General features: G+C 66.3%; 10 protein-coding genes and 1 long non-coding RNA gene across 16 annotated transcripts in view; 4 read left to right on the top strand and 7 right to left on the bottom strand.

Moving 5' to 3' along the window:
- The first annotated feature begins 1,634 nt into the window (after window positions 1–1,634).
- MEPCE (methylphosphate capping enzyme) lies at window positions 1,635–12,747 on the top strand. The gene is made up of 4 exons (XM_030546946.1): window positions 1,635–3,350; window positions 10,424–10,642; window positions 10,732–10,858; window positions 12,193–12,747. Exons 1-4 carry the CDS (start codon window positions 1,881–1,883, stop codon window positions 12,243–12,245), a joined length of 1,869 nt encoding a protein of 622 aa, XP_030402806.1. The 5' UTR covers window positions 1,635–1,880; the 3' UTR covers window positions 12,246–12,747.
- On the bottom strand, window positions 11,315–14,087 carry LOC115643131 (protein diaphanous-like). The gene is made up of 3 exons (XM_030546949.1): window positions 13,491–14,087; window positions 13,297–13,389; window positions 11,315–12,942 (listed from the first exon to the last, which is right to left on the bottom strand). Exons 1-3 carry the CDS (start codon window positions 13,620–13,622, stop codon window positions 12,736–12,738), a joined length of 432 nt encoding a protein of 143 aa, XP_030402809.1. The 5' UTR covers window positions 13,623–14,087; the 3' UTR covers window positions 11,315–12,735.
- Window positions 14,088–14,253: 166 nt separating this feature from the next.
- On the bottom strand, window positions 14,254–19,201 carry PPP1R35 (protein phosphatase 1 regulatory subunit 35). Its single transcript, XM_030546943.1, has 5 exons — window positions 19,185–19,201; window positions 17,744–18,068; window positions 16,487–16,763; window positions 15,190–15,320; window positions 14,254–14,550 (listed from the first exon to the last, which is right to left on the bottom strand). The coding sequence occupies exons 1-5, from the start codon at window positions 19,199–19,201 to the stop codon at window positions 14,377–14,379; spliced, it is 924 nt and encodes a 307-aa protein (XP_030402803.1). The 3' UTR covers window positions 14,254–14,376.
- Window positions 19,202–20,618: 1,417 nt separating this feature from the next.
- LOC115643130 lies at window positions 20,619–23,005 on the bottom strand. The gene is made up of 2 exons (XM_030546948.1): window positions 22,426–23,005; window positions 20,619–21,076 (listed from the first exon to the last, which is right to left on the bottom strand). The coding sequence occupies exons 1-2, from the start codon at window positions 22,638–22,640 to the stop codon at window positions 20,683–20,685; spliced, it is 609 nt and encodes a 202-aa protein (XP_030402808.1). The 5' UTR covers window positions 22,641–23,005; the 3' UTR covers window positions 20,619–20,682.
- Window positions 23,006–23,167: 162 nt separating this feature from the next.
- TSC22D4 (TSC22 domain family member 4) lies at window positions 23,168–29,012 on the bottom strand. The gene is made up of 4 exons (XM_030546947.1): window positions 28,050–29,012; window positions 27,546–27,700; window positions 24,295–24,346; window positions 23,168–23,520 (listed from the first exon to the last, which is right to left on the bottom strand). The coding sequence occupies exons 1-4, from the start codon at window positions 28,593–28,595 to the stop codon at window positions 23,350–23,352; spliced, it is 924 nt and encodes a 307-aa protein (XP_030402807.1). The 5' UTR covers window positions 28,596–29,012; the 3' UTR covers window positions 23,168–23,349.
- An 8,137-nt stretch (window positions 29,013–37,149) lies between these two features.
- Window positions 37,150–53,699, top strand: NYAP1 (neuronal tyrosine phosphorylated phosphoinositide-3-kinase adaptor 1). Of its 4 annotated transcripts, none has more exons than XM_030547041.1 (7): window positions 37,150–37,217; window positions 46,369–46,601; window positions 47,763–48,052; window positions 48,670–49,848; window positions 50,295–50,501; window positions 50,774–50,883; window positions 52,771–53,699. In XM_030547041.1, the coding sequence occupies exons 2-7, from the start codon at window positions 46,420–46,422 to the stop codon at window positions 52,975–52,977; spliced, it is 2,175 nt and encodes a 724-aa protein (XP_030402901.1). In that variant the 5' UTR covers window positions 37,150–37,217; window positions 46,369–46,419; the 3' UTR covers window positions 52,978–53,699. The 4 variants fall into 4 exon arrangements, with proteins under 4 accessions (XP_030402901.1, XP_030402898.1, XP_030402900.1 ...); XM_030547038.1 differs by having other exon boundaries at window positions 52,732–53,699; XM_030547040.1 differs by having other exon boundaries at window positions 37,202–37,217; window positions 46,372–46,601; window positions 52,732–53,699.
- Window positions 53,700–54,737: 1,038 nt separating this feature from the next.
- Window positions 54,738–62,552, bottom strand: LOC115643189. Its single transcript, XR_003998295.1, has 4 exons — window positions 62,395–62,552; window positions 57,178–57,358; window positions 56,496–56,531; window positions 54,738–54,985 (listed from the first exon to the last, which is right to left on the bottom strand). It is a non-coding gene; the product is annotated as an uncharacterized LOC115643189 (long non-coding RNA).
- Window positions 62,553–63,685: 1,133 nt separating this feature from the next.
- On the top strand, window positions 63,686–73,278 carry AGFG2 (ArfGAP with FG repeats 2). 2 transcript variants are annotated; one of them, XM_030547006.1, is made up of 12 exons: window positions 63,686–63,898; window positions 65,613–65,706; window positions 67,035–67,150; window positions 67,595–67,724; window positions 68,002–68,146; window positions 69,645–69,758; window positions 70,473–70,505; window positions 71,003–71,087; window positions 71,312–71,376; window positions 71,470–71,553; window positions 72,540–72,610; window positions 73,071–73,278. In XM_030547006.1, the coding sequence occupies exons 1-12, from the start codon at window positions 63,705–63,707 to the stop codon at window positions 73,128–73,130; spliced, it is 1,191 nt and encodes a 396-aa protein (XP_030402866.1). In that variant the 5' UTR covers window positions 63,686–63,704; the 3' UTR covers window positions 73,131–73,278. The 2 variants fall into 2 exon arrangements, with proteins under 2 accessions (XP_030402866.1, XP_030402865.1); XM_030547005.1 differs by having other exon boundaries at window positions 71,000–71,087.
- Window positions 73,279–74,852: 1,574 nt separating this feature from the next.
- LOC115643179 (rhomboid-related protein 4-like) lies at window positions 74,853–80,007 on the bottom strand. 2 transcript variants are annotated; one of them, XM_030547026.1, is made up of 4 exons: window positions 79,855–80,007; window positions 78,625–78,757; window positions 77,987–78,154; window positions 74,853–77,024 (listed from the first exon to the last, which is right to left on the bottom strand). In XM_030547026.1, the coding sequence occupies exons 1-3, from the start codon at window positions 79,955–79,957 to the stop codon at window positions 78,058–78,060; spliced, it is 333 nt and encodes a 110-aa protein (XP_030402886.1). In that variant the 5' UTR covers window positions 79,958–80,007; the 3' UTR covers window positions 74,853–77,024; window positions 77,987–78,057. The 2 variants fall into 2 exon arrangements, with proteins under 2 accessions (XP_030402886.1, XP_030402887.1); XM_030547027.1 differs by having other exon boundaries at window positions 77,987–78,151.
- Window positions 80,008–85,205: 5,198 nt separating this feature from the next.
- Window positions 85,206–94,127, top strand: LOC115643163 (insulin receptor substrate 1-like). The gene is made up of 3 exons (XM_030546999.1): window positions 85,206–85,578; window positions 87,712–88,929; window positions 91,824–94,127. The coding sequence occupies exons 1-3, from the start codon at window positions 85,227–85,229 to the stop codon at window positions 91,829–91,831; spliced, it is 1,578 nt and encodes a 525-aa protein (XP_030402859.1). The 5' UTR covers window positions 85,206–85,226; the 3' UTR covers window positions 91,832–94,127.
- A 3,475-nt stretch (window positions 94,128–97,602) lies between these two features.
- Window positions 97,603–116,040, bottom strand: part of LRCH4 (leucine rich repeats and calponin homology domain containing 4) — a 21,809-nt gene continuing 3,371 nt past the window's right edge. The window contains exons 4-19 of the mRNA XM_030546942.1: window positions 115,224–115,329; window positions 114,763–114,899; window positions 114,387–114,505; window positions 113,475–113,571; window positions 109,811–109,898; window positions 109,464–109,564; window positions 108,526–108,593; window positions 105,542–105,667; window positions 105,387–105,446; window positions 104,973–105,021; window positions 104,804–104,867; window positions 103,558–103,671; window positions 103,274–103,377; window positions 101,690–101,827; window positions 100,855–100,932; window positions 97,603–98,442 (exon numbers count right to left, since the gene is read on the bottom strand). Coding sequence (XP_030402802.1) covers window positions 98,305–98,442; window positions 100,855–100,932; window positions 101,690–101,827; window positions 103,274–103,377; window positions 103,558–103,671; window positions 104,804–104,867; window positions 104,973–105,021; window positions 105,387–105,446; window positions 105,542–105,667; window positions 108,526–108,593; window positions 109,464–109,564; window positions 109,811–109,898; window positions 113,475–113,571; window positions 114,387–114,505; window positions 114,763–114,899; window positions 115,224–115,329 — 1,587 coding nt within the window. The 3' untranslated portion in view covers window positions 97,603–98,304. The remainder of the gene's footprint in view (window positions 98,443–100,854; window positions 100,933–101,689; window positions 101,828–103,273; window positions 103,378–103,557; window positions 103,672–104,803; window positions 104,868–104,972; window positions 105,022–105,386; window positions 105,447–105,541; window positions 105,668–108,525; window positions 108,594–109,463; window positions 109,565–109,810; window positions 109,899–113,474; window positions 113,572–114,386; window positions 114,506–114,762; window positions 114,900–115,223; window positions 115,330–116,040) is intronic.

Raw genomic sequence — 116,040 nt, 5'->3', positions numbered from 1 at the left:
CCTCTTGCCTGTCTTACCTTTTTAGACTGTAAAACCTTTGGGACAGGGGATGACTCTCACTATGTGCATCCTGGACCGGTTAGTCGCAGACCGGGCAGGTGTAAGCAGACAGACCCCTTGTCCGCTATTAAGCTGGACAGTGCTGCTTTTCTAGGGTTTGTTCCCTATCCAGTATTAAGACAAAACCGTATCTGTTTTTCTCTGCTATTGGATGGAGGCGGTGCCGGTTTTTAAGAGGCCCTGCCCCAAGTGGCATGATCTTCCATTGAACATGCATCTGAGGTCATGCGGGCGGGAGCAGGGTCACGCCAGCTGGGGCAAGCGGGACCGTGATGGGCGAGTGGCCACCATAGGCAAGTGCCTCCAATAACGTGTGCCTCCAGCCGGCCCCGCTTCACTAGGGTGCGAGAGGTTAGCGGACCCGCTCCTGAGGTCAGAGGTGAGAGGTCAAACGGGTCAGGAATCGCCCGTCCCGCCCTGGGCCGGAGGTGGAAGGTCATGAATGGGGAGAGGTGGCTGTCAGGGAAATTACAAAGGTCAGAGGTCAGAGGCCGGAGGGGGAGCAGGGGTCAAAGGTCAGGCTCCTTCACTGGGTGTGAAAAGCCAGCTGACCTCCTGGGGTGAAAGAGCAGGGGTCAGAGGTCGTAGTTCACACCACAAAGGCAGGGCAGGTGACCCCCACCTTCCGAGGGGTCAGAGGTCAGCATTCTCTAATCCGGGTGAAAGGTCAGGGGGAGAGGGAGCTACTCTCCTGTCCACTCCTGGGGGAGGCCAGGTGGTGCCCCCACCTCCTCTTTCCCACCCCTACAAAGGGGGGAGGGGGAGCATATATTTACAGCCTAGCAAGGAAATTCGTTTGCGCAGGCGCAGAGTCCGCCACGGCGTGGGGGGAACTACAACTCCCAGCATGCCGTGCGCCTCCCGCGCACGTGACCGTTGTCCACTGCCTCCGGGCGGGGGCTTTAGATTTGAGGTGAAAAACAACGAACAGGCTCTGAATTCACCGTCCGCACGGGGCGCGGCGTGGGGTTTAACCCCCCCCCACGAGCGCGCCGGGCTGGATGGACCCAGACCCCCGCCCCTCCCCCTCTCCAGGCGGCGGAGTGAGCTGGGCGGGGAGGTGTCCACGTCAGTGCCTGAACCGGCGTCGGGTTTTAAATCCCTTTCCACACACCACCCATGAGGCGCCGGTTTTTTAACCCGGTTCCTGCCCCCGAAGCCCGGCTGGACACAGTTTAATAGGGTGTGTGTGGGGGAATCCCCTAACAGGCACTTTGTGCGGACAGCCCCCAGCTCGGAGGACCCCACCGCACGGCCCATGGGAGCAAGGCCGGATAAGAGTCGAGAGCTCCGATTGGCTCGCCTAGCCTTCGTTGTGCTCCCTGATTGGCTCCGGCCGCGGCGGCGGGGCGGGAGGAAGGGAGCCGGGGGCGGCGCTTATAACGCGCAGGGGCAACGTTAGCGGAGGGGGCGTCCGTCGAGCGGATTGGCCGCCATTCCACGTGGGAAGGGACAACACGGCGCCCTGATTGGCTCGAGGCCGCGGGAGGGGGCGTGGCTCCCGGCGTGCCCGCCCACCGAGTATATCTACGGCGGGCGGGGGGGCCGCCTTGCCATCGCGTCTGAGCTGGGAGACGCGAGCCGCGGCTGTCTCTTCGTGGGCCTCGCGCGGGCGGCGGGGCCGCGCATGCGCCACCCAGAGGCGTGGGCGGAGCGCATGCGCGTTGGGGTCCCCGGAGGGGCGAAGGCCGCGGAGGAAGGATACGGCGGCTGCGCCGCGGGCGGGCGGCGCATGCGCAGGCGGAGCCCGTGAGGGGCGGGTGCGGCGGTTGAGCGAGTTAGCGGCCGCGGGTGGCGGGGGGAGGCGGCCGCCCGCCCCCATGCAGGAGATGATCGAGATGGCGGCGGAGAAGGAGACGTTCCTGGTCCCGGCCCCGCCGCCGCCCCTCAAGCCCCCGCCCGCGGCGGGGGGAGGGGGCGGCCCCCTGGTGCAGCTGCACCAGGAGGCCGCCTCGGCGGAGCTGCACGAGGAGGCCGCCCCGGCCAATCAGCGCCGCGAAGGGGGCGGGGCAGGCGGCCGGCGCGGAGGCGGCCCCCTGGTGCAGCTGCACGAGGAGGCCGCCCCGCTGGGGCAGCGCCGCGGCGGGGGCGGCCCCAAGGAGGACGACGGCGGGGGCGAGCTGCAGCGGCCTCGCAACGGCTTCCAGCCCCAGCGGCCGGCCGGGGGCAAGCGGCGCAACAGCTGCACCGTGGGCGCCAAGCACCCGGCCTCCAAGCGCCGGCGCCGGGTCAACTCCGAGTGCGACCCGGTGCTGCCCTCCCAGTTCCTGCTGGGGGGCAACATCTTCGACCCGCTCAACCTGAACAGCCTGCTGGACGAGGAGGTGAACCAGGCCCTCAACGCCTCGACCCCCAAGTCCTCGCCGCTGCCGGCCAAGGGCCGCGACCCGGTGGAGATCCTCATCCCCAAGGACATCACGGACCCGCTCAGCCTCAACGCCCAGGACGGCGACGCCGCCGCCCTGGTGCTGGCCTCGCCCTTCAAGGCGGGCCGCAAGCGCCACCGGCACCGGGGCCAGCCGCGGGGCGGCGGGGGCGGGGACTGCAAGCCGGCCGCCTGCCCCACCCCGCAGCCCTACGAACTCAACACCGCCATCAACTGCAGGGACGAGGTGGTCTCCCCGCTGCTCCCCCTGGCCGCCGAGGGGGCCGGCTGCCTCACCCCCTCTTGCGCCGCCTTCTCCGGCGGCCGCCACCACCACCGCAAGAGGCGCCGGACTAGCAGCAAATCGGAGGCGGCCGGGGGGCCCAAGCTGCCGCCGCCTCCCCCCACCCCGGGCGGGGGCCAGCCGGGCAAGAGCAGCCCGGAAAAGGGCAAAGGGGCCGGGCGGCACCAACAGGCGCCCACGGCCAAGCGGAGGCGTCAACAGAGGAAGTTCCAGTACGGCAACTACTGCAAATACTACGGCTACCGGAACCCCAACTGCGAGGACGCCCGGCTGCGGGTCATGAAGCCCGAGTGGTTCCAGGGCAAAGAGGTGCTGGACCTGGGCTGCAACGTGGGGCACCTCACCCTGAGCGTGGCCAAGAAGTGGAAACCCGCCCGGGTGGTGGGGCTGGACATCGACGGGGCCCTGATCCACTCGGCCCGCCAGAACATCCGCCACTACCTCTCCGAGGAGATCCAGCAGCGGCAGGACGACGACGACGAGGAGGGAGCCGGCCCCAAGAGGCGGAGGGGCTGCTTCCCCGCCTCGCTGGCGGCCAGCAGGGGGCCCATCGCTGCCCCCCGGGTGCCCCAGCACGGGACTGGGGCCGCCGACTTCCCCGACAACGTGATCTTTGTCCGGGTAAGAGGCTTAGGACGTGGCCGGGGAGGGCCCCACCTTTTGGGGGCACTGCTGCTGTGGGGAGCAGCCGCCCACCCAGCTGCACTTGGGGAGGTCACCCAACAGCCTGGTGGCCTGAGACACGCCCCCTAAAATCTGGGGGGAGGGGCTGGTGCATGGGATCGGTGGGGCTCCTCCTACCAAACAAGGGCGGTAAATACGGGCTGGTAGGATCACACAGGCCTTGCCTGGGGGGCCGTGTTAGGGTGAGGGGGGTGGGTGGAATAGCTTCTCGGGCTGCTAACAGGGTCTGATTCGGGGTGGGGGGACGATTACTGGGGGGCTGGGTGCATGTGGGGGCCAGGCTTCCCCTGCGCTCGAGACCAATGCAACTGACAAGCCGAAGGGACCAGTTAAATAGCTCAGGGAGGCGTCCCTGAAGGTCTCCTGGCCTGCTTCAGCAGAGCCCCTTGGGCAAGGGGCAGCCGGGCTGTCCGTCCGTCCTCTCAGTCCGAATTCCCCAGAGCACAGAACTGTGTGTGTGGCGGGGGGGGGTGCCTATGACCTTGGCCAGTCTGGGTCACCCCTGCCTCGGTTTACCTGGAATGGGCTGGCACCCACTTAGCTCCGGGAGGCTTGTGCTCTTGAGCTCAGCTGACGAACCCTGCAGTCACGTGTGAACCCAGCTCTTGACCGGGGCGGGTTGGGGGAAGGGGGGCAGATCCATTAATCGGGGAAGTGCTGCCCTGTGCCCGCAGCCGGTAGGTTAACCGCCGGGCTGGCCGGCTCCGAAAGGCTGAGGAGAGATGCCCGCAGACATGGCCTTATCTTAGGCCCTTTCCCTCCGGAGATCTGGCCAGGAGGGTAGCTGGGTTGGGTGTCAAAAGGCTGTTCACCCCGAGCTTCAGTTTTCACCTCTGTCCTCGTTCCCTTGAGGCTTAGAAATCGAAGTCCACGAGGCGGTTAAGGACGGTGGCCTATGCCAGGAGCAGCACGGCCTCACGTTGGGATTGGAACAGGAAGGCTGCGTCCCAGGTTCCTCATGATTAGTTTTAGACAAGGACGAGGCATGTGGCCGAACCGGTCAGTTTCCAGGGGTTGTGTTTCTGGCTTCTATCAGGTCCCTATTCTCTGCTCTCCTCCTGACCCCGTGCCTCAGTTTCCCCACTGCCGAACCTTGCGTGAGGCTCACTGAAGCACCTGAGGACTGGAATTCCCCTAAGGATCCTTGCCAAGCCTCCGCCTATGTGCTTTGAGATCTGCCGCCGAATGGGCGGAGAACTAGACGCATCGGGGTGGAAATGGATTCTTTCGGCAGGGCCAGGATCCTTGGCTGGAGAAAGCCAGCGGCCGGTATGCAGAGAAATGTGTCCCGGGCCGCGTAACAGCCACAAAGCTGCGATCGCCGAGATCTAGCCTGCGGCGGACTGGAAAAGCGGGCGGGAAGCAGGTTCTCATAATCTATACGCAGGCATGTATAGATGGTCCTGTCCCTGTCAGTGCCGATCTCACCCACACTCTAGGGCCTGTCACGTGGCGAGCCTGCCCCGTCCCCAGCGGAGCTGCCTGGGAAAGCCCAAAGCGGGGATGCCTCCCCCGTAGAACAGGGGTGTAAATACACCCAGCAGCTCTGCCAGGCAACCTCCAGCCGGCACTGGGGGCTGAGGGACGCTTGGCGTATCTCGGGCGCTGAGGACGTTTCCTCGGAAGGCAGGTGCATTGGCTAGCGGCTGGGGGGCTGGGGGCAGCACTCTTGGGTTCTCTTCCTGGCCCTGTTGGCGGGTTTGGTGCCTGGCGGGAAAGTGAGTAGAAACCATCGCTCCCCCTGAGCCTCCTGTCTGTCGGCCTGTCGCTCGCAAATCAGCCAGAGCTGGGCATCCGTTCCGACGCAGGCCTGGCGGGGGACTACGAGTCCCAGCAGGCCGTGCGGGCAGCAGGGCATGCTGGGACCACTAGGGCCCCCCCACCCAGAAGGCTTGCGGTAAAGATGCCTGACCCCTTGCAGTGCCTGAGATTCAGGCAGGGAGCTTGTGGGTGGGTGAGTTTCTGTGCAGCGTCTTGGTGCGGTTATCCAGACTCTGACTCTGACTGACAGCAGCTGGAGGTGTACGGGATAGACATCTTTAGGGGTTGATGTGTGGAACCCCCGACTGAGATCAGGGCCTCCCAGACCCCACCCCGATCCCAGACCATGATCAGGGACCCCCGTTTGTGCCACTGGATCTCCCTCCCTCACCCAGCCCCACCACCAGACGGCGTCTGTCCTGAGGAGCCTCCAATCTAAATCCCCACAGGATGGGAGGTGAAACTGAGGCACGGTGCGGAAGTGACTGGGGTCACCCAGTAGATCCTTGGCTAACGCAGCCAAGTGTCTGGAGGGAGAAATGGGTCACAGACTGAACTCCGAGAGGGGGAGGGAGATTCGCCCAGACGCCCCCAGCATGGAGGGTGGTATTATTTACACCCCCATGGGCTGATAACGTGGCGGGAGGCGCTGTGTGGCGGGAGCCAGGAAAGTTGGAAGCCAGGTGGATATAAGTTGCTGCTTTTTAAAAATTTTAATTGCTCAAATGTGACTTTTTTAAAAGAAACCTGCGGGAAAGGGCGGCTGACCTGCGCAGGGCTGAATGGCTCTTCACGCGGCTGCAATCGGCAGGAATCCCTGTGAAAACCGGGGGGGTTCGAGGGGGTGTTTTGCTGGGAAGCGTGAACCGGGGGGGATGGCTAACTTTGGGGGCCAGGCTGTGCCTGGGACCTCTGTCTAGGCTGAAAGTGTCCCGGGACCTCAGGAGGTATCTAGTCCAACCCCCTGCTCAAAGCAGGACCAACCCCAACTCAATCATCCCAGCCAGGGCTTTGTCAAGCCTGACCTTAAAAACTTCTAAGGGTGGAAATTCTGGCCAGTAGGGTGGGGTTTGGGACTCGGACGCCTGGGTTCCTTCCCAGATTCTGACCCTGCTGTTTGAGCAAGATGTCTCCCTGCCTCAGTTTCCCCTCCTATTCTTTGGATCGGAAGGTTTTGTGGGGAGGGTGTGTCTGAGTTGGGCATGATGGGGAGGGGGTGGTCCTGATCTTCACTTTTACGGGGACAGAGGGGGCCCATTGAGCTCTGGGGGCTGTGTGGTGTTGGGGGAATTCTGGATCGCTGAATGTTGTGGGCACTGGAGCAGTGGCAGGAGGCGTCTGGGAGGCTGCAGAGGGCCCTGATCCTCCTGGGTTCTCTCCCCGGCTCTGGGAGGGGACTGGGGGCTGGTGGTTAGAGCAGGAGGGGCTGGGAGCCAGGACTCCTGGGTTCTCTCCCCAGCTCTGGGAGGGGAGTGGGGGCTGGTGGGTCAGAGCAGGGGGGCTGGGAGCCAGGACTCCTGGGTTCTCTCCCTGACTCTGGGAGGGAGTGGGGGCTGGTGGGTTAGAGCAGTGGGGGCTGGGAGCCAGGACTCCTGGGTTCTCTCCCCGGCTCTGGGAGGGGAGTGGGGGCTGGTGGGTTAGAGCAGGGGGGCTGGGAGCCAGGACTCCGGGGTTCTCTCCCTGACTCTGGGAGGGAGTGGGGGCTGGTGGGTTAGAGCAGTGGGGGCTGGGAGCCAGGACTCCTGGGTTCTCTCCCTGACTCTGGGAGGGAGTGGGGGCTGGTGGGTTAGAGCAGTGGGGGCTAGGAGCCAGGACTCCTGGGTTCTCTCCCCGGCTCTGGGAGGGGAGTGGGGGCTGGTGGGTTAGAGCAGGGGGGCTGGGAGCCAGGACTCCGGGGTTCTCTCCCTGGCTCTGGGAGGGGAGTGGGGGCTGATGGGTTAGAGCAGGGGGGGCTGGGAGCCCGGACTCCTGGGTTCTCTCCCCGGCTCTGGGAGGGGAGTGGGGGCTCGTGGGTTAGAGCAGGGGGGCTGGGAGCCCGGACTCCTGGGTTCTCTCCCCAGCTCTGGGAGGGGAGTGGGGGCTGGTGGGTTAGAGCAGGGGGGCTGGGAGCCAGGACTCCTGGGTTCTCTCCCTGGCTCTGGGAGGGGAGTGGGGGCTGGTGGGTCAGAGCAGGGGGGCTGGGAGCCAGGACTCCTGGGTTCTCTCCCCGGCTCTGGGAGGGGAGTGGGGGCTGGTAGGTCAGAGCAGGGGGGGCTGGGAGCCAGGACTCCTGGGTTCTCTCCCCAGCTCTGGGAGGGGAGTGGGGGCTGGAGGGTCAGAGCAGGGGGGCCTGGGAGCCAGGACTCCTGGGTTCTCTCCCCAGCTCTGGGAGGGCAGTGGGGGCTGGTGGGTCAGAGCAGGGGGGGCTGGGAGCCAGGACTCCTGGGTTCTCTCCCTGGCTCTGGGAGGGGAGTGGGGGCTGGTGGGTTAGAGCAGTGGGGGCTAGGAGCCAGGACTCCTGGGTTCTCTCCCTGGCTCTGGGAGGGGAGTGGGGGCTGGTGGGTTAGAGCAGGGGGGGCTGGGAGCCCGGACTCCTGGGTTCTCTCCCCGGCTCTGGGAGGGGAGTGGGGGCTGGTGGGTTAGAGCAGGGGGGCTGGGAGCCCGGACTCCTGGGTTCTCTCCCCGGCTCTGGGAGGGGAGTGGGGGCTGGTGGGTCAGAGCAGGGGGGCTGGGAGCCAGGACTCCTGGGTTCTCTCCCTGGCTCTGGGAGGGGAGTGGGGGCTGGTGGGTCAGAGCAGGGGGGGCTGGGAGCCAGGACTCCTGGGTTCTCTCCCTGGCTCTGGAAGGGGAGTGGGGGCTGGTGGGTCAGAGCAGGGGGGCTGGGAGCCAGGACTCCTGGGTTCTCTCCCCGGCTCTGGGAGGGGAGCGGGGGCTGGTGGGTCAGAGCAGGGGGGGCTGGGAGCCAGGACTCCTGGGTTCTCTCCCCGGCTCTGGGAGGGGAGTGGGGGCTGGTGGGTCAGAGCAGGGGGGGCTGGGAGCCAGGACTCCTGGGTTCTCTCCCCGTCTCTGGGAGAGGAGTGGGGCTGGTGGGTCAGAGCAGGGGGGGCTGGGAGCCAGGACTCCTTGGTTCTCTCCCCGGCTCTGGGAGGGGAGCGGGGGCTGGGAGCCAGGACTCCTGGGTTCTCTCCCCAGCTCTGGGAGGGGAGTGGGGGCTGGAGGGTCAGAGCAGTGGGGCTGGGAGCCAGGACTCCTGGGTTCTCTCCCCGGCTCTGGGAGGGGAGTGGGGGCTGGAGGGTCAGAGCAGTGGGGCTGGGAGCCAGGACTCCTGGGTTCTCTCCCCGGCTCTGGGAGGGGAGTGGGGGCTGGGGGGTTAGAGCAGGTCGGGCTGGGAGCCAGGACTCCTGGGTTCTCCCGGCTCCGGGAAGCGGGGCTGGGAGCCAGGACTCCTGGGTTCTCTCCCCGGCTCTGGGAGGGGAGTGGGGGCTGGTAGTCAGAGCAGGGGGGGCTGGGAGCCAGGACTCCAGGGTTCTCTCCCCGGCTCTAGGAGGGAGTGGGGCCGGTGGGTCAGAGCAGGGGGGCTGGGATCCAGGACTCCTGGGTTCTCTCCCCAGCTCTGGGAGGGGAGTGGGGGCTGGGGGGGTCAGAGCAGGGGGGCTGGGAGCCAGGACTCCTGGGTTCTCTCCCCAGCTCTGGGAGGGCAGTGGGGGCTGGTGGGTCAGAGCAGGGGGGGCTGGGAGCCAGGACTCCTGGGTTCTCTCCCCGGCTCTGGGAGGGGAGTGGGGGGCTGGTGGGTCAGAGCAGGGGGGCTGGGAGCCCGGACTCCTGGGTTCTCTCCCCGGCTCTGGGAGGGGAGTGGGGGCTGGTGGGTCAGAGCAGGGGGGCTGGGAGCCAGGACTCCTGGGTTCTCTCCCCGGCTCTGGGAGGGGAGTGGGGGCTGGTGGGTCAGAGCAGGGGGGGCTGGGAGCCAGGACTCCTGGGTTCTCTCCCTGGCTCTGGGAGGGGAGTGGGGGCTGGTGGGTCAGAGCAGGGGGGGCTGGGAGCCAGGACTCCTGGGTTCTCTCCCCGGCTCTGGGAGGGGAGTGGGGGCTGGTGGGTCAGAGCAGGGGGGGCTGGGAGCCAGGACTCCTGGGTTCTCTCCCGGCTCTGGGAGGGGAGTGGGGGCTGGTGGGTCAGAGCAGGGGGGCTGGGAGCCAGGACTCCTGGGTTCTCTCCCGGCTCTGGGAGGGGAGTGGGGGCTGGTGGGTTCAGAGCAGGGGGGGCTGGGAGCCAGGACTCCTGGGTTCTCTCCCCGGCTCTGGGAGGGGAGTGGGGGCTGGTGGGTTAGAGCAGGGGGGGCTGGGAGCCAGGACTCCTGGGTTCTCTCCCCGGCTCTGGGAGGGGAGTGGGGGCTGGTGGGTCAGAGCAGGGGGGCTGGGAGCCAGGACTCCTGGGTTCTCTCCCGGCTCTGGGAGGGGAGTGGGGGCTGGTGGGTGGGAGCAGGGGGGCTGGGAGCCAGGACTCCTGGGTTCTCTCCCCGGCTCTGGGAGGGGAGTGGGGGCTGGTGGGTTAGAGCAGGGGGGGCTGGGAGCCAGGACTCCTGGGTTCTCTCCCGGCTCTGGGGGGGAGTGGGGGCTGGTGGTTAGAGCAGGGGGGGCTGGGAGCCAGGACTCCTGGGTTCTCTCCCGGCTCTGGGAGGGGAGTGGGGGCTGGTGGGTCAGAGCAGGGGGGGCTGGGAGCCAGGACTCCTGGGTTCTCTCCCCGGCTCTGGGAGGGAGTGGGGGCTGGTGGTTCAGAGCAGGGGGGCTGGGAGCCAGGACTCCTGGGTTCTCTCCCGGCTCTGGGAGGGGAGTGGGGGCTGGTGGGTTAGAGCAGGGGGGGCTGGGAGCCAGGACTCCTGGGTTCTCTCCCCGGCTCTGGGAGGGAGTGGGGGCTGGTGGTGTAGAGCAGGGGGGGCTGGGAGCCAGGACTCCTGGGTTCTCTCCCCGGCTCTGGGAGGGGAGTGGGGGGTGGTGGGTCAGAGCAGGGGGGGCTGGGAGCCAGGACTCCTGGGTTCTCTCCCCGGCTCTGGGAGGGGAGCGGGGGCTGGGAGCCAGAACTCCTGGGTTCTCTCCCTGGTGCCGGGAGGGGAGTGGGGGCTGGTGGGTCAGAGCAGGGGGGGCTGGGAGCCAGGACTCCTGGGTTCTCTCCGCGGCTCTGGGAGGGGAGAGGGGCTGGGAGCCCGGATTCTCCAGCGTGTGCTGGGCCGGCCGGCTCCCCGGCCCCCCCCACCCCTCACTGTCCTGTGCCCGCAGGGGAACTACGTGCTGGAGCGGGACGAGCTGCTGGAGACGCAGGGCGCCGAGTACGACGTGGTGCTGTGCCTCAGCCTCACCAAGTGGGTGCACCTCAACTGGGGGGACGACGGGCTGAAGCGGCTCTTCAAGCGCATCTTCCGCCACCTGCGGCCCGGCGGCCTCCTGCTGCTGGAGCCCCAGCCCTGGTCCTCCTACGGCAAGCGCAAGAACCTGACGGTGAGCGCCGGGCGGGCGGGGGGCGCCCCTGCTGGCAGGAGCTGGGATTGCAGCTGCCTCCCTGCCTGACACCTGTCTTCCCTCCCCAGGAAACCATCTACAGAAACTACTACCGCATCCAGCTGAAACCGGAGCAGTTCCCCTCCTACCTGACCTCCCCGGAGGTGGGCTTCTCCAGCTGCGAGCTGGTGGCTCGGCCCTACAACAGCTCCAGAGGTGAGGGGGGGCCAGCTGCGTGGCGGGGCCGATAACTCATCCGCCGTCGGCCGGGCCGGCCTGCTGGCGAGCTGCTGCCATGCTGAACGAGCCGATGGCGGATGACTGCCAGCAGAACTGAGTGGGAAACAGAATTTCCGACTTATGGGGAAACTCCACAAAATTTGGTTTTGTCCAAAATTGCCGCCAAAATGTCAAATCTCTAAAGGAGAAAATTCCATAAGACCTGGGGAAACATTGCGTGTTTTGTGTTATCAAAGCTACACTAGTCAGCGTGTGCAGTGGTTTAGTTCTGATAACACAAGAAGGAACGTTGAATATTTAGATCAGGCTTGGCAGAACTGGACTTCAGCGGGTAGCGAGGTTTCTTTGTAAGCATTCTTTTCGGTTTTCATCTCTTTTTACACGGTCACGGTTGCGTGCAGTTTTGGGAGAAGGATTTAATGACAGTAGATGTTGATTCCAAAAGTTAAAGATTTATAAACAGTTGAAACACAACTGGTCAACGCCCTGTGTCAAAATATCCAATGTCAGCATCCTTAAATCCACTCTGCGTTTTGCATGCATTGGCTACTGCATTCGTAATGAGGCTAATTGCAAAGTCACCGGATTTTTTTTTTACGCCCACTGCACTCTCCGGCAGGATTTTCCTTCCTTTGCTCAGCCGTAAACGTCAGTGAGCCGTGGAAATAGTTTTTGGTTGGTTTGTGCAGATGGGAAAAGAGATTCGCTGACCAATCTAATGTCAGGCCTAATAACCATACAGCACCTTATCTATTTGTATTATTACAAGGACGTTTGATATTTATCAGACCCGCCATAAAAGGCAAAACCAAAATGCTTCATTGGAGTTCAGCTAGTTTGCAAATGTTCCCGTCAAATTCTGCCCGAATCGACGCTTCTCCTTGAAACGTTTGGCTTGTGCCGAGGCAGCCTCTCATCGTGCTGTTAACCTGCGGAACCCCTTGCTAGGGGATGTTACGAAGGCCAAAGGTAGAATGTGGGTCAAAAAAGAATTCGCTGAGTTCATGCCAGACGGGGGTGGCTATTAGCCAGGACAGTCAGGGATGCAGCCCCATGCACCGGGGGTCCCTAAACCTCTGCGTGCCAGCAGCTGACACAGACCATCCTAACGAGTCTCTGGTAACGAGTGGGGCTCATAGTGGAGATGCAGACCAATTCCCCAGGTCCTCTGGGGGCGGGGAGGCAGAGCTGGAGGGCTGTGGGGGTGTTGCTCACAGTCACAATCAGCAGCTCCCTGGCAATGTAACGAGTCTAGCTGATCTGGGGGGGGGGAGCACCTGTACTAACCCGCTGCCCCCGTCCTCCCGCAGGCTTCCAGCGCCCCATTTATCTCCTTCACAAAGGCCACCCCGCCGCCCACTGAGGGAGAAGCGGCCGACGCTCGGGCCCGGAGACGCCCCGGTTTTTTGGCTGCGTTGGAGGACAGCTGGGCTGAGCCTGTCGGACTGGCAGCCGGGCCCCGCGAGCGGCAGCTCCCCAGGCGCCAGCGGGCGCACGGCCCGGCCTGCCGAATCCGCCACGTGAGAGGGGCTGCCCTCTGCTGGACACTACTTAGCGCTGCAGCCTGGAGGAGACCCGCAGGGCGCTGTGCTGAACACTCAGCGCCCCCCCCCCCCCCCCGTTGGACCGTGTACAGCTCATCTCTCTGCAGCAGGGAGGGGCCCTTTGCATCTATTGTTAGAGGGGGAGACCAAGCAGGGCAGCCGCTGCCTCAGTTTCCCCTCTGCTGTAAAGTGGGGGGGCAGTTGGATCCCTGGGCTGGTTCCCCTCTGGAGCTGGGGGGGGCACGCCCCCCACGTGTGACGTGGAGTTTTATCTTTACAGATGTTGATTCTATTATATATAAATAAACGCTACGGATTATTGCCCAGCCTGGCGCCTGGGGGGGCGAGCAGGAACCAGCGGGAGGCGGGGCCAGACCGGGCAGCGTTTATTGCTGGGGGGGGCGGCGGTGGCTCCGGTCTCCCTCCAGTGGTGGGCCGCGGCCGTGGGGGGGAAGCCGGGGGGGTGCCCGGGGGGGTGCACACAGCAGCCAGCTGGGCCTGGAAGCGCTGCCACACCTGGGGGGAGAGAAGAGCAGGTGAGGGGGGGGGGCATATGGACCAGAGTGTGGGGGGGGGGTGGGCTGAGAAAGGGGGGCAGGTGGACCAGACCATTAGAACAGGGGAGGGGGAGCACGCAGGTCAGACCATTAGGACCAAACTGGGCGGGGGAAGTGGTCTGAGAACGAGGTGAGGCGGGGGGGGCAGGTGGGCCAGACCATTAGGCTGGAGGGAGAGAGAGCGGCTAGTGGGCCAGACCACTAGCACGGGGGGGCACGAGCCAGACCATTAGGACGGGCAGAGAGCAGGCACACGGGCCATACCATTACGACGGGGGGCATGCAGGACAGACCATTGGGGCGGGGGTGTTACCTGAGCGAGCGCCTCGGGCTGCCCCGCCCGCCGCGCCCAGGCGCTCAGGTTCCGGTCCAGCTGCCCCATCAGCCCGGCCGCCTCCTGCAGCTCCTGGGGGGAGCGGGAGGGATGAGAACCGGAGCCAGGCCCCGCGGAGCCTCCCGCTCCTCCTTCCCGCCCCCCCCGCCAAGCCCCATGGTCCGGCCCGTTACCTGGGTGATGGTTTCCAGGTAACTCAGCTTCGCCCGTTCGAATTCCGCCGCCGAGAGCCGCAGCCCGCTCGCGCCCGCCATCCCTGACCGCGGGGCACGACGGGAAAAGGACTGGCCGCCGCTCGGCCTCATGGGAAATGGAGTCCGGCCGCGCAAGGGCAGCTGGGACACGTAGGCGCCTTTCCCAGCAGCACGTGCAGGGCCTGCTGCCTGCTTCAGAGCGCCCAGGAATTATGGGATGTCTCCCCCCAGCCCCTAGGAATGCTGGGAAACGATCCCCCCACCCCCATCAGTGGCAGGGGGCCACAGACCACGTGGGGGAGGGTCCCCCAATCTTCAGGCACCAGAGCTGAGTCCAGAGGGGGTTTATTGGGGGGCAGGTACAAAGGGTGAGAACCACACGGGGTGTGGGGGGGGGAAGCCCCGCACAGAACCAGTCTCTGGGGCGGGGGGGGGGGCAGTTACAAAGGGTGAGAACCACACGGGGTGTGGGGGGGGGAAGCCCCGCACAGAACCAGTCTCTGAGGCGGGGGGGGGCAGGTACAAAGGGTGAGAACCACACGGGGTGTGGGGGGGGGAAGCCCCGCACAGAACCAGTCTCTGGGGCGGGGGGGGGGGCAGTTACAAAGGGTGAGAACCACACGGGGTGTGGGGGGGGGAAGCCCCGCACAGAACCAGTCTCTGAGGCGGGGGGGGGGCAGGTACAAAGGGTGAGAACCACACGGGGTGAGTGGGGGGGGGGAAGCCCCGCACAGATCCAGTCTCTGGGGGGGGCGGGGGGGCAGGTACAAAGGATGAGAACCACACGGGGTGATTTGGGGGGGGGGGAAGCCCCGCACAGAACCAGTCTCGGGGGGGGGGCAGCGGCCGCCACGTCCCAGCCCCACTAGGCCTCCCACTGCTGGAGCTTGCGGAACATGAGGAAGGCGGAGGCCGGGGGTCGGACGTGGGGCTGGAGCCGCAGGGGGGGCAGCCCCTCCACGCCCAAGTACGGGGTCTCCGCGAACAGCTCCCGGGGCTCGTAGAACATCAGCAGCTCCGGGCCTTCGGGGGCAGGCTCCTGGGAAGCGGGGGAGACACCCCACTGGTGAGAACTAGAGCTGCCCTGAGCCCCCCACCTGCCAGTCCCCGCCCTGGGGCCGGGTGGGAGCCGGCGCCCCCTAGAGGGGACAGGCCCCTGCCCCATTCCCTGCCCCCCTGAGCCAGCCAGTCCCTGCCCTGGGGCCGGGGGGGAGCCAGCGCCCCCCAAAGGAGACAGGCCCCTGCCCCATTCCCTGCCCCCCTGAGCCAGCCAGTCCCTGCCCTCGGGCTGGGTGAGAGCCAGCGGCCCCTAGAGGGGACAGGCTCCTGCCCCATTCCCTGCCCCCCTGAGCCAGCCAGTCCCTGCCCTGGGGCCGGGTGGGAGCCGGCGCCCCCCAGAGGGGACAGGCCCCTGCCCCATTCCCTGCCCCCTGAGCCAGCCAGTCCCTGCCCTGGGGCCGGGTGGGAGCCGGCGCCCCCCAGAGGGGACAGGCCCCTGCCCCATTCCCTGCCCCCGAGCCAGCCAGTCCCTGCCCTGGGGCTGGAGGGGAGCCAGCGCCCCCCAAAGGGGACAGGCCCCTGCCCCATTCCCTGCCCCCGAGCCAGCCAGTCCCTGCCCTGGGGCTGGAGGGGAGCCAGCGCCCCCCAAAGGGGACAGGCCCCACTGAGGGTCACTCACCCTCCGGGGTTCAGGCTGGGATCGGACGAGTGACAGTTTCTCCTGCAGGGCGCAGCTCAGCACCTCCTCTGCAGGCACCTGCAGGCTCACAAGCCCCTGGTACAGCTGCTGCTCCCGGGGGATGTTCATACCTGGACGAGCAGAGAGAGGCTGGGAGTGAGGGGCATCAGCAGAGCGGGGGGAGGGCAGGGGCTGCGGGTCGGGAGTGAGGGGCACTGGCAGGGCTGGGGGGGCAGGGCTGGGCTGGCAGAGGCTGCGGGTCGGGAGTGAGGGGCACTGGCAGGGCTGGGGGGGCGGGGCTGGGCTGGCAGGGGCTGCGGGTCGGGAGTGAGGGGCACTGGCAGGGCTGGGCTAGCAGGGGCTGCGGGTCGGGAGCGAGGGGCACCGGCAGGGCTGGGTGGGGGGCAGGGGCTGCGGGTCAGGAGTGAGGGGCACTGGCAGAGCTGGGGAGGGCAGAGCTGGGGAGGGCAGGGGCTGCGGTTCGGGAGTGAGGGGCACCGGCAGAGCTGGGGGGGGCAGGGGCTGCGGGTCGGGAGTGAGGGGCACCGGCAGAGCTGGGGGGGGCAGGGGCTGCGGGTCGGGAGTGAGGGGCACCGGCAGAGCGGGGGGGGCAGGGGCTGCGGGTCGGGAGTGAGGGGCACCGGCAGAGCTGGGGGGGGCAGGGGCTGCGGGTCGGGAGTGAGGGGCACCGGCAGAGCTGGGGGGGGCAGGGGCTGCGGGTCGGGAGTGAGGGGCACCGGCAGAGCTGGGGAGGGCAGGGGCTGCGGGTCGGGAGTGAGGGGCACCGGCAGAGCAGGGGGGGCAGGGGCTGTGGGTAGGGAGTGAGGGGCACCGGCAGAGCTGGGGAGGGCAGGGGCTGCGGGTCGGGAGTGAGGGGCACCGGCAGAGCTGGGGGGGGCAGGGGCTGCAGGTCGGGAGTGAGGGGCACCGGCAGAGCTGGGGGGGGCAGGGGCTGCGGGTTGGGAGTGAGGGGCACCGGCAGGGCTGGGGGGGCAGGGGCTGCAGGTCGGGAGTGAGGGGCACCGACAGAGCTGGGGGGGCAGGGGCTGAGGGTCGGGAGTGAGGGGCACCGGCAGAGCTGGGGGGGGGCAGGGGCTGTGGGTAGGTAGTGAGAGGCACCGGCAGAGCTGGGGGGGGGCAGGGGCTGCGGGTCGGGAGTGAGGGGCACCGGCAGAGCTGGGCTGGCAGGGGCTGCAGGTCGGGAGTGAGGGGCACCGGCAGAGCTGGGGAGGGCAGGGGCTGCGGGTCGGGAGTGAGGGGCACCGGCAGAGCTGGGGGGGGTCGCCCCACCTCTCACCTGCGGCCGCCTTGCCCTCCACGCTGCAGCGGGTGAGGAAGGACGTGGCCAGCAGCTCCTGGGCGGCCCGGTGGGCGTCGAAGCCCTGGTGGGCGGCTGCCCGAACCTCCTCGCCCAGGGCCAGGCTGGTGTGCAGCCCGGGGGCGGCCAGGTCCCCCGCAGCCCCCCCGAATCCCATCATCGCCTCCGCCACGCCGGGGTCAGGGGGGCTGCGGGGGGCTGGGGGCTCTGGGCTGGGGGGGGCGTCGTCCGGGGCATTGCCCAGCAGAAAACGGACCTGGGGGAGAGCAGGGGTTAGCCGGGGGGGGCGGTGCTGTCCCAGAATCCCCCGGGGCACAGACCGCGGACACAAACCCCCTCCCCCATCAGCCCCCGGGGCAAACAGCCCCCCCACCCTTCACCCCGCTCCCACGAGCCCCTGGGGCACAGAGCCCCCCCCCCCGCTCCCATGAACCCCCGGGGCACAGAGCCCCCTCCCCCCGCTCCCATGAGCCCCCGGGGCACAGAGCCCCCCCTCCCCCATGAGCCCCCAGGGCACAGAGCCCCCCCCGCCCCTCCCCCCGCTCCCATGAGCCCCCATGGCACAGAGCCCCCCTCCCCCCGCTCCCATGAGCCCCCGGGGCACAGAGCCCCCTCCCCCCGCTCCCATGAGCCCCCGGGGCACACAGACCCCCCCCGGCCCCTCCCCCCGCTCCCATGAGCCCCCAGGGCACAGCGCCCCCCCCCGCTCCCATGAGCCCCCGGGGCACAGACCCTCCTCCCCTCCCCCCGCTCCCATGAGCCCCCGGGTCACAGAGCCCCCCCCTCCCCCCGCTCCCATGAGCCCCCAGGGCAAAACCCCCCCCGCCCCTCCCCCCGCTCCCATGAGCCCCCATGGCACAGAGCCCCCCTCCCCCCGCTCCCATGAGCCCCCGGGGCACACAGACCCCCCCCGGCCCCTCCCCCCGCTCCCATGAGCCCCCGGGGCACACAGACCCCCCCGGCCCCTCCCCCCGCTCCCATGAGCCCCCAGGGCACAGCGCCCCCCCCGCTCCCATGAGCCCCCGGGGCACAGACCCTCCTCCCCTCCCCCCGCTCCCATGAGCCCCCGGGGCACAGAGACCCCCCCTCCCCCCACTCCCATGAGCCCCCGGGGCACAGAGCCCCCCCTCCCCCCACTCCCATGAGCCCCCAGGGCACAGAGCCCCCCCGCCCCCATGGCACAGAGCCCCCCTCCCCCCGCTCCCATGAGCCCCCGGGCACAGCGCCCCCCCCCACCTGGCGGCTCCCCGCGCGCGCCCCCGCCGCGCGCCGCCGCCGCAGGATCCCGCCCCCGGCGCGCGCGGGGCTGAGCGACAGGTCCAGGGCGGGCAGCGCGCGGGGGGGCGGGGCCCCGGGCCGGAGCGGGGCGGGGGGGGGCCCGGCCGCGGGGGCCGCGTCATCGCCGGGGGCCGCCAGCCTGGCCCGGCCCCGCAACGGCTCCCGCGCGCGGCCGCCCGACGGTTGCGGCAGCTGCCCGGGGTGGGGGGCGGGACTGCGGCTCGGCCCCTCCCCCCTCCGGCCGGCCTCGTTCTCGCTCCAAGATGGCGGCGGCCAGCGGTCTCTTGAGGACAAGATGGCGGCGCCCGTGGCGGGGGGGCGCGTCCACCAGCAGCAGCCTCGTTCTCACCCCAGCTTGGCGGCCGCTGTGATTGGGCCGTATCGGGCTGCGAGCTCGAGCTCCGCCCCTCCCCGGGGGCGGGGGCAGAAACCAGCCCCTGTTCCAGCGCCCCCCTCCCCCCCGAGCCGGGGAGAGAACCCAGGAGTCCTGGCTCCCAGCCCCCCCTGCTCTGACCCACCAGCCCCCACTCCCCTCCCAGAGCCGGGGAGAACCCAGGAGTCCTGGCTCCCAGCCCCCCTGCTCTGACCACCAGCCCCCACTCCCCTCCCAGAGCCGGGGAGAGAACCCAGGAGTCCTGGCTCCCAGCCCCCCCTGCTCTGACCCACCAGCCCCCACTCCCCTCCCAGAGCCGGGGAGAGAACCCAGGAGTCCTGGCTCCCAGCCCCCCCCGCTCTAACCCACCAGCCCCCACTCCCCTCCCAGAGCTGGGGAGAGAACCCAGGAGTCCTGGCTCCCAGCCCCCCCTGTTCTAACCACCAACCCCCACTCCCCTCCCAGAGCCGGGGAGAGAACCCAGGAGTCCTGGCTCCCAGCCCCCCCTGCTCTGACCCACCAGCCCCCACTCGCCTCCCAGAGCCAGGGAGAGAACCCAGGAGTCCTGGCTCCCAGCCCCCCTGCTCTGACCCACCAGCCCCCACTGCCCTCCCAGAGCTGGGGAGAGAACCCAGGAGTCCTGGCCCCCAGCCCCCCTACTCTAACCCACCAGCCCCCACTCCCCCCCCAGAGCCGGGGAGAGAACCCAGGAGTCCTGGCTCCCAGCCCACTCTGCCCAGTTCCCTCCCCACAGTGCATTGTAGTAGATGTGGTTCCCTCGCCTCGCCCTGCACAGCATTATGGGGAATGTAGTTTTTGCCTTTCCCTCCCCATTGGGCATTGTGGGAGATGTAGTTCCCTGGTCCCGTCCCCGCGAGGCGTTGTGAGATGTAGTTCCCTCGCCCCGTCCCTGCAGGGCCTTGTGGGAGATGTAGTTCCCTCGCCCCCTCCCTGCAGGGTGTTGTGGGAGATGTAGTTCCCTCGCCCCCTCCCTGCAGGGCCTTGTGGGAGATGTAGTTCCCTCACCCCTCCCGCTGGGGCATTATGGGAGCTGTAAAGTATCAGAGGGTAGCCGTGTTAGTCTGGATCTGTAAAAGCAGCAAAGAATCCTGTGGCACCTTATAGACTAACAGACGTTTGGGAGCATGAGCTTTCGTGGGTGAATACCCACTTCCTCAGATGCATGACTGTTGCATGTAGTTCCTTCCTCCCCCTCCCCACAGGGCATTGTGGGAGATGTAGTTCTCTCGTTCCCGCCTTCCCTCAGAAATCCCATTACCTCTGACCTCCCTGGCATACCCTCTCCTCATCCTGACCTGTGACCTCTGACCTAAGCCAGGGAAGATGGTCATTTGGGGGGGACTCTGGGTGGCAGGGGAGTGCTGGGGCGCTGGGTGGGGGAGGGGAATCAGAAGGGCTGGGTTGCTGGGGGGCCAGGGAGGGGAGCACTGGGGGGCTGGCAGCGGGAGAGAAATCAGGAGGGCTGGGGAGGGGAATCGGGAGGGCTGGGTTGCTGGGGGGCCAGGGATGGGAGCGCTGGGGGGTTGGCTGGGGGAGGGGAATCAGGAGGGCTGAGTTGCTGGGGGGCCAGGGAGGAGAGCGCTGGGGGCCTGGCTCGGAGAGGGGAATCGGGAAGCCTGGGTTGCTGGGGGGTGGCTGGGAGAGGGGAATCAGGAGGGCTGGGTTGCAGGGGGGCCAGGGACGGGAGCGCTGGGGGGCTGGCTGGGGAGGAGAATCGGGAGGGCTGGGTTGCAGGGGGGCCAGGGAGGGGAGCGCTGGGGGCCTGGCTCGGAGAGGGGAATCAGGAGGGCTGGGTTGCAGGGGGGCCAGGGACGGGAGCGCTGGGGGGTGGCTGGGAGAGGGGAATCAGGAGGGCTGGGTTGCTGGGGGGCCAGGGACGGGAGCGCTGGGGGGCTGGCTGGGGAGGAGAATCGGGAGGGCTGGGTTGCTGGGGGGCCAGGGACGGGAGCGCTGGGGGGCTGGCTCGGAGAGGGGAATCGGGAAGCCTGGGTTGCTGGGGGGTGGCTGGGAGAGGGGAATCAGGAGGGGTGGGTTGCAGGGGGGCTGGGGAGGGGAGTGCTGGGGGAGGGCAATGGGGAGGGCTGGGTTGCTGGGGGGCCAGGGAGCAGAGCGCTGGGGGGCTGGCTGGAAGAGGGGAATTGAGAAGGCTGGGGAGCTGGGGGGCCGGCTGGAGGAGGGGAATCAGGAGGGCTGGGTTGCAGGGGGGCTGGGGAAGGGAGCGCTGGGGGGCTGGCTGGGGGAGGGGAATCGAGGGCTGGGTTGCAGTGGGGCTGGGGAGGGGAGTGCTGGGGGGCCGGCTGGAGGAGAGAAATCAGGAGGGCTGGGTTGCTGTGGGGCCAGGGAGCAGAGCGCTGGGGGGCTGGCTGGGAGAGGGGAATTGAGAAGGCTGGGTTGCGGGGGAGCTGGGGGGCGGAATCGAGAGCTGCATTGCAGGGGAGCTGGGGGGCTGGGGAGGGGAATTGGGAGGGCTGCATTGCAGGGGGGCCGGGGAGGGGAGTCCCCCCTACACCAAGGCAAGTGATGCCCCCTGCAGAGGTTCCCAGCTGTGTTTATTCCCACGCCCCATGGGGCCGGACAGACAGAGGTGCCATAGTACGGGGGGAGGTAACCCCCTGAATCCCCCCAATGACGCCACGGGCTGAGGGTCCCGGGGGGCGCGTGCGGAGACCGATCTCCAGGCCAGGAGGCTGCTCCTGCCCCCCCCCCGCCCCCTAGCAGCCGGGACGGGGCAGGGGGGCCCCTGGGGCGCAGGGGGGCAGCAGGAGGGCGTCTCCCCTCGCCGTCCTCGCGAGCTGCCGCAGCTGGGCGCAGATGAAGCGTAAGAGGACGGACACGTCGCGCAGCAGGACGGCCTCGGGGGGTCCCGGGTCCTGGGGGGCGACGGCCGGGACGGGGGCCTGGGCGGAGAGAGAGAGACGGGGTGAGGTCGGGCTGGCGCGGGACTCGGCCCTTGCCGCCCCAGGGGATTCTGGGACGGATCCCCGGCGGGGGCAGGGACTCACCCTCCAGCACCGGACCCAGAGCAGGCCCAGAGCCAGGCCGGCCCCCAGCGCGGCCAGACGCACCCAGCGCAGCGGGACGCAGGGACAACGGCTCCGGGGGGGCTGGGACAGGGCCCCCCTCGGGCTGGGCACCGGCAGCCGCTCCCCGACCCGGCACCGTGGGGGCTGGACCTGGCCCGGCGCCGACAGCCCCGAGAGCAGGACCACCAGCACCCCCTGCACCCACATGGCAGCCAGGCTCCGCGGCCCCAAGCCCAGGGGTTCTAGGGTCTCCAGCCCCATTGTGAGGCGGGAGAGGAATCCAGCGATCCAAGGGGCTGCGGGTCGGGAGTGAGGGGCACCGGCAGGGTCAGGAGTGAGAGGCACCGGCAGAGACGGTGCTGGGAGGGCAATGGGGCTGGTGGGTTGGAGCAGGGGGGCTGGGAGCCAGGACTCCTGGGTTCTCTCCCCAGCCTGGGGAGGCAGCAGGGGGCTGGTGGGTCAGAGCAGGAATAGAAAGGGGGTCACCCTTTTTCTGTCACATTCTCCAAATCTCTTAGGGCCCCTCCCTCCCCACAGCCCCCCACGCCGGAAAGGCAATGTGAGGTTGGCATTTCCATGTGCAGGGAGGAGGACTCAGGGCCTGGGCTGAGCCTCCTCCACCCCCCTGCTACCTGTTACCCCAAAGATGCTTAATGACGGGGGGGGTCCAGTCCCTGCCTACCCCCACGTGGGCGCCCAGCCGACATCCTGGCCGGTCCCCAGCCCAGGAACAAGACGCTCTTTATCCGCTGCCTCCCCCACCCCGGGGCAGCTGATGGTCAGTCCCCATTGTCCTGCCTCAGCTGGAACAGGGTGTCCGTGGGGGAGGGGGAGGAAGGGGGGGCCAGGAATAGAACAAACGTCTTTGTTCCCCTGGCTTCAAACGGCAACACCAAGTGTCCCGCTGCAGCTGGTTACCCAGGGACCCCTCGCCCGGCGCCGAGATGCGCCCAGCTCTGGGGCGGGGCGGCTGGTTACCCAGGGACTCCTCGCCCAGCACCGAGATGCGCCCACCTCTGGGGCGGGGTGGCCGATTACCCAGGGACCCCTCGCCCAGCGCCGAGATGCGCCCACCACTGGGGCGGGGTGGCCAGTTACCCAGGGACCCCTCGCCCGGTGCGGAGATGCGCCCACCTCTGGGGCGGGGCGGGGCAGCCAATTACCCAGGGACCCCTCGCCCGGCGCAGAGATGCGCCCAGCTCTGGGGCAGGGCGGCCGGTTACCTGCACAGCAGTTTAGGACAGGAAGTGGAGTGGAGCCGTGAACCACGGGCTCTGCTGGATTCTCCCTCTGTCCAGCTGACGTGGTCGGGGCGCAGCGGGCAGGATGGGGCCCCCTGGCTGGGATTTCGGGGCCTTACGCCCTGCAGGCTGGGCCAGGGCATTTCCCCAGCGAAAGGGATCAGGGCTGGAAGATCAGACGGCACCAGAGCCCCCATGCTCGGCCCCCGCCCGGCGCCCCCGGCCCCCACACACAGACGCAGGCTCCGCTGCTCCTGCTATTTTAATCACCTGAAATACTAGAAAAGTTTCTTTATTACAAATTATTACTATTGCCACCACCGTCCCGTGCCCCCCCGCGCCTCGGAGGCTCCATCCACCCCATGGCCCCGGCCCCTTTGCCAACCTGGCCAACAGCCCCCCCAGCTAGTCCTGGGGTCCACCCTGCCCTGGCCACTCCAGTCCCTCTGCTTTGGGCAGAGCCACTCCCACTCCACGGAATTAAAGTCCCCACCCAGAGCCAGGAGTCCTGGTGCCCACAGCCCTCACTCGCTTCCCAGAGCTGGGGACAGAACCCAGGAGTCCGGGCTCCGAACCCCCCTGCTCTGACCTACCAGCCCCCACTCCCCTCCCAGAGCCAGGGAGAGAACCCAGGAGTCCTGGCTCCCAGCCCCCCCTGCTCTGACCCACCAGCCCCCACTCTGCTCCCAGAGCCGGGGAGAGAACCCAGGAGTCCTGGCTCCCAGCCCCACTGCTCTGACCCACCAGCCCCCACTCCCCTCCCAGAGCCGGGGAGAGAACCCAGGAGTCCTGGCTCCATCCCATCCCCCAAGGCACATGCTGTTAGTAGCCACCTCCCATCCAGCCAGGCCCCTGCAGCTCCCTTCACATGTGCGGGATCGTAGCATGTGGTTGCCCCGGTGTGGGTCAGGCCGTGGGGCGGCGGAGCTGGGCCAGCTGCTCGGGGCTGGCCAGGGAGCGCAGGAGCCCGTTCTCCCACTCCAGGGCCGCGTTGCGCTCGGCCAGCTCCCTGATCTGCTCCCGCAGCACCTCCACCTCCTCCCGTACCGCGAACATCAGGTGGCTCTTCACCAGGTCCTGGGGGGCAGGGATGGGGGTCAGCGCCTGGAGCCACTCCCCTCCCAGAGCCAGGGGGAACCCAGGTGTCTGGGCTCCCAGCCCCCCTGCTCTGACCCCCCAGTCCCCACTCCCCTCCCAGAGCCGGGGAGAGAACCCAGGAGTCCTGGCTCCCAGCCCCCCTGCTCTGACCCCCCAGCCCCCACTCCCCTCCCAGAGCCAGGGAGAGAACCCAGGAGTCCTGGCTCCCAGCCCCTCTGCTCTGACCCACCAGCCCCCACTCCCCTCCCAGAGCCGGGGAGAGAACCCAGGAGTCCTGGCTCACAGCCCCCCATGCTCTAACCCACCAGCCCCCACTCCCCTCCCAGAGCCGGGGAGAAAACCCAGGAGTCCTGGCTCCCAGCCCCCCTGCTCTGACCAACCAGCCCCCACTCCCCTCCCAGAGCCGGGGAGAGAACCCAGGAGTCCTGGCTCCCAACCCCCCCTGCTCTGACCCACCAGCCCCCACTCCCCTCCCAGAGCCGGGGAGAGAACCCAGGAGTCCTGGCTCCCAGCCCCCCTGCTCTGACCAACCAGCCCCCACTCCCCTCCCAGAGCCGGGGAGAGAACCCAGGAGTCCTGGCTCCCAGCCCCCCCTGCTCTAACCCACCAGCCCCCACTCCCCTCCCAGAGCCGGGGAGAGAACCCAGGAGTCCTGGCTCCCAGCCCCCCCTGCTCTAACCCACCAGCCCCCACTCCCCTCCCAGAGCCGGGGAGAGAACCCAGGAGTCCTGGCTCCCAGCCCCCATCACTCACCATGGCCTGTTCGATCTTGTTGTCAATGGCGATCATGCTGCTGCCTGAGCCGCTGCAGGGCAGAGAGACAGAATTATATGGCCTGGTGCCCCTAACGCCCGACCCACAGCCCCCAGCCCCGCCGGTGCCCCTCACTCCCGACCCGCAGCCCCCAGCCCCGCTGTGCCCCTAACGCCCGACCCACAGCCCCCAGCCCCGCCTGTGCCCCTCACTCCCGACCCGCAGCACCCGACCCAGCCAGTGCCCCTCACGCCCGACCCACAGCCCCCGACCCAGCCAGTGCCCCTCACTCCCGACCCACAGCCCCCAGCCCCGCCTGTGCCCCTCACTCCCGACCCGCAGCCCCCAGCCCCGCCAGTGCCCCTCACGCCCGACCCACAGCCCCCAGCCCCGCCAGTGCCCCTCACGCCCGACCCGCAGCCCCCAGCCCTGCCAGTGCCCCTCACTCCCGACCCGCAGCCCCGCCTGTGCCCCTCAATCCCGACCCGCAGCCCCCAGCCCCGCCTGTGCCCCTCAATCCCGACCCGCAGCCCCCAGCCCCGCCAGTGCCCCTCACTCCCGACCCGCAGCCCCCAGCCCCGCCTGTGCCCCTCACTCCCGACCCGCAGCCCCCAGCCCCGCCAGTGCCCCTCACTCCCGACCTGCAGCCCCCAGCCCCGCCAGTGCCCCTCACTCCTGACCCGCAGCACCAGACATGGCCGTGACATCCTGGAACTTTACACCACAGGAAACCAGCTCCCCAAATTGGGCTTTTTGCCTCCAGTGGTGCCTCTGCCCCCCAGAACTCCGCAAAATCTGCCCTAAAGGACCCCAAAGTCACTCCAACACCTGGGCTGGGACGTCCCGACACTGCGCCCCTAAACCTCACACCAAAGTTGTACTGAGCCCCCCCAAAGTCCCCCTGAGCCCCGAACCTTGTCCAACTCAACCCCCCAAATGCAGCCTGACCCCACTGCCCGGACCCCGCACTCACCAACCCCTGAGATGCTGCCCCCCCCCAACAAGGCGCAGCCTGGCCAGGACCCTGCCCCCCAGGGGTGCACCCCCGAGCCCCTCCCCTCCTGCCCCCCGGTACCTGTGGAAGATGAGCAGCAGGGAGAGCAGGGTTTTGTCAATGTCTCGGCGCCCGCCACCTGGCCGCCCCCGGCTCTGGGGCCCCTGGGTCCCCAGCTTGGCCCGGGCAGGGGACGTGCCCCGGGAGGGGGCAGGGGAGGCACAGCCCCGGCGCCGGGAGCGGGCAGGGTCCCCGGTGTCTGGGAGGGCGCAGCACCCACAGCCGCGGGGCTCCCGCTGTGCCTCGAAGGAGCTCACCCGGGACTTGACCGAGATGCCCGGCAGCTCCAGCGCCATGGGACCCTCTGGAGCCCGATTCCCTGAGCCACCGGGATCCCAGCCGGGGGGGTTGGGGCAAAGGGACCCCGGCTTGCAAGGGAGGCAGACGCCGAGGTGCCCGGCTCCGCTGTGGCACCACCACCCGGCTGCTCTGCCAGCCAGCGCTGCCCAGCCCACGGTCATTCACTCCCATTGGCCAGGCACCCCCCCCAAGCGCCCCCCTTCCCTGGAGGTGGGGGGACTGCCCACATGGGGCGCATGGCACCAGGCCCAGTTGTCTGTTGTGAACGCCTCCCGTGCTCTTCCCACCAGCCCCCATTCCCCTCCCAGAGCCGGGGAGAGAACCCAGGAGTCCTGGCTCCCAGCCCCCCTGCTCTAACCCACCAGCCCCCACTCCCCTCCCAGAGCTGGGGAGAGAACCCAGGAGTCCTGGCTCCCAGCTCCCCCTGCTCCAACCCACCAGCCCCCACTCCCCTCCCAGAGCCGGGGAGAGAACCCAGGAGTCCTGGCTCACAGCCCCCCCTGCTCCAACCCACCAGCCCCCACTCCCCTCCCAGAGCTGGGGAGAGAAACCAGGAGTCCTGGCTCCCAGCCCCCCTGCTCTAACCACCAGCCCCCATTCCCCTCCCAGAGCCGGGGAGAGAACCCAGGAGTCCTGGCTCCCAGCCCCCCTGCTCTGACCCACCAGCCCCACTCCCCTCCCAGAGCCAGGGAGAGAACCCAGGAGTCCTGGCTCCCAGCCCCCCTGCTCTGACCCACCAGCCCCCACTCCCCTCCCAGCGCCAGGGAGAGAACCCAGGAGTCCTGGCTCCCAGCCCCCCTGCTCTAACCACCGGCCCCCATTCCCCTCCCAGAGCCGGGGAGAGAACCCAGGAGTCCTGGCTCCCAGCCCCCCTGCTCTAACCACCGGCCCCCATTCCCCTCCCAGAGCCGCGGAGAGAACCCAGGAGTCCTGGCTCCCAGCCCCCCTGCTCTAACCACCGGCCCCCACTGCCCTCCCAGAGGCGCGGAGAGAATCCAGGAGTCCTGGCTCCCAACCCCCCCCCCCGCTCTGACCCACCAGCCCCCACTCCCCTCCCAGCGCCAGGGAGAGAACCCAGGAGTCCTGGCTCCCAGCCCCCCTGCTCTAACCACCGGCCCCCATTCCCCTCCCAGAGCTGGGGAGAGAACCCAGGCATCCTGCCTGCCCCGCCTCCCTTTAATTCCCACCAGCTAGCTAGTTTAAGGATTTGTTGCCACCTAGTGGTGAGTGGTGACATAGCGCCCCCCCAGACCTGCCGGTGCCCCTCACTCCCGACCCGCAGCCCCCTGCCAGCCCAGCCCTGCCGGTGCCCCCCACTCCCGACCCGCAGCCCCTGCTAGCCCAGCCCTGCCCCCCCTGCTCTGCCGGTGCCCCCCACTCCCGACCCGCAGCCCCTGCCAGCCCAGCCCTGCCGGTGCCCCCCACTCCCGACCCGCAGCCCCTGCCAGCCCAGCCCCGCCCCCCCCAGCTCTGCCGGTGCCCCTCACTCGTGGGCTCTGCTGGGAGCACTGGGGGCAGTTTGTTATTGTAGGGTCTCTCAGTGGCAGCAGGACTGTACAGGCCACCTTGGGCCTGTTGGGGGGCTCTGGGAGCACTCGCTCGTTATTGTAGGGTCTACCAAAAGGAAGGTGTAACCCGTGCAGAGGTTTGTTGTTGTAGGGTCTCCCCAATGTGCTTCCCTGCCCCCCACTCTGCACCCCCCTTCCCTGCTGCCGGGATCCCTCCCCCCCGTATCCATGAGGCGCTACGGAGTCACATCCGCTGCCAGCCCTTCCAATGCAACTTCCCCCTCAGCTTCCTTCCTCTTCCACTGAGCACGTCCGCCCCCCAGGCCTGCCCCCTCCCCAAACCCACTCCTCGGCAAACCAGGCGCAGCGGACAGGAACTCCTGCCTCACCTTTCATCGTCGCTGTCCTGGTGGCCCCCCATAGCGAACATGGAGCGGGCCAGGCTGAGGTGGCCTCCAAAGGGGTCTGACCCCCTCCGGACGGGGCTCCCTTCCCGGAAGAACGGGGGGGCCGGGGATGAGGGGCGGGAGCCTCGGGGTGCCACCTGGGGAGGAGAGCCAGATTTAGAGATGGGGCCTGTCCCCTCTGGGATGTGGCACTGGCTGGCTAAGGGGTGAGATGGGGACACGGAGGGGAAGAGTTAGCAGCTGCAGGGGGGCCAGGGCTCAGAAATCCCCACAATGCAGCTCAGCACATTATAGCACAGGAGAGGGTGGTCCTCACCCCCAATAATCCTCAGCCCTGCCGGCGTCCAGTGGCAGGGAGTTCCGCAAGTCAACGCTACCCCAAGCAGGTCTTTGGAAGGGGGGGGTGACATGGCACCCAAGAGGCTGCCCCACCACAGGCCCTCCCCAGCCACTCACCCCCAACCAAGTCCCCGAAGGAACCCTTACCTTGTGCCTTTCCTCCACCTCCCTCCGGATGCGCTGGGCGAGGCTGTGAGGCAGCAGCAGCTCCTCGACCCCTAGGCTCGGCTCCGCAGTGGCCCCATGGCTGTGAGCTCTGCCCCCGGCTGTCCTCTCCTCGCTCCCCAGCGAGTGGGGCAGATGCTCGCTGGGATGGGCCATGCCCTGGGAGTGGCCGAGCCCAGGCGGCGGCAGGAGGCTGGAGTAGCCGTGGGGCTTGGGCAGCAGCCCAGCCAGCTCCAGGCGCGAGTCGAGGGACTGTGGGTGCCGGGGGGCGCCCAGGAGCCGCCCCACGGCCTGGAGCTCAGGGTCATGGTCGTAGAACTCCAGGCAGGTCCAGCGGCCCCGTTTGAAGGGCTCGCCCGGGCCCTGGCCCAGCTTCACCAGGCGGAAGCGGGAGGCGGCGCCGGGCGGCCCGTTGCGCGGCGCGGCCACGTCTTCCGGAGGCTCCACGGCAGGCGGTGCCACCGGCGGCTCGAACTCGCTGGTGATGCTGGTGATCTGGAAGCTGCTTTTCTTCCGGGCACCGCTCATGGTCCCCGCGCCGGCTCACCGGGGCTGAGGCTGTGCCGGGCCTGTGCCGGGGTCTCCGGCCAGACACAGAGCCGGGGGCGGCGACATCCCCGCAGGAGGCACAGCAAATGGGGGGCTATGGTGCCCCCCGATTGTAGCTCACCTGCAGGTCAAAGGTCACAGGGCAGTATTGGGGGGCTCCAGGCACCCCAGCCCCCACCGCAAAGAGGGGGAGGGGCAGGGCTGGAAAGTTCCCTGAAGTTGGAGGCAGGGTGGGGGGGTGCCCCAAGGGGCAGGATCCGGGGGAAAAGGGGGGCACGTCTGGGGGGGGGGGCTGGGTTCTCTCTTCTCTGCCCTGGGGCCGCCCCCAACCCACCTCCCGCCCCGACTCGGGCTAGACCCGCCGCCTGTTGACAAGTCCCCGCTCCAGGAAGTCCAACCCCCGCCCTGACCAGCTGACAGGTCCCCCAAGCCCCACCCCCACCCCTCCCGGCCCGCTGACAGCTCTCCTCAAACCCCGCCCCCTCGCGGAAAGCTCCCCCAAGCCCCGCCCACACCCCTCCCGGCCAGCTGACAGCTCTCCTCAAACCCCGCCCCCTCCCGGAAAGCTCCCCAAGCCCCGCCCACACCCCTCCCGGCCAGCTGACAGCTCTCCTCAAACCCCGCCCCCTCGCGGAAAGCTCCCCAAGCCCCGCCCACACCCCTCCCGGCCAGCTGACAGCTCTCCTCAAACCCCGCCCCCTCGCGGAAAGCTCCCCCAAGCCCCACCCCCACCCCTCCCGGCCCGCTGACAGCTCTCCTCAAACCCCGCCCCCTCGCGGAAAGCTCCCCCAAGCCCCGCCCACACCCCTCCCGGCGAGCTGACAGCTCTCCTCAAACCCCGCCCCCTCGCGGAAACCTCCCCAAGCCCCGCCCACACCCCTCCCGGCCAGCTGACAGCTCTCCTCAAACCCCGCCCCCTCGCGGAAAGCTCCCCCAAGCCCCACCCCCACCCCTCCCGGCCCGCTGACAGCTCTCCTCAAACCCCGCCCCCTCGCGGAAAGCTCCCCAAGCCCCGCCCACACCCCTCCCGGCCAGCTGACAGCTCTCCTCAAACCCCGCCCCCTCGCGGAAAGTTCCCCAAACCCCGCCCCTACCCCTCCCGGCCCGCTGACCGCTCTCCTCAAACCCCGCCCCCTCGACGCAAGACCCCTCAACCCCCGGCCCCGCCCCCACCGCCGCCACGCCCCCTGGCGGCCAGGGGAAAGCTCCTCCCCCGGCCCGGCCCGAATGCTCGCTACACCCCGCCCCATTAACCCCTTCCCCGCCGCAGCGCCCCCGTTCACCCCGTTACCCCCCTTCCCCACCGCCCCGCCCCATTAACCCCTTCCCCACCGCAGCGCCCCCGTCCACACCCCGTTACCCCTTCCCCACCCCCCGCCCCATTAACCCCTTCCCCACCGCAGCGCCCCCGTCCACACCCCGTTACCCCTTCCCCACCCCCCGCCCCATTAACCCCTTCCCCGCCGCAGCTCCCCCGTCCACACCCCGTTACCCCTTCCCCACCCCCCGCCCCATTAACCCCTTCCCCGCCGCAGCTCCCCCGTTCACACCCCGTTACCCCTTCCCCACCCCCCGCCCCATTAACCCCTTCCCCGCCGCAGCTCCCCCGTTCACACCCCGTTACCCCCCTTCGCCACCCCCCGCCCCATTAACCCCTTCCCCGCCGCAGCTCCCCCGTTCACACCCCGTTACCCCTTCCCCACCCCCCCGCCCCATTAACCCCTTCCCCGCCGCAGCTCCCCCGTTCACACCCCGTTACCCCCTTCGCCACCACCCCGCCCCATTAACCCCTTCCCCGCCGCAGCTCCCCCGTTCACACCCCGTTACCCCCTTCCCCACCGCCCCGCCCCATTAACCCCTTCCCCACCGCAGCTCCCCCGTTCACACCGTTACCCCTTCCCCACCCCCCGCCCCATTAACCCCTTCCCCGCCGCAGCTCCCCCGTCCACACCCCGTTACCCCCTTCCCCACCGCCCCGCCCCATTAACCCCTTCCCCGCCGCAGCGCCCCCGTTCACACCCCGTTACCCCCTTCGCCACCACCCCGCCCCATTAACCCCTTCCCCGCCGCAGCTCCCCCGTTCACACCGTTACCCCCTTCCCCACCGCCCCACCCCATTAACCCCTTCCCCACCGCAGCGCCCCGGTTCACACCCCGTTACCCCCTTCCCCACCGCCCCGCCCCATTAACCCCTTCCCCACCGCAGCTCCCCCGTTCACACCCCGCCCCCCTTCCCCACCCCCCGCCCCATTAACCCCTTCCCCGCCGCAGCTCCCCCGTTCACACCCCGTTACCCCCTTCCCCACCACCCCGCCACATTAACCCCTTCCCCTCCGCAGCTCCCCCGTTCACACCGTTACCCCCTTCCCCACCCCCCGCCCCATTAACCCCTTCCCCGCCGCAGCTCCCCCGTTCACACCCCGTTACCCCCTTCCCCACCCCCGCCCCATTAACCCCTACCCCACCGCAGCTCCCCCGTTCACTCCCCGTTACCCCCTTCCCCACCCCCGCCCCATTAACCCCTTCCCCGCCGCAGCTCCCCCGTTCACACCCCGTTACCCCCTTCCCCACCCCCGCCCCATTAACCCCTACCCCACCGCAGCTCCCCCGTTCACTCCCCGTTACCCCCTTCCCCACCCCCGCCCCATTAACCCCTTCCCTGCCGCAGCTCCCCCGTTCACACCGTTACCCCCTTCGCCACCCCCCGCCCCATTAACCCCTTCCCCACCGCAGCGCCCCCGTTCACACCCCGTTACCCCCTTCCCCACCGCCCCGCCCCATTAACCCCTTCCCCACCGCAGCTCCCCCGTTCACACCCCGTTACCCCCTTCCCCACCGCCCCGCCCCATTAACCCCTTCCCCACCGCAGCTCCCCCGTTCACACCGTTACCCCCTTCCCCACCCCCCGCCCCATTAACCCCTTCCCCGCCGCAGCTCCCCCGTTCACACCCCGTTACCCCTTCCCCACCCCCCGCCCCATTAACCCCTTCCCCGCCGCAGCTCCCCCGTTCACACCCCGTTACCCCCTTCCCCACCGCCCCGCCCCATTAACCCCTTCCCCTCCGCAGCTCCCCCGTTCACACCCCGTTACCCCCTTCCCCACCGCCCCGCCCCATTAACCCCTTCCCCGCCGCAGCTCCCCCGTTCACACCCCGTTACCCCCTTCCCCACCACCCCGCCCCATTAACCCCTTCCCCTCCGCAGCTCCCCCGTTCACACCCCGTTACCCCCTTCCCCACCCCCCGCCCCATTAACCCCTTCCCCACCGCAGCTCCCCCGTTCACACCCCGTTACCCCTTTCCCCACCGCCCCGCCCCATTAACCCCTTCCCCACCGCAGCTCCCCCGTTCACACCCCGTTACCCCCTTCCCCACCCTCCGCCCCATTAACCCCTTCCCCGCCGCAGCTCCCCCCGTTCACACCCCGTTACCCCCCTTCCCCACCGCCCCGCCCCAATAACCCCTTCCCCTCCGCAGCGCCCCCGTTCACACCCCGTTACCCCCTTCCCCACCGCCCCGCCCCGTTAACCCCTTCCCCTCCGCAGCTCCCCCGTTCACACCCCGTTACCCCCTTCCCCACCCCCCGCCCCATTAACCCCTTCCCCGCCGCAGCTCCCCTGTTCACACCCCGTTACCCCCTTCCCCGCCGCAGCGCCCCCGTTCACACCGTTACCCCCTTCCCCACCCCCGCCCCATTAACCCCTTCCCCGCCGCAGCTCCCCCGTTCACACCCCGTTACCCCCTTCCCCACCCCCGCCCCATTAACCCCTTCCCCGCCGCAGCTCCCCCGTTCACACCCCATTAACCCCTTCCCCACCGCCCCGCCCCATTAACCCCTTCCCCGCCGCAGCTCCCCCGTTCACACCCCGTTACCCCCTTCCCCACCGCACCGCCCCATTAACCCCTTCCCCGCCGCAGCTCCCCCGTTCACACCGTTACCCCCTGCCCCACCGCCCCGCCCCATTAACCCCTTCCCCACCGCAGCACCCCCGTTCACACCCCGTTACCCCCTTCCCCACCGCCCTGCCCCATTAACCCCTTCCCCGCCGCAGCTCCCCCGTTCACACCCCGTTACCCCCTTCCCCACCGCCCGCCCCATTAACCCCTTCCCCTCCGCAGCTCCCCCATTCACACCCCGCCCCCCCTTCGCCACCACCCGCCCCATTAACCCCTTCCCCTCCGCAGCTCCCCCGTCCACACCCCATTACCCCCTTCGCCACCACCCCGCCCCATTAACCCCTTCCCCGCCGCAGCTCCCCCGTTCACACCCCGTTACCCCCTTCCCCACCGCCCGCCCCATTAACCCCTTCCCCGCCGCAGCTCCCCCGTCCACACCCCGTTACCCCCCTTCCCCACCCCCCGCCCCATTACCCCCTTCCCCGCCGCAGCTCCCCCGTCCACACCCCGTTACCCCTTCCCCACCCCCCGCCTCATTACCCCCTTCCCCGCCGCAGCTCCCCCGTTCACACCCCGTTACCCCTTCCCCACCCCCCGCCCCATTAGCCCCTTCCCCTCCGCAGCTCCCCCGTTCACACCATTACCCCCTTCGCCACCACCCCACCCCATTAACCCCTTCCCCGCCGCAGCTCCCCCGTCCACACCCCGTTACCCCCTTCGCCACCCCCCGCCCCATTAGCCCCTTCCCCTCCGCAGCTCCCCCGTTCACACCGTTACCCCCTTCGCCACCACCCCACCCCATTAACCCCTTCCCCTCCGCAGCTCCCCTGTCCACACCCCGTTACCCCCTTCCCCACCACCCCGCCCCGTTAACCCCTTCCCCTCCGCAGCTCCCCCATCGATACCCTGTTACCCCTTTGCCACAGACCCGCCCCATTAACCCCTTCTCCTCCACAGTTCCCCCGTCCATACTCTGTAACCCCCTTCCCCACTGCCCCGCCCCATTAACCCCTTCTCCTCCGCAGCTCCCCCATCCATACCCGTAACCCCCTTCCCCGCCGCCACGCCCCGTTAACCCCTTCCCCTCCGCAGCTCCCCCTTCCATACCCCGTTACCCCCTTCCCCGCCTCCCCGCCCCATTAACCCCTTCCCTTCCATAGCTCCCCCGTCCATACTCCGTTACCCTCTTCCCCTCTGCAGCTCCCCCATCCACACCGTTACCCCCTTCCCCACCATCCCGCCCCATTAACCCCTTCCCCACCACCCGGCCCCGTTAACCCCTTCCCCGCTGCAGCTCCCTCGTTCATACCCCGTTATCCCCTTCCCCACCGCCCCGCCCCATTAACTCCTTCCCTACCGCTCCACCCCATTAACCCCTTCCCCTCCGCAGCTCCCCCGTCCATACCCCATTAACCCCTTCCCCACCGCCCCGCCCCATTAACCCCTTCCCTTCCATAGCTCCCCCGTCCATACTCCGTTACCCTCTTCCCCTCTGCAGCTCCGCCGTCCACACCCCGTTACCCCCTTCCCCACCGCCCTGCCCCATTAACCCCTTCCCCTCCGCAGCTCCCCCATCCACACCCCGTTACCCCCTTCCCCACCGCCCCACCCCATTAACCCCTTCCCCACCGCAGCTCCCCCGTCCACACCCCGTTACCCCCTTCTCCGCAGCTCCCCCGTCCACACCCCGTTACCCCCTTCTCCTCCGCAGCTCCCCTGTCCACACCCCGTTACCCCCTTCCCCACCACCCTGCCCTGTTAACCCCTTCCCCACCGCCCCGTTAACTCCTTCCCCACCGCAGCTCCCCCGTCCACACCCCGTTACCCCCTTCCCCACCGCCCCACCCCATTAACCCCTTCTCCTCCGCAGCTCCCCCGTCCATACCCTGTTACCCCCTTCCCTTCCCTGCCCTCCCAGCCCCACCCTGTTAACCCCTTCCCCGCCATCCCATCCCTGCCCCGTTAATGCCTTCCCTGCCACCCCACCCCTGCCCCATTAACCCTTTCCCTGCCACCCCGCTCCTGCCCCATTAACCCCATGGGGAGGCACAGACTAGAGGACTCCATCCTGCACTCCATGGGGTGCATAGATCGGAGGGACCCATCGTGTACTTCAATGGGGGGGGGCACAGACCAGAAGCACCTCCTCACCATGCCTCTGGTCGCCAGCCCCGAGAAGGGAGGAACTTATGAACAGCTTGCTCCCCACTCTTCAGAAATTCCCTCCTGGGGATATAAGCTGTGCGGCCCCATGGCTGACACTCAAGGCAGACCAGGCCCCAGCAGAGGTAAGGGTATCTGGGGATGGGGAGGGAGATTGGCATGGGTTGCTCAGGCATTGAGCTATATAACAAGCCACCCCACCCCAGAGGTGGCTGCATCTCAGCACCAGGCGAGGAGTCCCCAGGTAACCGGTCGCCCCGCCTCAGAAGTGGCCACATCTCAGCGCCGGGCAAGGGGTCCCTGGGTAACTGGCAGCACCGCTCCAGAAGTGGGCGCATCTCCACGCCAGGCGAGGGGTCCCCGGGTAACCAGCTGCCCCACCCCAGAGGTGGCTGCATCTCAGCGCCGGGCGAGGGGTCCCTGGGTAACCGGCTGCCCCGCCCCAGAGGTGGCTGCATCTCAGCGCTGGGCGAGGGGTCCCTGGGTAACTGGCTGCCCCACCCCAGAGGTGGCTGCATCTCAGCGCCGGGTGAGGGGTCCCTCGGTAACCGGCCGCCCCACCCCAGAGGTGGGCGCATTTCAGCACCGGGCGAGGGGTCCCTGGGTAACTGGCTGCCCCGCCCCAGAAGTGGCCGCATCTGCGCCTGGTGCTGGGTGATGTATGAGCTCTGACAGTGGCCTCAGCTGCTGGCTCCAACCCTGCTCAGTCCATGAGTCGGGAAATGCACTTTCCATGTTCCAGGCATTAAGGACACATGGTTCCCCCCCCCCCCCACCCCAGGCACTTTACAGGCTCAGGAGATCTCTGGGCGGGGGTCGAATACAGATCAGCCAGCAGCCCATGGTGGGCGGGGGGGGGGAGATTGAGGGGCACCAGCAGAGCTGGGGGGAAGCCCAGGACTCGGCTAGCAGGCCTGTGGGTCGGGAGTGAGGGGCACCGGCAGGGCTGGGGGCTGCAGGTTGGGAGTGAGGAGCACCGGCAGGGCAAGGGGGGCTGCAGGGTGGGGGGGCTGCAGGTCGAGGGTGAGGGGCACTGGCAGGGCAGGGGGGCTGCAGGTCGGGCGTGAGGGGCACCGGCAGGGCGGGGATGAGGGGCACTTGCAGGGCGGGGGGGGCTGCAGGGCGGGGGTGAGGGGCACCGGCAGGGCAGGGGGGCTGCAAGTGCGGGGCTGAGGGGTCCGGCGGGGGGGGCTGTAGGGGGGGCTGAGGGGCTCTGGAAGGGCGGGGGGGTCTGTATGGGGGGGCTGAGGGTCCAGCGGGGGGGGCTGTATGGGGAGGCTGAGGGCTCCGGCAGGGCGGGAGGGGGCTGTATGGGGAGGCTGAGGGGCTCCGGCAGGGCGGGGGGGCTGCATGGGGAGGCTGAGGGATCTGGCGGGGGGGCTGTAGGGGGGGGCTGAGGGCTCCGGCAGGGCGGGGGGGTCTGTATGGGGGGGCTGAGGGTCCGGCGGGGGGGGCTGTATGGGGAGGCTGAGGGCTCCGGCAGGGCAGGGGGGCTGTATGGGGGGGCTGAGGGTCCGGCGGGAGGGTCTGTATGGGGGGGCTGAGGGGCTCCGGCAGGGCGGGGGGGCTGCATGGGGAGGCTGAGGGATCCGGCGGGGGGGCTGCATGGGGGGGCTGAGGGGCTCCGGCAGGGCGGGGGGTCTGTATGGGGGGGCTGAGGGTCCGGCAGGAGGGTCTGTATGGGGGGGCTGAGGGTCCGGCGGGGGGGGCTGTATGGGGAGGCTGAGGGCTCCGGCAGGGCGGGGGGGCTGCATGGGGGGGCTGAGGGCTCCGGCAGGGCGGGAGGGTCTGTATGGGGGGGGCTGAGGGCTCCGGCAGGGCGGGGGGGGCTGCATGGGGGGGCTGAGGGGCTCCGGCAGGGCGGGGGGGGCTGTATGGGGAGGCTGAGGGTCCGGCGGGAGGGTCTGTATGGGGGGGCTGAGGGCTCCGGCAGGGCGGGGGGGGCTGTATGGGGGGGCTGAGGGATCCGGCGGGGGGGCTGTATGGGGGGGCTGAGGGGCTCCGGCAGGGCGGGGGGGCTGTATGGGGGGGCTGAGGGCTCCGGCAGGAGGGTCTGTATGGGGGGGCTGAGGGCTCCGGCAGGGCGGGGGGGGCTGTATGGGGGGGCTGAGGGATCCGGCAGGGCGGGGGGGTGTAGGGGGGGCTGAGGGGCTCCGGCAGGGCGGGGGGGCTGCATGGGGGGGGCTGAGGGGCTCCGGCAGGGCGGGGGGGTCTGTATGGGGGGGCTGAGGGCTCCGGCAGGAGGGTCTGTATGGGGGGGCTGAGGGCTCCGGCAGGGCGGGAGGGTCTGTATGGGGGGGGCTGAGGGCTCCGGCAGGGCGGGGGGGGGGCTGTATGGGGAGGCTGAGGGCTCCGGCAGGGCGGGGGGGCTGAGGTCTCCGGCAGGGCGGGGGGGCTGCATGGGGGGGCTGGGGGGCGCCGCTGTCTCTCCATCCCCGGCTGCTCGGCTGGGCTCGGCTCGGGGGAGGCGCCGCGTGTCTTGGACGCTGCGTCAGCGGCAGCGGGATGGGGCGAGCGGAGCCGGGGGAGCCGGGCCGGGCAGGTACCGGGGGGCGGGCGGGGCCGGGGGGAACCTGCGGCGGGGGTGAGGCGGGAGCGATTGGAAGGGGGGTCGGGGGCCTGGATGTGGGGTCCTGGGAGGGGAGGGTGGATGTGGGGGGTTGGGATGGATGGACGTGGGGGTCTGGGAGGGGAGGGGAGGGGAGGGACGGATGTGGGGGTCTGGGACGGGAGGGATGGATGGGGGGGTTGGGATGGATGGATGTGGGGTCCTGGGAGGGGAGGGGAGAGGAGAGTGGATGTGGGAGCTAGGAGGGGAAGGGAGGATGGATGTGGGGGGTTGGGATGGATGGATGTGGGGGGCTGGGAGGGGAGGGGAGGGGAGGGACGGATGTGGGGGTCTGGGACGGGAGGGATGGATGGGGGGGTTGGGATGGATGGATGTGGGGTCCTGGGAGGGGAGGGTGGATGTGGGGGGTTGGGATGGATGGATGTGGGGGGCTGGGAGGGGAGGGGAGGGTGGATGTGGGGGGTTGGGATGGATGGATGTGGGGTCTGGGAGGGGAGGGGAGGGGAGGGACGGATGTGGGGGTCTGGGACGGGAGGGATGGATGGGGGGGTTGGGATGGATGGATGTGGGGGGCTGGGAGGGGAGGGGAGGGTGGATGTGGGGGGTTGGGATGGATGGATGTGGGGTCTGGGAGGGGAGGGGAGGGGAGGGACGGATGTGGGGGTCTGGGAGGGGAGGGATGGATGGATGTGGGAGCTGGGAGGGGAGGGGAGGGTGGATGTGGGGGGTTGGGATGGATGGATGTGGGGTATGGGAGGGAAAGGGAGGGATGGATGTGGGGAGCTGGGAGGGGAGGGAAGGGTGAATGTGGGGGCTGGGAGGAATGGATGTGGGGGGTTGGGATGGATGGACGTGGGGGGCTGTGAGGGGAAGGATGGGTGCATGTTGGGAGGGCTGGGCTGGATGTGGAGGGATGGGAGGGGAGGGATGGGTGGATGTGGGGAGCTGGGAGGGGAAGGATGGATGTGGGGGGTTGAGAGGGCTGGGCTGGGAAGGGCGGTCTGGGGGGCTGGATGTGGGGGGTGGGGAAGGGGAGGGATGGGAGGAGAGGGATGGGTGGATGTGGGGAGCTGGGAGGAGAGGGATGGGTGGATATGGGGAGCTGGGAGGGGAAGGATGGATGTGGGGGTTTGAGAGGGCTGGGCTGGGAAGGGCGGTCTGTGGGGTTGGATGTGGGGGGCTGGGAAGGGGAGGGATGGAGGAATGTGGGGGGTTGGGAGGGCTGGGCTGGATGTGGAGGTATGGGAGGGGAGGGATGGGTGGATGTGGGGAGTTGGGAGGGGAAGGATGGATGTGGGGGTTTGAGAGGGCTGGGCTGGGAAGGGCGGTCTGTGGGGTTGGATGTGGGGGGCTGGGAAGGGGAGGGATGGAGGGATGTGGGGGGTTGGGAGGGCTGGGCTGGGAAGGGCGGTCTGGGGGGCTGGATGTGGGGGGTGGGAAGGGGAGGGCTGGGCTGGATGTGGGGGGCGGGGAAGGGGAGGGATGGGAGGGGAGGGATGGGTGGATGTGGGGAGCTGGGAGGGGAAGGATGGATGTGGGGGGTTGAGAGGGATGGGCTGGGAAGGGCGGTCTGGGGGGCTGGATGTGGGGGTCTGGGAAGGAGAGGGATGGAGGGATGCAGGGAGGGGTTCAGAGGGGAGGGGAGGGGAATGTTTGGGATGGATGCAGCCTGGGAGGGGTGGGGTGGTGGACGTGGGGGCTTGCAAAGGGGTAGATTGGAAGGGAGGGGAAGCTGGGGGGCTGGGGTTGCGCATTGGGCTCCAGCAAGGGGCTCCAGCCATGATCATGGGGATGGGGGCAGGGCTGTGGGGCACATGCTGGGGTAACTGAGGGACACGGGGTGATAGTTGGGGGCTGTGGGGCAGGTGATGGGGCACTGGGGCTCACTGAGGGACATGGGGTGATTGGGGGCACTGTGGGGCAGGTGATGGGGCACTGGGGGTCACTGAGGAACAGCGGTGATTGAGGGGGCTGTGGGGCAGTTGCTGGGGTGCTGGGGGTCACTGAGGGACACGGGATATTCGGGGGATTGTGGGGCAGGTGATGGGGCACTGGGGGCCACTGAGAAACAGGGGTGATTGGGGGATTGTGGGGCAGGTGATGGGGCACTGGGGGTCACTGAGGGACGTGGGGTGATTGGGGGGCTGTGGGGCAGTTGCTGGGGGTCACTGAGGGACATAGGGTGATTGGGGGCTGTGGGGCAGGTGCTGGGGCACTGGGGGTCACTGAGGGACACGGGGTGATTGTTGGGAGTTGTGGGGCAAGTGATGGGGCACTGGAGGGTCACTGAGGGACTTGGGGGGATTGTGGGGCACGTGATGGGGCACTGGGGGTTACTGAGGGACACGGGGTGATTGGGGGGTTGTGGGGCAGGTGATGGGGCACTGGGGGGTCACTGAGAGACTTGGGTGGATTGTGGGGCAGGTGATGGGGCACTGGGGGTTACTGAGGGACACGGGGTGATTGGGGGGCTGTGGGGCAGGTGATGGGGCACTGGGGGTCACTGAGGGACACGGGGTGATTGGGGGGTTGTGGGGCAGGTGATGGGGCACCAGGGGTCACTGAGGAACAGGGGTGATTGGGGGGGTTGTGCGGCAGGTGCTAGGGCACTGGGGGTCACTGAGGGACGTGTGGTGATTTGGGCGGTTGTGGGACAGGTGATGGGGCACTGGGGGGTCACTGAGGAACAGGGGTGATTGGGGCGGTTGTGGGGCAGGAGATGGGGCACTGGGGATAACTGAGGGACATGGGGTGATTGGGGGGATTGTGAGGCAGGTGATGGGGCACTGGGGGTCACTGAGAGACACAGGGTGATTGAGGGGTTGTGGGGCAGGTGATGAGGCACCATGGGTCACTGAGGAACAGGGGTAATTGGGGGTTTGTGGGGCAGGGGATGGGGCACTGGGGGTCTCTGAGGGACACGGGGTGATTGGTGGGTTGTGGGGCAGGTGATGGGGCACCGGGCGTCACTGAGGAACGGGGTGATTGGGGGGGCTATGGGGCAGGTGCTGGGGTACTGGGGGTCACTGAGGGATACGGGGTGATTGGGGGGTTTGTGGGGCAGGTGATGGGGCACTGGGGGTCACTGAAGGATACGGGGTGATTGGGGGGTTGTGGGGCAGGTGATGGGGCACCGGGGGTCATTGAGGAACAGGGGTGATTGAGGGGGTTGTGGGGCAGGTGCTGGGGCACTGGGGGTCAGTGAGGGACATGGGGTGATTGGAGGGTTGTGGGGCAGATGATGGGGCACCGGGCGTCACTGAGGAACGGGGTGATTGGGGGGGCTGTGGGGCAGGTGATGGGGCACTGGGGGTCACTGAGGGATACGGGATGATTGGAGGGTTGTGGGGCAGGTGATGGGGCACCGGGGGTCACTGAGGAACAGGGGTGATTGAGGGGGTTATGGGGCAGGTGCTGCGGCACTAGGGGTCACTGAGGGACACGGGGTGATTGGGGGTCTGTGGGGCAGGTGATGGGGCACCGGGCGTCACTGAGGAATGGGGTGATTGGGGGGGCTGTGGGGCAGGTGATGGGGCACTGGGGGTCACTGAGGGATACGGGGTGATTGGAGGGTTGTGGGGCAGGTGATGGGGCACTGGGGGTCACTGAGGAACAGGGGTGATTGGGGGGGCTGTGGGGCAGGTGATGGGGCACTGAGGGTCACTGAGGGATATGGGGTGATTGGAGGGTTTTGGGGCAGGTGATGGGGCACCGGTGGTCACTGAGGAACAGGGGTGATTGGGAGGGCTATGGGGCAGGTGATGGGGCACTGGGGATCACTGAGGGATATGGGGTGATTGGGGGGTTGTGGGGCAGGTGCTGGGGCACTGGGGGTCACTGAGGAACAGGGGTGATTGGGGGGGCTGTGGGGCACGTGCTGGGGCACTGGGGGTCACTGAGGGACATGGGGTGATGGGGGGTTGTGGGGCAGGTGATGGGGCACCAGGGGTCACTGAGGAACAGGGGTGATTGGGGTGGCTGTGGGGCAGGTGATGGGGCACTGGGGGTGACTGAGGAATAGGGGTGATTGGGGGGGCTGTGGGGCACGTGCTGGGGCACTGTGGGTCACTGAGGGACACGGGGTGATTGGGGGGTTGTGGGGCAGGTGATGGGGCACCGGGTGTCACTGAGGAACAGGGGTGATTGGGGTGGCTGTGGGGCAGGTGATGGGGTACTGGGGGTCACTGAGGAATAGGGGTGATTGGGGGGGTTGTGGGGCACGTGCTGGGGCACTGGGGGTCACTGAGGGACACGGGGTGATTGGGGGGGCTGTGGGGCACGTGCTGGGGCACTGGGGGTCACTGAGGAACAGGGGTGGTTGGGAGGGCTATGGGGCAGGTGATGGGGCACTGGAGATCACTGAGGGATATGGGGTGATTGGGGGGTTGTGGGGCAGGTGCTGGGGCACTGGGGGTCACTGAGGAACAGGGGTGATTGGGGGGGCTGTGGGGCACGTGCTGGGGCACTGGGGGTCACTGAGGGACATGGGGTGATGGGGGGTTGTGGGGCAGGTGATGGGGCACCAGGGGTCACTGAGGAACAGGGGTGATTGGGGTGGCTGTGGGGCAGGTGATGGGGCACTGGGGGTGACTGAGGAATAGGGGTGATTGGGGGGGCTGTGGGGCACGTGCTGGGGCACTGTGGGTCACTGAGGGACACGGGGTGATTTGGGGGTTGTGGGGCAGGTGATGGGGCACCGGGTGTCACTGAGGAACAGGGGTGATTGGGGTGGCTGTGGGGCAGGTGATGGGGCACTGGGGGTCACTGAGGAATAGGGGTGATTGGGGGGGTTGTGGGGCACGTGCTGGGGCACTGGGGGTCACTGAGGGACACGGGGTGATTGGGGGGGCTGTGGGGCACGTGCTGGGGCACTGGGGGTCACTGAGGAACAGGGGTGATTGGGGGGGCTGTGGGGCAGGTGCTGGGGCACTGGGGGTCACTGAGGAATAGGGGTGATTGGAGGGGTTGTGGGGCACGTGCTGGGGCACTGGGGGTCACTGAGGAACAGGGGTGATTGGGGGGGTTGTGGGGCACGTGCTGGGACACTGGGGGTCACTGAGGGACACAGGGTGATTGGGGGGGCTGTGGGGCAGGTGCTGGGCCCCCAGGCCCCTATGATCCCCCATCTCTCCGCCAGGCCCATAGAGGACCCCTGGATGTCCCGGGGCAGCGCCCGGCGCCGAGCATGGACCGGAGACCCCCCTGAGCTCAGCCCGGAGCAGCGCTGGGGGACCCCCATCGGCACTGGCCAGACATGCCCCCCGCCCCACACTCCTTTCCCCCCGGATAACTTGCCCCTGGGCCGTGCAGGAGCCACGCCCACCCCAGGTGCCATGGGGGGCAACTGTGGGTCTCCCCCCTCCACTCCCTGTCATGTTCTGCCAACCCCCCCAACCCCTCCGCCCTCCACATCACCCCAAATCCACCCCACCTGCCAAGGGGCCTCAGGAGTCCTGACGGGTCAGATGGGGGTTCTGGCCTGCGGGTGTAGGGGAGGGTAGAACCCAGGAGTCCGGGGGGTTCTGCCCTGCGGGATATGGGGGGGGGGATAGAACCCAGGAGAACGGGGGGTTCTGGCCTGCGGGTGTAGGGGGAAGATAGAACCCAGGAGTCCGGGGGGTTCTGGCCTGCAGGTGTAGGGGGAAGATGAAACCCAGGAGTCCGGGGGGTTCTGGCCTGCGGGTATAGGGGGAAGATAGAACCCAGGAGTCCGGGGGGTTCTGGCCTGCGGGTATAGGAGGAAGATAGAACCCAGGAGTCCGGAGGGTTCTGGCCTGCGGGGTATAGGGGGAAGATAGAACCCAGGAGTCCGGAGGGTTCTGGCCTGCAGGTGTAGGGGGAAGATAGAACCCAGGTGTCCGGGGGGTTCTGGCCTGTGGGTATAGGGGGGGGATAGAACCCAGGAGTCCGGAGGGTTCTGGCCTGCGGGTGTAGGGGGAAGATAGAACCCAGGAGTCCGGGGGGTTCTGGCCTGCGGGTGTAGGGGGAAGATAGAACCCAGGATTCCAGGAGGTTCTGGCCTGTGGGAGGGGGGCAGAACCCAGGGGTCCGAGGGGTTCTGGCCTGCAGGTGTAGGGGGAAGATAGAACCCAGGTGTCCGGGGGGTTCTGGCCTGTGGGTATAGGGGGGGGATAGAACCCAGGAGTCCGGAGGGTTCTGGCCTGCGGGGTATAGGGGGAAGATAGAACCCAGGAGTCCAGGGCGTTCTGGCCTGCGGGGTATAGGGAGGGGATAGAACCCAGGAGTCCGGGGCGTTCTGGCCTGCGGGTATAGGGGGAAGATAGAACCCAGGAGTCCAGGGGGTTCTGGCCTGCGGGTATAGGGGGAAGATAGAACCCAGGAGTCCAGGGCGTTCTGGCCTGCGGGGTATAGGGGGGGGGGATAGAACCCAGGAGTCCAGGGCGTTCTGGCCTGCGGGGTATAGGGGGAAGATAGAACCCAGGAGTCCAGGGCGTTCTGGCCTGCGGGGTATAGGGGGAAGATAGAACCCAGGAGTCCAGGGGGTTCTGGCCTGCGGGTATAGGGGGAAGATAGAACCCAGGAGTCCAGGGCGTTCTGGCCTGCGGGGTATAGGGGGGGGGGATAGAACCCAGGAGTCCAGGGCGTTCTGGCCTGCGGGGTATAGGGGGAAGATAGAACCCAGGAGTCCGGAGGGTTCTGGCCTGCGGGTGTAGGGGGAAGATAGAACCCAGGAGTCCGGGGCGTTCTGGCCTGCGGGTATAGGGGGAAGATAGAACCCAGGAGTCCGGAGGGTTCTGGCCTGCGGGGTATACGGGGAAGATAGAACCCAGGAGTCCGGAGGGTTCTGGCCTGCGGGGTATAGGGGGAAGATAGAACCCAGGAGTCCAGGGCGTTCTGGCCTGCGGGTTTGGGTTGGGATAGAACCCAGGAGTCCGGGGGGTTCTGGCCTGCGGGTATAGGAGGAAGATAGAACCCAGGAGTCCGGGGGGTTCTGGCCTGCGGGTATAGGAGGAAGATAGAACCCAGGAGTCCGGGGGGTTCTGGCCTGCGGGTTTGGGTTGGGATAGAACCCAGGAGTCCGGGGGGTTCTGGCCTGCGGGTATGGGGGAAGATAGAACCCAGGAGTCCAGGGGGTTCTGGCCTGTGGGTATAGGGGGAAGATAGAACCCAGGAGTCCAGGGGGTTCTGGCCTGCGGGGTATAGGGGGAAGATAGAACCCAGGAGTCCAGGGCGTTCTGGCCTGCGGGGTATAGGGGGAAGATAGAACCCAGGAGTCCGGGGGGTTCTGGCCTGCGGGGTATAGGGGGAAGATAGAACCCAGGAGTCCAGGGGGTTCTGGCCTGTGGGTATAGGGGGAAGATAGAACCCAGGAGTCCGGGGGGTTCTGGCCTGCGGGTGTAGGGGGAAGATAGAACCCAGGAGTCCGGGGGGTTCTGGCCTGCGGGTTTGGGCTGGGATAGAACCCAGGAGTCCAGGGGGTTCTGGCCTGTGGGTATAGGGGGAAGATAGAACCCAGGAGTCTGGGGGGTTCTGGCCTGCGGGGTATAGCGGGGGGATAGAACCCAGGAGTCCAGGGGGTTCTGGCCTGCGGGTGTAGGGGGAAGATAGAACCCAGGATTCCAGGAGGTTCTGGCCTGCGGGTGGGGGGGGGGGGGCAGAACCCAGGAGTCCGGGGTGTTCTGCCCTGCGGGGTATAGGGAGGGGATAGAACCCAGGTGTCCGGGGGGTTCTGGCCTGCGGGTATAGGGGGAAGATAGAACCCAGAAGTCCAGGGGGTTCAGGCCTGTGGTTGTAGGGGGAAGATAGAACCCAGGAGTCTGGGGGGTTCAGGCCTGTGGGTGTAGGGGGAAGATAGAACCCAGGAGTCCAGGGGGTTCTGGCCTGCGGGGTATAGGGGGAAGATAGAACCCAGGAGTCCAGGGGGTTCTGGCCTGTGGGTATAGGGGGAAGATAGAACCCAGGAGTCCGGGGGGTTCTGGCCTGCGGGGTATAGGGGGAAGATAGAACCCAGGAGTCCAGGGGGTTCTGGCCTGCGGGGTATAGGGGGAAGATAGAACCCAGGAGTCCAGGGGGTTCTGGCCTGTGGGTATAGGGGGAAGATAGAACCCAGGAGTCCGGGGGGTTCTGGCCTGCGGGGTATAGGGGGAAGATAGAACCCAGGAGTCCAGGGGGTTCTGGCTTGTGGGTGTAGGGGGAAGATAGAACCCAGGAGTCCGGGGGGTTCTGGCCTGCGGGTATAGGGGGAAGATAGAACCCAGGAGTCCGGGGGGTTCTGGCCTGCGGGTTTGGGTTGGGATAGAACCCAGGAGTCCGAGGGGTTCTGGCCTGTGGGTGTAGGGGGAAGATAGAACCCAGGAGTCCGGGGGGTTCTGGCCTGCGGGTTTGGGGTGGGATAGAACCCAGGAGTGCGGGGGGTTGCAGCCTGTGGGTTTGGGGTGGGATAGAACCCAGGAGTCCGGGGGGTTCTGGACTGCGGGTATAGGGGGAAGATAGAACCCAGGAGTCCGGGGGGTTCTGGCCTGTGGGTTTGGGGTGGGATAGAACCCAGGAGTCCGGGGGGTTCTGGACTGCGGGTTTGGGCTGGGATAGAACCCAGGAGTCCGGGGTGTTCTGGTCTGCGGGTTTGGGGTGGGATAGAACCCAGGAGTCCGGGGGGTTCTGGCCTGCGGGTGTAGGGGGAAGATAGAACCCAGGAGTCCGGGGGGTTCTGGCCTGCGGGTTTGGGCTGGGATAGAACCCAGGAGTCCGGGGGGTTCTGGCCTGCGGGTATAGGGGGAAGATAGAACCCAGGAGTCCGGGGGGTTCTGGCCTGCGGGGTATAGGGGGGGATAGAACCCAGGAGTCCGGGGGGTTCTGGCCTGCGGGTATAGGGGGAAGATAGAACCCAGGAGTCCGGGGGGTTCTGGCCTGCGCATTTGGGGTGGGATAGAACCCAGGAGTGCGGGGGGTTGCAGCCTGTGGGTTTGGGGTGGGATAGAACCCAGGAGTCCGGGGGGTTCTGACCTGCGGGTTTGGGCTGGGATAGAACCCAGGAGTCCCCGGGGATCAGAGGGGTGGGTCTGGCTTTTCTGTGTTTGGGTGGGGAGAGAACCCAGGCATCCTGCCCCCCTCCCACCTCCCATCCCCTTTCCTGCCCCTCTAACACTCTGTCTCTGCCCCCCAGCAGCGCCCCTGGTGGGCTCCCCCGTGCCCGCTGGCCCTGGGCCCTGGGAAGATGAGCACTAGCCCCCAGGAGGCCCTGATCTCGGCCTTCCTGCAGTTCATCGAGGAGCGGGGCAGCCGGGCCTACGGGGCGCTGAGCCAGACCCGCCAGCCGCTGCGCCGCGAGATGAACCTGCTCTACCGCAGGAGCAAGCTGGAGAGCCAGCAGCACAGGGACGAGGAGCCCAAAAAGGGGTACGCGGGGCTCAGGACTCCTGGGTTCTCTGGGCGAGGGGAGTGGGGGCTGGGAGCCAGGACTCCTGGGTTCCCTCCCCGGCTCTGGGAGGGGAGTGGGGCTGGTTATCCAAGGACCCCTCACCAGATGCTGTGTTGCAGCCACCGCTGGGGCTGGGCGGCCAGTTACCAGGGACCCCTCACCCGGCGCTGAGATGCACCCACCTCTGGGGTGGGGCGGCCGGTTACCCAGGGACCCCTCGCCTGGTGCCGAGATGGGCCCACCTCTGGGGCGGGGCGGCCGGTTACCCAGGGACCCTTCGCCCGGTGCTGAGATGCAGCCACCGCTGGGCGGGGCGGCTGGTTACCAGGGACCCCTCGCCCGGCGCTGAGATGCGCCCACCTCTGGGGCAGGGCGGCCGGTTACCCAGGGACCCCTCGTCCGGCGCTGAGATGCGCCCACCTCTGGGGCGGGGCGGCCGGTTACCCAGGGACCCCTCGCCCGGCGCTGAGATGCAGCCACCGCTTGGCGGGGCGGCTGGTTACCAGGGACCCCTCGCCCGAGGCGCTGGGGTCGGATGGAGACCGCTCGCTGTCACAATGAGGTTCCAGTGCGCGGCAGAACACGGCCCGCAGCGGCTTAATGTCCTGCAGTAACGTGGCCCAGATTCAGCCGCAGCAGCGAGGCCTTTCGGATACAGGGCAGAACAGCCATTGCAACAGCGCCGGACAGATGCAATGCATGCTGGGAGTTGCCCAAGAACACAGCGCGGGTGCAGCACCAGAGTCCATAGACACTGAGGTGGATTCGCCACGGGGCCCATGCCCGGGGCCCCCGGAACGACGGGGGTTCCCTTGCCGACAAGCCCCCGTGCCCCATCCCCAGCCGCAGGGCAAACCCCTGCACCCCGACCCCATTTCCCCGGCAGGAGTGCTGGGGGGGCAGGCGGCGGGATTGCTGGTGGAAGGGGTAGGGAGGCCCCCCCCAAAACTGTCATCTGCCTCTGCACAGATACCCATAGTTGCAATGGCTGTTTACTGCCCGGCCGTACCACACCGTTGTAACTACTGGTATAGATGGCACCTGCCCTGCTCTACCCGCCTTGCTGTGACTCCTAGCAGCCCCGGCGAGAACCCAGGCGTCCTGCGCCCCCTCACCTCCTGCTCTTTGTCCCCCCACAGCTCCGCCAAGGACCCAGGAGCGGGGAAGATCCGGGACGTGGCCTCCTTCCGCCGCCACTTCCGGATGGGCTTCATGACCATGCCGGCCTGGCAGGAACACGCGCCCCACCCCTGCGCCAGCGGCATGGCGCCCCGCTCCCTCTCCTGCCACTCGGTGGGCAGCGTGGAGAACGGCGAGGGGGCCGCCGGCGCCAGGAAGCCCCCGGCCAAGCCCAAGCGCCACCCCAGCACCAAGCTCAGCATGGCAGGCGAGGGGCAGGCAGCAGAGCCGGCAGGCAGCAGGAGAACCGGTGAGGCCTTTGGACTGGTGCAGCTGTGGGGGGGAATGTGGCATTCTCCTGTGTGCCATTAGGGGGCACTGTGCTGCAGGGAGCGGGGCGAGGGGCTCAGTACAGGGCCGCCCTCCCCTGCCAGGGCAGAGCCAGCCCCAATGCCCTGGGGTCTGGGCCGAACCTCAGCTCCAGCGATTGGCCACCTTCCTTCAACCCGATCCCGCCCCGCCGCCTCGGTCAAACCCGGCATTCCTTTCCAGTCCTAAACAGGGGAGCCGCTGTGCCTCTCCCCAGAGCTGGGCGCATCTCACTGAGGGCAAGGGGGGGTCTCTGGGTAACCAGCAGCCCCGCCCCAGAGGTGGGCGCATCTCAGCACTAGGTGAGGGGTCCCTGTGTAACCAACCACCCCGCCCCAGAGGTGGGCGCATCTCAGCACTAGGTGAGGGGTCCCTGCGTAACCAACCACCCCACCCCAGAAGTGGCCGCATCTCAGCGCCAGGAGAGGGGTCTCTGGGTGACCAGCCGCCCCGCCCCAGAGGTGGGCACATCTCAGCGCCGGGCGAGGGGTCTCTGGGTAACCAGCCACCCCACCCCAGAGGTGGCTGCATCTGAGCGCTAGTTTCTCCCTCTCCCAGGCCCCCAGAAGTCATGCTCTGAGAGCCGGGAGCTGGGGCGCAAGGTGCCCCCCCAGAAGCCTAAGCGGAGCCCCAACACCCAGCTGTCTGTTTCCTTCGACGAGACCTACTCCAGTCGCCCCCTGGTGACCCCCACGGGCGGGGGGGCGCCACCGCAGTTTGGCCGGGCCTTCTCCCACGGTCATGCCAAGGGCTCGGACCCCGAGGATGAGGAGCCTGTCTATATTGAGATGGTGGGGGACGTTTTCCAGGGCGCTGGGGGCCCCCAGCCACCCCCGGCGGGGGAGGAGGACTCTGACGAGAGTGAGGCGATCTACGAGGAGATGAAATACCCACTGCCCGAGGAGGCCAATGGCGTGCCCGCCTCCCTCCGCCCGCGCCAGGCGAAGGCGGACAAGGGCAAGACCTCCCCCTGCGACATCCCCCCGCCTTTCCCCAATCTGCTCCAGCACCGCCCGCCCTTGCTGGCCTTCCCCCAGGGCCCGGGGCACAAAGGGTACAAAGCGGGCACCCAGGAAGCCTCCAAGCTCCCCGTGCCCTGCCACGCCAAGGAAGCGCCGGCCGCGCCCCATCCGCCGGGACACTCAGCCCTGGCACCCTCCGGCCGTGCCCGCAGCCACTCCACCCCGCTGCCCCCGCAGCCGGCCGGGCAGCAGAAGGCGGAGAAGGAGCTGCCCAGTTCCCACAGCCTGATCTGCCCCCCGGCCAAGCCGCTGCCCTCCATGCTGCCCGTGCCGCAGACGGCCAAGGACAAGCCGGCAGTGTCCTACACCATGGTGTACTCGGCCGTCAAAGTCACCACCCACTCGGGGCTGCCGGCCGAGCAGAAGACGGAGAAGGAGATCTCGGTGCTCCACGGCATGCTGTGTGCCCGGCCGGCCACCGAGCCCGTGGGCAAGCCAGCCCCACGCTCCGCGCCGCCCCTGGGCATGCTGTGGACTTACCCGGCCCCCTGCGGGGGGATGAAACGCCCACCGGCCTACGAGAGCGTCAAGGGGGCCGGGGCCAAGGCCGCGGCGGTGCCGCCCGTGGTGAAGTTCCAGCTGCAGGACCGCGGGGCCTTCGCCAGCATCGCCTGCTCCCACGTGGTGGCTGGCGCCGACGAGGAGACACTGAGCATGGGGTGGGCACTGCAGCGGAAGGGTCTCTACGCCAACTGGAAAGGCAAGGAGCCGGAGAGTGAGTATTGGGAATGGGGCTGGGGGCTGTACCCTCTGGGGGTGCCAGCTCCCACCCGGCCCCAGGGCAGGCACTAGCTGGCTCAGGGGGGCAGGGGAATGGGGCAGGGGCCTGTCCCCTCTAGGGGGCGCCGGCTCCCACTGGCCCCAGGGCGGGGACTGGCTGGCTCAGGGGGGCGGAGAATGGGGCAGGAGCCTATCCCCTCTAGGGGGCACCAGCTCCCACCTGGCCCCAGGGCGGGGACTGGCTGGCTCAGGGGGGTGGGGAATGGGGCAGGGGCCTGTCCCCTCTAGGGGGCACCAGCTCCCATCCGGCCCCAGGGCGGGGACTGGCTGGCTCAGGGGGGTGGGGAATGGGGCAGGGGCCTGTCCCCAATGCGGGCACTGAGGGCTCGGGATGGAGGATTCGAACACATTCCCCTCTGACCGTGTCCTTTGCCCTGGCAGAGCCCACCGAGGGCACCCGGGTCTGGAACGGCAGCGGTGAGGCACAGCTAAAGCCGGAGAGGGAGGAGAAAGCCCTGGCGGGGCCCTCGCTGTCGGGGATACCTGTCCGGGCCCCGGGCCCCGAGGGAATGGTGCCCAAGATGCCGGGCTGCCGAACGGGGCTGCCTGTGCCATGCCAGACCTTCCCTGCCTGCCACCGCAATGGAGGTACCCTCGGCCACTGTGGAGGAAGCGGGACGGGGGGCTGCCACGGGGCGGGGGATTTGGCACAGACTGGGGGAGGTGAGCTCCATGGGGATGGGAGCAGGAGCCAGCACTCGCCTCTGGCTCAGAGCTGATCCCAGTGGGGTTACGCTGGGTTGCAGGGTGGTGGGGGGCGGGGCGGGGGAATCAGTGGGGGGTACTCTGCCATAGGGGGCAGGGCAGGGGGTGCCGGGTTGTGGGGTGACCCATCTCACAGCCGGCTTCCCACTCTCCAGACCTCACCGGGGGTTACCGCCTGGGCCGGTCAGCTTCCACCTCCGGGGTGCGACACACCGTGATTCACACGCAGAGGCCATGCAGCCACCCCAAAGACACAGCCAGTCTGGTAAGGTGTCCAGCACCCAGGGAGACAGGCTGGGGGCAAGGGGGCCAGGCCTGGGCTAGCAGGGGCTGTGGGTCGGGAGTGAGGGGCACCGGCAGGGCTAGTGGGGGGGCAGGGCTGGGCTAGCAGGGGCTGCAGGTCAGGAGTGAGGGGCACCAGCAGGGCTGGGTGGGGGGGCAGGGCTGGGCTAGCAGAGACTGCGGGTTGGGAGTGAGGGGCACTGGCAGGGCTGGGAGGGGCTGGGCTGGCAGGGGCTGCGGGTCGGGAGTGAGGGGCACTGGCAGAGCTGGAGGAACCCAGGGTTAGGCTAGTTGGGGCTATGGGTTAGGTATGGGGGTCAGGGAGCCCCGGGCTGGGAGAGCAGGAGCTGCGGGTCCCTGGGGGAGCCAGGGGGAACCCCAGCTGGGCTAGCAGGGGCTGTGGGTCCCTGGGGGAGCCGCAGGGAGCCCCGGGCTAGGAGAGCAGGGGCTGTGGGTCCCTGAGGGAGCCAGGGGGAACCCCAGCTGGGCTAGCAGGGGCTGTGGGTCCCTGGGGGAGCTGCAGGGAACCCCGGGCTAGGAGAGCAGGGGCTGTGGGTCCCTGGGGGGAGCCGCAGGGAGCCCCGGGCTGGGAGAGCAGGGGCTGTGGGTCCCTGAGGGAGCCAGGGGGAACCCCAGCTGGGCTAGCAGGGGCTGTGGGTCCCTGGGGGAGCCGCGGGGAGCCCCGGGCTAGGAGAGCAGGAGCTGCGGGTCCCTGGGGGAGTCACAAGGATCCCTGGGCTAGGAGAGCAGGGGCTGTGGGTCCCTGAGGGAGCCAGGGGGAACCCCAGCTGGGCTAGCAGGGGCTGTGGGTCCCTGGGGGAGCCGCGGGGAGCCCCGGGCTAGGAGAGCAGGAGCTGCGGGTCCCTGGGGGAGTCACAAGGATCCCTGGGCTAGGAGAGCAGGGGCTGTGGGTCCCTGAGGGAGCCAGGGGGAACCCCAGCTGGGCTAGCAGGGGCTGTGGGTCCCTGGGGGAGCCGCAGGGAGCCCCGGGCTAGGAGAGCAGGAGCTGCGGGTCCCTGGGGGAGTCACAAGGATCCCTGGGCTAGGAGAGCAGGGGCTGTGGGTCCCTGAGGGAGCCAGGGGGAACCCCAGCTGGGCTAGCAGGGGCTGTGGGTCCCTGGGGGAGCCGCGGGGAGCCCCGGGCTAGGAGAGCAGGAGCTGCGGGTCCCTGGGGGAGCCGCAGGGAGCCCCGGGCTAGGAGAGCAGGGGCTGTGGGTCCCTGAGGGAGCCAGGGGGAACCCCAGCTGGGCTAGCAGGGGCTGTGGGTCCCTGGGGGAGCCGCGGGGAGCCCCGGGCTAGGAGAGCAGGGGCTGTGGGTCCCTGAGGGAGTCAGGGGGTACCCCAGCTGGGCTAGCAGGGGCTGTGGGTCCCTGGGGGAGCCGCAGGGAGCCCCGGGCTAGGAGAGCAGGGGCTGTGGGTCCCTGAGGGAGCCAGGGGGAACCCCAGCTGGGCTAGCAGGGGCTGTGGGTCCCTGGGGGAGCTGCGGGGAGCCCCGGGCTAGGAGAGCAGGAGCTGCGGGTCCCTGGGGGAGTCACAAGGATCCCTGGGCTAGGAGAGCAGGGGCTGTGGGTCCCTGGGGGGAGCCGCAGGGAGCCCCGGGCTGGGAGAGCAGGGGCTGTGGGTCCCTGAGGGAGCCAGGGGGAACCCCAGCTGGGCTAGCAGGGGCTGTGGATCCCTGGGGGAGCCGCAGGGAGCCCCGGGCTAGGAGAGCAGGAGCTGCGGGTCCCTGGGGGAGTCACAAGGATCCCTGGGCTGGGCCGCTGTGTGTGGGGGCGAGCAGGGGCTCAGGGCGCGCTCTGTGGCCCATCTCACTCTCCCCTCCGGCGGGCAGGGCCTGCTGCCCCTGCCCGGGGTGGCGCCGGGCGCCCAGGAGCGGGACGGGAAGCTGCTGGAGGTGATCGAGCGCAAGCGCTGTCTCTGCAAGGAGATCAAAGCCCGCCACCGGCCCGAGCGCAGCCTCTGCAAGCAGGAGAGCATGCCCATCCTCCCCAGCTGGCGCCGCACCACGGACAGCCGCAAGGCGGGCACACCGCCCTGCCGGCGCCAGCACACGGTCCTGTGGGACACGGCCATATGACGCCGGGGGCACGGCCGCACGCCCACCGCGCTGCCTTGGGCCAGCCAGGGACAGGAGCCCCCCGCGGCCAGGGACGGGCGGAGGGGGTGAATTGCTGGCCGTTGACCCCTCCGCTCTCCTGGCGGGGGCCCATCCCACTGCGCCCCTGGCTAGAAGGAGCCAGTTGGCCGGGCCAGGGATGCTGGACTGCGAGCGAGGCCTGGATCGGAGGTGAAGCGGGGGGAGGACACCCAGAGGTGATGAACCAGTGCCCCCTTTCTGCTGCCCCTGGACCGGATCTGGGGTGGGGGTACAACCAGGTGTTACCGGTGCCAGGCGCACCCACACCGCTGCCTTGCCATCATCATAAGGGGAAGAGGGTCAAGATGGGGGGGGGGGAAATCAAAGCTCTCCAGGGGAGGTTACAGAACAAAACTGACCCCCCTCCGGCTGCCCCACAGACTCCCCAGCGCCTCCTCTCTGGCCCCACAATGTCCTTCACAGCCGCCATGTCCCGTTAGCATTTTTAGACAGACGGCTGGACCGACTTGGGACGCTGGCACGCTCTCCGGACCCCAACCGCCAGGATGCCTGGGTTCTCCCGCCCCCTTGACATATTTAATTCACTCGCCAGGGGATGGAAGGCTGTCTCAAGTGTAATGAGATGATGAAACTGCTTTGCAAAATATTTATGCTGGGGCGGGGCTCGGGAGGGGGTAATTTATATAGAGAAATAAAGCATAAAGCAGGGTTTCCCGTTCCAGCCGGCCTGCTTCCTTTCTGCCCCGATCGATTTCAAAGGCAAACGATTCGCCCTGGGGGGGAGGTTCCGGTTTTAATTCGGGGTTGGCCGGTTTAGAATGGGGCTGGTCCCCTCTTCCGGACGCGATTCCAAAGGAGAAGGTGGAAAGCAGAGGGTTGTTTTAAATGCAGCTGGATTCACTGCTCTGTAGCGGACAGCTGGGTAGTGGTTACACGGGGGGGTTGGGAGCCAGAACTCCTGGGTTCTCTCCCCGGCTCTGGGAGGGCAGTGGGGGCTGATGGGTTAGAGCAGGGGGGCTGGCGGCCAGGACTGCTGGGTTCTCTCCCCGGCTCTGGGAGGGGAGTGGGGGCTGGTGGGTTAGAGAAGGGGGGCTGGGAGCCAGGACTCCTGGGTTCTCACCCAGCTCTGGGAGAGGAGTGGGGGCTGGTGGGTCAGAGCAGAGGGGCTGGGAGCCAGGACTCCTGGGTTCTCACCCGGCTCTGGGAGGACAGTGGGGTCTGGTGGGTCACAGCAGGGGGCAGGGAGCCAGGACTCCTGTGTTCTATGCCCAGCTTTGTCTCTGGTGCAGTGTGTGACCTCAGGCAAGCCACTTTCACCGCTCTCTGCCTTCGCTTCCCCCGGACAGGCCTCAGCCATGCCGCTCTGGCTGCAAGGCCCGCATGGCCAGATGTCCCGCTCTCTGCCTGTTTGGCACACGGGGCAGTGCTCTTCGCTACCCCCAGTATCCGACAGGCGCACGTGGCTTCGCTTTGACACACGCGGACAGCAGGACATGGAGGCTGGCTCCACTGATCCTGCCAGCTCGCAAGGCGCTTCACACTCTGGCCGTGTTTTCACGAGGAGGTGGTGTTCTGAACGCATGGGTGGCTCTGAACACAGAACATGTGCTAGCAAGCAGCCGGGCCTGGGGCGGAGCCTTGGGATTGGAGTGTGAGCTGCTACCACACATGAAATGCACAAACAGCCACCTCTCCACACACCAGAGCACTCACCTTGTTTCCTAGCATAGCAGGTAGGCACCAAAAAAATCTATCCCTGGGGCTCTGCTTCGGAGAGAATCTGTAGCCCCGGTTCCACGCCCCTTCCCGGACGACCTGCGCAGCGGTTGCCCGAGGGGCTGGTTTTTCCATCCAAAAATGCTGTTTGATGCAAATGGCAACTTCCCGCAAGCAGGCGTCTGGTTGGGCAACATTTCTTTTCAGTGCAACCTTTGGAGTTTTCACGTCAAATTGTTTGATTTCAGCTTAGATTATATATGATCATCATCTGTCAAAATAAACTCCAAATCAATGTTTCTACTTTAGCTAGAGAGATTTTTAAAAATGTAGATATTAGTAACCAGACCAATATGATTCTTATATAGTATAAAGAATAATATAATCTCACATTTTTTAAAAATTCTTCAGCTAAAATAAGAACACTGTTTCAATTTTGACTTTTTGTGTTTACATATAACAATCCAATCATTAGAAACTTGTTTCAATCAAATTTTTAGCTCATATACAGTATAATTATATATAATAGTATTTATGATACTAGAAATTAAAATATTTAAACAAATTTTTTTTTTAATTTTAGATTATAATAGATATTATAAATAAGGATTTGATATTTATTGGTAAATGTTGATCAACATGGATTTCACCGCCCACAAACAAACCAAGGACAAAATATTTCCATCAAAGATAGTCAACATTTACAGATAGACAAAGGGAGAAAAATGCAACTTGAGAACTTATTTGAGTTGAAGGGTATTTACTTGGTATATTTTCACGTGATGTTGACAACTTACGTTTTAACAACCATAAAGCTTTAACTTTTTGAATCTCAGTCTCTACTGTCATTAATTATTGTCCGACCCTCCGTAATTTCTCTCAACTGCGAAAATTTAGAGCAATGGCCCACGTCCTGGCCGGCGGTGGAGCATCCGCCGAAATGCCGCTGAATTTCGGCGGCATTTCGGCGGCGATGCCTCTCGATCATGCCGCTTGCCACTGACAAGCAATGTCAAGAGGCGTCACCGCTGAAATGCCGCAGAAATTCGGCAGCATTTCGGCGGATGCTCCACCGCCGCCACGGTCCTTCGAAAAGGTTGGGGACCACTGATTTAGAGCACTAAAAATTGAAAAAAAAAATCCATAATTTTGTGCAATTGTGAACATTTAAACCAGTAATGTATAAAAATGCCTAAAAAAAACAGATATCTGTCAAAATTATTAACAAATGGAATTCTCCTAAGCCTACATACAATTTATGAGTGAATCTTAAGCAAACATGGTTTCAATCTGACTTTTTTCAATTTTAGATTGAACTATCAATTTCAGTTCTAAAATACTATTATTTATGATACATTCTGGCTTTTTTCAATTTTAGACTGATTACAAATACACGGGACCCTCGCTAGAATGCGGGATTTGGGATCCATGCATGCTACCGCCTTAACGCAGGGAGTGCATTAAAATGAACTGCAATTAAAGTAATTATATTTGGGATCCATGGCCGCGACCGCGTTATATGCAAATTTGCGCTATATTGACATGCGTTCTAGCGAGGGTCCACTGTGTATCATAAATACCAGCATCATAATGATCTTATAAATGATCTAACTCTGAAACAGTCAGGTTGAAATGAAATGTCTTCATCTTTGATGATCTACATTGTAATTATAGAGATATTTTATTCTTTTGTGGCGTAAATGGTGATATGAAAAAAATCTAAAGTCAAAATTGAAACAAACATTTAGCATAACGACATGATTTCCCTAAGCTTCACTTACCGGGGAAGTTAGGAAGTCTTTGGTTTTCATTCTGATCTGGAAGGAAAAGCGATTTCAAAATGACCAAATTTTCCACAGAATGAAAATTCTGCTTCCCACAGGTGCCTCGGGGCCTTGGGTCTGTCCTAGGGTGACCAGACAGCAAATGTGGAAAATGGGGACAGGAGGTGGGGGGGTACCAGGAGCCTATATAAGAAAAAGACCCCAAAATCGGGACTGTCCCTATAAAATCGGGACATCCAGTCGCCCTAGTCTGCCCTCACTCCTCTCCTATCCCAAAGAAGAAGGCGAGGATTCGTGGTACCATAATCCCCCCACCCCACACACAAGTGTTAATGGAGGGATTCCTTATCTCGCCACATGCAGGCAGCTACACATACAAGGCCAACGCACATTGTTACACTAGCTCGAATTGGAGGTTATTTTGGCAGCTTGGCGGAGAGGCGGCTTCTTAGTTTCTTTCTGCATTTCTGGAGTGGGGGGGGGGTTTCATACTCTGGACTCGGTTCTATCCCTAGCTCTGGGAGGGAAGTGATAACTAGGTGCTCGGAGTTGGGATTCCTGGGTTTTGTGCCCAGCTCTGGGGTTGGGGGGGAGGAGTATGGTCTGGTGGAGACGGGGACTCAGGATTCCTTGGTTCTATCCCAGTTCTACCTCTGCAACCCCCAGCAAGTCGCTTCACCTCTTGGTGCCTTGGTTTCCCCTCTCGCCGCACCGCAGCAATGGCGAGGCCGGACATGTGTCGCTATGGTGCTCTGGGATGCAGAGACAAGTGAAGGATTGTTCCTCAGATCACCCTTTTTTCCAGCCAGGCGCTTTGCCACTGTGCTGGGGCGTGGGGTCTGCTGAGGGAGCTCCCGGGGCTGTAGAACAAAGGACGATGACAATGGATTTAAAGTAGGGTCACTGCAAAAACAAACACACAAAGGTGTTGCCGAAACAACCAAGTTCCCGAGCGTTGAATTGCCTCTGTATTTAGGATTCTTTAGTTTTGGGGGAAGGGGGATTTCTTTTGTCAAGTGATTCTGTGCACTATTAAAAGAGAAAGCTGCAAACTAGCCTCTCTGTCCGGGGACTGGCGTTTCTTTCATTCAAGGCAGGGAGGCTGATGGGCTGGGCCAGGGCGGAACCCTGAGCCAGTCCTGAGCCCAACGGGGATCTGGGCTTCCAGTTAAAAAAGAAATTGCTAGCTCTTGCTTCAGCCAACCGCGTGTGGGGCTACCCCACTGACTAAGTGATGCTGCCTGAATGTGCAGAGAGCCTGAGCCCATCTGTAGGAGAGGAGGGAGCTGCCCCAGTGTGATTGATGCACCTCTGCAAGGTGGGCAGAAATCCTCTGTGTCCCACAGGAGAACATGAAACGTGGCGTGTAAGTGTCTTAAAGCATCTTTCTCCTTCTACCGGCCCAGAGAGACCCCAGCCATCTCAATGGCCCGTTGACTCTGAAGTCTAACAACGGTCCTTTCACTGTTTCGACAGGACCCTCGCGCTGAAACTGACAGATTGGGCTGGCACCATTAGCTAGCTCAACGCTGATCCAAGCAGGCAAATTAGAGGAACTAACATATTCGAAAGGCTTACACAATCTCCTGGGAGAGATGCTGGATGGGGGGGAACAGTTTGTCACCCTGAATGTCGGGGCTTTCTCTGATCTAATCCAACCAGAGTTATTGGGCTCTAGATCTTCCACACTGGGCAGGAGGGGACTGAGGAGCTGTTGGGTTCAAACAGGGCATTAAGAAGGAGGAGCACAGGTGGGAGAGGACCCTGCCCCCTGGAGCTCCGGCCAGGCTGCTTGGCACAGCACTGAGTCACTTTAACTTGTGACTATCTCGTTGTTGGCTCCTGTTGACTAGAGTTACCAGATAGCAACTGTAAAAAAACAGGATGGGGTGGGGGTGGGGGGGAGTAATAGGCGCCTATATAAAAAAGAATCCCCCAAAATGGGACTGTCTCTTTCAAAACGGGACATCTGGTCACCCTACTATTGACAGGTTTTCCCCACTGGCACCTGGAAGCCAGGGAGAGGTAGACTCCTGCTAGACCCCGTGGGAGGGATGGAGGGAGGGGGAGAGAGAGAGAGAGAGTGTGTGTTCCTTTCTCCGGGGGGAGAGCAATCCTAGCCCCTGGGATGGGGCTGAGTCTCCCACTCCCGGACCTGAGCTGACTGGGTGAGTACAGGGCCCCAGCACACACCAATCCAAGCCCCCGACAGCTCCAAGGATTCCTAGAGCCAGCCGGGCCCATGAGATCATCCAGTCTTGAGCTCAATCCCACGTGCTGGGGTAAAGCGTGCGCTGCAGGCTCCAGTCTGGAGCTGAAACCTGACTAGACTCCCAGGGTAGGATTTGAAGGCGTTTAGCAACCCAGGCAGGCAATGCTTTGCCCCCGTTTCACCCAGGACCCTAAACACGAGCCCCATCCCTCTCTAATAACCCGCTCATTTCCATATGTGCCTACTCAGCACAAGATCTGTCCCTAGGGTGACCAGACAGCAAATGTGAAAAATTGGGATAGAGGTTGGGGGGGTAAGAGGAGCCTATATAAGAAAAAGACCCAAAAATCGGGCCTGTCCCTATACAATCCGGACATCTGGTCACCCTATATATCCCCAGCCAGATCCCTGCTGAACGGAGGGCTGAGTTTGACGGTAATCAGCGCTGAAAGCGGGAGAGAGAAAAGAAGCCCCCCAGCGGCAGCCTGGCTTGTGCTGCGCTCTGGCAAAGGGGCGGCAGGTTGAGGGCAAGCGTCTGAATACTTCGGCCCTCCACAATTCCTTCTCTCCCCACCGGAAACACAACCGTGCTCATTTCGGGACCCAGTGTCTTTCTGAGGGCACCAAGCGGACCAAATTCAGACCAGAAAAGAGGCACACGTTTTGAACAGGGTGAGGAACAACCCACAGGAACAACTTCCCAGGGGCTGCGGAGGGTTTCCCGGTTTCAGTGGCTGCCGTGTTAGTCTGTATCAGCAAAAAAACCGAGGAGTCCTTGTGGCACCTTAGAGACTACCAAATTTATTTGGGCATAAGCCTTCGTGGGCTAGAACCCACTTCATCAGATGTATGAAGTAAAAGATACAGGAGCAGGTATAAATACATGAAAGGATGGGGGCTGCTTTCCCAAGTGTGAGGTTAGTCTAACGCGATAAATCAATGAACAGCAGGATACCAAGGGAGGAGAAATAACTTCTGAAGTGGTAAGAAAGGGGCCCATTACAGACAGTTGACAAGAAGGTGAGAGTAACCGTAGGGAGAAATTAGTATTGGGGAAATCAAGTGTAGGTTTTGTAATGTTTTCCTGTCACTGGCGATTTTAAAATCCAGATGGGAGGTTTGTTCCTAAGCTTGGCTCTCACTCAACCGGGGGATTCAGTCCGAGCAGTTTCCTGGCCAAGACTGTCTGAGAACTTCACCCACTTAACCCTGGATGCAGCTCAGTCACTCATGCCGGACTGAAGCATTTTCCAGAAAAGCTCCAGTCTGGATGGGAAGCCCGCTGCCCCCCTGGGAGAGTTTGGTCCAATGGTTAATCACCAACACTGTTAAAAACTGGTGCCTCATCTCTCACTGGAACATGTCTGGTTTAACTCTCAGCCACTGGGTCTTGTTCTGTCCTTCTCCACTAGACTGAACGGCTCGTTAGCACCTGGTATTTTCTCTCCATGAAGATACTTAGACACCACAAGTATCGGGGGGTAGCCCTGTTAGTCTGAATCCACAAAAACAACAAGGAGTCCGGTGATTTATTTGGCCATAAGCTTTCGTGGGTAAAAAACCCCACTTCTTCAGATGCATGGAGTGAAAGTTACAGGGCCAATTCGATCACGGTGGATGTGGTCCACTCCCCGTGCTAGATGCGGAGGTGTGAATTTTAGGAGGGGCAAAGCTGCGTTTGTAATAAGCCAGCCACTCCCAGTCCCTGTTCAAGCCCAAATTAATGGTGTTAAATTTGCAAATGAATTTTAGTTCTGCTGTTTCTCTTTGAAGTCTGTTTCTGAAGTTTTTTTGTTCAAGAATAGTTACTTCTAAATCTATGACCGAATGTCCAGGGAGGCTGAAGTGTTCACCTACTGGCTTTTGTATGTTACCGTTCCTGATGGCCGATTTGTGTCCATTTACATAGGGACTGTCCGGTCTGGCCAATGCACACGGCAGAGGGGCATTGCTGGCACGATGGCATATATCACATTAGTAGATGTGCAGGTGAATGAGCCCCTGACGGTGTGGCTGATGTGGTTGGGTCCTCTGATGGTGCCACTAGAGTAGATATGGGGACAGAGCAGGCAACGAGGTTTGCTACAGGGATTGGTTCCTGGGGTGGGGTAAGGTGTAGTTGCTAGACACCACAGTCACTTCTCATTCTTTTTGATCGAGCCCCTTGGGTCGAAGGCATTTGCTCCTGATCCTGAATAACTTTTTGGTGGCTCGTTTCTACCCCACACTCTGAGTTTTTAACATCCATTTAAAACAGGGCCACCAGAACCAGGTGCAGTATTCTAGTATCCATCTCTCCAGTTCCGGGGAACGTTCGGCCTGTCCAGTTATATAGGTTCGGTCTTCCCTGCAGAAGAAGGTGCGCTTTTAACAGCGCAATCGCTGTGTGTGGCTCTTGTCACCACAGTTATGGCAGGACAGTCCACCTCGGCCCAAGCAGCTGGGTAACGTTAACAGCACTGCCACACATGAGAGAGGGCTGCAGGCGTGCACGGGAGCGGAGCCCAGGGCAGCCCTCATGCTATGACACAAGTGCCGTTTGGGGGGAAGTCACGCTTTCACGGGGATGTCCCCTCCAACACACCAACAGCCCAGCATGTTTCAGTCACATGCCTTCCCTCGCTCCCCGGAACGCCTCATTTTCACAAGAACACTTGCCTGGAGAGAGGTGGACTAGCTCCTTCCTACGCAGCAGCCTCGCGGTGAATTTCAATCAGACGCGTGGGGGTGGGGAGATAGAGACACATGTAAATGGACAAGGACAGTGCATCTGAGGACCCACAGTCGCTGGCTCAGGCCCAACTCAGTCTCCCTGCATCCCCCCCTTTGGCTGACACCTTCCACTGCTCTGGGAACTGAGGTACTCGCGTAGGCTAATCTGCACACTGGGCCCAAGGCTATAAATGGGAGCATTACTTAATAATTGCTTTTTGTTGTTGTTGTTCTTCTCTGGACTCCAGAAGTGTCCACTGCTTCTGCCCAGAGCAGGACGCAATATCCCAGATGGGCCTGGAGCCCAGATGACAGCAAGCAAGTGAAACAAGGGGCGGGCCCACTTTTTGCAAGAATCCCCTTCAAACGGCGCATTAGCAGGATTCGTGTGTTTCCACCATGCCTACTCCACCCCCTTGCAAATTGGGGGCTACGAGATCTAACGCGGCAAACTTGTGAAGCAATCAGTCCGCCTTGGTGTCTTTCCGCCTCCAAAGGAAACTGCAGGGGTGATTGTGGTTTTCCCAACTAATCTCTTACACTTCTAAAGCAGGTTGGGATTGAACAACAAACCCAGAGACGCTTTATAAATAAGGACCCCTTGCCCAGTGCTGAGATGCAGCAACAACTGGGTAGGGGGTGGCTGGTTATACAGGGATACTTCGCCTGGCACTGAGATGCACCTGCCTCTGGGGCAGGGCAACTGGTTATATGGAGATCCCTTCGTTCATGCTGAGATGCAACCGTCTCTGGGGTGGGGAGGCGGTTTATACAGGGATCCGTCGCCTAGCGCTGAGGTGCAGCGGCCTCTGGGGTGAGGTAAAACAGCTGTTTATAGATGGACAGTGCTGACATGCAGCCACCTCTGGCGGGAGGCAGAAGTCTGGCTCTGCGTTATAAACCTACAACCCTACACAGCAGTTGATTGGGGGCAGAAAGCGAAGAAGGATCCAGGAGCTCCAGGCAACTTACGTCTCCGTATCGCTCCGAGCACGACGGGGGACCCAGCCAGGCACCCCAAGCAGCTATGAGGGGATGAATCCCGCCTGGCTTTCTTCCCAGCCCTGTCACAAATGCATCCGGCACTGGGTCTGGCTCTCTGGGAGGGAGATTGGGGCCCTGGTGGGGGGACCCTGGGGAGGAGGGGCTGGGGGTCCCGGTGGGGGGAGACTGGAGCCCTGGTGGGAGGACCCTGGGTCCCTGGGGAAGAGGGGCTGGGGGTCCCTGGGTCTCTGAGGGGGGAGACTGGGGCCCCAGTGGGGTGACCCTGGGTCTGTGGGGAACAGGGGCTGGGGGCACCATTGGGGGGCCATGGATCTCTAGGGGGTAGGGTTTGCATGCCCCAATGGGGTAGCTCTGCGGGGCAGGGCTGGGAGCTGTTGGGTCTCTAATGGGGGGAGGGGTTGGGGGCCCCCATGGTCTCTGGGGGGAGCAGATAGGGGCCCAAGAGGGGCTAAGGGACCCTGGGTCTCGGGGGTAAGGGCTGGGGCTCCCTTTCAGGGGACCTTGGTGAGGGTCCCTGGATCTCTAGGGGGTAGGGGCTGAGGGTCCCAGTGGGGGGCCCCTGGATCTCTAGGGGGTAGGGGCTGAGGGTCCCAGTGGGGGGCCCCTGGGTCTCAGGGGGGAGGGGCTGGGGGCCCAATGGGGGGCCCCTGGGTCTCAGGGGGGAGGGGCTGAGGGTCCCAGTGGGGGGCCCCTGGGTCTCAGGGGGGAGGGGCTGAGGGTCCCAGTGGGGGGGGACTGGGTCTGGGGGGGGCAGGGAACCCCAGTGTGGTGGGGGCCTGGGGGGTCTCTGGGGCGGGGCTGGGGGGCTGTTTTGGCGGGAACGGCGGTTGGAACGGCCGCGCGGGCGTTTGGTGAGGCCCCGCCCACGCCGTTGGGGTCGCGCGCCTCGCCGCTAGGAGGCGGGGGGGCGCTGCTTGGCGCCTCCGGAGAAGTTGGCGCATGCGCTCTAAAAAAAAAAAGCGAGGGAACGGGCAGCCCTCCTCTGGGGCATGCGCCGCAGAGGAGCGCGCGGGACGTGGCGCACGCGCCGTAGAACAGCGAGCTGGCGGCACGCGCCGCCCCACCCGTCCAACGCACGCGCAGTCGAACGGGGCGGTAGCAGAGGCGCTGTGGCGAATCAGTGAGGGCGGGTTCGCGACGCAGGCGCACGGGCGACTAACGGAAACGGCGTGGGACGGTTGCGCACGCGCGGAAGCGGGAGGGGGGGAGCTGGCGCCTGCGCAGTGCGCTCGGGCGGCGCGGCCCCGCTGACAGCAGGCGGGAGGGGCGGGGGCCTGATGGCGGCCGGGTCCGGGGGCAGGAAGCCCGGCGCCCCGCGGGACGCGGAGTCCGAGGTCTGGTCCCGCCGCGTCAGGGACCTGGTGGGCTCCGGGCCCGGCAACCGCCTCTGCTTCGAGTGCGGCCAGCGCGGCGTCACCTACGTGGACATCACGCTGGGCAGCTTCGTGTGCACGGGCTGCTCGGGGGCGCTGTGAGTGGGGGCGGGGCTTCGTGTGCTCGGGGGCGCTGTGAGTGGGGGCGGGGCTTCGTGTGCACGGGGGCGCTGTGAGTGGGGGCGGGGCTGCGGGCAGGGGGCGGGGCTTCGTGTGCACGGGGACGCTGTGAGTGGGGGCGGGGCTGCGAGCAGGGGGCGGGGCTTCGTGTGCTCGGGGGCGCTGTGAGTGGGGGCGGGGCTTTGTGTGCTCGGGGGCGGGGCTTCGTGTGCTCGGGCTGCTCGGGGGCGCTGTGAGTGGGGGCGGGGCTGCGGGCGGGGGCGGGGCTTCGTGTGCACGGGCTGCTCGGGGGCGCTGTGAGTGGGGGCGGGGCTGCGGGCGGGGGCGGGGCTTCGTGTGCTCGGGGGCGGGGCTGCGGGCAGGGGCGGGGCTTCGTGTGCTCGGGGGCGCTGTGAGTGGGGGCGGGGCTGCGGGCGGGGGCGGGGCTTCGTGTGCACGGGCTGCTCGGGGGCGCTGTGAGTGGGGGCGGGGCTGCGGGCAGGGGGCGGGGCTTCGTGTGCTCGGGGGCGGGGCTGCGGGCAGGGGCGGGGCTTCGTGTGCTCGGGGGCGCTGTGAGTGGGGGCGGGGCTTCGTGTGCACGGGCTGCTCGGGGGCGCTGTGAGTGGGGGCGGGGCTTCGTGTGCCAGGGCGCTGTTAGTGGGGGCAGGGGACGGGGCTTTGCGTGGGCTGCTCGGGGGCATTGTGAGTGGGGGCGGGGCTACGAGAAGGGCTGTGGCTTAGTGTGCTTCGGGAGGGGCCAATAAATGGGCGGGGCTTCTGGGTCCCACCCTCAGCTCAGCCCCCATCTGATCCCACCCTTCCTGCCCCACCTCACACGGGGGCAGGGGGGCTCCTGTAGCCCCGTTTCTTGCTCCGTGGGGGGGGGTCTCTCACAGTCTCCCCCATCCCCCTTGCAGCAGGAGCCCCTGGCGCCCCCCAGGGACAGCGCTGCAGCCTGCAGCTCACCTGCTGAATGTCCCGTAACGCAGGCCTTGTCTACACTGCAAAGTTGCAGAGCTGGTGAGGGGGTTACAGCGCTGCAACTTAGGAGGTGTACACATCTGCAGGGCACGACCAGCGCTGCAACTCCCTGTTTGCAGCAGTGGCCGTACACCCGGTCGTGCCTCGGGTGTAGAGGATCCAGCGCTGGATCACCAGCGCTGGTCATCAGGTGTAGACACTCACCAGCGTTTTTGTTGACCTCCGTGGAATAAGCAGGTATCCCAGCATACCTGAGGAAGCCTTTCTGGTAATTAAGCAAACTCCACTGCCCTCCAAGCAGGTCTCCTTCCCCGCGGTGTGCTCTGGCGTTCCCCGACCCCCCCTCCAAGCAGGTCTCCTTCCCCGCGGTGTGCAACAGCGCTGCAGCGTGGCCACATCTAACACCACTTGCAGCGCTGGTTGCTGTAAGTGTGGCCACTCTGCAGCGCTGGCGCTCTACAGCTGTACTAATACAGCTGTAACAACCAGCGCTGCAAAATTGTAGATGTAACCAAAGCCGCAGTCAATTGCCGAGGGGGGCAGGACCAGGCCACGGGGCACCTTGGGACTTCCCAGGCCTTGGCCTCATTCTTCTTCAGTGTGTGACCTGGAAACCAGGACGCCTGGGTTCTCAGGGAGGGGGGCTCCGGCCTCGTCCTCCTAGTCCCAGAGCCCTGTGGGCTCCTCGGGCCGGCCGGAGAGGCAGAGCCGTAATCCTTGTCTCTGTTGCAGCCGCGGCCTGAATCCCCCGCACCGCGTCAAATCCATTTCCATGACCACCTTCACCGAGGCCGACGTGCTGTTCCTGCAGGCCCGCGGCAACGAGGTGAGAGGCCAGGGACGGGCCTTGATTTCCTGTCTTATACCAGTGCCAAGCTGAGAGCCCACTGCACATAGAACCCAGGAGTCCTGGCTCCCAGCCCCCCCTGCTCTAACCCACCAGCCCCCACTCCCCTCCCAGAGCCGGGGAGAGAACCCAGGAGTCCTGGCTCCCAGCGCCCCCTGCTGTACCCACCAGCCCCCACTCCCCTCCCAGAGCCGGGGAGAGAACCCAGGAGTCCTGGCTCCCAGCCCCGCTGCTCTAACCACCAGCCCCCACTCCCCTCCCAGAGCTGGGGAGAGAACCCAGAGTCCTGGCTCCCAGCCCCCCCTGCTCTAACCCACCAGCCCCCACTCCCCTCCCAGCGCCAGGGAGAGAACCCAGGCGTCCTGGCTCCCAGCCTCGCTGCTCTAACCACCAGCCCCCACTCCCCTCCCAGAGCTGGGGAGAGAACCCAGGAGTCCTGGCTCCCAGCCCCCCCTGCTCTAACCACCAGCCCCCACTCCCTTCCCAGAGTTGGGGAGAGAACCCAGGCGTCCTGGCTCCCAGCCCCGCTGCTCTAACCACCAGCCCCCACTCCTCTCCCAGAGCTGGGGAGAGAACCCAGGAGTCCTGGCTCCCAGCCCCCGCTGCTCTAACCACCAGCCCCCACTCCCCTCCCAGAGCTGGGGAGAGAACCTAGGAGTCCTGGCTCCCAGCCCCCTCTGCTCTAACCCACCAGCCTCCACTCCCCTCCCAGAGCCGGGGAGAGAACCCAGGAGTCCTGGCTCCCAGCCCCCCTGCTCTGACCCACCAGCCCCCACTCCCCTCCCAGAGCCGGGGAGAGAACCCAGGAGTCCTGGCTCCCAGCCCCCCCTGCTCTAACCACCAGCCCCCACTCCCCTCCCAGAGCTGGGGAGAGAACCTAGGAGTCCTGGCTCTTAGCCCTCCTGCTCTGACCCACCAGCCCTCATTCCCCTCCCAGAGCCGGGGAGAGAACCCAGGAGTCCTGGCTCCCAGCCCCCCTTACTCTAACCACCAGCCCCCACTCCCCTCCCAGAGCTGGGGAGAGAACCCAGGAGTCCTGGCTCCCAGCCCCCCCTGCTCTAACCACCAGCCTCCACTCCCCTCCCAGAGCTGGGGAGAGAACCCAGGAGTCCTGGCTCCCAGCGCCCCCTGCTGTACCCACCAGCCCCCACTCCCCTCCCAGAGCCAGGGAGAGAATCCAGGCGTCCGGGCTCCCAGCCCCCCCTGCTCTGACCCGCCAGCCCCCACTCCCCTCCCAGAGCCAGGGAGAGAATCCAGGCGTCCGGGCTCCCAGCCTCCTTTGTCTAACAAAGTCTTGCTGGTCCTAGGCCTGCCAGAAGGTTTGGCTGGGATCCTTCGATCCCCGCACGTCGCTGCTCCCAGACTCCAGGGACCCGCAGAAAGTGAAGGAGTTCTTGCAGGAGAAATATGAGAAGAAGAGATGGTAAAAGTGGAGCGGCGGACGAGTGGGGTTGGGAGAGGAGGGGACTGTCCTTGGTTTAGCACAAACTGGGCCCCTCACCCCTTCAGCCCCTCCTGTGGGTGCAATGGAGGCACACAGTTCCTGCTCCTTGGCATACTTGACATACCCCAGAGCCGGGGAGAGAACCCAGGAGTCCTGGCTCCCAGCCCCCCCTGCTCTAACCCACTATCCTGCACCCCCCTCCCAGAGCCGGGGAGAGAACCCAGGAGTCCTGGCTCCCAGCCCCCCCTGCTCTAACCCACTATCCCGCACTCCCCTCCCAGAGCTGGGGAGAGAACCCAGGCATCCTGGCTGCTCAAATCCTGCTGCCATCCTATTTTTGTAGGCCCCCAAGGTTCTCTGACCGTGGTTGGGGGTGTCCCTGTGGCTGGTGCTGGCAATGTGTCTTTCTGGCTCCCCCTGCAGGTACGTCTCGCCGGATCAAGCCAAGGGTGCTGCCTCCCTGGCCAGCCAGAGCTCCACCCCAGAGGTGAAGCCCCAGCAGACCCTTTTAGGGGACTCAGGAGGACTCCTCACAGCTGCCGGATCCAGCCGGGTAAGCCAGGATTCCTGGGTTCTCTCCCCTGGTCTGGGAGAGGAGTGGGGTCTAGTGGTTAGAGCAAGGGGGGGCTGGGAGCCAGGACTCCTGGGTTCTCTCCCTGGCTCTGGGAGGGGAGTGGGGACTGGTGTGTTAGAGCAGGGGGGGCTGGGAGCCAGGACTCCTGGGATCTCTCCCTGGCTCTGGGAGGGAAGGAGGGTCTGGTGGTTAGAGTGGGTGGGGCTGGGAGCCAGGACGCCGTGGCCACAGGCCTCTTACCAGTTGTGTCTCTCAGACCTCGGGCCAGCCCCGCCTGCCACACCAGCGCACCCCCCAGCCGGCCAAGAAAGCCAGCACAGACCTCCTGGCGGATATTGGTGGGGACCCTTTCGCCGCCCCCCAGCCGGTCCCTGCCTTCGCCATGTTCCCTGCCTTCCCAAGTAAGTATAGGGGGCAGGGGAGCCAGAGGCCTTGCTGCGCCCTGCCCGCGCCAGCCATACAGCGTTAATGTGAGCAGCTAGAACGACACACCCGTGTGGTGATACTGGGCAGTGCAAGCTGGGAGGCACCATAGAGCTCTGGGCTAGGAGACACCCTGCATGTGGCGATGGTCAATAGTACAGTCTGGGAGTTGGCCAGTTAGAGCTCTGAACTAGTGAGGCACCCATAAGGTGATACTGGGTAGTGCAGGCTGGGAGCTGGCTGACCACAGAGTGCTCAGCTAGAGAGACCCCCGTGAGGTGATACTGGGTAGTATAGGCTGAGAGCTGGCTGACCATAGAGTGCTGAGCTAGAGAGACACCCCCCCATGTGGTGTTACTGGGTAGTGCTGGCTGGGAGCTGGCTGACCATAGAGCGCTGAGCTAGAGAGACCCCCGTGTGGTGTTACTGGGTAGTGCTGGCTGGGAGCTGGCTGATCATAGAGCGCTGAGCTAGAGAGACACCCCCCCATGTGGTGTTACTGGGTAGTATAGGCTGAGAGCCGGCTGATCATAGAGCGCTGAGCTAGAGAGACACCCCCCCATGTGGTGTTACTGGGTAGTATAGGCTGGGAGCTGGCTGACCATAGAGCGCTGAGCTAGAGAGACACCCCCCCATGTGGTGTTACTGGGTAGTATAGGCTGGGAACTGGCTGACCATAGAGCGCTGAGCTAGAGAGATCCCTGTGAGGTGATACTGGGTAGTATAGGCTGAGAGCTGGCTGACCATAGAGCGCTGAGCTAGAGAGACACCCCCCCATGTGGTGTTACTGGGTAGTATAGGCTGGGGGCTGGCTGATCATAGAGCGCTGAGCTAGAGAGACACCCCCCCATGTGGTGTTACTGGGTAGTATAGGCTGAGAGCTGGCTGACCATAGAGCGCTGAGCTAGAGAGACACCCCCCCATGTGGTGTTACTGGGTAGTGCTGGCTGGGAGCTGGCTGACCATAGAGCGCTGAGCTAGAGAGACCTCCATGTGGTGTTACTGGGTAGTATAGGCTGGGAGCTGGCTGACCATAGAGCGCTGAGCTAGAGAGACCCCCATGTGGTGTTACTGGGTAGTGCTGGCTGGGAGCTGGCTGATCATAGAGCTCTGAGCAAGCGAGACACACACCCCCATGTGGTGTTACTGGGTAGTGCAGGCTGGGAGCTGGCTGATCATAGAGCTCTGAGCTAGAGAGACCCCCGTGTGGTGTTACTGGGTAGTATAGGCTGAGAGCCGGCTGATCATAGAGCTCTGGGCAAGCGAGACACACACCCCCATGTGTTACTGGGTAGTGCAGGCTGGGAGCTGGCTGATCATAGAGCTCTGAGCTAGAGGGACCCCCATTTGGTGTTACTGGGTAGTATAGGCTGAGAGCCGGCTGATCATAGAGCTCTGAGCAAGCGAGACACACACCCCCATGTGTTACTGGGTAGTGCAGGCTGGGAGCTGGCTGACCTCCTATGTCCTTCCCAGGCCAGGCCCCAGCCCACGCTGCCTTTGCCAATTTTGATGCCTTTGGGTGCAGCCCGGTAGCGTCGGCCTTCGGGGGGGCGTCAGTGCCATTCCACACCCAGTCGACAGCCGCAGGTAATGCTCCCTCTGCCCCTCCCGCTGCCCGGGCCTTCCTTGGCATGAATGCTGGATTGGAGGGAGGCACCATGCAGTCTAGTGGTTAGAGCAGCGGTGCAGCCAGGACTCCTGGGTTCTCTCCCAGGCTCTGGGAGGAGAGTGGGGGCTGGTGGGTTAGAGCAGGGGGGCTGGGAGCCAGGACTCCTGGGTTCTCTCCCCGGCTCCGGGAGGGGAGTGCGGGCTGGTGGGTCAGAGCAGGGGGGCTGGGAGCCAGGACTCCTGGGTTCTCTCCCCGGCTCTTGGAGGGGAGTGGGGGCTGGTGGGTTAGAGCAGGGGGGCTGGGAGCCAGGACTCCTGGGTTCTCTCCCTGGCTCTGGGAGGGGATTGCAGGCTGGTGGGTCAGAGCAGGGTGGGCTGGGAGCCAGGACTCCTGGGTTCTCTCCCTGGCTCTGGGAGGGGATTGCAGGCTGGTGGGTCACAGCAGGGTCGGGGGCTGGGAACCAGAACTCCTGGGTTCTCTCCCCAGCTCATGATGATGGGCCGACCCTTAGTCTTATCTTAGCTGGGAATGTGCAGGTGAATGGTTACCCATGTGGGTGGGTATTTCTAGGGGACTGTCCCCAGTCCCTGCTTCCAAGGCCTGGGGTCCCCCTAGCTCTGCTGGGAGGAGGGGTGGGACTCCCCTAGCATCTCTCTTGCTTTAACCCTTTGCTCTCTGCTTCCTGTTCCCAGCCAGTCGGACGGTCCCGGGCGGTTACAGCTTTGGTGAGATCATGATCGTGGTTTGCTTCTCCCTTGGGATACCGGACTTAGGGGTCAGGACTCCTGGGTTCTCTCCCCGGCTCTGGGAGGGGAGTGGGGGCTGGTGGTCAGAGCAGGGGGGCTGGGAGCCAGGACTCCTGTGTTCTCTCCCTGGCTCTGGGAGGGGAGTAGGGGCTGGGGTGTTAGAGCAAGGGGGGTCTGGGAGCTAGGACTCCTGGCTTCTCTCCCAGCCTGTGGAGTTGGCTGCAGGCTCAGGATGGGGAAAATCAATTTGAGTTTAGTTGGGAGTTAATATAAAAATAATGTTTCCCTGAGGAGTGCAGTGGTGCCTGGCATGGGCACCGGGGGCGCTGGCGCTGCTCCCTGGCCTCTCCCGCGTGATGGATGCAGTGGGGTCGGGGGGTCCTGGCGCCTGCAGGCTGCACCCACTGCCCCAACCCCCAGAGGGAGGGCGTGCGCCTTGGCGGGGGTGACCACGCTGTTCCCTTCTGTGCCAGCAGGGGGTGCCCAGGTGAGCGGCTTTGGCGCCTCCCCCTCCAGCCACCCTGGCAGCGGGATCCCGGACATGGGCGGAGCACCCGGCAGGTATTAACCCCTTCTCTGGACCCCCCCCCCAGTGGCCCCTGGGCGGCGGGACCCCAGGAGACTGGACAGGTGGGGTGGCCCGCCCTTGGCCTGCAGGCTCAGGACCGTGGGGAAACCCAGGTGCATTGTGGGTGGTCCGCTCTGTGTAGGGGAGGGAGGGGGTGTGTCTCAGCGCTCCCCCCCACCCCAGTGGGTTTGGCTAACACCGTCTCTCTTCTCCGCAGCCTCTTTGGGAGCCTGAGCCAGCCGGCGGCCCTGCCCCCGCCCGGCCCTGCGCCCTCCTACGGGGGTAGGTGGCTTTTGCTTTGGTCCAGGGGGGCGCTAACGCCCGTCGGCAGCCAGTAGCAATGAGCCACCTCTCCTGTGCCACCCTCTCTTCCAGCCTACACCAACCCCTTCGCCCCGCCCGCCGCCCCGCCTGCCCGGCCCAGCACCAACCCCTTCCAGCCCAACGGCACCGCACCAGGTGAGCCCCCATCAGGACGCCTGGGTCCTGTCTGGACGCCTGGGTCCCGTCCCCGGCACTGGAAGGGGAGTAGCGGCTGGTGGGTTAGAGCGGGGGGGGAGGGGGGAGCTGGGAGTCAGGACTCCTGGGTTCTCTTCCTGGCTCTGCGAGGGGAGTGGGGGCTGGTGAGTCAGAGCAGGGGAGGCTGGGAGCCAGGACTCCTGGGTTCTCCCCCCGGCTCTGGGAGGGGTGTGGGGGCTGGTGGGTCAGAGCAGGGGGTGCTGGGAGCCAGGACTCCTGGGTTCTCTCCCTGGCTCTGGGAGGGGAATTGGGGCTGGTGAGTCAGAGCAGGGGAGGCTGGGAGCCAGGACTCCTGGGTTCTCTCCCTGGCTCTGGGAGGGGAGTGGGGGCTGGTGGGTCAGAGCAGGGGAGGCTGGGAGCCAGGACTCCTGGGTTCTCTCCCTGGCTCTGGGAGGGGAGTGGGGGCTGGTGGTTAGAGCAGGAGGGCTGTGAGCCAGGACTCCTGGGTTCTCTCCCCGGCTCTGGAAGGGGAGTGGGGGCTGGTGGGTTAGAGCAGGGGGGCTGGGAGCCAGGACTCGGGTTCTCTCCCCGGCTCTGGAAGGGGAGTGGGGGCTGGTGGGTCAGAGCAGGGAGGGCTGGGAGCCAGGACTCCTGGGTTCTCTCCCTGGCTCTGGGAGGGGAGTGGGGGCTGGTGGGTTAGAGCTGGGGGGCTGGGAGCCAGGACTCTTGGGTTCCCTCCCTGGCTCTGAGAGGGGAGTGGGGGCTGGTGGGTCAGAGCAGGGAGGGCTGGGAGCCAGGACTCCTGGGTTCTCTCCCTGGCTCTGGGAGGGGAGTGGGGGCTGGTGGGTTAGAGCAGGGGGGCTGGGAGCCAGGACTCGGGTTCTCTCCCCGGCTCTGGAAGGGGAGTGGGGGCTGGTGGGTCAGAGCAGGGAGGGCTGGGAGCCAGGACTCCTGGGTTCTCTGGCAGCTCACCTCTCCCCCTGCAGGTTCCAGTTTTGATGGGTTTGCTGCAGCCCAAGTGGGGCAGCCGGTCGGGATCTCCACCAATCCCTTCATGGTGAGGACCATCCCATTCCTAGCCAGTCAGGTTGCAGTGGGGCCCTGCTGGGGTTTGGCATCTTCCCCTGCTCTCCTGGGGGTTCTGGCTTCAGCAGCCCCACAGCGAAGCTGGAGCTCCAGGTCCCAGCTTTGTTTCCCTAGGGCAGAGCCACTCTGCTGACTCACCCAATCGCCCAGATCAGATCTGTCCCATCATCCGCACAGTAGGGCGTCCTCCTTGCTGGTTTCTGCATTCCCCGGCCCCTGCGTCGGCTCCCCTCACCCATGGGCGGTGCTCCACTCCCTCTCTGTGGAGCCCGGCTGACAAGCAGCCTTGGACCCTGGGGTCTGGTCTGGGTTGTGGGGTACGAGTCGGGGATCCAACGGGCGTTGGTATCTGACTGTGTGAGCAGTTACAGCCGTCCGTCTGTCTGCTGCCACCTGTCCCCCGTCTCTCTAACCCCCCTTTGTCCCCCCAGACAGCAGCTCCATCCCCGCCCTTCGTCATCAAGCATCCAGCCACCAACCCCTTCTTATAGCGAGGTGCCCGGACGGCTGCTGTGGGCAGGAAGTGCCCATCCCATCCAGCAGGGGGCAGGCCGCTGCAGCCACCCCTCCCCCCCCCGCACCGGCTTCCGGCTGCGCAGCCCCAACGCCGTGAGGATGGGCTGGACCAAGTGCTTTAACTACTGCGATGGCTTCTAAGGGAACCGGCCCGGAGGAGAGCTGGCCCTTGAAGAGAGGTTCTGGGCCCAGCACTGAGGCATTCTGGGACTTGTAGTCTCGGTGGGGATTTTTCAGCAGTGCATGCTGGGAAAGTGGAGGGGGGTGGGAATGTGGGTCAAGTGGGTTAGCTGGCCCTTAAGAGGGGTCTGGGATTCTTCTGGGCCATGTGGTCCAGAGGGGAACCCCAGGGGAGCTGGAGGTGGGGCAGCAATGCATGCTGGGAAAGGGAGCCCTCTCTGCTTCTCCTCCCAAGCAGGAGGGGCTGGGGTCCCTTTGGGGGCTGGAATGAGTGTGGGCTTTGCCCTGGGGGGCTGGGATCCATGAGGGGCTGGAATCTCTGGGGGGCTCCGCCATGGGGGCTGGGATTCCTGGGGGGCTGGAATCTTTTGGGGGCTAGAATCTCGGGGGGGCTACGCCATGGGGGGCTGGGATTCCTGGGGACTCCACCATGGGGGCTGGGATTCCTGGGGGCTCCATCATGGGGAGCTGGGCTCCACCCGGCACTCTGCCTTTTCTGGGGGGTTGAGCTGTCCCCCTCTGAGCCGCTCTGACCCCATCGCAGTCTAGGCTCTGCCCGAGTGAGATTCTCCCCACCCAGACCCACTGACCGTGCAGCCCCAGCCCCTCTTCGTGGGGTGGAACCCAGGAGTCCTGGCTCCTCACCACCCCTCCCCTCTGCTGTCACCCCATCTCTGGCCAGCTGCTTCCTCACAGCCTCCCATGTTCCAGCCCCCGTACTCTTGAAACAGGGGTGGGGGAACATGGCCTGGCCTTCAGGCTCCCCCTCCCGGCTGCTGGCCCTCGAATCACTCTCCTGCCCCACAGGGGTGCTGGCCAGAGCGGCTGGGCACCCCAGATACCAGCCCCACAGCAGCATCCCCAGCACGGACCATCCCCCTCGACGGCGTATGCTAAGCGGGGAGGGGACCTCGACCTACACCAGACCTGCACCGACCTGCACCGACCTGCACCAAGGGCGGGCCCCCCCTCTGCTGCAAGCACTGGGCAGAGAACCCAGGAATCCTGGCTCCCAGTCCCCCCTGCTGTAACCCATCAGCCCCACTCCCCTCCCAGAGCTGGGGAGAGAACCCAGGAGTCCTGGCTCCCAGCCCCCCCTGCTCTAACCCACCAGCCCCCACTCCCCTCCCAGAGCTGGGGAGAGGACCCAGGAGTCCTGGCTCCCAGCCCCCCTGCTGTAACCCATCAGCCCCCACTCCCCTCCCAGAGCCGGGGAGAGGACCCAGGAGTCCTGGCTCCCAGCCCCCCTGCTCTAACCCACCAGCCCCCACTCCCCTCCCAGAGCCGGGGAGAGAACCCAGGAGTCCTGGCTCCCAGCCCCCCTGCTCTAACCCACCAGCCCCCACTCCCCTCCCAGAGCCAGGGAGAGAACCCAGGAGTCCTGGCTCCCAGCCCCCCCTGCTCTAACCACCAGCCCCCACTCCCCTCCCAGAGCCGGGGAGAGGACCCAGGAGTCCTGGCTCCCAACCCCCTACTCCCCTCCCAGAGCCGAGGAGAGAACCCAGGAGTCCTAGCTCCCTCCTGCCCCACCATTTGCTAATTTTTTTTGTCGGTTTCCTCTCCACTCCGGATCCTTTTCCAGCCCCAGGCCGCCCCCAACCGCTGCTGCCAAAATCTTGGCCATCTCAACCCCACATTTAACCAGCCAGCTCCTCCCCTGGGGCGACCCCCCCCGTGGGAGATCACACACACCCCACTGCCGCTTCGGACAAACATCCCCTCACTCAGCTTCACGCCCCCTCCTGGTTTTGGGGGGGCCACGCTTCATCCCCATCCCGCCCCCTAGAACAAGGGGCCGCGCTGGCAGTATTTTTCTGAGAGAAAAGTGAATGATCTTTTTAATATATAGAGACGTTTTTGGCGCTGGAAATGGTTCTCTCGAGATCGCTCTATAAAATCTATATTGGACCTTTGTGACTGCCGTCCTGTGGTGGGGGGTTGGACCCGAGCCCCCCGCCGGCCCTCCTATGCCCCCTGCCCAGGCACCCTGGGTGTGACTCCCAATCCAGTGGCTCCTGTCACCTGGTCGGCTGAGGGGGCCCCGCTAATGCGCTGGGCCCCATTTGAGACCCTGTGCGTGCACTTGTGATTTTGCACATGGGTACACTTGTGATCGTGCGCTTGGTATCTGGCACGTGCACGTGTGATTTTACATGCAGTGCGCTTGTGATCATGCACTTGTGATTTTGCAAGCAGGTACACTTGTGAACCTGTGCATGCGCTTGTGATCCTGTGCGTGTGCTTGTGATTTTGCATGTGAGTGCGCTTGTGATCCTGTGCGTGCGCTTGTGATTTTGCATGTGGGTGCACTGGTGATCGTGCGCTTGTGATCCGGCATGTGCACGTGTGATTTTACATGCAGTGTACGTGTAATTTGGCATGTGCACTTGTGGTTGTGCATGCAGTGTGTGTGAGATCCAGCACGTGCCCTTGTGATGTTGCGTGCAGCGTGCTTGGGACCCCGTGCATGCCCTTCTGACCCTGTGCAGCTGCCTGTGAGTGTGCATGCAGTGCGCTTGTGACCTCGCACATGCCTGGGTTGTGTGGCCTGCAATGAGCTTACCTGCTAATCCGCTCGTGCACTGTCGGCCCCCCGAGTGTGAGCAGTGATGCACCCACAACCGTGTGCAATCTTGTGCTTGTGGGGGCGTGCACACAAATGTCCTTGCCTCAGAACAGGGTGGGCACGTGCTTAGCATCTCCCCCACTCCTACCCTTGCATGTGACTAGGGTCAGTTGTGTGCATGCAGCTCGCACCTCACAGGTGACAGTGGGTGTGTCCTGCTGTGTCTTGCACACGCTTGTGATCCTCCACGAGCGCTGCTGCAATCTCATGCTTCCGTGCCAGGCCTGCCTGCTGACACTGCACGTCTCTCGCACGTTCCCTGGTGATCCTGGCTGCTGCTCTCTCCCCTCGCATGGCTCAACATCCACAACTGCTCTCGCCCACATGTGCAATGCCTTGCACGTCTACTACTCCCCCTGTGTGCCCATCGCCTCTTGCACACTCTCCTTGTGCCTTAGCCCTCGCACACTAGTGCACACTCTCACACTTGCCCTCCCACACGTCCACTTGAACTTTCTCTTGTGCTCACCCAGGCCTCAGCCAATGGGCACACTTTGCGCTCTGGCCTTATCCAAGTGACACCAGCAGGTCCCCATGGGTTCCCCCGTGCCCACCCTGGGCCTGGCATCAACAGCCGCTCACACGCTTGGCAGGTCGTTGCATGACAGCAACGCATGTGGCCACACGGGGCTTTCCTGCCCTGCCTGCGGGTGGTGCCAGGGCGCGTCATACTGTGCCCCCGGGTCACGGGATGTTTGCTGTGCCCGGCCTTCTCCCACCGGTGTGGGATCACTCTCTCGTGCGACAGCCCGTGCCCCATTCCCTGTCCCCCTGAGCCAGCCTGTCCCCACCCTGGGGGCGAGTGGGAGCCGGTGCCCCCTAGAGGGGACAGGCCCCTGCCCCATTCCCTGCTCCTGAGCCAGTCAGTCCCTGCCCTGAGGCGGGCTGGGGCGTGGGGCAGCCGCCCGTTGTGTGCAGTGGAAACAGAGGGGCTCTCAGACGCAGGCCAGGCGTGTTTACCTACAAACAGCACCAGAGCCAAGTTGACAAAACAGGCCTGGAGCCAAACTGGTGCCGTGGGGCTGGGCCGGGGAGCAGTGGGGCTGGCGGCTCCAGGCTGGGCCTGCGGGGACAGAGAGACGGGCTGTTAGATTGGGGGGGGGCAACTGCTCCCTTCCAGCCTCTGCTGCACCAGGCCCCCCAGGCTGGCCAAGGGGTGTGGTGGGCCACCCTGTGTCACAGATACACACACCCCTCCCCTCCCAGCGCTGGGGAGAGAACCCAGGAGTCCTGGCTCCCAGCCCCCCTGCTCTAACCCCTCAGGCCCCCACTGCCCTCCCAGAGCTTAGGATGGAACCCAGGAGTCCTGGCTCCCAGCCCCCCCCTGCTCTGACCCACCAGCCCCCACTCCCCTCCCAGAGCCGGGGAGAGAACCCAGGAGTCCTCGCTCCCAGGCCCCCTGCTCTGACCCACCAGCCCCCACTCCCCTCCCAGAGCCGGGGAGAGAACCCAGGAGTCCTGGCTCCCAGGCCCCCTGCTCTGACCCACCAGCCCCCACTCCCCTCCCAGAGCCGGGGAGAGAACCCAGGAGTCCTGGCTCCCAGGCCCCCTGCTCTGACCCACCAGCCCCCACTCCCCTCCCAGAGCCGGGGAGAGAACCCAGGAGTCCTGGCTCCCAGGCCCCCTGCTCTGACCCACCAGCCCCCACTCCCCTCCCAGAGCCAGGGAGAGAACCCAGGAGTCCTGGCTCCCAGCCCCCCCTGCTCTGACCCACCAGCCCCCACTCCCCTCCCAGAGCCAGGGACAGAACCCAGGAGTCCTGGCTCCCAGCCCCCCCTGTTCTGACCCACCAGCCCCCACTCCCCTCCCAGAGCTGGGGAGAGAACCCAGGAGTCCTGGCTCCCAGCCCCCCTGCTCTGACCCACCAGCCCCCACTCCCCTCCCAGAGCTGGGGAGAGAACCCAGGAGTCCTGGCTCCCAGCCCCCCTGCTCTGACCCACCAGCCCCCACTCCCCTCCCAGAGCCAGAGGGAGAACCCAGGCGTCCTGGCTCCCAGCCCCCTGTCCCAGAGGTGCTGTCACTCACGGTGGGTTTGGATGCAGGGCGCCCCCTGGCGGTGGGGTGGGGACGGTTCTGCTATCGAAGGTGTGGTCCCATCATACGCAGGTGAACAGGGGCGTGGCCAAGCCGAGGGGCGTGGCCGCGAGAGCCACGCCCACCAGCATTCCCGACAGGTGGCCTGTCAAGGAGCTGCTGCAAAGGAGAGATGGGGGTTAGAGTGGGGCAGCGCTGTGCCCCCTGCCCCACAACCCCCCTGCCTTGCCCCACAGAGTCATCTGTCCCACGGAGCCCCCTGCCCCTCTCCCTGCCCCACAGCCACCCTGGCCCCGCTCCCTACCCCACTGTGACCCCTGCCGTGCCCCGCAGTGCTCTCTGCCCCGTCCCCTGCCCCACAGCTCCCCCTGTCCTGCCCACAGCATCCTCTGCCCCATCTCCGGCCCCACAGCAAACTCTGCCCCGCTCCCTGTCCCACCCCCTGCCCTGCAGCCTCCCTGCCCTGCCCCACAGCACCCCCTGCCTGGCCTCCTACCCTGCCTATTCTCCAACCTGCCCCCTGCCCTGACTCCTGCCCCACAGTGCTCTCTGCCCCGCCCCTATCCCCCCCAGCCCTGTGCTGAGCCCCCCATCCTGCCCTTTGCCCCATGGCGCCCCCTAGCGCGCACCTGGGGTACAGGAGGGTCACGGTGCAGCACTCAGCCAGGCAGAGCCATTTGGTCGTTATGGTGACGCTGCCCAGGGTTACTATGGTGACAGGCGCTAGGAGACCCTCCATGGCTTCCAGAGAGAAGATGACCCCTGCAAAAGGGGGGCGGATCGGACAGGTAACGCAGGACACCTGGGTCCTCCCCCTGGCGCTGGGAGGGGAGTGGGGGCTGGTGGTTAGAGCGGGGGGGGCTGGGAGCCAGGACTCCTGGGTTCTCTCCTCGGCTCTGGGAGGGGAGCGGGGGCTGGTGGTTAGAGCGGGGGGGGCTGGGAGCCAGGACTCCTGGGTTCTCTCCCTGGCTCTGGGAGGGGAGTGGGGGCTGGTGGGTCAGAGCAGGGGGGCTGGGAGCCAGGACTCCTGGGTTCTCTCCCTGGCTCTGGGAGGGGAGTGGGGGCTGGTGGGTCAGAGCAGGGGGCTGGGAGCCAGGACTCCTGGGTTCTCTCCCCGGCTCTGGGAGGGGAGTGGGGGCTGGTGGGTCAGAGCAGGGGGGCTGGGGTCCAGGACTCCTGGGTTCTCTCCCCGGCTCTGGGAGGGGAGTGGGGGGGGTGGTGGTTAGAGCGGGGGGGCTGGGAGCCAGGACTCCTGGGTTCTCTCCCCGGCTCTGGGAGGGGAGTGGGGGCTGGTGGTTAGAGCAGGGGGGGCTGGGAGCCAGGACTCCTGGGTTCTCTCCCCGGCTCTGGGAGGGGAGTGGGGGCTGGTGGTTAGAGCGGGGGGGGCTGGGAACCAGGACTCCTGGGTTCTCTCCCCGGCTCTGGGAGGGCAGTGGGGGCTGGTGGGTTAGAGCAGGGGGCTGGGAGCCAGGACTCCTGGGTTCTCTCCCCGGCTCTGGGAGGGGAGTGGGGGCTGGTGGGTCAGAGCAGGGGGGGCTGGGAGCCAGGACTCCTGGGTTCTCTCCCGGCTCTGGGAGGGGAGTGGGGGGCTGGTGGGTCAGAGCAGGGGGGCTGGGAGCCAGGACTCCTGGGTTCTCTCCCGGCTCTGGGAGGGGAGTTGGGAGCCAGGACTCCTGGGTTCTCTCCCCGGCTCTGGGAGGGGAGTGGGGACTGGTGGGTCAGAGCAGGGGGGCTGGGAGCCAGGACTCCTGGGTTCTCCCCCCGGCTCTGGGAGGGGAGTGGGGGCTGGTGGGTCAGAGCAGGGGGGGCTGGGGATCAGGACTCCTGGGTCCCATCCCAGCTGGGCCCAGGCTCCCTACCTGAGAAGCCCACAGCGCAGTGTTCCCGGCAGCGGGGCTCTCGCAGGATGGCCGCCAGCCCCGCGTTCAGCCCTAGGTGGACCAGCCCCCCCAGCAGCGTCATGCCCCCCAGGAGCCAGCCCGCCCGCACGCTGCCCACCCTCCCCTCCAGCCCTGCCCCCAGCCACAGCAGTGCCCCCATGTTCAGCCCCAGGTGACCCCATCCCAGGTGGTGGAAGGGGGCCAGCAGGAGGCGCTGCCACTCGCCCAGAGCCCAGACCCCCTGCACACTGAGGCAGGTGTTCTCGGGGGATCCCAGGGGGTGAAGGTAGAGACCCACATTCAGGGCCACCAGGAGGAGGGTGGCGAGGGGCAGCCTGGCCACAGACATGCCCTCGGGGGGGCTGCCAGTCCGGAGGGTGGAAGGGGGGTCCCTGGGGCTAGGGGGAGCAGGAAAGTAGCATTCGGGGCAGTGCTGGGGGGCAGAGAGTGGCTCACGAGTGGGGGGGGCAGCAGTGCCAGGGCAGAGCCCTTGTGAGGTCACTGCTGATGTCTCGGGGGGGGGGGGGATTGCGGAAAGGGGAGGGGGCAGCCCCGGGAGCAGGCTGCCCCGAATTGTTTGTCTCGCTGGGAGCTAAGAATAAACCTCGTTCTGGGAATCCGGCATCAAGACCTGCCATGAACCCGGAGAGCCAGGGCTGGGCTGGCAGGGCTGCAGGTCGGGAGTGAGGGGCACCGGCAGAGCTGGGGGGGGCAGGGCTGGGCTAGCAGGGGCTGCAGGTCGGGAGTGAGTGGCACCGGCAGAGCTGGTGGGGGCAGGGCTGGGCTAGCAGGGCTGCGGGTCGGGAGTGAGGGGCGCTGGGGGAGCAGGGCTGGGGGGGCTGCAGGTCGGGAGTGAGGGGGCACCGGCAGGGCTGGGCTAGCAGGGGCTGCAGGTCGGGAGTGAGGGGCACCGGCAGAGCTGGGGGGCAGGGCTGGGCTGGCAGGGGCTGCGGGTCGGGAGTGAGGGGCACGGGCAGAGCAGGGGGGGCAGGGCTGGGCTAGCAGGGGCTGCGGGTCGGGAGTGAGGGGCACCGGCAGGGCTGGGCTGGCAGGGGCTGTGGGTCAGGAGTGAGGGGCACCGGCAGAGCTGGGGGGGCAGGGCTGGGCTGGCAGGGCTGCAGGTCGGGAGTGAGGGGCACCGGCAGAGCTGGGGGGGCAGGGCTGGGGGGGCTGCAGGTCAGGAGTGAGGGGCACCGGCAGAGCTGGGGGATCAGGGATGGGGGGGCTGCAGGTCAGGAGCGAGGGGCACCGGCAGAGCTGGGGGAGCAGGGATGGGGGGGCTGCAGGTCAGGAGTGAGGGGCACCGGCAGAGCTGGGGGAGCAGGGATGGGGGGGGCTGTGGGTCAGGAGTGAGGGGCACCGGCAGGGCCGGGCTAGCAGGGGCTGCAGGTCGGGAGTGAGGGGCACCGGCAGAGCTGGGGGAGCAGGGATGGGGGGGGCTGTGGGTCAGGAGTGAGGGGCACCGGCAGGGCCGGGCTAGCAGGGGCTGCAGGTCGGGAGTGAGGGGCACCGGCAGAGCTGGGGGATCAGGGATGGGGAGGCTGTGGGTCGGGAGTGAGGGGCACCGGCAGAGCTGGGGGCAGACAGGGCTGGGCTGGCAGGGGCTGTGGGTCGGGAGTGAGGGGCACCGGCAGGGCCGGGCTAGCAGGGGCTGCAGGTCGGGAGTGAGGGGCACCGGCAGAGCTGGGGGATCAGAGATGGGGGGGGCTGTGGGTCGGGAGTGAGGGGCACCGGCAGAGCTGGGGGCAGACAGGGCTGGGCTGGCAGGGGCTGTGGGTCAGGAGTGAGGGGCACCGGCAGAGCTGGGGGATCAGAGATGGGGGGGCTGTGGGTCGGGAGTGAGGGGCACCGGCAGGGCTCCGTGCAGTGGGAGCTGGGAGGGGGGTGACAGGGAATTGTTTATAGTAAATAACGCAGCCCAGATGGGATGGGCTGAGCCCGGCTAGGTCCCGTGAGCCGCCCCGATAGCCATCGGCCACCAAGTCCTTGAACCAGCCGTAAACAGCTGTGGAGGTCATGGGGGAGGGGGGCAGGAATCCTAAAGCAGGTGCCAGTGCCCCTCACTCCCGACCCGCAGCCCCCACCAGCCCAGCCCTGCCGGTGCCCCTCACTCCCGACCCGCAGCCCCTGCTAGCCCAGCCCTGCCCCCCCAGCCCTGCCGGTGCCCCTCACTCCCGACCCGCAGCCCCTGCCAGCCCAGCCCTGCCCCCCCAGCCCTGCCGGTGCCCCTCACTCCCGACCCGCAGCCCCTGCTAGCCCAGCCCTGCCCCCCCAGCCCTGCCGGTGCCTCTCACTCCCGACCCGCAGCCCCTGCCAGCCCAGCCCTGCCGGTGCCCCTCACTCCCGACCCGCAGCCCCCTCCAGCCCAGCCCTGCCCCCCCAGCTCTGCCGGTGCCCCTCACTCCCGACCCGCAGCCCCCACCAGCCCAGCCCTGCCCCCCCAGCTCTGCCGGTGCCCCTCACTCCCGACCCGCAGCCCCCACCAGCCCAGCCCTGCCGGTGCCCCTCACTCCCGACCCGCAGCCCCTGGGAGTCCGTCTTGCCAGCGTGGCCGGACGCAGGTCACCAGCTCTGACCCTCAGGCCCAGACTTAAATTGCACCTTGACCCCAAGGACTGTTGGACTCTGCAGAGCTGAGATAAGGTGCCTGGGGAATCTGGTGCAATAGATACACACCCGTCCCCCGCCCCACACCAGGCAGGGGGCCTGAAGAAACACAAGGCCTGTCCCTGACTGGGCATGGCAGGGGGCTGCGGGTCGGGAGTGAGGGGCACCTGCAGGGCTGGGCTGGCAGGGGCTGCGGGTCGGGAGTGAGGGGCACCGGCAGGGCTGGGCTGGCAGGGGGCTGCAGGTCGGGAGTGAGGGGCACCGGCAGAGCGGGTGTGGGGGGCAGGGCTGGGCTAGCAGAGGCTGCGGGTCGGGAGTGAGGGGCACTGGTAGGGGGGCTGGGTTTATGTCTCTCTCGTACTCATGGCGGCTCAGTCAGCCCCCCCCGTACAGTGTGACCCCCCCAAGCACCTCATAAACATCAGAGGACCCCCCCACATCAGTCTTCTCTACCCCCCTTCGCCATGTGATGCCCCCGAAAGACTCGGCCACTCTCCAGAGGTTCACACCCCTCCACTAGCAGAGCTCAGCCCGTCAGTGGCCCCCAATAGTGGGCCCTGCAGCAGGTGTGGGGAGACCCCCCCCCGGCCCCACCAGCCCCTGGGCCCTGGGAGGCGGTTGCGGAGGGGGCGGTGAGGGAGGGTAGGGAGCAGGGAGCAAGGGGTTAAAGGGGGGAGGGAGTCCCAGGGCCGCAGCTGATTGGATGAGGGATGGCTCCATTCCGCCCTCAAAGCCCAACGCTACCTCCCCATTGGCCCAGGCGCCAGACACCAGAACCGCATGGCTGGGTCCCAGGAAGGGGAGGGGGGATCCTCCTCCTGGCGCTGAGATGCAGCCACCTCTGGGGCGGGGCGGCCGGTTACCCAGGGACCCCTCGCCTGGCGCTGAGATGCAGCCACCTCTGGGGTGGGGCGGCCGGTTTCCCAGGGACCCCTCACCCGGCGCTGAGATGCAGCCACCTCTGGGGCGGGGCGGCCGGTTACCCAGGGATCCCTCGCCCGGTGCTGAGATGCAGCCACCTCTCGGGAGGGGCGGCCAGTTACACGGGGACCCCTCGCCCGGTGCTGAGATGCAGCCACCACTGGGGAGGGGCGGCTGGTGAGCCCCTCCCTGAAGGAAACGTAGGATCCAAGGGGTTGGGGGAGGGGGGGTTGGGCAGCCTGCTCCCCCCTGTTTTGCTGGCCCTTTAAATCCCCCCCCCCGCGCGCCTGCAGAGCCATCAATCAGCTCCAGCAGCAGCCTCATGGCAGCGGGTGTTTGCCCAGGAGCGGGAGCTGGAGCAGCAGCGCCGGGGGGCGTCTCGCCGGCCTCCCCCCGCCTGGGAGAACCGGGGGCCGGGCTGGCTTGGAGGAGAAGAACCCCAGAGCCTGGGGCGCCATTGCCCCCTCTGCAAACTCCTGCCTCTTGCACCTTGGGAAGGGGGGGGAGTTGAAGCCCAGCCCCCCACCCCCTAAGTCTCTGTGACCTGCCAGGTAATTGCACGGCGGGGCCCCACTGGGCTTCGTGCCTGCGCCAGCTGCTTTGCAAGGGGGGAAATCCACTTGTGGGGAGGTTTTCCCCCCTCCCTCCTTTGCCTTTTCTGCAAGTCCTCAGAGACACCCCCCCCCGCCCCGGTGCCTTAACATGTCCCCCCCGCTTCTTGCCACATGAATATCTGGCCCAGGGGCCAGCCGCCTCCCTGCAAAGTAGCTTTTGTCGGTGGCTTTTGGTGGCGAGTTTTTGGCCGGGCGGTTGCGGCCCCCGCGGGACCGGGGCTTCGTGCCCAGAAAGCCCCTCGCTCGAGTTTTCCGTTCCCCCTTCGCGTTGAGAGCCGGACGCCCGGCCAGACACTGTCCCGCTTTGGCGACCAGCAGGCCCCCTGCGTTTTCGGGCAAGGCGCCGCTCCAACCTTTTTTTGCGGGCGAAACCGGCCCCAGAGCGGAGTGATTTTTCGGCTGCAAAATAGCGACGTTGCTCCTTTCTCCTTCGTTTCCAAGTCCTGGGTGTCCCCCCCCCCGCGCTGGCTTCCAGTTTTGCGCCAGAAAACCGCATGGAAAAACCCAACAACTCGGCTGATTGATTTCGCTGCTCTTCATGTGACTTCTATTAAAATCAAACCCGGAGCCGATTGCAAAGGAAGAAATCGGGGTCCTAGTGCAGCGAGGGCCTAGCAGGGTACGCGGCTGCACCTCTGGGTGGCGGGGTGCGTCTCTGCAGCCCTGTGAGATTGCAGAAAAGGAGACTCGGCCAAGGCTTGTGCACCACTGCCCCTCGGCTCCGGCGTGGCCGGGCGACTTGGGCTGCAAACTCGTGGAGAGGCAGCTCCAGGCTGCTCGGCGGGGACTTCGGACACGTGCGGGACAGGAGAGAAACCAGCGGCGTTTGCAAGGGCGCCTCCTGCAGGCCCAATCCGGGCGGGGCCAATGCACTAACCTCTGCCCCCCCCGGAGGGGGTCCCAGTGCTGTTGCAGAAACTTGGGGGAGGCGCCCTTAAAAGCCAGGAGCTCGTGAAACGGGAGAGGAATGAACTCCCGGGAAGGACATGATCCGAGCGCAGAGCGGGTGTGAAACCCGGGGCACCCCCCAAGCTCTCTCCGAAAGAGCGTGTGTCTTGAATTGCCCGCCCCCCAAAAGGACCGGTGCAGCGACAAAAGCCAGGCCCCCCCAAGCTCTGCCCCCCGAAGCGGGCGGGCCGTCTTGGCGTTGCAGACAGGGCCGGGTGGGGGGCCATGCCTTAACCCTGCCGTTCCCGGAGCTGGCGAGCCATGGAGGAGACGGCCGCCGGGGGCGACCCGCCAATGCCTGATGTCCGTCTGTGTGGACACCTGCGGAAGCAGAAGTCCCAGCGGCGCCGGTTTTTCGTGCTGCGGGCGCCCAGCGAGCGGGGACCCGCCCGCCTGGAGTACTACGACAGCGAGAAGAAATTCGGGGCTGGCGGCGCCCGCCCCAAACGCAGCTTCGCCCTGGCCAGCGCCCTGCACATCAACAAGCGGGCGGACGCCCGGCACCGGCACCTCATCGTGCTGTACGGCCGGGACGGCACCTTCGGGCTGGCGGCCGAGAGCGCGGAGCAGCAGGAGGCCTGGTACCGCGCCATGATGGAGCTACGTGCCGCGGGTGAGGGGGCTGCAGAGCTGGGGAGGGGGCAGCGACTGAAACATACCGGGGGGCAGCCCACAGCCGGGGAGAGAACCCAGGTGTCCTGGCTCCCAGCCCCCCTGCTCTGACCCACCAGTCCCCACTCCCCTCCCAGAGCCGGGGAGAGAACCCAGGTGTCCTGGCTCCCAGCCCCCCTGCTCTGACCCACCAGTCCCCACTCCCCTCCCAGAGCCGGGGAGAGAACCCAGGAGTCCTGGCTCCCAGCGCCCCCCTGCTCTGACCCACCAGCCCCCACTCCCCTCCCAGAGCTGGGGAGAGAACCCAGGTGTCCTGGCTCCCAGCCCCCCCCTGCTCTAACCACCAGCCCCCACTCCCCTCCCAGAGCCGGGGAGAGAACCCAGGAGTCCTGGCTCCCAGCCCCCCTGCTCTAACCACCAGCCCCCACTCCCCTCCCAGAGCCGGAGAGAGAACCCAGGAGTCCTGGCTCCCAGCCCCCCCTGCTCTAACCCACCAGCCCCCACTCCCCTCCCAGAGCCGGGGAGAGAACCCAGGAGTCCTGGCTCCCAGCCCCCACTCCCCTCCCAGAGCCAGGGAGAGAACCCAGGAGTCCTGGCTCCCAGCCCCCTGCTCTAACCCACCAGCCCCCACTCCCCTCCCAGAGCCGGGGAGAGAACCCAGGAGTCCTGGCTCCCAGCCCCCTGCTCTAACCACCAGCCCCCACTCCACTCCCAGAGCCGGGGAGAGAACCCAGGAGTCCTGGCTCCCAGCCCCCCCTGCTCTAACCACCAGCCCCCACTGCCCTCCCAGAGCCGGGGAGAGAACTCAGGAGTCCTGGCTCCCAGCCCCCCCTGCTCTAACCCACCAGCCCCCACTCCCCTCCCAGAGCTAGGACAGAACCCAGGCGTCCGGGCCAGACTCCTGTAGAAGTGTCGGTCTCTATGGCATTGGCTGTTCCAGGACAAAGTTTGCTGCCTGGCCTGGGTGGATTGTCCGGGCGCTGGGCCGCCCTGGGACGAAAGGGGACAGACTGGCCCAACTCCTCGGCTGGTGCCTGGAACTGGATCAGGGCTTTGAGCCGCCCCCATCCTGCCTCTTCCGCGGCTGGACTTTGCCCATATGAGATTTGGGAAATAGACCCTAGAGTCCACCCCATCCCCAGAGGCAGGGAGAGAACCCAGGAGTCCTGGCTCCCAACGCCCCCTGCTCTCTCCCCAGCTCCACCCAGGCGAGTGGGGGCTGGTGGGTCAGAGCAGGAGGGGCTGAGAGCCAGGACACCTGGGTTCTCTCCCTGGGCCCAGCAGGGGAATATTCCAGGAAATATTAAGTATATTAAATATTCAATCCTGTTTCCAGCTATCGAAATTACTTCTCCCCGGCCATTTCCCACCATGGCTGTTCCCCTCCCCGGGTCACCATAGAAACAGTCAGTCGCCAGGGTGACGTGGGTGGTTGCCACGGCACCGGGACCTTTGGGTCTGTTTATTCCTTGGTCCTGTTCTCCCACCTGTTCCACGCACCCCCCCCCCGCTTCCTGGTCACCTGCCCTGTGCCCGTATCCAGGCACTGACACAGCTCAACGCGGGGCCCTGTGCAACCAGTTGTCCCACCCCAGAGGTGGCTGCATCTCAGTGCTGGGTGAGGGGTCCCTTGGTAACTGGCAGCCCCGCCCCAGAGGTGGCTGCATCTCAGCGCTGGGCGAGGGGTCCCTGGGTAACCAGCTGCCCTGCCCCAGAGGTGGCTGCATCTCAGCGCTGGGTGAGGGGTCCCTTGGTAACTGGCAGCCCCGCCCCAGAGGTGGCTGCATCTCAGCGCTGGGCGAGGGGTCCCTGGGTAACCGGCCGCCCTGCCCCAGAGGTGGCTGCATCTCAGTGCCGGGTGAGGGGTCTTTGGGTAACCGGCCGCCCCACCCCAGAGGTGGCTGCATCTCAGCGCCGGGCGAGGGGTCCCTGGGTAACCAGCCGCCCCGCCCCAGAGGTGGCTGCATCTCAGTGCCGGGCGAGGGGTCCCTGGGTAACCGGCCGCCCTGCCCCAGAGGTGGCTGCATCTCAGTGCCGGGCGAGGGGTCCCCGGGTAACCAGCCTCCCGCCAAGCGCCATCTCTGCCCCCTCCGCATTCCCCTCCCGGTTTAACCCTCTCCTCCCCTTCCCGCAGGCCTGTCGCAGCTGGGGAGCGGGGCGGCGTCGCCCTTCCGGGAGGTCTGGCAGGTGAGCCTGCGCCCCAAGGGGCTGGGGCAGGCCAGGAACCTGGTGGGCGTTTACCGGCTGTGCCTGGCGGAGAGCACGGTGGAGCTGGTGCAGCTCAGCGCCCCGGCCCCCTGCCTGGTGCTGCAGCTGCTGAGCGTCCGGCGCTGCGGCCACTCGGAGAACTACTTCTTCCTGGAGGTGGGGCGCTCGGCCGCCACGGGCCCCGGCGAGCTGTGGATGCAGGTGGAGGACCTGGTGGTGGCCCGGCACATCCACGAGACCATCCTGGAGGCCATGAAGCGGCTGAGCGAGGAGTGCCGGGTGCGAGGCCGGGGCCAGGCCTCCGCCCCCATCTCGGTGCCAGCCCGGCGCCTGCCCCCCACCCAGCCGCCGAGCTCCGGGCGCCGCCGGCCCGACGGGGACTATGCCCTGGCGTCGTCGGACGAGGGCGGATCCTCCAGCCCTGGGGAGGGGCGCCCGGCTGGCAGCCCGGAGCCGGCCGGCTCCCCGGAGCGGCCGTCGCTGCCCCCCTTGGCCGGGCGGAGGAGGCCAGGGTGGTGCCCGGAATCCGGCTACATGGCCATGCTGCCCGGGGCGGCCCTGGGGCAGCCGGATTACGTGCCCATGAGCCCCGGCGGCGTCTCTCCACCCCGGGGCGAAGCCGCCGGCTACATGCTCATGTCCCCCAGCGGGAGCTGGGCGCCCGAGTACGTGAACATGTCCCCGCTGTGGCGCTCGGCCGGCAGCACCCCCCCGCGCCGCAGCCCCCCGCCCGGCGCCCCCGGGGAGGCCCCGTGCCCCTTCCGCTCCCTGCCGCGCTCCTACAAGCACGGGGCCTGCCTGGCCGTGCCCGGGCGCCTTTCCTCCTGCTCCTCCTCCACCAGCAGCGAGAGCCTGGAGGAGCCGGTGCCCCCGAGCCCCGGGGAGTACGTCAGCATCGAATACCGGCCCATCCCGGGCCAGCCGGCGAGGGTGGAGCCTGGCAGGCGGTGCTGCGGGGAGCGAGGCCCCCCAGCCTGGGAGGAGCCGGGACTCAACTACGTCGCCCTGGACCTGGCCCGGGGAGGAGGCGGCCTGGACGGGCGCCCCCGGGCGGCCGGTGGCCCCAGCCCCCAGGCCTACGCCAGCATCGACTTCCACCGCTCCCAGGAGCTGCGGGGACGCCGGGGCGGAAGGGACGGGCCAGGTATGTGGCGGATCTGGGGGTCACGGGGGGGACGCAGGTTCGGGGGGGGGGTGGTTCTGGTGGACATGTGTCGACGGCCCCGTGGCTTTAAGCTGCCTTGTTTCTTTACCAAAAAGACCCGTCTTTGGGGCTGGGTTTTGACCCCCATCTTCCAGGGCCAACTCGGCTGTTTCTGTGCCATCGGCGAAGGCAGAATCTCCCAGCCCTTGCTTGGACCTGCCTTCCTGGGGGGGGGCGGTCCCCTTTAGAAACCGCCTTTTCTTGCTTTGGCTTAAGGGTTTCTCCCCTGTAGAGACAACTGGGGGGGGTGTCCCCTATTAGAAACCATTTTTACATTGGCCGGGGGTCCCCTTCAGAAACTGCTGCAGTTCTGCCCTCCTTAAAAACTATCTTTTGGGGGGCCAGGGATTTTCCCGTTTAGAAACTGCCTTTCTGGGGACGGGGGAAAGATTTTCCCCTTCAAAACGCAGGTGTTCATGTTCACTGCTGACGGTGGGGGAAGCAGTGGCGTAGCCAGGTTCTGACATCAGGGGGAGGGAGCACATGGAAAACAGGCGCCACCCGACATATCAAATTACCCCTCTGCCTCGCTATAACGCGACCCGATATAACACGGCAAAGCAGTGCTCCGGGGGCTGCGCATGCAGCCGGTGGGACGGCCCCTCTCTCTCGCGAGGGGGCTGCTCTGCAATCCGTGGCCCCTGGAAGCAGGCAGCACGCAGGAGCGGGGTGGGGCACAGTCCCCCCGCACGAGAGAGACCATCTGACAGAGGGGGGCAGGGTCTGCTGGGGGTTCGCATGGGGGAGAGGCAGGGGGCTGCACGGGAGACTCTCCAACACAGCACCTAGCACGCTGGCTCTGAGCATCGTGGGGGACTCGGGAAAAAGAGGCAGCAAGAGAGAGGCCGAGGAGGGGGTGAACTGCAGGCCCCCCAGGTACTGGGCAGCAGTGCAGGCTAGAGGGGCTGATACGGAGAAGTCAGGACCAGTCCGAGCACTTCCCATGTCAGCATGAAAACTCACGCCTGGAAAGCTGGGGGAGGTAATATTGCGCGGGGGGAGGGGGCGTTAATTATTTTATTGGACCAGCTTCTGTTGGTGAGAGAGACACAAACTTTTGAGCTTTCCCTGAAAGCTCCAAACCTTGTGTCTCTCTCACCAACACAAGTTGCTCCAGTAAAAGCTATTCCCCCCCACCTCCTTGTGGCTCTATTTCCTGGGAACAACAGGGCTACACCAACCAGCACACAAAAGTGCAGGGTTCCCGTGAACAGCGAGTGACCGTCACACCAGGACACTATTTTCACGACTCATCTTAGCGTAATGTCCACGTAGCACTATCCGCACAATGAGATAAATACAGCCAAAAATTCACAGTCCCAGCGCGCTGGGATCCACCCAGCAGGACAGTAGGGCCAGTTTAGCTCTGTCTCTGAGCCCATCCCCACTAAACAAGTCCAAAGTTTCAGCTGAACACAAGGGCCCCAGCAGGGTCTGCACTGGCACAACAGGAGTTGCACGTCAGGGCACTAATTCCCAAGCCTAGTGCAAGGCAATATGGGATCCAGGCCCCAGGGCCTTAGAACCAGAATTTGTGCTCCCGGGAGAGCGGGATGAAATTAGAGAAGTTACGGAGGCAGCTCCCAAGAAACGAGGCATTGCCCAAATGGCTGGGTGGATGTTAAACCACCACCACCAGCCCTGGTGCGCAGCAAGTGAACGGCAATTAGTAACTTAACGAGCGCCATCACCAGAGAATGACAGCCCTGGGACTCAGCAGTGCCTCCCCCTCTTCCCAACACGACCCAGCTGCCCGGGGGCAGGGGGATGTTTTTGGAGATGCCTCTGGCTGAGCCCCCTGCCCCCCACCAGCAGCCGGTTGCTGGCTCTCACAGCCAGCTGGGGCATTTCCAGTCCCCCCCAAGCCACCCTCACCACAAGCAAGACCCCCTTGGAAATACACTTAGCAGCTGCCCTCAGCTGGGGGGGGGGTAAAGCCCACCTGCCGCAGTGCCACGAGGAGCCCAGCCTCAGAGCGGAGCGTGGGCCCTGCCCCATGGTGACCCCATGTAAGGCACGGCTTGTTTGGAAATGTGCTGAGGGGAAGCAGCTGCTTCCCCTGCACCCCACTAGCTACGCTACTGGGGAGAAGGCAATAGCCAGTCTAGAAACTGCCTCTTTTTTTGTCTGGGTCACCCCTTAGAAACCGTCTCTTGGGGGGGGGGGGTCGGCGTGTTGCTGCCCCTGGCCGGTGGGCCTGTGAATCGTTCCCTGAGTAATTTGACACATGCTCACGCCGCTGTTGGGGCTTCACACTAGACACGGACTCTTCTTACCAGAAGTGGAGCTGTTCCCCCTTAGAAACCGCTATTTCTCTGTGGGATTCCCTCGAAACTCTCCCCCCCCCATCCAACGTTGTCTCTTAATTTTATGGCAGCAGAGAAGCAGCCGGCTGGTTCTGGGCCTGATTCCTTCGCTCTGAACAGAGGAGAGAAACTGGCTGGAAAGGGTTATTTTTCCCCTTTTCTTTTCCAGCAGTTTTGTTCCTTTCTTCCTGCCTGGCAAGGGGTCCCTGGGTAACCGGCCGCCCTGCCCCAGAGGTGGCTGCATCTCAGCACCGGGCGAGGGGTCCCTGGGTAACCGGCCGCCCCACCCCAGAGGTGGCTGCATCTCAGCACCGGGCGAGGGGTCCCTGGGTAACCGGCCGCCCCACCCCAGAGGTGGCTGCATCTCAGCACCGGGCGAGGGGTCCCTGGGTAACTGGCCGCCCTGCCCCAGAGGTGGGTGCATCTCAGCGCTGTGTGAGGGGTCCCTGGGTAACCGGCCGCCCTGCCCCAGAGGTGGCTGCAACTAGGAGCATTAATACAAGAATGATCCTCTCTTGACTCTTTCAGAGTGCTGACCCCTTTGCTGTCCATGCGGCCTGGTGACTTTGTGGCTCCCCTGACTCAGGACCAATGCTCCACCCGAGAGCTGGTCGCATTGAGACACCTGATACCTCCGCAGACGACGCACCTCGGTTTCCTCCCGATGGACCGTGAACCCCTTTAAGTGCCTTTGTTTTTGGGGTGCGGCTCTCGGGGGTGTGTATGTATGGAGAACAAGCCAAAGATGGACTCATATTTTGGAGAGGCTGGTGCCTTGCACTCTGGGTGTCCTTTGGTTCTGCTGGGGGGACACCACAGAACCTGACCATGGGCTTGAGGTTTCAAGGTCACCCCCCCGTTTTGGGGGAATTCCTCTGCACCAAAGCCAATTCTTTACTCCTCTTTTTTTGGGGGGGGGCATCTCCCCAGCTTCCCACCCCTTGGGATGGAGACTTTTCAGGGGGGCTGATTCCTTATTTGCAGGGTTCACCCCCTCTGTGTTGGGGTCACCCCTTTGACCCCATCAACCCTCTAGTGCCTTCATGCCCCCCAACTGTGTTTTTGGGGTATGCCCCAAAGGCTCCCCCCCTCTGCAAAGTGTTTTGTTCCCCCCGCTCTAGCCTTGGGGGGAACATTTGTCCCTCTCGCATATCCAAAGTGCACCCTGCAGCTGGGGCATTGTGGGGGGGCCCTCGCCACCCCCCCCCACCTGTCTTAGGTTTGACGCCTTTCGCAAGGAGAATTGGGGGTTCGCTCTTTGCTTCTGAATTGCACCTGGTTGGGGGTTTTTTTGCACTAGCTTTAAAATGTTTCGTTTGAGAGCAGGTAATTTATAGCTCCGGCTCTGGGGCCTTAAATCCTCCCGGCTTTTGCCAGCTGAGCTCACCGGGAAGGGAGAGTTTAATTCCCCTCTCAGAAGGCTGAGGGGCCGGGCCGGGCGTTCGCTTTGTGGGATTTGGTGCATGGCTGCAGAATCGGGAGCTCGATTTTTGCGGGTCCCTCGTTTGCAAGATTGGAGCTGCAGAAACCAGGGGGGTTGTGGTTATAATAAAGCCTTTGTGTCAAATGGGCTTTATGGGAAAAGTGGGTATGGACAAAATTTGAAATACGCCGGGAGTTAATTTGCTGGGCTCTCCTCTGCCCTCGTCCCGGGCGATCCGCCTGCCAAGCAGGACCTGGGGCTACACCCAAAGCCTTGGGGAGCCGCTCGTGCCCAGAAAGGTCCCCCTGGTTTCTGCGGCTGGAGATGATTTGCAAAATGATTCGCAGCTGTTGGGAGCTCCGTTCCTTGCCCCTCCTTGCTGTGATTTACGTCCTTGCACTGACGTCTTCGACCCAAAAACCTTTCTCAAATTAAGAGGCGTCGCAGAGCTTGATTTATCCGCTTGGGCTGTGCGCACACACGGTCTCCAAAAACGAATCAAGGGGATTTAGAAACCCGGCTGGCAAAGCGAGTTTGGGGTTGTTTTTTGTTTTTGGAATAAAAGGAAAAGAACTTTGCCCGCTGTTTCGTCATGCGGCGGCTGCTTCGGTTTGGCATTCAGGGCTTCGGTCAAAATCATTTTGCAGCTCGGCTTCATCTGCAGAGGAAACGTTCCTCAGGAGTTGCGCTGACAAAAACGAATTGTTCTCAAGTGCATCCGTGCAGAGGGGGTCGCTTTGAAATTGGCAGCCGAGCCCGGTCTTTCAAACGGCTTCGTTCGGGGGTTTCCCCCCAGGGGCGGGCGCGAGAGCCACGTCGCTAATACGGGGGAAGCGAGATTGTTCCAGACCAAAACCTCCCCGATGAACCAGGGTTGCCAAGAGCTCTGGGGTTGCCAAGCCACGAGCGCCAGCGAATTGGTTGGATTTACGCAAGGCCCGGGGCCTGCGGGACTGTCGGTGAGCCCTGGGCTCTTCCACGGGCGGAGCTGGGGCCGGCCCCGGCTTTGGGCACAACTCGTCTGCTGGTTCTGCCGTTCCCTGGGTCTTTGTTCACTCCAGCGAGGGGCCGCGCCGCGGCCGGGGGGGCCTGGCCCACTGCAAACCGAGCCAGCGCGGCCTTTCGCAGGGCCGGGGAAGGTGGGGGCTGGTGGGGGGGTTCCTGGTAGGGCCTACAGAATTAGGCGCCTCCCCCCCAATCTGTGTGCCAGCCCCCAACCCTGCAGACACCCCCATCTCCTGTGCCTGCTGGGGGGGTAGGGGCTGTTGAGAAGTGACCCCGGGTGTGTGTGTGTAGGCGGGGGGGAAACTCTGAACTGCCCCAACTCCCCCCCCGCCGCAGCTCTTGGGCCTTGTTTCTATTTGCTGCTCTTTTGTGATGTTCAAATAAACAGTTGGAAGAAAACCAGGCCCAGGGCCACTGTGTTGTTTGTGGGTCTCCGTTACCCCCCCCGGGGCTGGAGGGGGGGGGGAGCATCTCTAACTCCCAGCAGCTCCCCGCCCCCCCCCAGACCCAGGGCTCTAGCCCAGCCCATCTCCACGCCAGCAGCTGCAGGGTAAAGGCCCAACTACTGCTACCCAGTGTGTGCATGGGGGGAGTCGCTCCCCGGTGACCCCTGGCCTCAGTGGGGGGGGGGAAGGAATTGTAAATGGGGGGCAGGCAGCCCCAAATCCCATGGAGTTTGGGGACGTCAGAAACTGGGAAGGGACAGGGGGACACAGCGAGCCCCTGGGCTGGGGGGGGTTGAAGGGCAGGCCCTGGGACAGAGGCTGGAAGGAGGGGCCCCCAAGGACCTGGGGGGGACAGGCTGGGAGACCCTTCAGTTGTAAAGAGCTGAGCTCATGCAGGGGAAACTGAGGCTGAAGATTTGTAGGGGACAGTCCTGGCGGGGGGGAGACTCGGACTCTGGCCCCCAAGAGCCGACTGGGGCTGGTGACAGGAGCCTGGGCCCGCAGGGAGGGGAGATTTACCCCCTTCGGCCACTAGAGGGCGCAAGAGCCCTGGGAGCCAGGGAGAGAACCCAGGAGTCCTGGCTCCCAGCCCCCCCTGCTCTAACCACCAGCCCCCACTCCCCTCCCAAAGCCGGGGAGAGAACCCAGGAGTCCTGGCTCCCACCCCCCCTGCTCTGACCCACCAGCCCCCACTCCCCTCCCAGAGCCGGGGAGAGAACCCAGGAGTCCTGGCTCCCAGCCCCCCTGCTCTGACCCACCAGCCCCTACTCCCCTCCCAGAGCCGGGGAGAGAACCCAGGAGTCCTGGCTCCCAGCCCCCCTGCTCTGACCCACCAGCCCCTACTCCCCTCCCAGAGCCAGGGAGAGAACCCAGGAGTCCGGGCTCCCAGCCCCCCCTGCTCTGACCCACCAGCCCCCACTCCCCTCCCAGAGCCAGGGAGAGAACCCAGGAGTCCTGGCTCCCAGCCCCCCTGCTCTGACCCACCAGCCCCTACTCCCCTCCCAGAGCCGGGGAGAGAACCCAGGAGTCCTGGCTCCCAGCCCCCCTGCTCTGACCCACCAGCCCCTACTCCCCTCCCAGAGCCGGGGAGAGAACCCAGGAGTCCGGGCTCCCAGCTCCCCCTGCTCTGACCCACCAGCCCCCACTCCCCTCCAGAGTTGGGAGAGAACCCAGGAGTCCTGGCTCCCAGCCCCCCCCTGCTCGCACCAGCCCCCACTCCCCTCCCAGAGCCGGGGAGAGAACCAAGGAGTCCTGGCTCCCAGCCCCCCTGCTCTGACCCACCAGCCCCTACTCCCCTCCCAGAGCCGGGGAGAGAACCCAGGAGTCCTGGCTCCCAGCCCCCCTGCTCTGACCCACCAGCCCCTACTCCCCTCCCAGAGCCAGGGAGAGAACCCAGGAGTCCGGGCTCCCAGCTCCCCCTGCTCTGACCCACCAGCCCCCACTCCCCTCCCAGAGTTGGGAGAGAACCCAGGAGTCCTGGCTCCCAGCCCCCCCCTGCTCGCACCAGTCCCCACTCCCCTCCCAGAGCCGGGGAGAGAACCCAGGAGTCCTGGCTCCCAGCCCCCCTGCTCTGACCCACCAGCCCCTACTCCCCTCCCAGAGCCGGGGAGAGAACCCAGGAGTCCTGGCTCCCAGCCCCCCTACTCTGACCCACCAGCCCCTACTCCCCTCCCAGAGCCGGGGAGAGAACCCAGGAGTCCTGGCTCCCAGCCCCCTCACTCTAACCCACCAGCCCCCACTCCCCTCCCAGAGCCAGGGAGAGAACCCAGGAGTCCTGGCTCCCAGCCCCCCCCTGCTCGCACCAGCCCCCACTCCCCTCCCAGAGCCGGGGAGAGAACCCAGGAGTCCTGGCTCCCAGCCCCCCTGCTCTGACCCACCAGCCCCTACTCCCCTCCCAGAGCCGGGGAGAGAACCCAGGAGTCCTGGCTCCCAGCCCCCCTACTCTGACCCACCAGCCCCCACTCCCCTCCCAGAGCCGGGGAGAGAACCCAGGAGTCCTGGCTCCCAGCCCCCCTGCTCTGACCCACCAGCCCCTACTCCCCTCCCAGAGCCGGGGAGAGAACCCAGGAGTCCTGGCTCCCAGCCCCCCTACTCTGACCCACCAGCCCCTACTCCCCTCCCAGAGCCGGGGAGAGAACCCAGGAGTCCTGGCTCCCAGCCCCCTCACTCTAACCCACCAGCCCCCACTCCCCTCCCAGAGCCAGGGAGAGAACCCAGGAGTCCTGGCTCCCAGCCCCCCCCTGCTCGCACCAGCCCCCACTCCCCTCCCAGAGCCGGGGAGAGAACCCAGGAGTCCTGGCTCCCAGCCCCCCTGCTCTGACCCACCAGCCCCTACTCCCCTCCCAGAGCCGGGGAGAGAACCCAGGAGTCCTGGCTCCCAGCCCCCCTACTCTGACCCACCAGCCCCCACTCCCCTCCCAGAGCCGGGGAGAGAACCCAGGAGTCCTGGCTCCCAGCCCCCCCGCTCTAACCATCAGCCCCCACTCCCCTCCCAGAGCCGGGGAGAGAACCCAGGAGTCCTGGCTCCCAGCCCCCCTGCTCTAACCCACCAGCCCCCACTCCCCTCCCAGAGCCGGGGAGAGAACCCAGGAGTCCTGGCTCCCAGGCCCCCTGCTCTAACCCACCAGCCCCCACTCCCCTCCCAGAGCTGGGGAGAGAACCCAGGAGTCCTGGCTCCCAGCCCCCTGCTCTAACCCACCAGCCCCCACTCCCCTCCCAGAGCCGGGGAGAGAACCCAGGAGTCCTGGCTCCCAGCCCCCCTGCTCTAACCCACCAGCCCCAACTCCCCTCCCAGAGCCGGGGAGAGAACCCAGGAGTCCTGGCTCCCAGCCCCCCCTGCTCTAACCCACCAGCCCCCACTCCCCTCCCAGAGCTGCTGTGGGGCAGCTGGTTACTCAGGGACCCCTGGCCCGGCACTGAGGCTCCTGGGGTGGCTTTGCGGGGGCTGGTGGGAACCAGTCCCTGGCCCCTGGCACATTTGCGGGCAGAGGGAACCTGGTCAAGTGCCCAGCCTGGGGTTGCATTTGGGGTGCAAAGGGGGAGCCCCCAAGCTGCACCCCCCCCCCCCCGTTGGGACCTGGCCCAGGTTGGATTGGGAACGGGGCCAGGTTGCCACTTTCACCCCGCGGGCGAGGTCGGGAAACCCACTGGGGAGGGCGCCAGGCACGGAGACCCCCGAGCTGGGCAGGCGAACCCCGAACCTCTGGCCCTAGTCCCAGGGCGAGCGGGGGGAGGAAGCGCCAAGGCTGGTCGAGGCAGTTTGGGGGAGATCAGAACCGGGCAGGGAGAGGGGGCACAGAGCCTCGGCTGGGGGTAGGGAGTGGGGCTGCGCCGAGGGTGTAGGGGAAACTGAGGCTGGCAAGTTGGAGGGGAGTAGCCCAGCCCCTGGCTTCCAGGCGTGGGGGTGGCAGAGACCAGCCTAGAACCCAAGGGAGGCGGTTCATTTACCTCTTTATTCCACTAGAGGGCACAACACCCCAGGGCCCATGGGGAGCAGGGGCTGCTGGCGCCATGGGGTGCAGCTTGGGGGGCACCGTCCCATGCCGGGCACAGCCCCAGCCATGGCTTGGTCAGGGTAATCTGCCCCCCCAGCCCCAGGAAACGTGGGGGAGGGGGCACTAAGGAAATGGGGCACTCTCTGAGCCCCCCTGCCCCACGGCCAGCGGCTGCCCTGTGACACCCCAGGCCAGCACCCCCAAGCCCATCACTGCCAGAGGGAGAGCGGCTGGTGCCGGGCCCCGATTTCCTCCCTGCAGGGAAATAAAATCAACACCCCCCCAATCCTTACCCCACGGCTGCTCACAGCCTCCCCCCACCCCCGGCCTAGCCCAAGGGGGCTCACGTGGCTACCAGGCTGCCCCATGACACAGACACTGGAGGGGACCGGGGGGGGGGGGGGGCTGTGCAACAGGAGCTGGGCTTGGGCTGAGGATCCCACTGCGGCCACCAAAGGGGGCCCAGCTCTCGCTAGGCGCTGGGGGGGCAGGGCCCCTCGCTGTACCGTCTGCTTGGGGATGAGCCGGGCCCCCCAGTGCCCCACGTGGGGGAACGCTCAGCACTGTCCAGCCCCCACCGGGCCGGGGGCGTTCTAGTCCCTGGCCCCTCGGCCGTGCCATTAGCGTCAGGGCCCCGCCCCTTAGATCTTGCTGGAGGTGCCCTCGGGGGGCGTCGGCTTCTTTGGGGGCTGGCCCACAGTCAGCAGGGCCTGGACGGTCCGGGCCAGCGGCGCCAGGCTCTCCTCGTCCAGGACGTGCTGGGCCTGGCACAGGGCTTCCTGGGAGGAGAGAGGAAACGTTAGAGGGGGTGGGGAGGCAGCTGCCTGGACCTCCACCGCTGGGGGGCGCTGGTGGGAGACACCCACCGCTCACGGAAGGAGGTTTTAGAGCAGCCGGGACGCCGGGCCAGATGGGCCCCCTTGAACCGAGCCGTTCCAGCGAGGCCGACCCACCGGGGCTGTAATCGGGGTCCCGTTCTGGCAGCGCCAGTGAACTGCCCCCCACCCCATTCCCACCGGGGCCAGCGGGCACCCGCCCGGCCGCGCCAAAGCACAGACAAGCCAAAGCAAACCAAGACAAAAGCCACACGGTGGGTTGGAGCGCTGCATTTCTCGGCGAACGCGACAGCGCGGGGGGCAGGACACACACGCGGCGGCCGGGGGAGGGGGGCACACGTACAACAGGAAATCGCCGAGAGAGAAGGACCCGCTGGGGCCACCCCCGGGGGCAAAGGCCCACACGCTATTTACACGTTTGTACATGCCGGGCCCGGCAGCCGGGCTCGGCCTTCCAATATATATATCAAATACAGAGCCGTATAATTTAACCGCGTTAAGGCAACCGAACCGAGCTGGCCGCAGGGCAGCCCGTGGCCACTGTGAGGCACTGGGGAGCTGGAGAAGGGGGCTGGCTCGCGCCCCGAGCGGGGCCCACACCGGGGCTCCGGGACCCACAGCAGGTCTCCGAAGGAGGAGGCGGGTTTGAAGGCAGTTGGGGAACGGAGAACCCCCAGAATCCACCAGACCCCAGAGGGAGAGGACTGACCCAGCCCCACACCCCGCCGTGGGTCGCTCTAAGGCACTAGGCAGGGCCGGGGGCCCCCCACGCTCCTCAGAAGCCCCAGAGCTTGCAGTAGGCCAGGAAAAGCAGCGACATCACGGAGACATAGAAGAGGGCGAAGCCGGCGAGGGGCCCGGGCAGGGCGGGCGCGGCGTGGGCAGCGGCAGGGCTCTCCTCCGCGGCTCCGGGGTGCAGCAGGGCCCGCAGGGTGCCCCGGAGCCGCCCGGCGTCCCCCTGGAGCACGTCGGAGGCGGAGCAGAGGGCGACCTGGGCCCGGCGTGGGAGACAAAGACAGGAGAGAGGTTAAGGGAGCTGCTGGGGGCATGAGACCGGCTGGGCCCCCAACCCTGCATCTGCCAGCACCCAGGAGACCTGCCGGAGCCAGACGGGGAGGGGAGTGGGGGCTGGCGGTTGGAGCAGGGGGGCTGGGAGCCAGGACTCCTGGGGTCTCTCCCCGGCTCTGGGAGGGGAGTGGGGGCTGGCGGTTAGAGCACGGGGGCTGGGAGCCAGGACTCCTGGGTTCTCTCCCCGGCCCTGGGAGGGGAGTGGGGGCTGGTGGGTTAGAGCAGGGGGGGCTGGGAGCCAGAACTCCTGGGTTCTCTCCCCAGCGCTGGGAGGGCAGTGGGGCTGGTGGGTTGGAGCAGGGGGGCTGGGAGCCAGGACTCCTGGGTTCTCTCCCCAGCTCTGGGAGGGGAGTGGGGACTGGTGGTTAGAGCAGGGGGGGTGCTGGGAGCCAGGACTCCTGGATTCTCTCCCCGGCGCTGGGAGGGGAGTGGGGGCTGGTGGTTAGAGCAGGGGGGGCTGGGAGCCAGGACTCCTGGGTTCTCTCCCCGGCTCTGGGAGGGGAGCGGAGGCTGGTGGGTTAGAGCAGGGGGGCTGGGAGCCAGGACTCCTGGGTTCTCTCCCCGGCTCTGGGAGGGGAGCGGAGGCTGGTGGGTTAGACCGGGGCGGTTGGGAGCCAGGACTCCTGGGGTCTCTCCCCGACTCTGGGAGGGGAGTGGGGGCTGGTGGTTAGAGCAGTAGGGGGGCTGGGAGCCAGGACTCCTGGGTTCTCTCCCCGGCTCTGGGAGGGGAGTGGGGGCTGGTGGTTAGAGCAGTAGGGGGGCCGGGAGCCAGGACTCCCAGGTTCTCTCCCCAGGGTCGGTGCTGGGTGCTGTACGACAGACCCCACGCTCAGCTGGCGGGGGGCCAGGCAGGATCTCAGCCCCACGCTGCTGCCGTGCAAAGGGGGGACAGGAGCCGTCAGCACTGGCCCACGGGGGTGGGCGCAGCAGGGGATTCTGGGGGTGACCCCAAGGCATGCTGGGAGAAGAGCACTGCATCTCCTGGGGTGAGGGGCCTGTCAGCTGGGAGTCCGTACCTGGGGCGTGGCTTGGGCGACAGGGGCGTGGCTTCGCACAAGCAGGGTGTGGCTTTGCACAAGAGGGGGCATGGTAATCACATGAGCACAGTGCACTTGCATGAGAGGCTGGGACCGAGAGAAAGGTGGGGCTTTGCACAGGGTAGTGCAATTGCACAAGAAGGGGCGGGGCCTTGCACTAGTGCAGCCCCATGGGGGCGCCATGTAGAAGTGACTCTCTGCTCCCAGCTGCACAGCACAGAAATCAGAGACCCCCCATCCCCCCAGTTACCTCTGGGACCCCCATGCGGCGACAGGCCTCCAGGAAGCTCTCCACGTTTTTCCGACATTTGACCTTGTTCAGCTTTGGCTGTGGGGAGGGCAGAGAGGGGTGAGAGGGATGGGGGGGCGCAGGGGGCTAAGGGGTAGCCAGAGCTGGGGGGGGCCAAGGCTGGGCGGGGGGGGCAGGGAAGCCCAAGCTGCTGTCCCATCATACGGACACTCAGTTTCCTTTCAAGATGACGCAGTCCAGGCCTCAGTTCTGGAGACAGACCCAGAGCTGGGGAGAGAACCCAGGAGTCCTGGCTCCCAGCCCCCCTGCTCTGACCACCAGCCCCCACTCCCCTCCCAGAGCTGGGGAGAGAACCCAGGAGTCCTGGCTCCCAGCCCCCCTGCTCTAACCACCAGCTCCCACTCCCCTCCCAGAGCCGGGGAGAGAACCCAGGAGTCCTGGCTCCCAGCCCCCTGCTCTAACCACCAGCCCCCACTCCCCTCCCAGAGCCGGGGAGAACCCAGGAGTCCTGGCTCCCAGCCCCCCTGCTCTAACCCACCAGCCCCCACTCCCCTCCCAGAGCTGGGGAGAGAACCCAGGAGTCCTGGCTCCCAGCCCCCCCTGCTCTGACCCACCAGCCCCACTCCCCTCCCAGAGCCGGGGAGAGAACCCAAGAGTCCTGGCTCCCAGCCCCACCTGCTCTAACCCACCAGCCCCCACTGCCCTCCCAGAGCTGGGGAAAGAACCCAGGAGTCCTGGCTCCCAGCCCCCCCTGCTCTGACCCACCAGCCCCCACTCCCCTCCCAGAGCCGGGGAGAACTCAGGCGTCCGGGGCGGGGTGGGGTTCCCCACTCACCACGGCGGGAGACGGGACGTGGATGAAGGGCACAGAGCGCGGGCGCAGGTGGTTGACCAGCTGGCACAGCACGGCCCCGTTGGCCAGGGCATCGCCCAGGTCCTCCGCCAGCGTCACGCTGAGTCGCGATTCAATGGCCTGCGGGGCGGTGAGGGAGAGACAGGCGGCTTGGTGGGGGCCCATAGACACCCCCCCCCACGCACTGCAGGGAACTTACGCACAGGTGTCGGGGAAGCTCAAATTACCTCCCCGGGGAAGCAGGGGCAGAGCTGCGGAGAACCCAGGAGTCCTGGCTCCCAGCCCCCCTGCTCTAACCACCAGCCCCGACTCCCCCCCCAGAGCCGGGGAGAGAACCCAGGAGTCCTGGCTCCCAGCCCCCCCTGCTCTAACCCACGAGCCCCCACTCCCCTCCCAGAGCCAGGGAGAGAACCCAGGAGTCCTGGCTCCCAGCCCCCCCTGCTCTAACCCACCAGCCCCCACTCCTCTCCCAGAGCCGAGGAGAACCCAGGAGTCCTGGCTCCAGCCCCCCCTGCTCTAACCACCAGCCCCCACTCCCCTCCCAAAGCCGGAGAGAGAACCCAGGAGTCCTGGCTCCCAGCCCTCCTGCTCTAACCACCAGCCCCCACTCCCCTCCCAAAGCCGGAGAGAGAACCCAGGTGTCTGGGCTCCCAGCCCTCCTGCTCTAACCACCAGCCCCTACTCCCCTCCCAGAGCCGAGGAGAACCCAGGAGTCCTGGCTCCAGCCCCCCCTGCTCTGACCCACCAGCCCCCTCTTCCCTCCCAGAACCGGGGGGAGAACCCAGGAGTCCTGGCTCCAGCCCCCCCAGCTCTAACCCACCAGCCCGCACTCCCCTCCCAGAGCCGAGAACCCAGGAGTCCTGGCTCCAGCCCCCCCTGCTCTGACCCACCAGCCGCCACTTCCCTCCCAGAGCCCGGGGGAGAACCCAGGAGTCCTGGCTCCCAGCCCCCCCTGCTCTGACCTACCAGCCCCCACTCCCCTCCCAGAGCCGGGGAGAGAACCCAGGAGTCCTGGCTCCCAGCCCCCCTGCTCTAACCACCAGCCCCCACTCCCCTCCCAGAGCCGGGGAGAGAACCCAGGAGTCCTGGCTCCCAGACCCCCCTGCTCTAACCACCAGCCCCCACTCCCCTCCCAAAGCCGGAGAGAGAACCCAGGCGTCCGGGCTCCCAGCCTTGCAGTCCCTGGTGTGGGATCTCAGCCAAGCTTTCAGGGGCGGGCTTTGTCTGAACACTGTGTGTGTGCCTCAATTTCCCCACGTGTCACTCCCGTATCTAGGGCGCGGGATTGGTGCAGCGACCCCTGGAGGCAGGTGTGACAGCGACGGGCTAATGGGGCACAGAGATCGGCCCACCATGGCGAGGGCCCGCCCCCCGCAAGGAGCCAGCCAGTGGGGCTGGGAACGAAGCGCCCAGGTGACCGGTTTGCCCAGGAGAGAGATAAAGCCCGGGGCGGGGGGGGGGAGGCAGGGGCCTTTGGGGGCCTCAGGGGGGACCCCAGGGGCCCCACCCAGGGGGACTCGCTGCGGGGAGCTCATGGGGGGACCGGGCGGGGGGGCGCGGCTGTACCTTGCGGAGCTGGACTGTTAAGTCCTTCTCGTCCAGGTCGTGCGAGCTGGCCCGTAGCCGCAGGGGGTGCTGGGGGTCGGCGGTCGGGTCGTTGGGGGTGCAGGCTGCAGAGAGGACGGCAGGGCTCAGGGGACGGAGACGCACGGCCGGCGGGGAGCGCGCGGCCCCGTGCAGGCGTGCAGGCCGTGGGCAGGATTCGAACCCCGGACCTGCGGAGCTGCCGGGGGTCACGGCAGTTCCCTGCCCCGCCAGCAGAGGGGGCAGAGCCGTGGGGTGCCACCTACCAGAGCCAGGCTTGATGGCCGTCCGTGACGAGGAGCGGAAGAGGAAGCTGCTGGGCTTCTGCGCCGAGCCGGGCTCCCGTGCCAGGGGGCTGGAGACCTGCGGGGGGAGCGACTCTGGGGGGCAGGGGGAGAAGGGAGGTGAGATCCTGCCCCAGAGCACCCCCCAACCGCACAGCTGGGACCGTGGCGCTGCAGGTCCCTTCGGCCAGGATCACCTACCCCAGGGGGACACGTGTCCCACGCCAGAGCCAGGGAGAGAACCCAGGAGTCCTGACCCCCAGCCCCCCTGCTCTAACCACCAGCCCCCACTGCCCTCCCAGAGCCGGGGAGAGAACCCAGGAGTCCTGGCTCCCAGCCCCCACTGCTCTGACCCACCAGCCCCCACTCCCCTCCCAGAGCCGGGGAGAGAACCTAGGAGTCCTGGACCCCAGGCCCCCCTGCTCTAACCCACCAGCCCCCACTCCCCTCCCAGAGCTGGGGAGAGAACCCAGGAGTCCTGGCTCCCAGCCCCCCTGCTCTAACCCACCAGCCCCCACTCCCCTCCCAGCGCCGGGGAGAGAACCCAGGAGTCCTGGCTCCCAGCCCCCACTGCTCTGACCCACCAGCCCCCACTCCCCTCCCAGAGCCGGGGAGAGAACCTAGGAGTCCTGGCTCCCAGCCCCCCTGCTCTAACCACCAGCCCCCACTGCCCTCCCAGAGCCGGGGAGAGAACCCAGGAGTCCTGACCCCCAGCCCCCCTGCTCTAAGCCACCAGCCCCCACTCCCCTCCCAGAGCCGGGGAGAGAACCCAGGAGTCCTGGACCCCAGCCCCCCCTGCTCTAACCCACCAGCCCCCACTCCCCCCCCAGAGCCGGGGAGAGAACCCAGGAGTCCTGGCTCCCAGCCCCCCTGCTCTAACCTACCAGCCCCCACTCCCCTCCCAGCGCCGGGGAGAGAACCCAGGAGTCCTGGCTCCCAGCCCCCACTGCTCTGACCCACCAGCCCCCACTCCCCTCCCAGAGCCGGGGAGAGAACCCAGGAGTCCTGGCTCCCAGCCCCCCCTGCTCTGACCCACCAGCCCCCACTCCCCTCCCAGAGCCAGGGAGAGAACCCAGGAGTCCTGGCTCCCAGCCCCCCTGCGCTGACCCACCAGCCCCCACTCCCCTCCCCACAGACACTCCCTGGTCATATGTGTCCTGCCGCGGCCCCCCCCCCCGGCCCCCGAGCGTTACCCCTCTCCTGGCCACGCCCCCCTTCCCGCACTCACCCTGCTGCCGGGGCATTTGCCCAGGGGATGCCGGGCTGAGGACACCGGGTGGCTGCTCTGTGACCTGAAACAGACGTGGGGGGGTTGGGAGGGGAGTCAGCCTGAGTCCCATGGGGCACCATTCCCCCCACCTCCAAACCCCTTCCGACCCCAGTCCCTCCCCTCTCACCTGGGTCCTCGGCTTCCTCTGGGGCAGGCTGCTGCTCTCCGACGGGCCACTGGGGGGAGACAGAGCCAGGTGAGGGGGCTGCTCTGGGGCCCCCAAGGGGGCATGAAGTGCCCCCAGCGCTGGGATAGGGCCCCCGACCCTGCCGTGGAGGGGGGGACAGGGTATGGGGGGGGACACAAGGAGGAATGGCTCAGCCACCCTCATCTCCAGAAGGCGACAGAGCTGGAGCAGCCCCAAGGCTGCTCTAGCTTATGGGGGGAGGCGGGGGAAATCCCAGCAGCTCCACGGGGTTTCAAGTTGCCTCTGGGCCCGAGCCCGGCCCAAGGGAGACAGGAGCTCCCTGCCAATGAGGGGGGAGAGGACTTCTCCTGGGGGGGCGGGGGAGAGGAATGTCTCATGTGGGGGGTGTCTCACTTGCTGGCCGCTGGGCCCTGTGCGCTGCCGAAGCTGCCTTTGGCCCCCATCCTCAGCAGGCTGTAAGAGACGCAGAGAGGGTCAGGGGGGGCGGAGGCCAAGATGTCCCCACCCAGCCCCGGCCCCGGCGGGGGGCCCACCCCCCCTCCACGTACCTGTCCCGCTTCTCCAGCGCCTGGCTCCGCAACGCGTGCTGCTGCCGCTCCCTCTCCTGCCAGATCTGCAGCGTCTCGGGGCGCCTCCGCTCCTCGCCGGGGGGCTCTTCCTGCGGAGGGCTGGGCCTGGCGGGAGGGATTGGGGCCATTGGTGGGGGGCAGGAGAACCCAGGCCAGCACTTTGCAGCTTAGTTTCCCCTACAGGGGTGTGGGGGGGGGAGTCAGATGACAGGATAACAACCTACTACAGCTGAATGACAGCTAAGACTCCTCACCCAACGCGGCCACCTCTGGGGTGGGGCGGCTGGTTACCCAGGGGGGCAGGGCGGCCGGTTACCCAGGGACCCCTCGCCCGGTGCTGAGATGCAGCCAGGGCCGGTGCAACCATTTAGGCGAACTAGGCGGTTGCCTAGGGCGCCAAAAAGCGGCGCCCTCAAAAATTTTTTTAAAAATGGTTGCAGCCGCTGCTGCTGAAGAGGCAGTCTGAGGTGCCCGCAGCAGCAGCTGCCTGCAGCGGGCAGCCCAGGGCACCCCCGGGGTCAGGACGCAGCCGCGGCAGCCCAGGGCGCCCCCCGGGTCAGGGTGGCAGCCCGGCAGCCCAGGGCGCCCCCCGGGTCAGGACGCAGCCCGGCAGCCCAGGGCGCCCCCCGAGTTAGGACGCAGCCCGGCAGCCCAGGGCGCCCCCCGGGTCAGGACGCAGCCCGGCAGCCCAGGGCGCCCCCCGAGTTAGGACGCAGCCGCGGCAGCCCAGGGCGCCCCCCGGGTCAGGGTGGCAGCCCGGCAGCCCAGGGCGCCCCCCGGGTCAGGACGCAGCCCGGCAGCCCAGGGCGCCCCCTGGGTCAGGACGCAGCCCGGCAGCCCAGGGCGCCCCCCGGGTCAGGACGCAGCCACGGCAGCCCAGGGCGCCCCCCGAGTCAGGACGCAGCCGCGGCAGCCCAGGGCGCCCCCCGGGTCAGGGTGGCAGCCCGGCAGCCCAGGGCGCCCCCCGGGTCAGGACGCAGCCCGGCAGCCCAGGGCGCCCCCCGGGTCAGGACGCAGCCCGGCAGCCCAGGGCGCCCCCCGAGTTAGGACGCAGCCGCGGCAGCCCAGGGCGCCCCCCGGGTCAGGGTGGCAGCCCGGCAGCCCAGGGCGCCCCCCGGGTCAGGACGCAGCCCGGCAGCCCAGGGCGCCCCCTGGGTCAGGACGCAGCCCGGCAGCCCAGGGCGCCCCCCGAGTCAGGACGCAGCCGCGGCAGCCCAGGGCGCCCCCCGGGTCAGGGTGGCAGCCTGGCAGCCCAGGGTGCCCTCTGGGGTCAGGGAGCCGCTGCGCGGCAGCCCAGGGCGCCCCCCGGGGTCAGCGTGCCGCTGCGGCAGCCCAGAGGTTTGGGCTGACGGTAGCTGCGCTGACCCAGGGGAATCCCTGAGCTGCAGGCAGAGGCTCAGAACCCCTCTCCCTCCCAGAGCAGGGGCTCCAGCCTCTGCAATTTTTCTCGTTGCCCGGCGGGGGCGCCGGCGGCTGGGCAGAGCTGCGCAGCTCTGCTTAGGGCACGTGGCAGGGGCCCTGCGACAGGGGCACAACACCAGGGCTTCGCTTCTGGAGGAAAGCGGCGGCTGCCCCCTGGCTCAGCCTCCATGTCAGCCCCAGCGAGGGGCACGGAGAAGAAAAGAGCCTCAGCAGTGGGCTGGTGGAGCGGAGGAAGAAAGAGGACCCCAACGCTCATGCGTTGGGCAAGGCAAGCAAGTGCCTCCCCACAGGTCGGCCTCAGGCGCCCGTGCTCCTGCCCCCTTGGTCCTTGGTTGGTCCCTGCTCCTGCCCCCTTGGTCCTTGGCTGGTCCCTGCTGCTGCTCCCCTTGTGCCTGGACAGCTGGAGAGAACAGCAGCCTGCAGAGCTGAGCTGTCCCAGTGCCCCCAGGCACCCCCCTGACCCCATCCCCCCAACAGCCCTGACCCCCAGCTCCGAGCCCAGTCCCTCTGAGCTGGAAACCCCCTGACCCCATCCCCCCAACAGCCCTGACCCCCAGCTCCGAGCCCAGTCCCTCTGAGCTGGAAACCCCCTGACCCCATCCCCCCCACAGCCCTGACCCCCAGCTCCGAGCCCAGTCCCTCTGAGCTGGAAACCCCCTGACCCCATCCCCCCAACAGCCCTGACCCCCAGCTCCGAGCCCAGTCCCTCTGAGCTGGAAACCCCCTGACCCCATCCCCCCAACAGCCCTGACCCCCAGCTCCGAGCCCAGTCCCTCTGAGCTGGAAACCCCCTGAACCCATCCCCCCAACAGCCCTGACCCCCAGCTCTGAGCCCAGCCCCTCTGAGCTGGCATTTGGGGGGGGGGCAAGATGGAATTTTCGTCTAGGGCGCAAAATATCCTTGCACCGGCCCTGGATGCAGCCACCCCTGGGGCAGGGCGGCCGGTTACCCAGGGACCCCTCTCCCAGCGCTGGGATGCAGCCACCTCTGGGGCAGGGCAGCTGGTTACCCAGGGACCCCTCACCTGGTGCTGAGATGCAGCCACTTCTGGGGTGAGGCGGCTGGTTACCCAGGGACCCCTCGCCCGGCGCTGAGATGCAGCCACCTCTGGGGCGGGGCGGCTGGTTACCCAGGGACCCATTGCCTGGTGCTGAGATGCAGCCACCTCTGGGGCGGGGTGGCCGGTTACCCAGGGACCCCTCGCCCAGCGCTGAGATGCAGCCACCTCTGGGGCAAGGCGGCTGGTTACCCAGGGACCCCTTGCCTGGTGCTGAGATGCAGCCACCTCTGGGGCTGGGCGGCCGGTTACCCAGGGACCCCTCGCCCGGCGCTGAGATGCAGCCACCTCTGGGGCAAGGCGGCTGGTTACCCAGGGACCCCTTGCCTGGTGCTGAGATGCAGCCACCTCTGGGGTGGGGCGGCTGGTTACCCAGGGACCCCTTGCCTGGTGCTGAGATGCAGCCACCTCTGGGGCAGGGCGGCCGGTTACCCAGGGACCCCTCTCCTGTCACAGAACAGGGGCTAACCAGCTGCTGCTCACCTGCTGTTCGGCACCTTCTCCCCGACATCAGCTCTGTGGGGAAGGCTCCTCTCTGCTCTCCGCTTCTCCTGGGGACAGAAGGCAAGAGGGAAAGGATTAGGGAGAGAACTCAGGAGTCCTGGCTCCGAGCCCCTACTCCCCTCCCAGAGCCATGCAGAGAACCCAGGAGTCCTGGCTCTGAACCCCCCTGCTCTAACCGCCCAGGCCCAGTGCCCAGATTCCTTTGTAGCTGTGTGTTGGCAGCCGTGCAAGCCCAGCCCACTCACACCACGGGCAGCCTGGCACGGTCCCGCTTGAAGCCTGAGGCTGCCCCTCCCCGCTTGGGCAATTCTCTGGGCCCGCTGGCACAGCCGTGCCCCCAGCTGGCAGGAGCAGTGGGCCTGAGCTGGAATTATCCCTCAAAACTACATCTCCCAGGATACACCATGGCCAGGGAGTCCCAGGATGCAAGAGCCTCACTCTGAAACCAGACCAGGGTGCACCATGGGAGATGAGTCCAACTAGGGAGCCCAGTCCACACAGGGAATGGAGGCTTGTGGTTTCTAAACTACATCTCCCATGATGCAAAAGCTTCCCTCACCCTGAGGCCAGACCATGGTGCACCATGGGAGACGCAGTCCGACTAGGGAGCCCGACGCATAGGGGAGAATGGGTGGCACGAAGCCAGCGAACCATAACTCCCATGAGGCAGTGCGGCAGCGGCGCCCAAGCCAGAGATTTCAGTGTTCGAATATTTTCCAGAATCCCTAAATTCTCTTGGGTCTGGGAGTGGGGCCATGACCCCATTTTGGGTCCAGTGCAATACTTCTCTCTGCCCTGGGCCAGTTCCTCCCCCCTTCCCCTAGGGGGCAGCACCCCTGCAGGAAGAGAGGACAGCCAACAGGCCCACGGTGGAGCACTGCATCCTGGGAGTTGTAGTCTTCCCGGCCCCCCCTCACCTCTGCCGGGGCCACGGCATGCGAACTGCTCTCCAGCTTGGCCGCTTCCTCCTCCTCCACGCTGGTGTCGATGAAGTCGATCTGCTCCAGCTCTCCATTGGCTGCGGGGAGGAAAGCATCAGCGGCACCGCTCCGCGCCCAGCGAAGCCCTGGGAAGGTGGGCACACAGGGGGTGGGAGCTGCTTGGCGGGCACGTGTGGGTCTGCTGGGGCGGCAGAGCTGTTGCTGGCAGGAGAGGCCAGCAGTTGTTTTCCCCTTTGGCCGCAGCAGCCATCTCCCCGCGGGTAACTGGGACCCCGGGAGCAGGGGCGAGGGAACCCCACCTGGAGGGACTACTACCCGCTTACCTGCCCGGTCCTGCTTCTCCTTCAGCTGGCGGGGATCACGCACCAGCTCCGCGATGCGGAACGACAGGTCGGAGAACTCGTCTGTGGACTGAGAGAGCAGAGGGGGCGGGTGACTGTCGGGGGGCACAGAGGGGGTCGGATGCCGGGACTGCCCAGCGCTGGTGAAAGGGACCGACGCCGGTACGTGAAACTGACCGACCCGCACGACTGACCGATCCGCGCCCGGCGCCAGTGAAAGGGACCGACGCCAGTATGTGAAACTGACCGACCTGCACGACTGACCGATCCGCGCCTGGTGTGGGTGAAAGGGACCGACGCCGGTACGTGAAACTGACCGACCCGCACGACTGACCGATCCGCGCCTGGTGTGGGTGAAAGGGACCAATGCCGGTCCGTGAAACTGACCGACCCGCACGACTGACCGATCCGCGCCCGGCGCCAGTGAAAGGGACCAATGCCGGTCCGTGAAACTGACCGACCCGTACGACTGACCGATCCGCGCCCGGCGCCAGTGAAAGGGACCGACGCCGGTACATGAAACTGACCGACCCGCACGACTGACCGATCCGCGCCTGGCACCAGTGAAAGGGACCGACGCCGGTACGTGAAACGGACCGACCTGCACAACTGACCGATCCGCGCCTGGTGTGGGTGAAAGGGACCAACGCCGGTACGTGAAACTGACCGACCCGCACGACTGACCGATCCGCGCCTGGTGTGGGTGAAAGGGACCGACGCCGGTACGTGAAACTGACCGACCCGCACGACTGACCGATCCGCGCCCGGCGCCAGTGAAAGGGACCGACGCCGGTACGTGAAACGGACTGACCTGCACAACTGACCGATCCACGCCTGGTGCGGGTGAAAGGGACCGACGCCGGTACGTGAAACTGACCGACCCGCACGACTGACCGATATGCGCCCGGTGTGGGTGAAAGGGACCGACGCCGGTACGTGAAACTGACCGACCCGCATGACTGACTGATCCGCGCCCGGTGTGGGTGAAAGGGACTGACGCCGGTACGTGAAACTGACCGACCCGTACGACTGACCAATCTGTGCCCGGCGCCAGTGAAAAGGACCGACGCCGGTACGTGAAACTGACCGACCTGCACAACTGACCGATCCACGCCCGCTGTGGGTGAAACTGACCTACCTGCACGACTGACCAATCCGCGCCCGGCGCCAGTGAAAGGGACCGACGCCGGTACGTGAAACTGACCTACCTGCACGACTGACCGATCCGCACCCGGTGTGGGTGAAAGGGACCGACGCCGGTACGTGAAACTGACCGACCCGCACGACTGACCGATCCGCGCCTGGTGTGGGTGAAAGGGACCGACGCCGGTACGTGAAACTGACCGACCCGCACGACTGACCGATCCGCGCCCGGCGCCAGTGAAAGGGACCGACGCCGGTACGTGAAACTGACCGACCCGCACGACTGACCGATCCGCACCCGGTGTGGGTGAAAGGGACCGACGCCGGTACATGAAACGGACCGACCTGCACGACTGACCGATCCGCGCCCGGTGTGGGTGAAAGGGACCGACGCCGGTACGTGAAACTGACCGACCCGCACGACTGACCGATCCGCGCCCGGTGTGGGTGAAAGGGACCGACGCCGGTACGTGAAAGTGACCGACCCGCATGACTGACCAATCCGCGCCCGGTGTGGGTGAAAGGGACCGACGCCGGTACGTGAAACTGACCGACCCGCACGACTGACCGATCCGCGCCCGGCGCCAGTGAAAGGGACCGACGCCGGTACGTGAAACTGACCGACCCGCACGACTGACCGATCCGCACCCGGTGTGGGTGAAAGGGACCGACGCCGGTACGTGAAACTGACCGACCCGCACGACTGACCGATCCGCGCCTGGTGTGGGTGAAAGGGACCGACGCCGGTACGTGAAACTGACCAACCCGCACAACTCACCGATCCGCGCCCGGTGTGGGTGAAAGAGACCGACACCGGTACGTGAAACGGACCGACCCGCATGACTGACTGATCCGTGCCCGGTGTGGGTGAAAGGGACCGACGCCGGTACGTGAAACTGACCGACCCGCACGACTGACCGATCCGCACCCGGTGTGGGTGAAAGGGACTGACGCCGGTACGTGAAACTGACCGACCCGCATGACTGACCGATCCGCGCCCGGCGCCAGTGAAAGGGACCGACGCCGGTACGTGAAACTGACCGACCTGCACAACTGACCGATCCGCGCCCGGTGTGGGTGAAAGGGACCAATGCCGGTACGTGAAACTGACCGACCCGCATGACTGACTGATCCGCGCCCGGTGTGGGTGAAAGGGACCGACGCCGGTACGTGAAACTGACCGACCCGCATGACTGACCGATCCGCGCCCGGCGCCAGTGAAAGGGACCGACGCCGGTACGTGAAACTGACCGACCTGCACAACTGACCGATCCGCGCCCGGTGTGGGTGAAAGGGACCAATGCCGGTACGTGAAACTGACCGACCCGCACGACTGACCGATCCGCACCCGGTGTGGGTGAAAGGGACCAATGCCGGTACGTGAAAGTGACCGACCCGCACGACTGACCGATCCGCACCCGGTGTGGGTGAAAGGGACCGACGCCGGTACGTGAAACTGACCGACCCGCACGACTGACCGATCCGCGCCCGGTGTGGGTGAAAGGGACCAATGCCGGTACGTGAAACTGACCGACCCGCACGACTGACCGATCCGCACCCGGTGTGGGTGAAAGGGACCGACGCCGGTACGTGAAACTGACCGACCCGCACGACTGACCGATCCGCGCCTGGTGTGGGTGAAAGAGACCGACGCCGGTACGTGAAACTGACCGACCCGCACGACTGACCGATCCGCGCCTGGTGTGGGTGAAAGAGACCGACGCCGGCACGTGAAACTGACCGACCCGCATGACTGACTGATCCGCGCCCGGTGTGGGTGAAAGGGACCGACGCCGGTACGTGAAACTGACCGACCCGCACGACTGATCGATCCGCACCCGGTGTGGGTGAAAGGGACCGACGCCGGTACGTGAAACTGACCGACCCGCATGACTGACCGATCTGCGCCAGCTGTGGGTGAAAGAGACCGACACCGGTACATGAAACGGACCGACCCGCACGACTGACTGATCCGCGCCCGGTGTGGGTGAAAGGGACCGACGCCGGTACGTGAAACTGACCGACCTGCACAACTGACCGATCCGTGCCCGGTGTGGGTGAAAGGGACCGACGCCGGTACGTGAAACTGACCGACCTGCACAACTGACCGATCCGTGCCCGCTGTGGGTGAAACTGACCGACCCGCATGACTGACCAATCCGTGCCCGGCGCCAGTGAAAAGGACTGACGCCGGTACGTGAAACTGACCGACCCGCACCCGGTGCTGGTGAAAGGTTCCAACGCTGGTATGTGAAACTATCCGACACAGGTGAAACCGACCCGGAGCACGTCACAGCACGTAACAAGCTGTGACCCCCAAGCCAGCACCGCCAGTCTCCTGTCTGCCATCCAATCCCTCTTCGCAGTCCACCAGCTCCCATGCAGCGCTGGCATCGCCTTGGAACGCAGAACCCTGACCCACTGCCCATCGCTCGGGGCTAGGAAGGGGGGGGCCGTTGCTGCCCTGCGTGCTCCAGATGGCACCGTGCCGTGCGGTCCATACCTCGTTCCCAGACCACCGCTTGCTGCCGCTGTCGACGCTGTTGAAGCCTGAGTCCAAGCCGCCGTACTGCCGGCCGGGGTAGAACTCGTCGGAGAGGCTGAGGAGCAGAGAGAGGTGGGTGAGGGGGCAGGGAGAGGTGCTTTGAGATCCTCTGGTGAAAGGTGCTGGAGAAGATGCTTCACAATGCAGCACGGAGCCTGGAATCAGCCCAGTACAGAGACGGGCAGGGGAGTGACGGAACTTGGCACTTCCTCCCCAAGCTCTCGAGAAAGGGGCAGATCCAGAAATAGAATCCAGGAGTCCAGGCTCCCAGCCTTCCCCCGCTCTAACCCATCAGCCCCCACTCCCCTCCTGGAGCCGGGGAGAGAACCCAGGAGTCCTGGCTCCCAGCCCCCCTGCTCTAACCACCAGCCCCCACTGCCCTCCCAGAGCTGGGGAGAGAACCCAGGAGTCCTGGCTCCCAGCCCTCCTGCTCTAACCCACCAGCCTCCACTCCCCTCCCACAGCCGGGGAGAGAACCCAGGAGTCCTGGCTCCCAGCCCTCCTGCTCTAACCCATCAGCCACCACTCCCCTCCTGGAGCCGGGGAGAGAACCCAGGAGTCCTGGCTCCCAGCCCCCCCTGCTCTAACCCACCAGCCCCCACTGCCCTCCCAGAGCCAGGGAGAGAACCCAGGAGTCCTGGCTCCCAGCCCTCCTGCTCTAACCCACCAGCCTCCACTCCCCTCCCACAGCCAGGGAGATAACCCAGGAGTCCTGGCTGTCAGGGGTGGGGGAGCCAGTGGGTTTCTATCTGCTGGAGGGGCAACCAGTGGGAACAGGATACAGAACATCTAGCAGCACTGGGTTGCCACGCGGGGGCCGGCCAAGCTGGGGCGATTCCAGGTCCCCCTGCCCCAGTGAAGCTCCCTTACCAGGTGCCAAAGCCGGTGGGCCGGGTGGGCCGGGTGAAGTCGGCCAGGTCAGGCCCTGTTTTGCTGCAGGCTTCCAGGTTGAGGTACTTGAAGATATGGATTTTGCCTTTCAGGCAGATCTGGGGTGAGAGACGGGGGGGTAGGGGTGGAGGAGGCTCATTAGGGCTGGGCTGAGGCAGGGGGAGCCCCCACCCCTTCACAGAGTCACCGCCCGGTCCCATGTTAGCCACCCGCACAGTGGAAAATCGGTGCCTGGTTGCCCATTGGGACGGCTCTGGCTTTACCGCCCGCCCAGCCCTCCTTCCCCGGGTCAGTTTCCCTCCATCCCGCCAGTCCCGCTGCCCCCCCCCTCGGGCCGGGCCCCGCCCCGGCTCACCTGCGCGGGCGGCGACTGGAGGGGGTTATTGTCCAGCAGGATGGTCTGCAGGTGCCGGAGGTGCCGGTAGCAGACGGGGATGCGGGCGACCCGGTTGCAGGAGAAATCCAGGCGGACCAGGGGCAGCTCCGACAGCTCTGGAGCAGCAGAGGGGCCCGGTGAGCGTGGCAGGGGCCCCAGCTGCCCCACGGCCGGAAGGGGGGGGATCTTTGGGGAGTCCCAGTCCCGCCTGGCACCCCCTGGCACTGGGGCATCGGGGGATGTGGGGCTAGAATCAAGACCCGGACCCAGCTCCCAGGGCACTCCAACAAGGAGAAAGGGCCCGAAAGGTATTCGCGCTCCGGCCCTTTAAGTACCAGCTCACTGGGCTCACAGGATTGGTGGCTTCCATTCCCATCCTGCACTCGATTGGCTGGAAGGGGTCCTGCCCCGGGATTTAAAGAGACGGAGGGGGCACTGACCTTCGGGCAGGGCGGTTAGCTGGTTCCTCCGCAGGTTCAGATCTCGCAGGGACTCCAGCCGGCCCATGCTGGCCGGCAGAGCCTGGAGTTCATTGCAGCTCACGTCCTGGGGGGTGGGGGGGTTGGGTTAGCAGGGCCTGGCGGGGGGGGGGGATTCGTATCTCGTTGTCAGTGCCCTGGGGGGAGCGGGGCGTTCGGGGCTGGCCGGGGAGCCCCCCGCTGATCCCCCCACTGTGCCCTAGTGCTGCCCCGCTCCCTGCCCCACAGCACCCCCTAGCGCAGCCCTGGGGCCAGCCCTGTCTGCCAGGGGAGAGCGCCCCCTGCTGAACCCCCCGCCCTGCTCCCTGCCCCACAGCGCCCCCTAGCCCTGCCCTGGGGCCAGCCCTGCCTGCCAGGGGAGAGCGCCCCCCACTGAGCCCCTGCCCTGCTCCCTGCCCCATAGCAACCCCTAGTGCTGCCCTGGGGCCAGCCCCGCCTGCCACGGGAGAGCGCCCCCTGCTGAGCACCCGCCCTGCTCCCTGCCCTAAAACGCCCCCTAGTGCCGCCCTGGGGCCAGCCCTGCCTTCCAGGGGAGAGCGCCCCCTGCTAAACCCCCAGCCCCACTCTCTGCTCCACAGCGCCCCCTAGCACCACCCTGGGGCCAGCCTTGCCTGCCAGGGGAGAGCGCCCCCTGCTGAGCCCCCTGCCCTGCTCCCTGCCCTACAACGCCCCCTAGCACCACCCTGGGGCCAGCCCTGCCTTCCAGGGGAGAGCGCCCCCTGCTGAACCCCCAGCCCCACTCTCTGCTCCACAGCGCCCCCTAGCGCCGCCCTGGGGC

This window comes from Gopherus evgoodei, unplaced genomic scaffold, assembly GCF_007399415.2.
Source record: "Gopherus evgoodei ecotype Sinaloan lineage unplaced genomic scaffold, rGopEvg1_v1.p scaffold_51_arrow_ctg1, whole genome shotgun sequence".
Lineage (NCBI taxonomy): Eukaryota > Metazoa > Chordata > Testudines > Testudinidae > Gopherus > Gopherus evgoodei.
This window is presented reverse-complemented; position numbering and strand designations above follow the sequence as displayed.

Excerpts from the sequence above, each read along its gene's own strand:
- LOC115643163 (XM_030546999.1), top strand. The coding sequence starts at position 85,227 with ATGGAGGAGACGGCCGCCGGGGGCGACCCGCCAATGCCTGATGTCCGT. Across the intron at positions 85,579-87,711 it reads GATGGAGCTACGTGCCGCGG|GCCTGTCGCAGCTGGGGAGC; the intron begins GTGAGGGGGCTG and ends CCCTTCCCGCAG.
- LOC115643131 (XM_030546949.1), bottom strand. The coding sequence starts at position 13,622 with ATGAGGCCGAGCGGCGGCCAGTCCTTTTCCCGTCGTGCCCCGCGGTCA. Across the intron at positions 13,390-13,490 it reads ACCTGGAAACCATCACCCAG|GAGCTGCAGGAGGCGGCCGG; the intron begins GTAACGGGCCGG and ends CGCTCCCCCCAG. Across the intron at positions 12,943-13,296 it reads AGCCCGAGGCGCTCGCTCAG|GTGTGGCAGCGCTTCCAGGC; the intron begins GTAACACCCCCG and ends CTCTCCCCCCAG.
- NYAP1 (XM_030547038.1), top strand. The coding sequence starts at position 46,420 with ATGAGCACTAGCCCCCAGGAGGCCCTGATCTCGGCCTTCCTGCAGTTC. Across the intron at positions 46,602-47,762 it reads GACGAGGAGCCCAAAAAGGG|CTCCGCCAAGGACCCAGGAG; the intron begins GTACGCGGGGCT and ends GTCCCCCCACAG. Across the intron at positions 48,053-48,669 it reads GGCAGGCAGCAGGAGAACCG|GCCCCCAGAAGTCATGCTCT; the intron begins GTGAGGCCTTTG and ends TCCCTCTCCCAG.
- PPP1R35 (XM_030546943.1), bottom strand. Across the intron at positions 16,764-17,743 it reads CGCGCGCGGGGAGCCGCCAG|GTCCGTTTTCTGCTGGGCAA; the intron begins GTGGGGGGGGGC and ends GCTCTCCCCCAG. Across the intron at positions 14,551-15,189 it reads CCCAGCCTGAACCCCGGAGG|GAGCCTGCCCCCGAAGGCCC; the intron begins GTGAGTGACCCT and ends CCCGCTTCCCAG.
- LOC115643179 (XM_030547026.1), bottom strand. The coding sequence starts at position 79,957 with ATGACGCTGCTGGGGGGGCTGGTCCACCTAGGGCTGAACGCGGGGCTG. Across the intron at positions 78,758-79,854 it reads CTGCGCTGTGGGCTTCTCAG|GGGTCATCTTCTCTCTGGAA; the intron begins GTAGGGAGCCTG and ends CCCCTTTTGCAG. Across the intron at positions 78,155-78,624 it reads GTGACCCTCCTGTACCCCAG|CAGCTCCTTGACAGGCCACC; the intron begins GTGCGCGCTAGG and ends TCTCCTTTGCAG.
- LOC115643130 (XM_030546948.1), bottom strand. The coding sequence starts at position 22,640 with ATGGGGGCTCTGGTGCCGTCTGATCTTCCAGCCCTGATCCCTTTCGCT. Across the intron at positions 21,077-22,425 it reads TGTCCTAAACTGCTGTGCAG|GCCCCCGTCCCGGCCGTCGC; the intron begins GTAACCGGCCGC and ends CTCTCCGCCCAG.
- TSC22D4 (XM_030546947.1), bottom strand. The coding sequence starts at position 28,595 with ATGAGCGGTGCCCGGAAGAAAAGCAGCTTCCAGATCACCAGCATCACC. Across the intron at positions 27,701-28,049 it reads AGGTGGAGGAAAGGCACAAG|GTGGCACCCCGAGGCTCCCG; the intron begins GTAAGGGTTCCT and ends TCTCCTCCCCAG. Across the intron at positions 23,521-24,294 it reads ACAAGATCGAACAGGCCATG|GACCTGGTGAAGAGCCACCT; the intron begins GTGAGTGATGGG and ends CCTGCCCCCCAG.
- MEPCE (XM_030546946.1), top strand. The coding sequence starts at position 1,881 with ATGCAGGAGATGATCGAGATGGCGGCGGAGAAGGAGACGTTCCTGGTC. Across the intron at positions 3,351-10,423 it reads ACAACGTGATCTTTGTCCGG|GGGAACTACGTGCTGGAGCG; the intron begins GTAAGAGGCTTA and ends CTGTGCCCGCAG. Across the intron at positions 10,643-10,731 it reads GCAAGCGCAAGAACCTGACG|GAAACCATCTACAGAAACTA; the intron begins GTGAGCGCCGGG and ends TTCCCTCCCCAG.
- AGFG2 (XM_030547005.1), top strand. The coding sequence starts at position 63,705 with ATGGCGGCCGGGTCCGGGGGCAGGAAGCCCGGCGCCCCGCGGGACGCG. Across the intron at positions 63,899-65,612 it reads ACGGGCTGCTCGGGGGCGCT|CCGCGGCCTGAATCCCCCGC; the intron begins GTGAGTGGGGGC and ends TCTCTGTTGCAG. Across the intron at positions 69,759-70,472 it reads CACCCAGTCGACAGCCGCAG|CCAGTCGGACGGTCCCGGGC; the intron begins GTAATGCTCCCT and ends TCCTGTTCCCAG.